The 138979-nt window shown below is 43.1% G+C and overlaps 8 protein-coding genes and 1 pseudogene across 10 annotated transcripts; 3 read left to right on the top strand and 6 right to left on the bottom strand.

Annotated features, from left to right (window-relative positions):
• Window positions 1–36752: 36752 nt before the first annotated feature.
• LOC120022251 (cocaine- and amphetamine-regulated transcript protein-like) lies at window positions 36753–38200 on the top strand. The gene is made up of 3 exons (XM_038966136.1): window positions 36753–36899; window positions 37778–37867; window positions 38093–38200. Exons 1-3 carry the CDS (start codon window positions 36753–36755, stop codon window positions 38198–38200), a joined length of 345 nt encoding a protein of 114 aa, XP_038822064.1.
• Window positions 38201–43077: 4877 nt separating this feature from the next.
• LOC120022649 (protein JTB-like) lies at window positions 43078–47223 on the bottom strand. Of its 2 annotated transcripts, none has more exons than XM_038966630.1 (6): window positions 47105–47223; window positions 45880–46067; window positions 45751–45791; window positions 45326–45411; window positions 44745–44824; window positions 43078–44421 (listed from the first exon to the last, which is right to left on the bottom strand). In XM_038966630.1, exons 2-6 carry the CDS (start codon window positions 45975–45977, stop codon window positions 44265–44267), a joined length of 462 nt encoding a protein of 153 aa, XP_038822558.1. In that variant the 5' UTR covers window positions 45978–46067; window positions 47105–47223; the 3' UTR covers window positions 43078–44264. The 2 variants fall into 2 exon arrangements, with proteins under 2 accessions (XP_038822558.1, XP_038822559.1); XM_038966631.1 differs by having other exon boundaries at window positions 44745–44821.
• Window positions 47224–49028: 1805 nt separating this feature from the next.
• LOC120022098 (CREB-regulated transcription coactivator 2-like) lies at window positions 49029–63233 on the top strand. Of its 2 annotated transcripts, none has more exons than XM_038965918.1 (14): window positions 49029–49275; window positions 53690–53791; window positions 55447–55560; window positions 57859–57920; window positions 58006–58074; window positions 58157–58260; window positions 58438–58496; window positions 58654–58703; window positions 58810–59021; window positions 59119–59570; window positions 59683–60684; window positions 61578–61664; window positions 61802–61958; window positions 62422–63233. In XM_038965918.1, exons 1-14 carry the CDS (start codon window positions 49102–49104, stop codon window positions 62601–62603), a joined length of 2826 nt encoding a protein of 941 aa, XP_038821846.1. In that variant the 5' UTR covers window positions 49029–49101; the 3' UTR covers window positions 62604–63233. The 2 variants fall into 2 exon arrangements, with proteins under 2 accessions (XP_038821846.1, XP_038821845.1); XM_038965917.1 differs by having other exon boundaries at window positions 58423–58496.
• LOC120022099 lies at window positions 62974–69612 on the bottom strand (annotated as a pseudogene).
• Window positions 69613–71702: 2090 nt separating this feature from the next.
• Window positions 71703–86708, bottom strand: LOC120022799 (T-complex protein 1 subunit gamma). The gene is made up of 13 exons (XM_038966796.1): window positions 86586–86708; window positions 85586–85647; window positions 85067–85117; window positions 84896–84958; window positions 84684–84780; window positions 83117–83234; window positions 80382–80568; window positions 80011–80293; window positions 79822–79903; window positions 79405–79585; window positions 78916–79161; window positions 78637–78768; window positions 71703–72546 (listed from the first exon to the last, which is right to left on the bottom strand). Exons 1-13 carry the CDS (start codon window positions 86611–86613, stop codon window positions 72454–72456), a joined length of 1623 nt encoding a protein of 540 aa, XP_038822724.1. The 5' UTR covers window positions 86614–86708; the 3' UTR covers window positions 71703–72453.
• Window positions 86709–88064: 1356 nt separating this feature from the next.
• Window positions 88065–96761, bottom strand: LOC120022270 (protein disulfide-isomerase A3-like). The gene is made up of 13 exons (XM_038966170.1): window positions 96485–96761; window positions 95980–96058; window positions 95060–95177; window positions 94872–94979; window positions 94526–94655; window positions 94114–94227; window positions 93798–93923; window positions 93220–93402; window positions 91544–91652; window positions 91268–91396; window positions 90965–91044; window positions 90772–90829; window positions 88065–89789 (listed from the first exon to the last, which is right to left on the bottom strand). Exons 1-13 carry the CDS (start codon window positions 96643–96645, stop codon window positions 89700–89702), a joined length of 1485 nt encoding a protein of 494 aa, XP_038822098.1. The 5' UTR covers window positions 96646–96761; the 3' UTR covers window positions 88065–89699.
• Window positions 96762–97000: 239 nt separating this feature from the next.
• LOC120022509 (GON-4-like protein) lies at window positions 97001–117687 on the bottom strand. The gene is made up of 28 exons (XM_038966455.1): window positions 117634–117687; window positions 116677–116960; window positions 116430–116531; window positions 115988–116193; window positions 115702–115776; window positions 115548–115598; window positions 115398–115448; window positions 114939–115034; window positions 114561–114677; window positions 114188–114385; window positions 113420–113618; window positions 111527–111628; window positions 111360–111400; window positions 111135–111253; window positions 108516–108726; window positions 106155–106241; window positions 105801–105978; window positions 105461–105611; window positions 105076–105226; window positions 103157–103273; window positions 101629–102888; window positions 101424–101508; window positions 100859–101040; window positions 99506–99703; window positions 99208–99351; window positions 98681–99009; window positions 98432–98534; window positions 97001–98148 (listed from the first exon to the last, which is right to left on the bottom strand). The coding sequence occupies exons 2-28, from the start codon at window positions 116945–116947 to the stop codon at window positions 98026–98028; spliced, it is 4947 nt and encodes a 1648-aa protein (XP_038822383.1). The 5' UTR covers window positions 116948–116960; window positions 117634–117687; the 3' UTR covers window positions 97001–98025.
• Window positions 117688–124369: 6682 nt separating this feature from the next.
• Window positions 124370–128605, top strand: LOC120022552 (tripartite motif-containing protein 16-like). The gene is made up of 6 exons (XM_038966503.1): window positions 124370–125009; window positions 125921–126016; window positions 126210–126443; window positions 127072–127225; window positions 127369–127428; window positions 127658–128605. The coding sequence occupies exons 1-6, from the start codon at window positions 124419–124421 to the stop codon at window positions 128176–128178; spliced, it is 1656 nt and encodes a 551-aa protein (XP_038822431.1). The 5' UTR covers window positions 124370–124418; the 3' UTR covers window positions 128179–128605.
• Window positions 128606–133093: 4488 nt separating this feature from the next.
• Window positions 133094–138067, bottom strand: LOC120022663 (tyrosinase-like). Its single transcript, XM_038966647.1, has 5 exons — window positions 137240–138067; window positions 135047–135263; window positions 134378–134525; window positions 133878–134059; window positions 133094–133684 (listed from the first exon to the last, which is right to left on the bottom strand). The coding sequence occupies exons 1-5, from the start codon at window positions 138065–138067 to the stop codon at window positions 133431–133433; spliced, it is 1629 nt and encodes a 542-aa protein (XP_038822575.1). The 3' UTR covers window positions 133094–133430.
• Between the last annotated feature and the right edge of the window lie 912 nt (window positions 138068–138979).

Genomic DNA, 138979 nt, shown 5'->3' with positions numbered 1-138979 from the left:
TATACACATCCTCAACACGTCAGACCAAGGACTTAAAAAAGTCTCACTCTTAAACTCTTGGTCAGACAAACATCTGGTCAATTAATTTCACACTTCCTTTAGTTTATTGTAATACAGTTGTACATTCATGATTCCAAGTTGTCCTCTATTGTGGGGAAAATTTACATTTATTTATTGTAATGGATGCTGCTGCTATGTACAGGATACTCCTTTCTTCCCAGAGAAGCCATCAATAATATCTTTATGTACCTCCTACCAATGTACTGTAGTGATTTTCATGACGTCCTACTCAGTGTTTGGGGAGTAGTGAACTACATGTAGCTCAACTAGTAATGTAACTACATTTTGCAGTAGCTTGGTGGTTCATATTTTACCTAAATTCAAATCTAGGTAGTGTTTTCAGTAGCTAATTCGTTTTTTTTGGGCCATGTAGCGGTGTAGCTAACTACTGGAACTACAAACTACTTTTTTGTCTAAAATAAAATATTGGTAAAATAGGCAATTTACTTTATTTTTCTTCATCAGACCTGCCTAATTCTCACTTGAAAATCATCTTAGTGTTTTAATAGGCTAAATGACAGATTCTGTTAACATATGACCTCAAAGTGATCTGTCTTGCAATTTGTCGTCTATGACATTTCAGATTTAAATATGACAATCTTTCACAAAGTCGTTTTTTTTCACAAAGTAATTCAAAGTAACTTTAGTTAAGTAAACTATATATATTTTTTAAAGGTGGCTTTAGTGTAGCTTAATTTCTTCCAGTGTGAAGTAATTGGTAGCTTGGTAAACTACATTTCCAAAGTAGCTTCCCCAACACTCTTCATACTCAAAATATGCTTTAGTCTCCTGTAATGGCATAATAGGTCTATAACTCAAGGGAGCGTCACTTTCTTCTCAGATAAGCCCATTCATGATGTATTAAATGTTATCTTTACCATGACAATGTTTAACTTCTTTTGAAAAAAACGCTACAGCCTACATTTCAAATAATTAATCCTTGTGCTTGACAGTTTACACTGCGACACATTTCCTTTACCAACATTTGTGGGAACGGGAGGCCTTGCAGGTGCCTAAGTCTGGGCCCTCATCCAACTCCCAGTCCCCCACTCTTCTTTCACTTCATAGCCTCAGTCCTTTGCCTCTGTGGGCAGCTTTGACAAATAATGGGAACAGACATTTCAGAGCCTAACATACCCACAGGCAAAACCCCCTATCAAATTCCATTTGAATCAGTTTTTTATCCCACCTAATTATTCTATTAAAATACTGTAGCAATTGATCTTTATCCACACAATGATTAGAGATTTGTTGAATGAGACCGTCTGCAAATGTAATCCTGCCATGGTAATGACTGAACTACATTGCCTCAACATTTGGAAATAGTTTCCAAGTTTTTTTCTTCCACCCACATCAGATGTTGGGGATAGGGTTGGATCGGGAGGGGCTGAACAATATATTTGGGAGTTTTTTTCCCCTGGGTTTCTGTTTGGTTATGTGCTGAGTTCTCCAGTGAAGGGAGTTGCATTCCCCTTCTACGTATAGTTGTTTAAAATGAACCCATCTGTATAAGTCACAAAGAATTAAAGTGAAGGGTAGTTCCAGTTTACCACCATTGAATCCTATCATTGTCTTCCCTCCTTTGTGTTTATGCTTCCCTGTATCTCCTAGATCATGAGTCTGATGGCTATTCTTATCACTGGCGTAAGTTCCCATCCATCAGCTTTAGTTTCAGAGGATGTCTTGAGGATGGCAAACAGGCACTACTATCTGAGGCTAGATTTTATTCACGGCTCTAAGAAAAGAGGCGGATAGTTGTGACTTCCTCTTTATGGTAGTAGCCAAAGTCTGTCCCTAATTTTGAACAATAATTGCAAATCTGCGCATGTTTAACACTGCAGTACAGACTCTAATTCATGTGCTTACTTGAAAATATAAGCCTAGTGCTCAGTATAGGCTTACTCTCAGATATCAACAGTTCATTATTCTCAAGTATCAAAAACCCTTTTAGTCTCATTTGAGAAAGCCTTGGCTATTAGTTGGGCCACTATGGGTGTATTACAGGCTCACTGATCTTTCATGTAGATAATGAGCATTGGGAAGATTTAAATGAGGAGATGATTGAGAAACCATGATGGAGAGGGAGTGCACGTATGGAAAACAGTTGCTGGAACCGTGCCCAGATTCCATGCAAATGTCCAATGGTAAACATTCACAAATGTGTTCTCCCGCTGGGTTGGACCCTCTGCAAGCACAACAGATCCATCACAACCCCACCCCCAGGGGCCCCCTGGAGCCCAGAGAATTATCTTCTGGATGCTCCCACGGAAAAAAAATATTGTAGAATTCCCTCACACCCACACACGTTTTTCTGTGGGAGAGAACAAAAGCTGACTCAGTCTTCAGGGAGAGCTCTGATATTTATAGTTACACAGGGTGTTTGGACTTTATGGTAGTAGGAAGTTGGGATAATGAATGGGGGATTGAGTGTTGTGTGGATTTAAGAGTGAATATGATCCAAGTCTCTAAGAACTTGGATCATATTGTCGAACTTTCAACGAATGTCCAACAGGACCATCCATCAACGCATACAGTAGAGAGTGCCGACAAGGAATCCCTAGAAAGGAAATAACATCTCATTACCTGCTACCCAAACACATCATTAAACTACCATTCACCGGCCTCCAGGGGTCCTCTCATCTGCCTTTCATATTTGTACTTCATTGGTAAATAGCACTGCAAACTGGGCTAGGTTACACTTGCTCAAAAGGAGCACACTCTTGCAGGATGCTGACAAGCCATATGGATTAAATGAGATTCTTTGGAATATGTATGTCAGCCTGCAAAGCCGACACAGTGACAACCACAAAACCAGTCCCAGGACATGGCCTTGAACCAAGTTTTGTCCACTTCATTGAACACTGCCTTACAGCCAGCCTGGGGCATGTTGGGCATCCCTGCCAATCCCCCTGTCCATGACTATTTTCAAAACCCTTTCCCCCACTCCTGTCCCATATCTCTCCGTCAGGGTGTCAGCAGCGTGAATTGTTTGCATGCCCATCCCCACCACGTTGTTAATGCTGAGGTCAGGGATGTCACTCTTACTCTCGGGGATGGTTTTCCAAACATCCCCCGGTCACCCTGCAGTCCTGAAACTGGAGACTTGGAGAAGGGTGCATTTGTGCGTATTCCGTTCGTACCATCTGCCCCTGGCAGTGGACCATTCACATCCCTTGACCAGCGGTTCTCTGTGCAAAAAAGAACAAATAGGACAGTTCTATAAAGGTTTTTCCAGGCTGCTGCACTCGCCCTTGCCAACTCTGCAGGGAAATAGACGAGACCCTTGGGGTTTAGGCATTTGTTCATATGGGGAAATAAAACAGGCCTCAAGGAGAGAGGGAGCAAGAAAAGAGTTTAAGACCGAACCAAACTCTGACCCCGAGATGTTCTTTGGAACTAAACCCCTGTCGGAGTCGAAGCTGATCTCGTGAGGAAAGTTTGACTTGGCTCTGGGTAGGTGTACTCTAGGTCATTGCCTGTACACTCCCCTATGCACAACAGTGTCCTTGCTCTCGTACCCATGCAAATGATATGAGATTTTATCCCTTGCAGTTTGTGGGGTCTCTTAGTTTATTGTGATGTGATGCAAGTAGATGGGTTGGACTCGGACACCAGTCAGACCCTGACACTCACGGCGGTGAGAAACAAGAGCTGCTTGTAGTAGGCGAATGCGATGGCTCACGTATACACTACTGTAGCCAGTCACCTACATGGTCCCTCGGTCCTGTTCACAGCCGGAGGTGCTAACAGCAACAACAGAAACCAGGCCAACTCTCACTGAGTCATAGAGCTGACAGGGGAACACAGCCAAGACACAATCATCAGGAGAGCTGAGAGAGCCATGGGATGGAGGGGGCAGGATTTAGGCATACCACCCCTCCTATGCCTACCCAACCCCCTTCTCTTCCTCATGGGGCACACTTAAATATACCTTACTCTGCGACCCCCCTGCTGACTGGAGAGGATGGGGGGGCAATCGAAACCCCCACCTCTCCTATGTAAAACTCAAGAACATCTGGCATTTGGTAAAGAGCATTTCCTTTACTACAGATACAATAGGGAGAGGGTAGTTGCTTGTGTCTTAACTGGCCAGTTCACAGCAAGATGTCCAAACAACAATGGCTTTTCTATAGGCACAATTTAAACATATGTAAAATATGGATGACTGGATACGCGTCGTTATACTATGTTATCTAATGATCATATTAGAATGTATATTCATGTATTGTGTAAATGATATGAAACACAGAATATTATTCCTAAACTCTCCACTAATTGTGAAAGGCAGATCCGTTTCAGGGCCTTTTGTACTTGAGTCTGTTTAACTGAACACTTTGTTCATTTAGTGGACCCACTGACTTGACAATTGACCACAACTCCATGTCCTTTATAACCCAGAATCAGGTCATCCAAATATAATCCCTAACCCCAACTACAGTTTGTAAAAAGTGGTACTGACTCAAAATCTGATTAATCTACTGTAATCCTGACCTCAACCCATCAGTGTTAAAAGGTCATGATGGATCCGGAATAATTTTTACCTCACCCTAATCCAGACCACAGCCACTTTGTGTGCCACTGACAATTGTTGAGTAGGTTTGGTTTACACCCCTTGGCACATTGAGGCAAAGGAGAGCTCCCCCCTACTACCGCCTCCCTCCTTTCCCTCTTCCCCCACCCCTCACTCCCTCCCCTATCACACACACTCACACCACATTCATTCAGAGCCCAGTTTGGAGTCTGATCACTCACTCTCACTCTCTCTGTCTGGAGCAACATGCACAGGCTGACCCACTACCGCTTTCTCTTGTTCTGCTTGACTGGAGTGCTGTTGTTGCTACCTCTCTGCTGGGGTGAGTACTGCAATAGGCAGGGTGTTTGTTTGTGGGTGCGTAGTACGGTTGTCTGTGCGGAGATTGAGTAACATGAAAAAACAGAATGTAAGAATTGAGAACCTGTGGCATGTGTATCTGTTTGCATTGACCTCTGACAGAGACAGACATGTGTGTTAGAGTATTATTGGGTGATCTAGAACATAGCTTGAGTGAGTACTGAGGGGGGCAGGTGTAAGAGCTTTCCCACTGGTCACACACTGGTTGAATCAATGTTGTTTCCATGTCATTTCAATGAAATTACATTGAACCAATGTGGAATAGAAGTTGAATTGATGTCTTTGCCCAGTGGGTTGTGTATTTAGGTGAATTTTAAGAAACTGTGAACTTGCTGCAAGATCATTTCAGTGTTTTTTTTAACCTGAAGGTATTGCCAGACTTGTACAATTGGAATTACAGGGTAATAGCAGGATGAGGTATTGCCGACTATCAGATTTACAAATCTAGTTAATTTCCATCAAAATATTTTATCAGAGGGCTACTCAGCTAAAACGCTTAAAAGTCTGTGAAAAGTCTGAAAACACACAAGCCAGTGAATCAAGCCGAACGTAACAATTAACGTTGCCCTGTCTCAAGCACAAGAGAACCCTGGGGGCAGAACAATCAGCCGGCGATGTAATCCCACTGCACTTCCCAGCACAGCTGTTTTGTGTAGACATGTTTGTAAAGTGAGCACGCTATCCCAGCATCCTCCTTCACTCCCCCTCACACCAATGTCCCACCGTGGGCTGAGCTGGCTTTTAGTCAGTGAGTGGGAAGTTTGATTGTTCTCAGGATATGTCTGCAAGTCCCTGTCAAACCCTCGGCCCAAACGGATAGCAGTTGTGGTTTCAAGTCTGGATGAAAAACATGTTGCATCTTCTGACATGACCGGATGCTACTCATCTTAATGATGATGAATGGCATGTGTTACTTGACGGTTGCCTTTTTGTTTTGAAATCTCAGTACACGGTGCACATAGTGTTTCATTGTTTTTCCCCATTTCATTATGGTTGGAGGCTTAACATGGCATGGGGTTTTTATGAGGCTTGGCAACTTCCTCTTGTGGGGGTGTGACAGATTGTACCGACAGGGATTTTTTCTTTTTTCTTAATCATAAAAGATTAGATTAGAGCGAATGAGGGGAAAATGTAATGTGTCACGCTAACCCTGTTTGCCGGTCTCAAATGTTGTTGGTGAGAATCTTTTCCCCATCTTTTCCCCGTGCTTTACAATGTTCAGGCTCTTTTCATGACCAGCCTTTCAAAGCACTTCATGGCTACCGACGTCAGTGCCACGGGGCGGTAATCATTTAGGCAGGTTGCCTTCACTTCCTTGGGCACAGGGACTATGGTGGTCTGCTTGAAACATGTAGGTATTACAGACTCGGTCAGGGAGAGGTTGAAAATGTCAGTGAAGACACTTGACAGTTGGTCCGCAAATGCTTTGAGTATACGTCCTGGTAATCCGTCTGGCCCAGTGGCTTTGTGAATGTTGACCTGTTTAAAGGTTTTGTTCACATCGGCTACCGAGAGCGTTATCACACAGTCATCCAGAACAGCTGGTGCTCTTGTGCATGCTTCAGTGTTGCTTGCCTCAAAGCATAAAAGGCATTTAGCTCATTTGGTAGGCTCGCGTCCCTGGACAGCTGGCGTCTGGGTTTCCCTTTGTAGTCCATAATAGTTTTCAAGCCCTGCCACATCCGACGAGCATCCGAGCCGGTGTAGTAGGATTCAATCTTAATCCTGTACTAACGCTTTGCTTGTTTGATGGTTCGTCTGAGGGCATAGCGGGATTTCTTACAAGCGTCCGGATTAGTCTCCTGCTCCTTGTAAGCGGCAGCTCTAGCCTTTAGCTCAATGCGGATGTTGCCTGTAATCCATGGCTTCTGTTTGGGATATGTATGTACAGTCACTGTGGGGACGACTTCATCGATGCACTTATTGATGAAGCCGATGACTGATGTGGTGTATTCCTCAATGCCATTGGATGAATCCCGGAACATATTTCAGTCTGTGCTAGCAAAACAGTCCTGTAGTGTAGCATCCGCGTCATCTGACCACTTCTGTATTGAGCGAGTCACTGGTACTTCCTGCTTTAGTTTTTGCTTGTAAGCAGGAATCAGGAGGATAGAATTGTGGTCAGATTTGCAAAATGGAGGGCGGGGGAGAGCTTTGTATGCATCTCTGTGTGTGGCGTAAAGGTGGTCTAGGATTTGTTTTTCCTGGTTGCACATGTGACATGCTGGTAAAAATTTGGTCAAACTGATTTAAGTTTGCCTGCATTAAAGTCCCCGGCCACTAGGAGCGCTGCTTCTGGGTGAGCATTTCTTCTTTGCTTATAGCCTTATAGAGTTGGTTGAGAGCGGTCTTAGTGCCAGCTTCACTTTGTGGTGGTAAATAGACGGCTACGAATAATACAGATGAGAACTCTCTTGGTAGACAGTGTGTTCCTTAAGCAAGGGGGGAGGCTGATGACATCACGTCTCCCCATCAGTCCAACTCAATGAATGCCCTACTCCTTGAAGTTTGAAATTGTGTTTAAAACACACTTCTTTGTCAAATGTTTTTCTTTACCCTTTAGTGTGTGTGCTGTACTGTATTTATACTTGCGATTAAAAACATTGATGGAGGACGTCTTTAAGCTGATGCCTAATTAAAATCTCAGACACACTGGTAGGATTGTCAAATGTTTGCCTGCTGACAGTATTTAGCACCTCTGAACAGACCCCTACGGAAAAAGATTGCAGTCAGAGTGCAGTACACTGCAGTTATTCTGCAATTACTGCGTCCAAAATACCACAGTTGACTGCAGTTACTGCACTTTTACTGCAGTTTCAAAACGGCATAATTTTTTTTGTAAGGGGAGTGTCGGCAGTCAATCTCTTTTTTGTTCACACAGCAAAGACCTTGGAAGTCGTCAGTCACTCAGCATTATTAAAATACTCCAAACCAGAAGGTGGCAGTAGTGTTGTTTGGCAATCCATATCCGTGCGTATTGCTTATGGTCTAGATTCCAAGCTATCTGCGCTAATGTTGCTATTTTGTAGAAACCCCTTGTTGGTACTAGCTAGATGGCCACAGCTGGATAACTACCTAGCAAGATGATGAAGAAACAATTCAATTCACCCTCCATAATCCCATAATGCCATTGCAAGGCCATAACAAAATGTTTAGCTAGCTAGCTAACGTTAGCATATTCGCTAGCTAGCACAACACTAGGCAGCTAACACAGGCAGCAGTTTCATGGAAACTAACTAATCCATTGTAATTGAATTATAATGTAAATACTAAATACAGTGGTTAACTAGCTTGGAGGAAGTATTAAGTGTTGTGTGCATTGTGTCTACCATCCCATAGCCTACATTACATATGAAGTGTGACTGGCCCATCCGTGGATGTACGGAGAAAATGCCCTACTTTTCTTAATTTTTTTGTTGGCTCCCAGTGTTTCATGCGAGGCTTCATTAATGTTGACTTCATTAATGTTCCCTGTTGGAGGGAGACATGAAAGGACCACTCCTTTAATAATAGGGTGTGTGAAAACAGTCCTTCCAGACCTCACTGTCTGTTTGCTAATATCTTTTCCCCTACGGGCTTAGCATGTGATGTGGTGGGTATTCTGAACTTGTATCTAGTTTGGTATCAGAGCCCACGAGGTGAATCAGCTGAACCTGCAGCATTAAAAGCAGCAGGAGTGAGGTTCCCTTCCCACAGTTCTTTCCCTGTACAACACATACAGTGACCACAATGGGACCTTGTCTTCCTAAACTGGAGGGCATGGTTAAAACAAGCAGGCTGTCTTCTCAGATGAAGCACAGATCCACTTATACTCACTATTTAAAGGGTTGTGTCACTCACGGTTGTGTATGGGAGGGTTTTTCAACACTTGTTCATTGACTTTCATAGAGGTAGCATAAATCTTGGTCCTGAGAGGAGACTGTGACTCACAAGCATTGTGGATGGATTGAATATAGAGAACAGGAGGCCACACACTGCCTCATTAATGATGCATGTGAGCTTCAACGTAGTTAGCCTTGACCCGAGATTCAACGGTTTTCTTAAGTGGTCCACACAATGCCAATGATACTAGTGCATTGGTGTTTAGTTCCGCGTAGCACTCCGCTGCCGGTGGAGTCGTGGCGTGTTTAAAGAGAATGGGATTGTATATCTGAAGTCACGATGGCAGCCTGCCACAAGCTAAGGAGTATGGTTCATCTCTGGGTTCAACTTCTTTTTTTTAAGTTTCAAAAAGAGAAGCTAGAATCAAAGCCCATCTGATACTATTTCTTTGGTAATAACATTTCCCACATGTATCTTATCGTTTTACACTGACCCTCCCCATCAGTCATTGTAACGTAGGCTATCTTTTCTACTTTAAGGCAGTCGTTATGACTTCACCAGAAACAGATGATCAGGGAGCGGGACTGGTGCATGATTTATTGGGGTCGGCTCAAGTAGACAAATTGAAGCAGGAGGATGTTTGCGGCAGTGGTTGCATGTGGGAAACTGGAATGAGGAGGGAAATTAGCACAGAAAAAATGATAAACTAGTCCACCCAGATGATCATGATAAGTCTCACTGATATTGAGAGCAATTGAACACATCTGTAAAAAAGCTGAAGTAAACTTAATAGCAGGGAGTCCCAGTTCAAATAACAGAGGCAGACAGATACAGTATATATTGTGTCCTTGGGAAATGCACTCGACTCACAGTGAAACTAATACAGCTGTATAAATTAATCACGTGCAACTGGTGGATCCCTATATAGATAGACATTTTTGGGGACAAGGAAGTGGGGGTCAGTTCAGTTCCCATCGTCTGTTCTTCAGAACCTCCAAACCACAGAGGAGGGTCCAGAGCTTCTGTGAGTTCTAATAGTCCCAGAACCACCAGAGCGTTGGCGGGCAGGGTGACCCCTGTCCTGAGGTCTCCCATATCTCTCATGCGGGACAGCCAGGATTTTTTTTTTTTTTAGAAGCAGCAAATCATGTCTTCTTTTCCTGGACTCTAGCCCTGGTTCGCATGGCCTAAGTGATGTGTGACTTTCCTAACCATTTGATGACGAGATGTCCCCTGGCTGCCATCATCTTTCCCTGATGTCCAGGTGACTGGATGGAAGTCCTGCAGCTTGAATGATGTTATAGGGAGGGTTTACTGATTCTCTTGAGTATCTTCACAGACTTGAATGCTTGAGGAAGTTAGGGGTCACAGTAACTTTGAGGTGGACAGATCGCTGGTGAAAAATGTTGGTGCAGTAAAGAAAAGTGCACACTGCACTTTCAAAGTGTCACTTATTTAATTCCAATGTTTCGGCCTTACAATCTTTGTCAGACCTACAAAGGTAAACTAATCAAACAAAATACTCTCAACTGAGCGAGACCGATTCATAAATGTTTCAACACAACATTTGGGGATGCAGTGAAATGAATGACAGACGGATTGTCACGCCCTGACCATAGAGAGCCATTGTTTCTCTATGATGAAGTAGATCAGGGCGTTACTGGGGGTGATCTAGTTTATTTATTTCTATGTGGTGTTCTAGTTTATTGTCTATGTTGGTGATTTGTATGATTCCCAATTAGAGACAGCTGGTAATCGTTGTCTCTAATTGGGGATCCATATTTAAGTAGCTGTTTTTCCCACCTGTGTTTGTGGGATATTATTTTGTGTTTTGTGCATGTGCACCACTTAGTCATGTTTCGCTGTTTCTTTATTGTTTTGTTTTGCTTAAGTTTCACTTAGAAATAAAGATGTGTAACTCAACCTCCGCTGTGCCTTGGTCCGTCTCTACACACGGTCGTGACACGGATATTCTAACAAAACAATTATGTCAATACTTATATTGGGGTAGTACATTATTTCCTTGAGTGACATCAGTGCTGTCCAGATAAAAGCTGACTTCCTGTAACCCTTTTGCCACGTGTCCACCATCATGATTGACTGACAGAACCAGCTTTGCTGTGGCTTTTGTTGTCGCTTCTTTATTTATTTACCTGACCCACCTTAATAACCCGAGTTTGTCTCAAATATTGCCTTAACCGTTAAGCTGTTCTAAATTAAGTTGGAGCAACAGCTGACAGAACATTTTGTGAAACCACTGCTTTTAAGTGTAAAATATGCAGAGATTTTACATGTACGTACATTTTAGTAATTTAGCAGACGCTCTTATCCAGAGCGACGTATAATTAGAGAGATGGCATTCAACACCCGGTATATTTAAGACATATCGTGAGAGAGAGAAATTTCCCTCACAGAAACGTCTGTTGGCCAGGCACGATTCATGGATCCCATGCTAAGCTCCCCCCTCACACCCCTGCTTGTGTGACAAAACTAAGCATGATTTCCCTTGAGTCAGCTTCTGTTTTTGAGTCGATCAGCTTTGTTCAGCACTGGATTCTACATACATGAATCGTCGTAAATTATTAAGACTGTCATTAACGTTCAACAGCCTCTGCTGAATCTTTACTGACCAAATGGCATTAGATTATTCAGAATATAAAGGTTCATCACATAATTTTAGGAGTGTTAATGGGGTTACTGTAAATACTGATTTAAAAACACTTTAATAATGCTTGACGATTAAAGAGCTCAGGGAATTTAGACAGAGGGCGAGATGGATTAACCCATTTTAAAGGTTTACTGAGATTCAGGATTGGCACCATGATCTATTTCCCCCTTTTTTTTACTGTCCATTTGGGATCATTTACTCTAAAATCACTGTTTGCGAGACATTTTCAGACCTCTGAAGTCCCAAGCTATCGGTTGTATATATACAGCTATATGCCTCAACCCTAAATGTCTAATTTACAGATTTTATTTGGTGCCTATCTTTCTCATTCTTTTGGAATTGAGGCATATAGCTGTAATCTATACAACCGATAGCTTGGGACTCGTCTTAACATTAGACCACTTTTTTGGTCTAGAAATATCTGATAAACTTTGCATTTTGAGTGGACTATCCCTTTAAGCTATGCTGATGCTAGCCGTGTGCCAGTCAGCACATGGGAAATTAAACATTCTAGGTCAGCTTTCCCCCTCTCATCTTTGACCTTGATTTTCGTTAAAGCCTTTTATTTGTTTTTTGTTTTTTAGACCCAAACACAATCTGTTCTTGACTCACTGCATTGACATAACCTTGTGTTTCTGCTCCTTCCCTACAGGCCAAAATGAATATGATGACTACGGTGACACAACGCCGACACCGGACTACGACTACAATGCCACCTTTGAATACACCTTTTTCAGTATGTTAAAACCTTTACTTTTATACATTTTGACCGATGTGTTTATCCTGGTTGGGGACAACATAATTACAAACAAAAATCTTTAATCTGCTTCTTTGTGTTTGTGTTTAATTCTTTGAAATACAGTAAGTACTGGAAAGTTACCTCACAAATAAAATGTGTTGTTCACTAGGTAACACTAGTACTGAGGACCTGGACAAGTTTCTAAGTGGAAGTGAAGAGGAGGATGATAAGGGAGAGGATATGGAGGAAGAGGAAGACACAACCTTCTCGACCACTATGTCGACCACAGACAGCAGCATAGTCATGGCGAAGGTATCCCATCATATTGCTGCAGTCGTTTGTGTCTGATTAGGCTCCCTTTTATCTCCCAAATGAAAGGTCTATCATATATATTTGACCTTTGAGTCATATATGGTTGACCTTTGAGTCATATATCTTTTAAGACGGTGGCTTAAACCAAAACCACATACCTCTGCCCTGAGAACACTGATGTCACACTGACCTGTTCCATGCTTGCGGAAGTAACGAGGATGGTTACTTGTGTTTTACGTGGATGTGTGGATTACCCAGGGGCAAACCAGCACTGGAGAGATTTGATCGGTTCATTTGGAACAATAAAATTACTAGGAATCACAGCAATTTTTGGAGCCACTTCTCCTGCTATTTCCATTGCAGTATTGTGTTTTTGTTCATTTCAAATAAACAGCATTTCTACATCCAAATCTTAACTGACGGCACGAACAAACTATGACAACCCACTTTTGTTGAGTTAACCTAGTCCTATTTCAAAATGAGTGGATAGCTTTACCAAAATGATAACGGTACTTGATTATTAAGCGTTGTAGTCCTCATACTTTCCCTGGGAAGACAATACAACTTAATGGTGACATCTGATACATATTGCTTTGAGGGTACTTATTTTAGAAGTACAAATTCAGCACATTTCAGTGGCTTAGTCAAGATCTCAACAGGTGGATCCTATTATCGAAACGGGTCTGTCTGAAAGCCCCATCCGCTTTATATCTGTTAACTCAAGTCCAGGAAACCCTTATCAACAAACACTCTGGGATTTGTCCAAAGCCTCCCAACCATGAGAAAGCAGGAGGACCTTCTGCCAAAAAGCTATTTCAATCCCCAACAGTCAGTGTGTGTGTGTGTGTGTGTGTGTGTGTGTGTGTGGGTGTGTGTTTGTGTGTTACTACTTTGTCACTATTTTATGTTGGTCCTCTTGTATTCCTTTACTATTCATACAAACATGAATTCCAATAATAATAGTGATAAAATAGTAAACCCCCTAGAGTTTACATTAAGAGATACCACAAACGTTTATGTGTAAGGTATTACAGCTGGTCACACATTCACACGCACTTATAACATCAATAAGATGAGATCACTTTATTGGTCAGTTGCACACGGGGTCCAACCAAAATTTGACTTCCGCTCATAACCCAACCCCTCCGAAAGACACACATACACGTACATTTACAGGTTTTAGACAGGCTGTACTACCACACTGGGTGCCTCCCCTTTCGGAGGGGTGGGTTATAAGCGGAAGTCCAATTTTGGTTGGACCCCGTGTGCAATTGACCATTGGAATTCATGTTTGATAGAAAATCTTCCTTGTCTGTGCAAGAATAAAGAGAGTGTGGGATGGCCACCTTGCTCATACAGGACCTTTCCAAGAATTGTCTAGTATATATAACACTAAGGTTAAGTAACAATCCAGCACCATATCTTTAGTGGGTGTGTGATAAATCATTTGAGCATTGCACATTCATATAGAGCTAGCGCTGAAGATGCAGACTGCAATACACAGAATATAGACACTGAGTATACGAAACATTAAGAACACCTGCATTGGAGTCAACATTGGCCAGAATCCCTGTGGAATGCTTTCAACACCTTGCAGAGACCATGCCCCGATGAATTGAGGCTGTTCTGAGTGCAAACGGGGAAGGGGTGCAACTAAATATTAATGTGTTCCTAATGTTTGGTGTACTCAGTGTATTATATACATAGTAAATGTTATGCATACACATACATGCAAACACATTCACATAACTGTATGAATGGCAACTGTTATTATTGCCTTCTAGCCCAACAAAAACATACTGTATTTATAAGACAGACTTGAACCATAAATCTCTCCCACATTAGATTACGTCGAACCTTTTCAGCTGAACATTCAGCTGTTCATGGCAATGGTGGACATTGGTGGCAGTGGTTGCATCTTACTCAGTTCTCGTCTGGTCACCTTGCCACTCAGTTTATAACTCTGTTGCACGGTTATCTTTTGTTTTATCCTTGGCAGGACTATTTTATCTTGTTACGGTTGAGAAGGACTTACATTGGTGTTGTGTATTGGTTTGTACAGGGCTCCAGGACCACTCGTCCTTGTTTGCTGCTGGCCGTGGGCTTAACCGTGCACCACCTGGGCCAACTCCTATGAGAGGGTCGGGACCAACGACGTTATAGGACACACACTTAGGAGGTGGGTCAGACCCACGCTAAAATACATGTACTGAATACACACTTGAACATACAGTATGTATACACATTGGCGGGTCAAAGACACTAATGCATAATAGTGCATACTACAGATTTAAGTGTGAAAGGTTCTAATAAGTGTGTACTACAGTTATAATAATAACATGGTAGGTAGATGTAGTGTTATTTTGATCAAGTAGATGGTGCTTTCTGCACACTAAATGTGGTGAATATGTCTGATTGCTACAGAGCTATTTGCAACCTATGTGTTGATTATGAAGTGGACACCATTAGTAGCATGCCTCTTTCTCAACCTACGTGTTGATTAGGAAGTGGACACCATTAGTAGCATGCCTCTTTCTCAACCTACGTGTTGATTAGGAAGTGGACACCATTAGTAGCATGCCTCTTTCTCAACCTACGTGTTGATTAGGAAGTGGACGCCATTAGTAGCATGCCTCTTTCTCAACCTATGTGTTGATTAGGAAGTGGACACCATTAGTAGCATGCCTCTTTCTCAACCTACGTGTTGATTAGGAAGTGGACACCATTAGTAGCATGCCTCTTTCTCAACCTACGTGTTGATTAGGAAGTGGACGCCATTAGTAGCATGCCTCTTTCTCAACCTATGTGTTGATTAGGAAGTGGACGCCATTAGTAGCATGCCTCTTTCTCAACCTACGTGTTGATTAGGAAGTGGACACCATTAGTAGCATGCCTCTTTCTCAACCTACGTGTTGATTAGGAAGTGGACACCATTAGTAGCATGCCTCTTTCTCAACCTACGTGTTGATTAGGAAGTGGACACCATTAGTAGCATGCCTCTTTCTCAACCTACGTGCTGATTAGGAAGTGGACGCCATTAGTAGCATGCCTCTTTCTCAACCTATGTGCATTACATCGTGTATAGTGTGATGAGTTCATTCTTATTTGGCGGAAAACATGACTGTTTTTCCTGGAACATTTCAGATATCCATGGATCTAAGTATGAAGACAAGAGCGTGAAAGGACGGCAGTGACTCTGGGGGACATTTCACCTAAATACTGTGACCTCAAACATTCTTATGTAAAGAACACCTCAGTCTATGACTGCGCCCCCTCAGGACCTGAAGCCCAAACCGGGGACTCAAACCACTGCTCCCACTGGACATGTCACTACAACACATCAACCGTAGTATTCTATAGCAGTCAAGAGACGAAAACCACTACATAGGATAAATCACTTCACATCCTGTTGTTTTTATGTGTTAAGACGCACGCAACACTGCTTATGTAGCAAACGCTACCACCGCACAATATTCATATGGTTTTGCATCATTCAGGGAGGTAGCTGATCTGTGACGTTGGTATTGTCAATATTAAGCTGATAGAAAGACATGCCCAACGGCGATTTATTAAATGGCAGAAGGTGTGTGAAAAGGAAGCCGGTTAATGAGAGGATATTAAAGTGTTGCTCAAAAAGTAGGAAACAGATTGGAAATATCTACAATCCCACAGCAACGCATTACCTGTTACGCGCTTTGCCCATCAGGATGGTCAATCGTATTTTTCTTCTGTTTTGGAACTACTTTGATTCATGTGGCTTTGTGTTGAGAAAATGTGTCATTCTGTTAACGAAAAGCTCCCAAAAGACCAGTTTGAAAAGATTGTGAATCTCGATACCATTAGCTCAAATATATCTGATGTTCCGTTTTACACGTGTTCATTCCAAGCTTCACTACTTCCCGTGTGTGGCACATTTACCCTGGTTTGTCTGTGTTTAAGATGTAAGAAACATCACACACAAACATGGCATAGCATCCTAATCTGAGCCATGCTGTTTACCACACACACAGGCACTTTCCTTAGAAAATGGCACTTTTGCATCACCAGTCACCCCCTCATGAGGGCCGGTGACCCTCTGCAGCACACTCTTATTGCCATGTTGTGTTTTCTATCATTCTTACAAGTGTTTTATGAATGTTTTATAGACAGTGAATAAATGAACTCTACAGAGGCGGTCATACCGACTACTCAAATGCACACAGGGTTAATCAGGTCAACTGGTTAATGGTTTTGTCAATGTAGTGTATGCATTTATACATATGTTTATATTTCATAATGAATATTTTTGAATACATTTGTTCTCCTTTTTAATGATTGTTATTTGTCTGATGGACCTATTCATTTTCATATTATATAATGCATTTTTGTGTATTCAAAAGATTAAACTCTGTGAAATTCCACAAAGATGTGTTAAATTCTGACTTCCTACATTGAGTAATCCACCTGGTTTCATGTATTTGTTAAGGGAAGCCTTTGTGTACTTTCTCGTCTTTTGTGAATTTCTCAACTGATACATTCAGCAAATTTCAGCACCTGGGTACACTTGTGCATTCCACTCATGACAGCTTAAGTGAAGAAAAGGGGAAAATAATTGTTTATCTTGACTTTGTTTTTATGAATATCAGTTTGTGCAATCATGTTACATTTTTTCCCATTGACTATTCCACTAAACTATTGCACCATAAATGGTGACTGTGGGGAGGGAGACTTGGGCAGGCTTTGCGGTGTAGAACTACAGTACCAGTCAAAAGTTTGGACACACCTACTCATTCAAGGGTTTTTCTTTTTACTATTTTCTCCATTGTAGAATAATAGTGAAGACATCAAAACTATGAAAAAACACACATGGAATCATGTAGTAACCAAAAAAGTGTTAAACAAATCAAAATATATTTTAGATTTGAGATTCTTCAAAGTCGCCACCCTTTGCCTTGATGACATTTTTGCACACTCTTGACATTCTCTCAACCAGCTTCATGAGGTAGTCACCTAGAATACATATCAATTAACAGGTGTGCCTTGTTAAAAGTTCATTTGTGGAATTTCTTTCCGTCTTAATGCGTTTGAGCCAATCAGTTTACAGAAGATAGCCCTATTTGGTAAAAGACCAAGTCCATATTATGGAAAGAACAGCTCAAATAAGCAAATGGAAACGACAGTCCATCATTACTTTAAGACATGAAGGTCAGTCAATACGGAAAGTTTTAAGAACTTTGAAAGTTTCTTCAAGTGCAGTCCTAAAAACCATCAAGCGGTATGATGAAACTGGCTCTCATGAGGACTGCCACAGCTGCAGAGGATAAATTCAGAATTTCAGCAAAACATAAAGCGCAAATCACCGCATTTAACCATGGAAAGGTGACTGGGAATATGGACCAATACCAATACAAACAGTGTAGTTATTCCCTCCATATGGCAATCATACAGGCAAAACTTCAGTACAGAGACAAAGTGGAGTCGCAATTCAACGGCTCAGACACGAGACAAATGTGGCAGGGACTACAAACAATCACAGATTACAAAGGGAAAGCCAGCCACGTCGCGGACACTAACGTCTTACTTCCGAACCTTCTTCACCCGCATTGAGGATAAAAAGTGCCACCGACGCGGCCCTCTACCAAGGACTGTGGGCTCTACTTCTCTGTGGCCGACATGAGTAAGACATTTAAGCGTGTTAACCCTCGAAAGGCTGCCGGTCCAGATGGCATCCCTTGTCGCATCCTCAGAGCATGCGCAGACCAGCTGGCTGGAGTGTTTACAGACATATTCAATCTCCCTATCCCAGGCTGCTGATTCCACTTGCTTCAAGATGTCCACCATTGTTCCTGTACCCAAGAAAGCAACAATAACTGAACTAAATGACTAGCGCACTGTAGCACTCACTTCCGTCATCATGAAGTGCTTTGAGAGGCTAGTTAAGGATCATATCACCTCTACCTTACCTGACAACCTAGACCCACTTCAATTTGCTTACCGCCCCAACAGATCCACAGACGATGCAATTGCCATTGCACTGCACACTGCCCTATCCCATCTGGACAAGAGGAATACCTATGTAAGAATGCTGTTCATTGATTATAGCTCAGCATTCAACACCATAGTGCAATCCAAGCTCATCATTAAGCTCGGGGCCCTGGGTCTGTCCCCCGCACTGTGCAACTGGGTCCTGGACTTCCTGACGGGCCCTTCCTGACAGGCCGCCCCCAGGTGATGCAGGTAGGAAACACTTTGCTGATCCTCAACACAGGGGCCCCACAAGGGTGCGCGCTTAGCCCCCTCCTGTACACACGCCTCCAACTTAATCATCAAGTTTGTAGATGACACAACAGTAGTAGGCAGCCTACAGGGAGGAGGTGAGGGTCCTGGGAGACTGGACCCGGGAAAATAACCTCTCACTCAAAGTCAACAAAACAAAGGAGATGATCGTGGACTTCAGGAAACAGCAGAGGGAGCACGCCGCTATCCACATCGATGGGACCGCAGTGGAGAAGGTGAAAACGTACACATCACTGACGATCTGAAATGGTCCACCGACACAGACAGTGTGGTGAGGAAGGTGCAACAGCTCCTCTTCAACCTCAGGAGGCTGAAGAAATGTGGCTTGGCCACTAAAACCCTCACAAACGTTTACAGATGTACAATTGAGAGCATCCTGTTGGGCTGTATCCCCGCCTGGTACGGCAACTACACCGCCCGCAACTGTAGGGCTCTCCAGAGGGTGGTGTGATCTGCCCAACGCATCACTGTGGGAAAACTACCTGCCCTCCAGGAGACCTACAGCACCCGATGTCACAGGAAGGCCAAAAAGATCATCAAGGACATTAACCAGACAAGCCATGGCCTGTTCACACCGCTATCATCCAGAAGGCGAGGTCAGTACAGGTGCATTAAAGCTGGGACCGAGAGACTGAAAAACAGCTTCTATCTCAAGGCCATCAGACTGTTAAATAGCCATCTCTTGCCGGCTTCCACCCGGTTACGCAACCCTGCACCTTAGAGACTGCTGCCCTATATACATAGACTTGGAATCACTGGCCACTTTAACAATGGAACACTAGACACTTTAATAATATTTAAATAATGTTTACTCATCTCATATGTATATACTGTATTCTAGTGTACTGTATTTTAGTCAATGCCACTCCGACATTCCTCAATCTAATGTTTATATATTTCTTAATTACATTCTTTCACTTTTAGATTTGTGTGTATTGTTGTGAATTGTTTTTAGAAACTACTGCAATCAAATCAAATCAAATGTATTTATATAGCCCTTCTTACATCAGCTGATATATCAAAGTGCTGTACAGAAACCCAGCCTAAAACCCCAAACAGCTAGCAATGCAGGTGTAGAAGCACAGTGGCTAGGAAAAACTCCCTAGAAAGGCCAAAACCTAGGAAGAAACCTAGAGAGGAACCAGGCTATGAGGGGTGGCCAGTCCTCTTCTGGCTGTGCCGGGTGGAGATTATAACAGAACATGGCCAAGATGTTCAAATGTTCATAAATGACTAGCATGGTCAAATAATAATCATCACAGTAGTTGTCGAAGGTGCAACAAGTCAGCACCTCAGGAGTAAATGTCAGTTGGCTTTTCATAGCCGATCATTGAGAGCATCTCTACCGCTCCTGCTGTCTCTAGAGAGTTGAAAACAGCAGGTCTGGGACAGGTAGCACGTCCGGTGAACAGGTCAGGGTTCCATAGCCGCAGGCAGAACAGTTGAAACTGGAGCAGCAGCACGGCCAGGTGGACTGGGGACAGCAAGGAGTCATCATGCCAGGTAGTCCTGAGGCATGGTCCTAGGGCTCAGGCCCTCCGAGAGAGAGAAAGAAAGAAAGAAAGAGAGAAAGAGAGAATTAGAGAAAGCATACTTAAGTTCACACAGGACACAGGATAAGACAGGAGAAATACCCCAGATATAACAGACTGACCCTAGCCCCCCGACACATAAACTACTGCAGTATAAATACTGGAGGCTGAGACAGGAGGGGTCAGGAGACACTGTGGCCCCATCCGATGATACCCCCGGACAGGGCCAAACAGGCAGGATATAACCCCACCCACTTTGCCAAAGCACAGCCCCCACACCACTAGAGGGATATCTTCAACCACCAACTTACCATCCTGAGACAAGGCCGAGTATAGCCCACAAAGATCTCCGCCACGGCACAACCCAAGGGGGGGGGCGCCAACCCAGACAGGAAGACCACGTCAGCGACTCAACCCACTCAAGTGACGCACCAGTAAGCCAGTGACTCAGACCCTGTAATAGGGTTAGAGGCAGAGAATACCAGTGGAGAGAGGGGAACCGGCTAGGCAGAGACAGCAAGGGCGGTTCGTTGCTCCAGAGCCTTTCCGTTCACCTTCACACTCCTGGGCCAGACTACACTCAATCATATGATCTACTGAAGAGATGAGTCTTCAGTAAAGACTTAAAGGTTGAGACCGAGTCTGCGTCTCTCACATGGGTAGGCAGACCATTCCATAAAAATGGAGCTCTATAGGAGAAAGCCCTGCCTCCAGCTGTTTGCTTAGAAATTCTAGGGACAATTAGGAGGCCTGTGTCTTGTGACCATAGCGTACATGTATGTCACGACCGTCGAAAGAAGTGGACCAAAGTGCAGCGTGGTGAGCGTACATTCCTTTTATTTTAAAATGTCGCCAACAAAACAAGAAACAAAATAAACGACCGTGAAGCTTACGAGGGCTAAGTGCCACTAACAAAAGTCAACTACCCACAATCACAGGTGGGAAAAAGGGCTGCCTAAGTATGATTCCAAATCAGAGACAACGATAGACAGCTGTCCCTGATTGAGAACCATACCCGGCCAAAACATAGAAACACAAAATCATAGAAGTAAAGGACATAGAATGCCCACCCAGGCCTCCCGGGTGGCGCAGTGGTCTAGGGCACTGCATCGCAGTGCTAACTGCGCCACCAGAGTCTCTGGGTTCGCGCCCAGGCTCTGTCGCAGCCGGCCGCGACCGGGAGGTCCGTGGGGCGACGCACAATTGGGCTAGCGTCGTCCGGGTTATGGAGGGTTTGGCCGGTAGGGATATCCTTGTCTCATCGCGCTCCAGCGACTCCTGTGGCGGGCCGGGCGCAGTGCGCGCTAACCAAGGGGGCCAGGTGCACGGTGTTTCCTCCGACACATTGGTGCGGCTGACTTCCGGGTTGGAGGCGCGCTGTGTTAAAGAAGCAGTGCGGCTTGGTTGGGTTGTGCTTCGGAGGACGCATGGCTTTCGACCTTCGTCTCTCCGAGCCCGTACGGGAGTTGTAGCGATGAGACAAGATAGTAATTACTAGCGATTGGATACCACGAAAATTGGGGAGAAAAGGGGATAATAAATAAATAAATAAATAAATAAATTTAAAAAAAGAATGCCCACCCAAATCACACCCTGACCAAACCACAAGGAGACATAAAAAAGGCTCTCTAAGGTCAGGGCGTGACAGTGTAGGTATGTACGGCAGGACCAAATCGGAAAGATAGGTAGGAGCAAGCCCATGTAATGCTTTGTACGTTAGCAATAAAACCTTGAAATCAGCTCTTGCCTTAACAGGAAGCCAGTGTAGGGAGGCTAGCACTGGAGTAATATGATCAAATTTTTTGGTTCTAGTCAGGATTCTAGCAGCCGTATTTTGCACTAACTGAAGTTTATTTAGTGCTTTATCCGGGTAGCCGGAAAGTAGAGCATTGCAGTAGTCTAACCTAGAAGTAACAAAAGCATTGATAAATTTTTCTGCATCATTTTTGGACAGAAAGTTTTAGATTTTTGCAATGTTACGTAGATGGAAAAAAGCTGTCCTTGAAACAGTCTTGATATGTTCGTCAAAAGAGAGATCAGGGTCCAGAGTAACGCCGAGGTCCTTCACAGTTTTATTTGAGACGACTGTACAACCATCAAGATTAAATGTCAGATTCAACAGAAGATCTCTTTGTTTCTTGGGACCTAGAACAAGCATCTCTGTTTTGTCCGAGTTTAAAAGTAGGAAGTTTGCAGCCATCCACTTCCTTATGTCTGAAACACATGCTTCTAGCGAGGGCAATTTTGGGGCTTCACCATGTTTCATTGAAATGTACAGCTGTGTGTCATCCCCAAGAGGTAAAATATATAGTGAAAACAATAGTGGTCCTAAAACGGAACCTTGAGGAACACCGAAATTTACAGTTGATTTGTAAGAGGACAAACCATACACAGAGACAAATTGATATCTTTCCGACAGATAAGATCTAAACCAGGCCAGAACTTGTCCGTGTAGACCAATTTGGGTTTCCAATCTCTCCAAAAGAATGTGGTGATCGATGGTATCAAAAGCAGCACTAAGGTCTAGGAGCACGAGGACAGATGCAGAGCCTCGGTCTGACGCCATTAAAAGGTCATTTACCACCTTCACAAGTGCAGTCTCAGTGCTATGATGGGATCTAAAACCAGACTGAAGCATTTCGTATACATTGTTTGTCTTCAGGAAGGCAGTGAGTTGCTGCGCAACAGCTTTTTCAATTTTTTTTGAGATGAATGGAAGATTTGATATAGGCCGATAGTTTTTTATATTTTCTGGGTCAAGCTTTGGCTTTTTCAAGATAGGCTTTATTACTGCCACTTTTAGTGAGTTTGGTACACATCCGGTGGATAGAGAGCCGTTTAATATGTTCAACATAAGAGGGCCAAGCACAGGAAGCAGCTCTTTCAGTAGTTTAGTTGGAATAGGGTCCAGTATGCAGCTTGAAGGTATAGAGGCCATGATTATTTTCATAATTGTGTCAAGAGATATAGTACTAAAACACTTGAGTGTCTCCCTTGATCCTAGGTCCTGGCAGAGTTGTGCAGACTCAGGACAACTGAGCTTTGGAGGAATACGCAGATTTAAAGAGGAGTCCGTAATTTGCTTTCTAATGATCATGATCTTTTCCTCAAAGAAGTTCATGAATTTATTACTGCTGAAGTGAAAGCCATCCTCTCTTGGGGAATGCTGCTTTTTAGTTAGATTTGCGAAAGTATCAAAAATAATGTTCGGATTGTTCTTACTTTCCTCAATTAAGTTGGAAAAATAGGATGATCAAGCAGCAGTGAGGGCTCTTCGATACTGCACGGTACTGTATTTCCAAGCTAGTCAGAAGACTTCCAGTTTGGTGTGGCGCCATTTCCGTTCCAATTTTCTGGAAGCTTGCTTCAGAGATCGGGTATTTTCTGTATACCAGGGAGCTAGTTTCTTATGACAAATGTTTTTAGTTTTTAGGGGTGCAACTGCATCTAGGTTATTGCGCAATGTTAAATTGAGTTCCTCAGTTAGGTGGTTAACTGATTTTTGTCCTCTGACGTCCTTGGGTAGGCAGAGGGAGTCTGGAAGGGCATCAAGGAATCTTTGGGTTGTCTGAGAATTTATAGCACGACTTTTGATGCTCCTTGGTTGGGGTCTGAGCAGATTATTTGTTGCGATTGCAAACATAATAAAATGGTGGTCCGATAGTCCAGGGTTATGAGGAAAAACATTAAGATCCACAACATTTATTCCATGGGACAAAACTAGGTCCAGAGTATGACTGTGGCAGTGAGTAGGTCCAGAGACATGTTGGACAAAACCCACTGAGTCGATGATGGCTCCGAAAGCCTTTCGGAGTGGGTCTGTGGACTTTTCCATGTGAATATTAAAGTCACCAAAAATTAGAATATTATCTGCCATGACTACAAGGTCTGATAGGAATTCAGGGAACTCAGTGCGGAACGCTGTATATGGCCCAGGAGGCCTGTAAATAGTAGCTTTAAAAAGTGATTGGGTAGGCTGCATAGATTTCATGACTAGAAGCTCAAAAGACGAAAACGTTGTTGTTTTTTTTGTAAATTGAAATTTGCTATCGTAAATGTTAGCAACACCTCTGCTTTTGTGGGATGCACGGGGGATATGGTCACTAGTGTAACCAGGAGGTGAGGCCTCATTTAACATAGTAAATTCATCAGGCTTAAGCCATGTTTCAGTCAGGCCAATCACATCCAGATTATGATCAGTGATTAGTTAATTGACTATAACTGCCTTTGAAGTGAGGGATCTAACATTAAGTAGCCCTATTTTGAGATGTGAGGTATCACGATCTCTTTAAATAATGGCAGGAATGGAGGAAGTCTTTATTCTAGTGAGATTGCTAAGGCGAACACCGCCATGTTTAGTTTTGCCCAACCTAGGTCAAGGCACAGACACGGTCTCAATGGGGATAGCTGAGCTGACTACACTGACTGTGCTAGTGGCAGACTCCACTAAGCTGGCAGGCTAGCTAACAGCCTGCTGCCTGGCCTGCACCCTATTTCATTGTGGACTCTAGGGGAGTTAGAGCCCTGTCTATGTTCGTAGATAAGATGAGAGCACCGCTCCAGCTAGGATGGAGTCCGTCACTCCTCAACATGCCAGGTTTGGTCCTGTTTGTGGGTGATTCCCAGAAAGAGGGCCAATTATCTACAAATTCTATCTTTTGGGAGGGGCAGAAAACAGTTTTCAACCAGCGATTGAGTCGTGAGACTCTGCTGTAGAGCTCATCACTCCCCCTAACTGGGAGGGGGCCAGAGACAATTACTCGATGCCGACACATCTTTCTAGCTGATTTACACGCTGAAGCTATGGTGACCTCTGACTGTTTCCTCCTAACATCGTTGGTGCCGACGTGGATAACTATATCTCTATACTCTCTACACTCGCTAGTTCTAGCTTTAGCCAGCACCATCTTCAGATTAGCCTTAACGTCGGTAGCCCTGCCCCCTGGTAAACAGTGTATGATCGCTGGATGATTCGTTTTAAGTCTAATACTGCGGGTAATGGAGTCGCCAATGACTAGGGTTTTCAATTTGTCAGAGCTAATGGTGGGAGCCTTCGGCGTCTCAGACCCCGTAACGGGAGGAGTAGAGACCAGAGAAGGCTCGGCCTCTGACTCCGAGTCGCTGCTTAATGGGGAGAACCGGTTGAAAGTTTCTGTCGGCTGAATGAGCGACACCGGTTGAGCATTCCTACAGCATTTCCCTCCAGAAGCCATGAGAAAGTTGTCCGGCTGCGGGGACCGTGCGAGGGGATTTATACTAACGTTACTATCTGTACTTACTGGTGGCACAGACGCTGTTTCATCCTTTCCTACACTGAAATTACCCTTGCCTAACGATTGCGTCTGAAGCTGGGCTTGCAGCACAGCTATCCTCGCCGTAAGGTGATCGTTCTCCTGTATAGTATGAGTACAGCGACTGCAATTAGAAGGCATCATGTTAATGTTACTACTTAGCTTCGGCTGTTGGAAGTCCTGACGAACGATGTCCAGATAAAACGTCCAGAGTGAAAAAGTTCAATGATAGATACTGCTGCGCTGCTGGAGCTAGGTGTCACGACTTCCGTCGAAGTCGGTCCCTCTCCTTGTTCGGGCGGTGTTCGGTGGTCGACGTCACCGGCCTTCTAGCCATCGCCGATCCACTTTTCATTTTCCAGTTGTTTTGTCTTTGTCTTACACACCTGGTTTCAATCCCCCAATTACTTGTTCATTATTTAACGCTCTGTTCCCCCATGTTTGTTCGTGAGTAATTGTTTTGTTTGTGAATTGTGTTGTATTTTGTGAATCTTGAGTAAATTACGTTGATTACTCATATATGCTGTCCTGCGCCTGACTCTCTACACCAGCTACACACAGGCCGATTACACTAGGAACACAAGCATTTCGCTACACCCGCAATAACTTCTGCTAAATATGTGTATGTGACCAATTAAACTTGATTTGATTTGGAGTTAACTGCAACTCAGATTGCAGCCCAAATAAATGCTTCACAGAGTTCAAGTAACACATCTCAACATCAACTGTTCAGAGGAGAATGCGTGTATCAGGCCTTCATGGTTGAATTGCTGCAAAGAAACCAAGAAACACAAACAATGGACATCAGACCGGTGGAAATCTGTCCTTTTGTCTGATGAGTCCAAATTCACGATTTTTGGTTCCAACCACTGTGTCTTTGTGAGACGCAGAGTAGGTGAATGGATGATCTCCGCATGTGCGGTTCCCACCATGAAGCATGGAGGAAGAGGTGTGATGGTGCTTTGCTGGAGGCACTGTCAGTGATTTATTTAGAATTCAAGGCACACTTAACCAGCATGTCTACCACAACATTCTGCAGCGTTACGCCATCCCATCTGGTTTGTGCTTAGTGGGACTATCTTTTGTTTTTCAACAGGACAAACACCTCCAGGCTGTGTAAGGGATAGTTAACCAAGGAGAGTGATAGAGTGCTGTATCAGATGACCTGGCCTCCACAATCACCCGACCTCAACCCAATTGAGATGGTTTGGGATGAGTTGGATCGCAGAGCGAAGGAAAAGCAGCCAACAAGTGCTCAGCATATGTGGGAACTCCTTCAAGACTGGTGGAAAAGCATTCCAGGTAAAGCTGGTTGAGAGAATGCCAAGAGTGTGCAAAGCTGTCATCAAGGCAAAGGGTGGCGACTTTGAAGAATACATTTTGATTAGTTTAACACTTTTTTGGTTACTACATGATTCCATATGTGTTAATTCATAGTTTTAATGTATTCACTATTATTCTACAATGTAGAAAATAGTAAAAAATAAAGAAAAACCCTTGAACGAGTAGGTGTGTCCAAACGTTTGACTGGTACTGTATGTCTAAAGAAGAGCACACACACATCACCTTTGACCGGCTAAAAACAGTCAGTGGCCGAGCAACTGTCTGCCAAAATGGACATGAAAAGTCACACCGGAGAGAATGCCTGACATTGGTGACTTAGAAAATGACCTAGATTCAGGCAGCAAAGAGCAATTATAATCATTTCCCCAGCTTGGCTTTTTAATCTTCACTTTGCATGCTGCCTGTTGTCTGACCTGAACTTTCAAGCCAGGGGAACACACTGTGCTACTGTGCTATGAAGAAATGACTAATCTTATGAATTTGTTGCAGTCTCACACTAACACGAGGTTTGCCCATCTTATTTATTGTGGAATAAAGTTGCCCCATCTGAATTCTGTTATACACTAAAAGACACCTCCAGGGCACACAATACTATTCAGTATTTAGGAACACAACATTTTTGGGGGAGTATTTCCAAGATAAAACACCTAAATGTGGTTGTAGCTCTTGTTTTCAGGGCACGTTCACCACGAAGTCTATGGAACTAGTCAGTCAACATGGTCTAATTAGTCAAACCTGAGAAGCTATTTAAATCATCTCTTTGCCTGATGGTAGGTTGTACATGTAAAAACAGCCACTATGTTGCACCAACTTACTGTCATAACGTCTATCTTTCTATATACTGTACTACAGTAGATATCTAGTTGCTGCCACTCCAGCTTCTACCCCCAAGCCATAAGACTGCTGAACAATTCATCAAATGGCCACCCGGACTATTTACATTGACTATCTATGCATAGTCACTTTACCCCTACCTACATGTACAAATTACCTCGACTAACCTGTACCCCCACACATTGACTCGGTACCGGTACCCCCTGAATATAGCCTCGTTATTGTTATTTTGTTAATTTTTATTTAATTTTTTACTTTAGTTTATTTACTAAATATTTTCTTTAACTTTCTTGAACTGCATTGTTGGTTAAGGGCTCGTCAGTAAGCATTTCCCGGTAAGGTCTACACCTGTTGTATTCGGCGCATGTGACAAATAAAGTTTGATTTGATCAGATAATTAAGAAACAAAACAAATGGGGAAATGGGCATTGAAACTGTCACGCTGCTTCGGAAATCATGCGTCAGATACTTTCATTTGGGAGAGCATAATATTCATGACGCCCGCACGGACTGGAGAAGCAGCGTCAGTGTCAATAGGTCAGAGAGAGAATAGCGGTGTCAGAGAGAGAATAGAGGTGTCAGAAGGCATTTAAAAACAAACGCACGGTAAGGTCAGCAGAGATGTACCTGGCCGGCTTGTTGATGTGGAGGAGAGATAAGACGGGTCAGCCGGAAGCGGTTATTAATTGGCTCTTTTCAGCTGGATTCCTCTGAAATCTGAACATCGTGACAAAGCATTGTGCAAATAACTCAATATAAGCTCTCTTATATCATTCATCAGGAGCTACACCATGTCCCTATTATGAAGGAAAGCAAGCAAGACCTCTGGGTTTACAGAGAAATGTATTGCAGTCATGCTTACCCAAACGTAATTGTTGGGCAGAACACTGGACCCCAGCTGAAGCGAAATGGCTTTCACAGTGTCCCCTCACATTGTCTCATTCATCTCAAGTCTCTCATACAAATATTTGGTTGTCTTATCTGCGGTCCGCAATTCCACTTTTGACACCAATGTAACAAGGGGCTCGTCTTGAAACCAGCAACCTCATTAATTTCCTATTTGAGAAACAATAGTGTAACATAATCTGTTGGTCCTTTTAGTTGCCCTGAATTAATTGTAGTATTCCCTAGAACAAAAACAAAATAGGTACAGAGCGGGCTGTTCTTTGGAGATAAATGAGTCTTTGTCTATAGTAGAACATCTAGACGTCTTTGCTTATGGTAGACACGGTCTTCAGCTCACCCATGGTAGAGATGCTAGCCCACAACAGATGTAGAACCTTCCCCTTTATTTTCACACATGCTAATCATGTCATTATCGATCCACTTTCAGCAGAAAACCTCCCAAGATATACGAATTCACACACGCGCATTGGAAAAGGCAACATGACATGGCAGAGCATAAATTAACATTTGTGACATACAAATGTCATGGCATTTAAACTACAGTACAGGACTATGTTCCTCCATTTCCATGACATTTTTAGAATGCATCTCCACTCAAAAGAAAATTGTTTAAGTTACTATCATTAGCTACTGGCTGATAATGTGAAGAACTCCATTGTCGTTGTCCAACTGCCTTAAGTCAGGTTCCATCAACATTGAATACTCTCGGCTAAAACAGTTGTACATGCGAGTGAACCAACAGCGAGATGGAGATGGCCCTCCGATATACTTTTGACTCTATTCACAGCTCCCAGACCAAGATCATTCCTGAGGCAAGTTCTGTCCAGACAAAACAATACCTAGCATTTACAATAACAGTACAAGGAGGACTGTCAACAACATTTTTATAATCATCCATACTGCCCACTGTACACACACAAAATAACTACCGCCACTACAGTAAACAATGGAATGAGTATTTCCGAATATTGTTTATAATGAATAATAATATGGTCCTAGAATTGATCCCTGTGGCACACCTGAATGCAGGTGTAAAATGTCTGACTCATGGCCACCTGCTGATACAATGATTTTAATCAATAAGCCCAGGCTTGTTAAAAGAGACACTCTTTGAGTTGGGTAATAAATGCCTCCCACTAAGCAAACGTAAATATAGGCTTGTTTACAATAGAATACTATAAGATTCAGAGTGATATCTTCCCATGCCCTTGAATTACACAACCAAAATGTTCATGTAGATGTGTCTCGTCAGATTAAACAGCTCTCTAGGATTTTTCTTTGAAAACAAATACCATTTGATCCACATTTCATTAGCTACTGTTAGAATGCAGTACTGTATTTATGGAGTTCTGAATTAAGGATACATATATTGAGACATGCTTGCGCCAGCTTTCAGCAGCTTGGGAATATTTCAATTTAAATCCCCACCGACTACATGTGAGTGTGGTGATGTGCAGACTAAATGGCTATGGCAACTCAGAAGTGAAGTGTAGTAAAACTCATAAGTCCTTGGTGGACAATTGCAGACTTGTTGGGTCAGTTAGTACTTCATAGAACCCAGTCCAGAGTGCAACTCCTTCCTATGTGAGAGGTCCTTGGGGAGGCTTCGCACGGTGCTGGTGACGCACTGCCTATACATATTTCAGAGTGTTTGTTCCTCTGTGAGTATGTTTCACAAGGTTATTGCGATAATCAGGTGAGGGGCTGAAAAATGACCTGACATCTTGTAGACGGGGGACATGGCAGACCCCACACCTCTGAATAATGCAGGGCTGTCTGTCAAGGGCTCACACTCACACATATGTGCACACACAGACATTTAAACGATCAAAATCGACCAATATATGTTGCCAAGTTTTAATTTACACTATGGCCTTGGTGAACAATCTACTTTCTGCTCTTTGCCTAAATTATTCTCTCTAAGTGATCTTCGAGGGCAAACCTTTTCAGTAATATCTTCCAAATACTTCAGCCAATTGCTATATGGCATGTTTTTTTCCAGTATTGCATTTCGACAGGACTGCATCACTGAAATTGAGTAGTTAATTTGTAAGACGGGTCACTCCAAAAAAGAGGGAGAGTGAGTCATCTAGTCATTACAATTGTAAGTCAGTCAATAATCAATAAAATGCTGGGGGAGCGATCCCTCTCTATTCCCTATCCATGAGGATGCACTGCAGGCTAAAGACCAACTGTCCATTCCTATAGTATTATAATGAGCGGTAGTAAGAGTGGACCAAGAATTTACCTGGCAATCAGTATTAGAAACTGGTCTGAACTGGCCAGAAAGGCCCTGGCCATTCCACATTCAGGGGAAGGAGAGATGGAGTTATAAATTGTGATAGAGAGGTCAGAATGAACTCACAGACTGCCAACAGGGGCCAGCATCCATGTGGAACACTTTCAACACCTTGTGGAGTCGCATGACGAATTGAGGCTGTTCTGAGGGCAACTCAATATTAGTGAGGTGTTCTTAATGTTTTGTACATTCAGTGTATATTGGGTGCTTGAAATGCAGAATTTTAGATTCGATTACACATAGGTTATTTTACTTTGTTTCAATGTTGAAAGCGAAATAGTATATTTTAATCAACGTTATTGTTTTAATGTCATTCTGTCAGCCTCAGCGACAATTATTAGAATAATTCATTGGATGTTTTGTGCACAAAGGTGATGACTGAAGTGTCTTATTATAGATTTTCAAATCTGACTTCTCTATGTAGTCATCTACGGAGATTGTCTTTCTGGGCCCGGCGTCAGTTAAACTGCAGTACCGAAGCAAGACTGTAGGAGCAGTCAAAAACATGCTCCTAGACTGGACCCCTGGCCCCTTGGTCCAAACCCTGGCTCAACCCTAGCCCTAATTCTGACCCTTTTGTTCAACTCTGGCTTAACCCTTACCCTCACCCCTCTTAAACTCCCCCACACCCAAATACCCAATATAATCCCGAATTACCACATCAATCCACGAATCACTGTGATGAGGCCAATCGGTTCACTTTGGAATGACTGAATCCTTTCATTACTTACAACTTTACTTGACCTGTCAATTAGTCAACAATGGATAGCAGCAGCCCAAAGGTGACCAAATGTGAAAGTCCACATCACTTGCACAACAGCATGTGCCTTTCTACTCAGCAAGTGCTAATTGCGTATCACCTGTAGCCACTTTCCCAATGGATGTCCATCATGGCGCAACACTGCAGTCCAGTTTACACCTCCACTTGTCTGTGGCTGGGGAGTGTCAGGAAAGTAGGAACTTAATTACGCCTTGGTGATGGAGAGGGATCATTGAGCTAAACCTTCTGCAGTGAATTATAATGAGATGACCGTGATGACAGCTGTTGAACTACAGTGGCAAGAAAAAGTATGTGAACCCTTTGAAATTACCTGGATTCCTGCATAAATTGATCATCAAATTTGATCTGATCTTCATCTGTCACAACAATAGACAAACATAGTGTGCTTAAACTAATAACACACAAATGATTGTATTTTTCTTGTCTATATGAACCAAGAAGGGATAATATGCTACTTTTGACAAAGACCTGGAGGCGAACAGTGAGGACGAGTCTGTAGATGTCTTTATAACTTCTAGGTCTAATATAGGATGGATCAAGACCCACATGGTGCGCACCATATAGGCCTGAGGCTCCTTGCACTTTGAGGTCCACAAAGCGCAAGCTGCTTTCTGACTCATCAAAGTCCTGATGCGAAGAGAGGCCAGTGCATGCTTGGTCCCATTTAACGCTCCTCGGGAGTCCAATCCCAACGTGCCTTACTAAATTTGAGAAACGCACAACTTGCCCTCATTCTCTGAAACAAGCTGTGTGCCTGACACCGGCGCTCTTCCTTAGAGATTTACATTGATGAAGGGAAAAAAACAGTATTGACTGTAAGCAAGTTGTTTACGGACCAGAAATTGCTCAGATGTTACCTAGGCCTAGGATATATCTGCTGGACACCATAGATTGAGTCATTTGACATTTATGGTGGACCTATTCTCTAACCGTAGCCTTGATTGCCATTACACACTAGCAGATACTTATTGGATTCAATCACACTAGAATAACATTAAAGAGAGGAAATTCCACAGAGGCAATAATTCAAGCCTCAATGACTAGAGTGATGTCACCATCTAGCAAGGGAGCCATGCATTTATTATATATTTTTTTATTTCGCCTTTATTTAACCAGGTAGGCAAGTTGAGAACAAGTTCTCATTTACAATTGCAACCTGGCCAAGATAAAGCAAAGCAGTTCGACACATACAACAACACAGAGTTACACATGGAGTAAAACAAACATTCAGTCAATAATACAGTAGAAAAATAAGTCTATATACAATGTGAGCAAGTGAGGTGAGATAAGGGAGTTAAAGGCAAAAAAAGGCCATGGTGGCGAAGTAAATACAATATAGCAAGTAAAACACTGGATTTGCAGTGGAAGAATGTGCAAAGTAGAAATAGAAATAATGGGGTGCAAAGGAGCAAAATAAATAAATAAATAAATACAGTAGGGGAAGAGGTAGTTGTTTGGGCTAAATTATAGATGGGCTATGTACAGGTGCAGTAATTTGTGAGCTGCTCTGACAGCTGGTGCTTAAAGCTAGTGAAGGAGATAAGTGTTTCCAATTTCAGAGATTTTTGTAGTTCGTTCCAATCATTGGCAGCAGAGAACTGGAAGGAGAGGCGGCCAAAGGAGGAATTGGTTTTGGGGGTGACCAGAGAGATATACCTGCTGGAGCGCGTGCTACAGGTGGGTGCTGCTATGGTGACCAGCGAGCTGAGATAAGGGGGGACTTTACCTAGCAGGGTCTTGTAGATGACCTGGAGCCAGTGGGTTTGGCGACGAGTATGAAGCGAGGGCCAGCCAACGAGAGCGTACAGGTCGCAGTGGTGGGTAATATATGGGGCTTTGGTGACAAAACGGATGGCACTGTGATAGACTGCATCCAATTTATTGAGTAGGGTATTGGAAGCTATTTTGTAAATGACATCGCCGAAGTCGAGGATCGGTAGGATGGTCAGTTTTACGAGGGTATGTATGGCAGCATGAGTGAAGGATGCTTTGTTGCGAAATAGGAAGCCAATTATAGATTTAACTTTGGATTGGAGATGTTTGATATGAGTCTGGAAGGAGAGTTTACAGTCTAACCAGACACCTAGGTATTTGTAGTTGTCCACATATTCTAAGTCAGAACCGTCCAGAGTAGTGATGCTGGACGGGCGGGCAGGTGCAGGCAGCGATCGGTTGAAGAGCATGCATTTAGTTTTACTTGTATTTAAGAGCAGTTGGAGGCCACGGAAGGAGAGTTGTATGGCATTGAAGCTCGTCTGGAGGGTTGTTAACACAGTGTCCAAAGAAGGGCCAGAAGTATACAGAATGGTGTCGTCGGCGTAGAGGTGGATCGGAGACTCACCAGCAGCAAGAGTGACATCATTGATGTATACAGAGAAGAGAGTCGGCCCAAGAATTGAACCCTGTGGCACCCCCATAGAGACTGCCAGAGGCCCGGACAACAGGCCCTCCGATTTGACACACTGAACTCTATCAGAGAAGTAGTTGGTGAACCAGGCGAGGCAATCATTTGAGAAACCAAGGCTATCGAGTCTGCCGATGAGGATGTGGTGATTGACAGAGTTGAAAGCCTTGGCTAGGTCAATGAATACGGCTGCACAGTATTGTTTCTTATCGATGGTGGTTAAGATATCGTTTAGGACCTTGAGCGTGGCTGAGGTGCACCCATGACCAGCTCTGAAACCAGATTGCATAGCGTAGAAGGTGCAGTGGGATTCGAAATGGTCGGTAATCTGTTTGTTGACTTGGCTTTCGAAGACCTTAGAAAGGCAGGGTAGGATAGATATAGGTCTGTAGCAGTTTGGGTCAAGAGTGTCCCCCCCTTTGAAGAGGGGGATGACCGCAGCTGCTTTCCAATCTTTGGGAATCTCAGACGACACGAAAGAGAGGTTGAACAGGCTAGTAATAGGGGTTGCAACAATTTCGGCAGATCATTTTAGAAAGAAAGGCTGATTTGTAGGGGTCCAGTTTTTGCAGCTCTTTCAGAACAACAGCTGACTGGATTTGGGAGAAGGAGAAATTGTGAAGGCTTGGGCGAGTTGCTGTGGGGGGTGCCGTGCTGTTGACGTGCTGTACCTGGTAGCCAGGTGGAAAGCATGGCTAGCCGTAGAAGAATGCTTATTGAAATTCTCAATTATAGTGGATTTATCGGTGGTGACAGAGTTTCCTATCCTCAGTGCAGTGGGCAGCTGGGAGAAGGTGTTCTTATTCTCCATGGACTTTACAGTGTCCCAGAACTTTTTTGAGTTTGTGTTGCAGGGTGCAAATTTCTGCTTGAAAAAGCTAGCCTTGGCTTTTCTAACTGCCTGTGTATATTGGTTTCTAACTTCCCTGAAACGTTTAACGTTTGCGTTATATGGCGTCCATCCTCCCCGAGGAGGATGAAGTATCCCAGCAAATTACATATGTGCCGTTTGCTTAGGTACTTTAGGCACTGTAGGCAGAGTCATTCACACAACATTGAGAAACATCCATAAACCTCTCATGTGCATTTAGGCCTAGATATCGAATAGTAATACGGCATTTGATTTAATCACGTCAGTTAAGCCAATTGTAAAGGTGTCTATGGGAAAGGGAAAAGGGGGATACCTAGTCAATTGTACAACTGAATGCATTCAACTGAAATGTGTCTTCTGCTTTTAACCCAACCCCTCTGAATCAGAGAGGTGTGGGGGGGCTGCCATAATCAACGTCCACGTCTTCGGCGCCTGGGGAACAGTGGTGTAGTGTAGGTCATTTTTTTACAGACAATGAGATGATCAGTAATCTCACATTAGGCTACATTACATAATCTTGTCCTATTCGTGATGGTATCAGAAGGCACTTTATGTCCAAGTGATCCATAAATTAATTAACATAATTCATCAAAATGAAACAATTGCCAAGTAAGTTGTGCTTGATATGCATTTATACAAGGCATATTGTAGTTTCCTTCCTTCGGACTGTTGCGTATTGAAGAAATGATAACAACATCAATCATAAAGCATTATACAAAATGTTGACTTCTCTTATTTGATGTAGCACCATAGCAATATGGTAACATGACACCTTTCAACCTGGACTCAGGGATAGATGTAACAAAGTAAATATAAATCTGTATCCCTCCATTTAGTATGATATGTTACATTTCCGTATGATATGTTACGAATTGCAATTCGTACAATATGTAAAAAAATTGCAATTACGTATGATATGTTATGAATTCCAATTTGTTGTGGCTAACGTTAGCTAGGTGTCTAACAGTAGCTAGGGTTAGAGGTTAAGGTTAGGGGTTAAGGTTACGGTTAGGAGATAGGGGAAAGGGTTGGCTAACATGCTAAGTAGTTGCAAAGTAGCTAAAAAGTAGTAAGTAGCTGCAAAGTTGCTAATTAGCTAAAATGCTAAAGTTGTCTGTGATGGGATTTGAACACGCAACCTTTGGGTTGCTAGACGTTTGCGTTATATGGCGTCCATCCTCCCTGACCAACCTCCCTCTTTTCATTTTAGCATAAGTAAAGTTCTGTCTTATGTAACTATAACAAAGTAACACATCATACTCATTTGAGTGTCACAGATTTACATGTACTATGTTACGTCTAGTCTGAGGCCAGGCTGCAACTTTGCGAGGCACAATATAAACATCATGGTAATATATGGATAGGCTCCTAAAGTTTCACCCTGGTCGATGAATTCCTTGGTGTCGCGTGAATGTTTAATATCATTGACCGAGATACCCATCTCACCCAATCCATGCAAAAAAAAAGTCTGAGGAGACGACGGTGATGACGTTTGAACAAAACCGGAGCAGCACGGGGCTGGTTCTGTATAAATAGCCAACAAAAGTTTCCAAGCAACAACAGAAGCAAGTGCAGTACCCATGAGAAGAAAGAGTGAGGACCTGAGCTGTGAAATAGAAAGGGAGAGAATAATACCAAAGACACGGATAGTTGCCAAGAGAAATTAGCTGAAATTCGACTTGTTTCGCATTCTCTTAGTTCAAGCGCAAGATTTTGAGCACCATGGACAGCATCAGGGTCCGAGCACTCTTCTACCTGGGAGTCTGTCTGTCTGTCTTCAGTGTTGTTTGCCTGGGGCAGATGTCAGATGACAACAGACTCTCTTCACAAGAGGAACAATTTCCACTGGGATATGTCACCAGAGATTTGGTAAGTCACTTTACTAATTTACTTGGTTTTGTCCTTTTTGAGGATTTTAGGATAAAGTAGTTTGTTTCGATTCAAACCAATCCAGAACTTGTTCAAGTTTGATCTTTTTTTTTTACCATCAACTGATGTGTGACTATTCTTTGATAGAGATGGAGGATAGTCTACTTTTACCTTACTTATTCAAATTAGCTATGTAGGCTATATGTTATCTACATCAGTGGTTCTCAACTGGTTTTGCCTAGGTACCCACATTGAACCAGGTTGTCTCAATCGTGGCCCAATATTCGCATAAATAAAAAGCATCGGCAAAATACAACCTGGAAAACTATTTTTTATCTTATATTGATATTAAATGTAGCAATTATATGACAAGGGAACAACATTCCCACCTCTTTCATTGTCAATAATAAAATTTGTCCCATATTCTTGATGAAGAATGTTAGTAAACTCGCTGGTTTGAGACCACAAAATCAACCAAAATAGTGCTGCTCTATATTGAAAATACTATGATTGAAGAATTCTTTTCAGAGATTACATTATTTAAAAAATTACGTTCATTATAATTTCTACACACTTGAATTGAAGTCGTTTAACTTCAGACTGTAGTATTTTTTCATAAAATAATAAAAAATAAAAAAAAATGTTTTTTACTCCAATGACCCATTCAAAACTTCACTCGACCCAAATGTGGGTCATGACCCACCAGTTGAGAATCGCAGATCTACATGATACATTTGTGCCCATTCTTTCCCAATGTAAAGTAGCCGATTCTATCGTCCCAACTTCAAGCTAATGTCGAAAAATCGATGACATGCAATATTTATTTGGTCTGATAATGAAGATGGTTCTAATAATCTTTATTGGGGACTTTTTTTCAGGCTGATGCGCTCGAGAGGCTTCTGGAAGGCGTACAGCAAGACAACAGGATAGGTCTATCAGTGGAGAAAAAAGCAAGTCTCATTCCACGGGTAAGTAAATTAAGTCAAGAACCTTTGTTTTTTCACATCTACCTCATATCTCTCATTTCCAAAACGCAACAGGTTGTACCAGAGCCATTTATTTGGAGAGCCAGCATAGCCCATGGTGCTATGAGAAGTTGTCTGTTACATTGAATATGCTTTGATTTGGGAACAGAAATGTGCAAGTAGGACCTAACGAATTTAGGTCATCTCTCTCTTCTCTCATATATACAGTGTGATGTTGGAGAGCGGTGCGCTATGAAGCATGGGCCGCGCATTGGAAGGCTTTGTGACTGTCTGCGAGGCACCGCGTGCAACACATTTTTCCTGCGTTGTTACTGACCCTGGTCACATACCTATACCCTCAGACGCACAACATTTCCGAAACCCAGGCTTGTGATACTCCCATGCACGTATGCCATTACCAATGTAAATGTCAGTCTGCATGTATGACTTTGTCTTGAGTACCTTTGTCTTCTCGAAGTATAAGTAAATGTATTTATTTGTTTATTAAAACGTCTTCATAAAGCTCCATGGGTCCTCTTGCATTGTAGAGTACTAGCCTTTTGATGACCCATTTAAAAAAAAGTTCACTTACTATTTTCCTATTGCATTTGTAGCCCTACAGCTACATTTAAATCAGTTTAGGTTAAACTCCAAATGGGTTGCTTATAATGACATTGAAAATCGAAACATTTGATTAAGTTTCATCCATCAGAAATGCTGTCTAAAATGCTCTTTTTATTAGGCCTACATTTTTTAGGTCGGAATTTTGAACACATTTTAGTTCATGAATAAAAGACCAAGGTGATAACTGCACGTTTGGAAGTAATTTTACATTGATGCAATAGATCCTAGGCCTTAATCTTGCCGAGAGATGCAGTCACTGCTGTCTTGCTGCAGATGTCTTCGCTCCATAATGACTAGGCCTATGACTAATTGTGCTACCATCATAAGACTTCCAATCAAATATGAATCAAGCTCTCAAGAATTGAGTTGACCTGGATGGACAAGTGGTGTTCTTTAATACCAGATGGATTTGGAGTCTGTCTCAGTCAGTGGTTAATGGGCCAGTGTATATACAAAACTTATATGATGCACATTTCTACCACCAATAGTTTATATCAACCTGTCTGACCTTTTGGCTGAGATAATATGAAAATAATGTAATAATGTGTGAGATATGAAGATGACCTATGGCCTTTTCAACCAGCAGATTTCAGATAATAAAGGCCAGGTGTCTTCAAAAATGTGATTTTTTTCTGTATTTTATATATCTAGTTCCACACTATAAGGTTGGAATAATACTGTGAAATTGTTAAAATTATGATAATGCCCTTTAAGTGTAAGAGCTGTTTGAAAAGACCAACTGAAATTTCAGCCTGTTTTGGTGGGATGGAGTTTTGGCGGATAGACCAATAAGAAAGAGAGTTCCAAACCTCTCTACCAATAACAGCTAGTTTTCAGTTTTCCCTTCCACTCTCAGACCACTCTGGCCAAAATCCTGCTAGAGAAATACCTTTTTTCTAAGAAGTTATTTTTGTTTATTTTTGACCATTTTAATTGAAAACAATCACAGAAACCATGTTTCCTTCAAACCTTTTTATGAAAATAAAATACAGTGCCTTTAGAAGGTATTCATACCCCTCCATTTTTTTTGTGTTAGAGCCTGAATTCAAAATGGATTAAATAGATGTTTTTATCACGACTCAGTATATGACCCAGATGCAGACACAAGAGGGGGATAGTTCGATTCTCAGAATATTTATTATAACAAAGGGGCAGGCAGAGATTTGTCAAAGGGGCAGGTCAGAGTCAGGCAGGAAGGCAGGCTCAGGGTTAGGACAGGCAGAAATGACAGAACCGGGAAGACTAGATAACAAATACTTGAGAACAGGAAAAACTGGAACCACGCTGGTAAGACCTAACAAGACAAACTGGCAACAGACAAACAGTAAACGCAGGTATAAATACACAGGGGATAATGTGGAAAATGGGAGACACCTGGTGGGGGGTGGAGACAAGCACAAGACAGGTGAAACAGATCAGGGTGTGACAGTTTTTTATCTCACCTATCTACACACAATACCCCATAATGACAAAATGAAAACGTGTTTGACATTTTTGCAAATGTATTGAAAATGAAATACAGATATATCTCATTTACACCAGTATGACACTCCAAATTGAGCCCAGGTGCATCCTGTTTCCATTTATCATCCTTGAGATGTTTCTACAACTTGATTGGAGTCCATCTGTGACCAATTCAATTGTTTGGACATGATTTAGAAATGAACACACCTGTATATATAAGGTCCGAAAGCTAACATTGCATGTCAGAGCAGAAACTATACCATGAAGTCCAATTAACTATCCGTAGAGCTCCGAGATATAATTGTGATGAGGCATATACAGTATCTGGGGAACGTTATAAAACAATTTGTAGATTGTTGAAAGTTTCCAAGCGCACAGTGGTCTCCACATTGGGAAATTGAAAAAATATGAAACTACCCAGAATCTGCCTAGAGCTGGCCGTCTGACCAAATTGAGCAACCGGGAAAGAAGGACCTTGGTCAGGGAGGTGACAAAGAACCCAAAGAACTCAGACAGAATTACAGAGTTCCTTGGCTGAGACTGCAGAACCTGCCAGAAGGACATCAGTCTCTACAGCACTTCACCAATCTGGGCTTCATGGGAGAGTGGCCAGATAGAAGCCACACCTGAGAAAAAGACATGACAGCACTTCTGGAGTTTGCAAAAAGATGTGAAAGACTCAAGAGCACGAAGCAAAAGATTCTGCGGTCTGATGATACAAAAATGTAACTCTTTGGCCTGAATGCAAATCTCTATGTCTGGAGAAAACCAGGCACAGCTCATCACCCGTCAAACACCATCCCTACGTGAAGCATGGGGGTGGCAGCATAATTCTAGGTGGATGCTTTTCAGCAGCAAGGTCTGGGAGACTGGTAAGGATAGAGGGAACAATGAATGGAGCCAAATAAAAGCAAATCCTTGATGAGAACTTGCCTCAGAGTTGAACATCTGCAGAAAGACTTGAAGATTGGGAGTGGCAGTGAACAACAATCGAAACGGAGGGTCTTATTTTGGTGACATGAGGATAGATGCTTGACTGCCGTTTGACAAATAAAAATGATTCTAGCGCTTTTATCCATAATAATCTCATCATGTAGTAGGCTATATCTGCAAGCTGTTGGCTTGAGCGTACGTGCCAAGACCAGGGTGGGCACATATACTATATAACGCAAAATGTATTGTGCCAAAACCAACAGTAGAGTTTAAAATATGATGGAAACCCATTTAAAATGTGGGAATTTAACGCAAAAGTAATTTTTATGTCCACTACCTCATCATGCTTTTATCCGCAACAAGTAAGTTAGATGGAAAAACACGGTGGGAAAATGCGCATATTGTTTTTAAGCAGATTATTTTCACTATTGGCATGAAAATGTCACCAACTGGATGGAAACCTAGCTAGTAAGGTTGTTACCCAGAAATGATTGGATAGTGATAAAAACAATACACTATTTATTGCACACAGTGATTCCATGCAAATCATTATGACTTAAGCAATTTTTACTCCTGAATTTATTTAGGCTTGCCATAACAAAAGGGTTGATTACTTATTGACTCAAGCCATTTCAGATTTCATTCATTTGTAAACATTTCGAAAAAAATAATTCCACTTTCACATTATGGGGTATTGTGTGTAGGCCAGTGAATCTAAATGTAACATGTGGAAAATGTCAAGGGGTGGGAATACTTTAAGGCACTGTAGATTAACAAAAATGAAATTGTGTGATTAGCTAATAGGCAATGTTTGTCCTGTCTTGTGGATATAAACCATGTTTGGTTAATTTGAGCTAAACGCCCAGGCCTACAGCCTGTGTCAACCTGTCAAAGTGTAATTGCACCTGATGTGCTCATTAAATCCGTTAAGAAACAGGAAAGATGACTGTGCATCGAGGACAGTGTTTTCGGCAGGGTGCTATGTGTCAGTAATCGACGTAGAGACAAAATGTCATTTGGGGACAACGGAGTCAAACGACTCACCATTTGACCGGAAATCCGCTCAGCACCTTTGAGAGTTCTCGCGCGTTGTGAATCGCGTGGCGTGTACAGATCAGCTGCGCAACTGTCTGACCAATGTGGAAATTACACTGACGAATTTCACCGTATCGTTTCTGATGTGTTTCTGTCTGTTGGAGTAGAGGCAAGATTAGCAGACGTCCCGTTGTTGGAAACGCGTGACTCACGCGAGCGTAAATTAGGTTAGGTATCCTGGCTATGATTCAAACAGCATAGTCATTTGATACGGCTAACAGACTAACTTAATGCTACGAATCAATTGTCTAGTATAATTGTTTAATGGTAAGAGGAGTATGATGATTTGTATTATGGTCTCGGCCCCAATGTAGCTGTCATTTTCACTCTTCTATTCTAGTTCCAAGATAGGGGACAGCTTCCGAGGGAATGGTCTTCCTTAGTTTTGAGAAAGACGTTCAACCGCATTCCTGGAGTATGTCAACGTATAACGTTACGCAGAATACGAATCACAATTATTGTGCATTATGGTCTGTAACTAACCACAGGTTTAGGCCTATTTTATATGCTTCCTAGAGCTGCTTTTTTGTTGCGCTGTTTTGTAAATATGCAGTTGGACAACTTGTTTTTAGTAGCCTAACCCGGTCCACTTTCCTAATTTTTGTATTTTATAAACTATGGGCCCAATCAAAACCTTTGACCAGGTTTCTGGGATATCACAGTTAGGCCTACCAGCTTTGAGTAGGGCCCCAAGTTTCTCTAGTTTCCTTCAGTTTGATTCTGTGGTACTAGAGCAACATCTAGCGGTTACTTGTAAACCCACACCAACTTCAGTGCCCTTGTTTGGTTAGTGCAATCGCTCACAAACAAAATCAACTTTGTCATTTACTTTTCTCTTTTAGTGCAATTCCAACGTGGGCAAGTACTGTTCTGTCAAAGATGGAGCTCATGTCAATTGTGCTGTTTTATCTCCCTCAAACTGTATTGATAACAAAACTGCACATTTTCAAGTGAAAAATACAATGAATGCTTTCCTAGTACATCAAAGTGTATTGATACGAATACTGCGGTCCAAGTTGACTCTGGGAAGCATCTTTTTCATATTCAACTTGTGTTGTATATTATATCCCTGAAAAGTGGACTTAATTACAACAAACTCAGATTTTTTCCCCCATTTATTTTGTAATCTGTCAGCTGCTGACGTTTGAAAACATCTTACACCTTTCCTAAAAATACATTATTTACAGTTCAAATGTAAACATATGATAAAATCATTAGTTTGAACCCATCTGGAAAATCTTGGCAATCACTAAGCTCAGAGACCAACATTAAAAGGAGTAAAAAAAAAAAAGTGAGTCACAATCAGTGGAAATCCAACAGTTTTTAAATGAATGTGTGTCGTGTTGGAAACTCTATAGCCTATCAAAAACACTAGTAGTCAAATGTTAGTGTTTGCATTTAGAACCATGTCTGGAATGGAATCTCCAAACACACAAGATTTCACAACATAGTGATTGTAGACTTTCGGCAGAACACCAATGCTGAACCTTGGAAATATGAAACCCACGAAGGTGAAAACAGCATTGCAGCATGAAACTTATACTCCAGTACACGGTAACACTATGCAAACCCATCCCATATTTTTTTCTTAAAAAAAAAAAGAAAAAAAAGTTACCTTTATTTAACTAGGCAAGTTAGTTAAGAACAAATTCTTATTTATGCCCCAATAAGACCGATTCTAGATCCATTCGAGTCACAGACCTAGTTATTAGTCCATGTTTCCAAGTGAGACAGGGCATTTGACACTATATTATATTCTTGGTTCTCTCAGAGAACAGAAACATGTGCCAGAAACTTGTTTGGCATTTGTCAGACAATTCTGTATACAGGCAAAAAATTATAATTTCAAACGTAATTAAAGAACCATGTATGTGGCTTGAACGAATCCATCAATTGTCTGCTACTTAGAATGTAGCCAGTTCCCAACGTTCATCAATTTCACAGACTTTGTCTAGATCAAAGTACTGCAAGTTTACTGCTCAGAAGAGCCATTACCTTTAGGGATATTAATTCCATTGACAAAACGCCAGACACTGTTCATCATTTGTGCTTTGGCGGGTTATAATTAGGGCTGGAGTTTCATTGTCAATCTTGATTTCATTTTCATTTCTTCAACAACAAAATGTAGAAACTGTTTTCCAGTAAGCCTGGCCCATTGTCAGATATACCGTTCTCCAGACCTCCATGCTGTTGAAATTTGGTGGCTCTGTTCATTCTTAAGAGTTTGAAATGAGCTGAGCGACTATGTTGAGGTCTACTAGTCTCTTCACTCCGGTGTACTGTGCTAGATGGACTCGATTTGCCTGCGGACTTTCTCGGAGGCAAGCCGGTCCAGCGAACGTTGCCTAGCGACCACTACGAGGGCGAACAGTATGGTAAGGCCCAACATGGCTCCCTCAAACTTCCAGAAAAGGAGTTCCTCCATCAGGGTAGAGCGGCAGCTATGCGCAGGAGGGAAACAAGTGTCTTTATTATGGAAATATTAGCTTGACTGAATAGTATTTCTGATATGTAAAAATCATAAATACATCTTCATTCAAACTTAAAATCAGTCTGTGTAATAGTCTAAACATTTGAGTTTGTCTCCTGTAATCTATGATGAAAAAGTGCTTCATAGCGTACTTTTTATTATTAGTCAACTGTTTACTCAGGTTAACTACATCCAATTCACACAAGATCTGGATCCAACCTGTCAAATCAAGAGATCGCTCGGCCTCACAGCAACGATCACAAAGAAATGTCAATAGCAGCTGTAGGGACTCACCTCTTGTACTCATCTTTATTAGACTTGGTGCAGTTGATCCTCTCCACGTATCCCGTCTGAGTACATGCTGCCCATGACTTCTAGAGTGAGGACAGGATGGTTAAGGGTGCCTAGTCTACCAACTGTCAAATGATGCATCAACAAACACAAAACAATGTTTTAATTACAGTAATGCGTTGGTGGAAGGTGCAAGGCAATTTAATGGGTTTACACCGTATTTACAAGTCCAACAGAAAAGTTGGAGAGAGGGTTCTATTTTGGCTGGGAAGCATCCTAAACCAGATTACAATAACAGACAGTATTCTCTTTCACTGAGCTATCTTAAAACCTGTCCACTTTAAAATCAGATAAGAGTATCCAAGTATCTCTATAGCTTACAGTTAAAACGCCTTGTTGCAACTTGAAGTCCACTGTCATAAGCAACCATTTGGACTGTGAGGTGGCATAAACCATGACTACATTAAACGGCATACATTCACATCTCCCAACAATAAACTATCTATTAAGCAGAGAACTATTGGCGGACGAAAGGAAAAGTCAGCAGAAGTGTGGGGAGGGAGATGGACAGAGAGAGATCTCACCGACTGGAAAGCAGTGCACCGGGAGCATTCCACCGCAACCACAAACTCCTCCATCTGCCAACAGGGGGTGGTTACCGGCCTGGCCACTAGAAGACAGGCAAAACAAAAAGCCTTGAATCAGTATCTGAAAAGGGCTGGGAATAGTTTTGACAGAAATTGTGCTTAATGACACGAACAGAGGGACACTTTTTTTAAATCCTGACAGGAGTCAAGCAAACTGGAGCTTATACTGGAACATTGATATATGTTGCAAATAGTAGATGCACATATCAGCCCCACGCGCAAACATTTGCTTCTCCGTGAAATGTGTTGCTAACTTGCTATACTAACAATGTATGAGCACTCTCATTTGTGTTTGCAGCACCACATCAATCCTGTACTCAAGTTCTCCAACTCATTCTTAAATACAGATAAAAGTATAGTACCTGTGGTCTTCTCCTCACTCAGCAGAGCTGCACCAAACACTCTGAAAGAGACAGTAATGAGAGTTAAGCTCTGAAGCAATGCAGAGCATAAAGCATTATCAGCAAAAAGTACAACACCAGTACACTCACCTGAGAGACACCAAACCCCAGAAGAGTGCATGCAAAGCCAGGACTCTGGGCCTCAAGCACAACATGGGGATTCTGCAATCGCTCTCCATCCTCCCCATGCAGGTGTGTGAGATGTGCGCCACAATTACAACCAAGGCTGGAAGCTTGTCATAGTGGATTTATCCTCTATGGTCCAAACTGGCTGAAACCTGTCACACAATCAAATGACCACTAAGAGACAAACAATGGGCAAGGGCGATGCTCATGTTCAACAACTAAACACCTCTTTATCCCATTTATAATTAGCAACCACTAAGACACTGTTTGAAAGAGGTCAAAGAAGCTTATCTAGTTGCCACTGTTAATCTCATTACATGTCCAATTGAAGCATGCTGGTTCAAGTTCAACTGTGTCTAGAGCTGGACCTCATACCTCTGTCTTCCACCCCCCCAACAGATACAGTGTAGGTCGACTGTGGACACCTAACGTTACTTCTGTGGGGAAGGTCTGCTAAACAGCTGTAACCGACTTCATGATGAATACATTAGCCAGGTGTGGTTTATCCAGCAATTAATATCTTAACTCACCAGTGAATGAGACAATGCAGTAAATATTTCAACAGTCAACTGGACTTCAACCTTGATCTCATCTTTCCAATAGCGATATTAGGCAGCTCCTTAACGTTGTGAGCAAAGCAGATAACGCGGGTGGCTTTTAGGGAGTGCAGCTGGAAACAGTTACAACGCTAGCTAAGAAAAGTTACTTAGCTATTATCAGTTATATAGTGAGAAGATGGCATACTCATCAAAAGCCCTTTTTATACAAATGCTGAAAGAATTGAACATAAAAACCACGCCTGGCCAATGTATGCATCACGAAACTAAGCTAAGTTACTTACCTAGCTAGGTAACGTTAATAGTAAGCTGGGTTCTCTTTTTTTGACAACTTGAAAGTAATAATTATATAATAGCTAGCTAGTAGCACTATCATAACTTCGTTTAGGCACTAACTAACCAACACGTTAGCTTACATGACATACCAAACAAGATCATTAGCAGCTGGATATTTTGTTCCAAGTTAGTCTCGCTAGGTTTACTACTATAAGTTAGCTAGTAACAGTTAACGTTATATAGTGAGAAGATGGATAGCCAGCATACTCACCAAAAGCCCTTCTCATACACATGCTGAAAGAATTTAACATAAAAATGTATAGTTAGATTACGATACTATTAGTTGAAAAACAAACCTGAACAAATTGTTGGTGTGATTAGGTTGCTTTTTCTTTCAGTTCCCGAGTAGCCGTCTAGTGGAGAAGAGCACAGCCATTTTGAGTCATGTTGTAAACGCTGATGAATACGTACGTCATCAAATGCGTTGCACCCGGTCCCAGTACCGACAGCGCCCCCTAACACTTGTCTTGAAAGCAGGCCTTTAATAACCTGTGTCTAGGTCTGCTGTTAGTGAAAGAACTGGAAAACAATTTATATGACAAATGATGTTGGATAACTGAAATGACTAGGGGCCCGGTCTGCCCGGATGATGACTAACTACTCTATTATACTTTCATTCAAAGGTATCTTTTGGGCATACATTGGCCTTATGTATAATATTGCTCTGTATTATCTAACTTGATATTTGATCATGTCAGATCAAATGTAGGCCTACTTCATTTCCAGTTGGCCGTAGCCAATGCATGTCCCCAATACCTGCCCTTATGAAAAAAAAGATTGCTGTCGGGGTGCAGTATAACTGCAGTACAATGTAGTATAACTCTATTTAGAGTGCAGTGTAACTCCAGTATGCTTCAAATACTGCTTCCAAAATAACCGTTTTTTTTATTGCAGTAATTTTGCAGTGTGTTACAGTGCAGCATAACTGCTGTTCAACTGCAGTTATTCTGCAATTACTGCGTCCAAAATACCACAGTTGACAGCAGTTACTGCACTTTTAACTGCAGTTTCAAAACTGCCATCTTTTTTTGTAAGGGTGATACATAAGTGGGTACCGCAGATTATTGGAGATACAGGTACACCGTGTCTCCAATACTGTTATTACATTATATATACTGGTAGACCATGGCTATGTCTATTCATAATTCAAAAGGCACTCGCACATCTGAGCAATCTTATTTGCAGGTGCATGGCAACAATTGAACAAGATGAAGGAAAAAGGAAACCGCACACTGCTCTTGATAGTATCACCAATATTTAATAAGCTTACGTATCGGCCTCACAGCCTTCGTCAGAGCTTTTGTGATTTTTTAAAATTTGCACCCTTATGTAGACCTGGCCCCACCCACATCCGTTCTACACATCGAAGGGGGTTGGAGGCAAAGGAAAAACAAATAAGTGCTACCAAATATAACAATATGCATTTCATAAATATTACAAAAGTGTATAAATAAGGCGTATTGAGCACGTCTGTAAAACCTCAATGAGGACATAGCAAGTTTTCATTAATCATTGGATACATCGTACGAAAAACGTCAGAATAATCTACAATAGACACATATTTCATGTTCAAATTCACAACATAACATACATAGGCGTTTCATCATTAAGTCCTTTAGGAAATAATGTCTGGAGGGTGAAAATCCAAAAACATTCTCTTTTACTCAGAGTATTATTAATATCTCCTCCCCTGTCTGATATCTTAACTTTCTCTATGCCACAAAATCTAAAGGTGGAAATGTCATGCTTCAAGTCATTGAAATGTACAGCGACTGGATAATCCCTGTCGTTTCTCCTGATTTAACTTTTATGTTCACTAATTCTCTGTTTGGTAGATACACAGTTCTATAATACAATTATACCAGGTTGGTTATGGCCAATGATTTGGGAATAAACTCACAAAAGAGAGGACTAAGTGATCAACAAAAAAGGACAATTGTTCTATGGTGAGGTGATATATAAATCTATAATAAATTAGACATAGTTAACCTGTAAGAAACTATAAACAGGCACTATGTAACAACAATGTAATTACAACGTCGTCACAATGTAATGGGACACAACACTCAAAACCACATACCCCATATCCACAAAGTTGTTTTGTCTGTGATGAAAAAACTAAGCATGGGTCTTGTAGTTTAATTTTGTGGTTTACACGCCTCCCACTTCTATTAAAAAACAACATATCCCACAAAGCGTTTCGAAATGACGTGCATAAAGTCGTCCGTCTCGGCTTGCAACTTGTTCTCTAGGGGCTTGTGTCCCGTTAATTGTACACTAATTGTGATCCATTATGTTTATGGCAGGTACAGGCAACGGGGGCTGCGGGATAGGCCTGGGGCCAGGCTCTAGTTCTGGGTCCTGCAATCCGCGAAAGTTTAGCGAGAAGATAGCACTCCTCACCCAGCGGCAAGCTGAGGACACCGCAGCCTTTCAGGAGGTTATGATGGACATCACTTCCACCAGGGTGAGTCAAGAGGACAGGCCTACGCGCTTCGTGTTGATAAAACTAGAGTAACCACAAAGCTGTCAAAAAAAATCAAACGTCAGTAATGTTGACCACCAGACAGTCAGAGGACTTTGTTTTCACTTTTCAGAGGCGCAATAAATTCCAGGCCATATCAAGCAGCGCGCTCAATTTTGCAATATAGAAACTATCACCGCAAATAGGCTATACCCTGGTTGACAAATCTCAGTTTAATCCAAAGTGTCAATATAATTTAACTTCAAAACACTCTAACTGTAATCTTTAAACATAATATATGCTTTATATATACTTATACCACATGTATTGCATGCTTATAACACCTGTTGATTTGTCATACAGCTGCATGGAGTGCAGGCTGCCCACAACCTCCAAGGCTAGAATTACAAATTGCACTCATGGGGTAGCCTGCATAGTAGATTTGAACAATGTAAATATGTTAAGATTTATGGGCTATGTCCTCACGTTGCTATTCATGGGGGTGTCTATTAGGCTAGGAGTGTGCTGATTTGTTATTGTGTCAATATTAAATATAATTACTATTCTATTTCTATGGGAGTGTCATTGTACCAGTACACAGTTGGAGTGCTACAACCTCACAGTTCAATGAGTGTATTAAGTAGTGGATAATATGATACTTTATGTTATCGTTTTGGAATCTAATTGCCTTCTGTGCATTTGACTCCAGCTTTTTGCCGGGGGTGTAATAAATATATGTTTGAAACATGGTAGACGTATGTGTAAAGTTCGCAAGTTTGCGTTTCCCTATTCTGTGTTATAGAGCGCACTGTCCATGTTATAGCTGGGCTACATTGCACCTCAATCTTCAATGTTGTGAACACAATGCAGAATCCTATTGAATAAGCCTCTGGTGTCGCAACCTGGTCTCAGCTTTTTGTATTATTCTGTATGTAAATCCGGGATACTCCATTTAGTATGATATGATATGTTACGTTTCGTATGAGAATGTATTAATTTGTGGATGTCCATCACCTATTTCGTATGATATGATACAAATTACAATTCGTATTATATGTTACGAATTTGCTAAACGTACAATATGTTAAGAATTTGGAAAACGTATGATATGTTACAAATTCAGGCTAGGTGGCTAACGTTAGCTAGCTGGCTAACATTAGCTAGGCTAGGGTTTAGGGTTAGCTAAAAGGGTTAAGGTTAGCGTCAGGGGAAGGGTTAGCTAACATGCTAAGTATTTGCAAAGTAGCTAAAAAGAACAATGGTAAAAAGGTATACCCAAATGCGCTTCAGCACAGCTTAAACGAAAAGGGGGGGGGGGGGGGGGGGGGATCAGGTGCTTGACTGAAGGGCTTGAAAATGCAAAAAACATTCCTTACCATATGGGAGAATAAAGAAAAAGGAGCACTCTGTTGCTGCATAAACCTGATCGATTTATTGACGGGACAAACAAACAATAGGCCTACGTTTCGGCATGAATTGCCTTCATCAGAGTGGCCGATGAAAGCGATTCATGCCGAAGCGTAAGCGATTCATGGCAAAACGTAAGCCTATTGTTTGTTTGGCCCGTCAAAAAATGTATCAGATTTACACAGCAACTGAATGCTCCTTTTTCTTTATTCTTTTGAATAGTCACCAGTTGAAGTATCCTGGGATAAGGAACGTTTTTGGATAAAAATAAGTAAGTAGCTGAAAAGTTGCTAATTAGCTCAAATGCTAAAGTTGTCCGTGATGTGATTAAAACACGTACGCTTTTTATTTTACCTTTATTTAACTAGGCAAGTCAGTTAACCTTTCTCGCCCTGGGGTTCCGCTAGCGGAACACCCACAACATTCCGCGAAATTCAAAAATATTTTATAGAAATATTTAACTTCCACACATTAACAAGTCCAATACAGCAAATGAAAGATAAACATCTTGTGAATCCAGCCAACATGTCCGATTTTTAAAATGTTTTACAGCGAAAACACAATATATATTTATGTTAGCTCACCACAATAGCCAAACACACAACGCCATGTTTTCACCGCAAACATAGCTTTCATAAAACCCACAAATAGAGATAAAATTAATCACTAACCTTTGAACAACTTCATCAGATGACAGTCTTATAACATCATGTTATACAATACATTTATGTTTTGTTCGAAAATGTGCATATTTATAGGTATAAATCGTAGTTTTACATTGCAGCCACCGTCACAAATAGCACCAAAACAGCCAGAATAATTACAGAGAGCAACGTGAAATACATAAATACTCATCATAAAACATTTATGAAAAATACATGTTGTACAGCAAATGAAAGATAAACATATTGTGAATCCAGCCAATATTTCCGTTTTTTTAAAGTGTTTTACAGCGAAAACACAATATATATTTATGTTAGCTCACCACAATAGCCAAACACACAACGCCATTTATTCACCGCTAACATAGCTTTCACAAAACCCACAAATAGAGATAAAATTAATCACTAACCTTTGAACAACTTCATCAGATGACAGTCTTATAACATCATGTTATACAATACATTTATGTTTTGTTCGAAAATGTGCATATTTATAGGTCCAAATCGTGGTTTTACATTGTGAATACGGCGCCATAATGCACCAAATTGTCCGGAGATATTTTGGACAGTCACGTAATCTAACCAAAAAACTCATCATAAACTTAGCTAAAAAATACATGTTGTACAGCAAATGAAAGATACACTGGTTCTTAATGAAACCGCTGTGTTAGATTTAAAAAATAACTTTAGTACAAAGTACAGCATGCAATATTCTGAGACAGCGCCCAGCCATTCTCCGCCATGTTGGAGCCAACATATTCCACAAAAATACGAAATAACATCATAAATATTCTCTTACCTTTGATGATCTTCCATCAGAATGTAGTGCAAGGAGTCCTAGTTCCACAATAAATCGTTGTTTTGTTTTAGAATGTCCATTTCTTCTGTCGAATTAGCAACTTTGGCTAGCATTGTGGATCGCACATGTCCATCAACTCTTGACGCATGGAACGAAAAATTCCAAAAGTCACAATAAACGTTGAATAAACTGGTCAAACTCAGTTGAAAATCCATCTTTATGATGTTTTTCTCATATGTATCCAATAACGTCGAAGACGGAGCATTTCGTCGTGTATACCTAACGCATTGCAGAAAACAATGTAGTGTTCCCTGGTGCGCAGCTGAATACTGCCAATAGGGCGGACCTGTCACTCCAAAAGCTCTCATTCGGTCTCACATCAAGCTAGACACCCCATTCAACATTCTACTGCCTGTTGACATCTAGTGGAAGGCGTATGAAGTGCATACAGATCCATAAATAAAAGGCAATTGAATAGGCAAGGCCTTACACAGAGCCCAATTTTCAGAATTTTCACTTCCTGTTTGGAAGTTTGCTGCCAAATGAGTTCTGTTTTACTCACAGATATAATTCAAACAGTTTTAGAAACGTCAGAGTGTTTTCTATCCAATAGTAATAATAATATGCATATCGTATGATCTAGAACAGAGTACGAGGCCGTTTAATTTGGGCACGATTTTTTCCCAAAGTGAAAACAGCGCCCCCTATTCACTAAGAGGTTAAGAACAAATTCTTATATTCAATTAACTGCCTTGTTCAGGGGCAGAACAACAGATTTGTACCTTGTCAGCTGGGGGATTCAAACTTGCAACCTTTCGGTTACTAGCCCAATGCTCTAACCACTAGGCTACCGCCCCAATTTTGGGTTGCTAGATATCCGGGTTCCACCCTACTTTTGTTTTTTCCTTAAGTAACAATCTGTCTTATGTAACCATACCAAACGTAACATATCATACAAATTTGAGTGTCCTGGATTTACATTTACTATGTTACGTTTAGTCAATGAGACCAGGTTGGGTGTCAGGGGAAATGAGGTGCAGCCCCCTGCTCTGGCTTGAAAGGGAGGAGCCTACACTTCATGGCACTTGTTTTAAGGTAGCTCTTTGACCTTCTGCATAGCCTACACTTTACATATCATTAATACCCGAATTCGTCATGTTACCTAACCACCATGCAACACTATCCTTAAAATAGCAATAGGAGATGGTAGTCAGCTATACTTATGGTTTATTACACATTGGCTTTTGAAGTATGCCAGGGTATTTGTCCTACAGTATCTGATTTCCATGTTCATGCCAAGGGTTGGCAGTCGGGGGGTATTCTTTCCGAGATTGAGCCAACAGTAACCTTGACTCACTCTTATAGTGTCAATATATACGGAATATACTTTGTCTCAGTTTTACAATTACCAGTAATTCCATTATACAAGTGAGACTATTATAACATTAGCTTTTTCTGGTAATTAACCAAATGAAACTAGTTGTTGTCTTTATTCACTCCTCCTTTATCCCCCCCCCCCCCCCACCCACCCACTCTTTCCGGGTCTCAGATTCAGGTCCAGAGAGCGCGGCAGGCCAGAAGCCTGGGCACTTATTACGGAGGCTCCCTTCCCAATGTCAACCAGATTGGGAGAAGCACTTCAGATCCACAGGTGAGAGTTATTACTAACATGACTTTTAACTACATGACTTACTATTTATAACTATTTGTCTATTTATTAGCCTATTTACATACATGTAGGCTATAGCAATGGTCATATGATGTACAGTTGTCAGGAAGTTTACATACACCTTAGCCAAATACATTTAAACTCAGTTTTTCACAACTCCTGACAGTTAATCATAGTAAAAATTCCCTGTCTTAGGTCAGTTAGGATCACCACTTTATTTTAAGAATGTGAAATGTCAGAATAATAGTAGAGAGAATGATTTATTTCAGCTTTTATTTCTTTCATCACATTCCCAGTGGGTCAGAAGTTTACATACACCCAATTAGTATTTGGCAGCATTGCCTTTAAATTGTTTTACTTGAGTCAAACGTTTTGGGTAGCCTTCCACAAGCTTCCCACAATAAGTTGGGTGAATTTTGGCCAATTCCTCCTAACAGAGCTGGTGTAACTGAGTCAGGTTTGTAGGCCTCCTTGCTCACACACGCTTTTTCAGTTCTGCCCACAAATTTTCTATAGGATTGAGGTCAGGGCTTTGTGATGGCCATTCCATTACCTTGACTTTGTATCCTTAAGCCATTTTGCCACAACTTTGGAAGTATGCTTGGGGTCATTGTCCATTTGGAAGACCCATTTGCGACCACGCTTTAACTTCCTGACTGATGTCTTGAGATGTTGCTTCAATATATCCACATAATTTTCCTGCCTCATGAGGCCATCTATTTTGTAAAGTGCCCAGTCCCTCCTGCAGCAAAGCACCCCCACAACATGATGCTGCCACCCCCGTGCTTCACGGTTGGGATGGTGTTCTTCTGCTTGCAAGCCTCCCCCTTTTTCCTCCAAACATAACGATGGTCATTATGGCCAAACACTTCTATTTTTGTTTCATCAGACCAGAGGACATTTCTCCAAAAAGTACCATCTTTGTCCCCATGTGCAGTTGCAAACCGTAGTCTGTCTTTTTTATGGCGGTTTTGGAGCAGTGGCTTCTTCCTTGCTGAGCGGCCTTTCAGGTTGTGTCGATATAGGACTCGTTTTACTGTGGATATAGATACTTTTGTACCTGTTTCCTCCAGCATCTTCACAGGGTCCTTTGCTGTTGTTCTGGGATTGATTTTCACTTTTCGCACAAAAGTATATTCATCTCTAGGAGACAGAACGCGTTTCCTTCCTGAGCGGTATGACGGCTGGTCCCATGGTGTTTATACTTGTCAAGCAAAGAGGCACTGAGTTTGTAGGGCCTTGAAATACGTCCACAGGTACACCTCCAATTGACTCAAATTATGTCAATTAGCCTATCAGAAGCTTCTAAAGCCATGACATAATTTTATGGAATTTTCCAAGCTGTTTAAAGGCACAGTCAACTTAGTGTATGTAAACTTCTGACCCACTGGAATTGTGATACAGTGAATTATAAGTGAAATAATCTGTCTGTAAACAATTGTTGGACAAATTACTTGTGTCATGCACAAAGTAGATGTCCTAACCGACTTGCCAAAACTATAGTTTCTTAACAAGATATTTGTGGAGTGGTTAAAAAATGAGTTTTAATGACTCCAACCTAAGTGTATGTAAACTTCCGACTTCAACTGTAGGCCTCTGAAAGTCAAATGAACCCTTGATCTGTCTGACTCTGTTAGGGTCAGCTCCCCTGTAGTCCAGACAATGGCTGCCCCATAAGACTTCACCCAATGGCAGAGCGGGCACAAGGAGAGGGGCGGCTCAGTTTCCCAGTCAGGCAAAACAGGAGACATGTATCCTTTATGCTCAGTCAAAGGGCAGGCAGTGACTGACGGGTCACTTAAAGTGACAACGTGAAGTGAGGTCACTGTTAGTGTAACAATGTCTGTATTGCTTAGTTGATCCCATAGGACAGTGGTCACCAACCGGTCAAGCCAGTCCTAGTCAATCACCAAACATTTCATTAAGAAAAACAACGATAAAACCTTACGTTTCTATTTTTGTATTTGTTTCGTGTTGTTGACGGTAGGTGCACTTGATTCAGCAGCCCTAGCGCCGGGAAGGCAAAGTGTTCCCATTTTGAACCATTTCATATCTATGAAGGTAGAACTCCGCCTACCCGGCAGGCCCAGCCTGCATAGTTGATAGCAAATCAAGTGCACCTATAGGCCAATCAGATAGCTCAGATCACTGTGTCCCAACAGTTTCCTCGTGCCATAGACTGTAAAAAGAAGCCTCAAACGCACAGCAAAGTTGATAATGTGAAATTTCAAAACTTTAAAAACCCTGACTAGAGAGAGACTCAATGAATATAGCAAAGAGCTGCTGTTTTTATGAGTAAGTTCATGTTTAAGTTGTTATTCAGCACTGTAAACACTTAGTTCAAAAGTTTAATAAGCCATAAAATGCGCGTTTTGATAAACTTGCGTTATTATTTGCGGCTTGTGTCTTTTTTAATATAAGAATATTTCACTTTCTCTGGTCATAGGACTAACAACATGAATTGGTGCACGAGGCAGAAGTAATGCAGTTCGACTTAAGTTTCGCCATCAGCTGGAGGACTGTGTCCCTTTTCTCAGCAGAGGGAGAGAGAAGGGACGGTGAGTCCCCTATTTGACCTAGATAGTTTTTGTGTAAGCATTGATATGTAGGCTACGTGTGCCTTTTTAAAAATGTATGTAGGTCTGTCCTTGAGCTGTTCTTGTGTAATGATGTTCTGTATTATGTCATTCTGTATTATGTTTCATGTTTTGTGTGGACCCCAGGAAGAGTAGCTGCTGCTTTTGCAACAGCTAATGGGGATCCTAATAAAATACCAAATACCAATACCTCCCCTCAGACTGACCATCAGATGCAGGCCTTCAGTCCAGTAAAAAATATATTCACAAGTAATACAATAAGTGATATATTACCAGTGTGATCATATACCTTATATACCATTTATTTTAAATATAACTTCAAAAGGGTCTGAGAAGAACAACATTGGCAGGGCAATTCAAGCGTTGCCAATATGCAGTGATAAGGTATTGGGCCTATAGCCTACTGCACAAACCTCATTGCTACATAACTGTTTTCAATGGGTTAATGTTGTATAGGCTTATGTTTTTTAAGTCGTGTTTAAAAAAAGAATCTGAGCGGTAGATCTCGGCTTGCATTTTGACTCAGAAAGGGATCTTGACTAAGAAAAGATTGGTGAACACTAACATAGGACTGGCTGTGATTCATAGTTGGCTAAAGCACAAACAGAAGCTATTAGGGCAAGGTTTTCTAATGGTCAATGCTAACGTTAGCCATTTGCTACTCTAGTAAAGTAAGCACACAGAAATGATGCTCGTCCTCCATGCACTCCAGATATCTGAAGTGCATGGAGGACGACAGTACTTGACTTGGACTAAAATAGGTGCCTGTGCTCATTTTGGGTGCCAGCACTGTTTACATTTAGGTGCAGGAGCTCCACAATACTTTTGAGCTAATATTCTAGAAGAGGAACAGGAGCTCAAACAGTAGTAAAATGGTGGTGCCAGTACTCAGCTCCGGTGAGCACCTGCCCAAGTCAAGCACTGGAGGACGACCATAAAAGTGGATGTAAAGCAATAGTTATATATTGCAATAAATATATTGCAATAAAGGGGTGAACTATTGCCTTAAATCCACAGTAGCCTACTTCCTGCCTATTGCAAGATGACCAAACATCTATTGTGTGTAAAAGCGGGCTGGGGTCAAATGCCACACTACTGTTCTTCGGCTGTCCCCATTTTGGTTCCAGGTAGAACCCTTTTGGGTTGTAGGTAGAACCCTTTTTGGGTTCCATGTAGAACTCTCTGTGGAAATGGTTCCACCTGGAACCAAAAGGGTTATTCAAAGAGTTCTCCTATGGGACAGCCGAAGAACCCTTGTAGGTTCTAGATAGCACCTTTTTTTCTAAGAGGTTAAATGTTGATCCACTTAAGAAACAGATAAGGGGATTAATTATGTACACCGCACAGTGCAGACAATGCCCTGTCAACTTTTCGTACCATTGTTTGCCAACAGTAGGTCTATGCCTAGGTTTTTCTAAGGGCACTGTGTGTAGCCTTAACACTCCGTCACAGACTGACAACTCTCCCTACCGCTCAGTTCATCTGTCTCCACCACCCGAACCCAGCTGGAGAAGGTAATGGATCCAAACTGATATGTTTAGTTCACTTCCTAATAAATATCTTAATACATATTTGACTCTGATTCTGTCACATGAAAAGGAACTGGTCTAGCAGCTCTCCAGTGGACGAAAGCCACCAGATGCACCTTCCCATCACAGCACTTAATAGGTGAGCAATGTATCCATGGTGTTTCTCCACTGTTCTTCTAAGCTCTTGCTTTCCCCTCTAAGATGTGTGCTCTCCTCCCCAGAACTAACTCAGACTCGGCCCTGCACACCAGTGTGAGGAACACCCACACAGGGGACCATTTGAGCCCCAACCAGCAGGCTTTAACCTCACGGAACAGACATGGTGGTAAGTCCACAATGCCTCCGGTTGTATTGAAATAGTCATAGTATTGTGTTCAGTGTTCCTGCGTTAGTCCTTAGTTGATTATGGCGAATGCCTCTTGAAAGTGAGTTTTATTTTCTATGCCAAAGGTTAATCCATTTGATGGTTTCCTCTTTGTCAACTCAGTCTTTCCATATCCAGTGCCTCCGATTGAGGAGAATGTCCTAGAAGAGGGAAAACCATTAAGAAATACCAAGAAGGTATTATTCTCCTATTTCCTGCCAATGTAACCATCCACAATGCTTCATATTTCCTATGCGAATGGGTGCAACATTTCTCTATTTAGTCTAGCAGATGCATGACTATTTTTCTCATTGATGTACCTGAGGTATCCTTGCTAATTGTTTCTCATCCTAGTGTCCTGCACTTCCCACTGGAATCAAATCACGTAAATTCCCTGGTGTAAAGTAAGTTCCGCTTTTTTCAAATGAATATTATCAAAAATAAATTCAACCCCTGGGCCCTAGCTGAACCTCCCTTTCTCCTATCTTTCCCTCTTGTGGTTTTCTCCAGCATCCTGTTCTCGCCAGATCAGCAGTTCAGTGCTCTCAACGTCCCTTCCGCTCTCAATGTGAGTGGCTCCTTGCCCGACCTCTCCAGCCTGCACCTTCCCTCCCCACAGCCAGTAGGTGTGGACCCAGACAAACCCACTGCCTGCAGCACTGGCCACCTACCTGGAACTCCCTCTCACCTTGGAGCCAGGGACGATGAATTTCCCTTGCCAGGTGTGTTTGTCTGTGTGCTAAGTTCTTACTGTATGTCGGTGCCAGTTTAGGTATGTTCATATGGTGATGATGGTGTCCATTTATTCTGTATTCTCAGGTTTGTCGTTGTCTCTCCAAGGCTCATACAGTAACCCATTGCTCCAGTCCTCCCACAGCATCCCCAATATCCAATCCTCTCTCAGCAGCCACTCCCTTTCCAGCTCTCTAAGCTCCACCTCCTTGAACTTCTCACTCAGCAACACTTCCTTGCAGTCATCCCCTAGCAACCAATCCCTCCAGTCCTTCCTCAGCAGTTCGTCCCTAAGCGGCCTATCCCTGCAATCAACAACTAGCCACTGTAGCTACAGCAGTGGGATTGGTGGATCTCGCTCTTGCTCCTCCTCTTCGCTATCCTGCTCCCCACGTCCAACTAGCCAGACGCAGGTGCCTCCGGCAAGGAGGCGGACTCCCCTCAGCCCACTGGTCGTTCCCACTGGTGGAGAGTCTCGCTGGCTCCAATCTAAACAGTTTTCACCGGTTGGGTCTCCAAAGTTATCTTCTATAACTCAGGTATCTCAAGCAAACTGGAATTTAAGTGACATCATTGTTTTCGTTAATACGATTATTTCATATAATTCCATATTAAGACAGTTTGATGTATTACTCTTATTTAAATTCCAAGGGAGTTCTCCTGAACACCAACCAATTACCACAGGAGTCAAGGCCACCAGGGTATCGTCACTGCCAACCTCAATACGAGGGTACTCCAGCAGCTCAGCAGCCCATGCATAGAGGTCTGCCACAGCGGCAGCATTCTCTGACAGAGGGGCAGCAGCAACCCAGGCAGGAACCGCAGAAAACGCCACCACACCACGAGAAATCCAGGGATCTGCAACAACAAGGTGTACATCAGCAGCAGCAACAACATCATCATCAACACCCACAGCAACAGCTCCCACAGACACACAATCTCCAACGAGTGGAATATCACCATCAACAACAGTACCAACACCCAAATCAACTATATCAATGCCAGATCCAGCATGTCGAGACAGAAGATCAGGACCTGGACACAAAACAGCAACGTCAAAGTGGGTCAAACCAGTGTGAGAACTTACAGCAACAACACTTACATCAATTACAGAAGGAACAGCATCAACGACAACAAGAGCAGCAGCAACAACAGAAACAAGTGTACCAAAACCTCCCACAGCAACAGCCAGAGAAGCAAAGGCAACAATACCAGCTGCACCAGCAACACCCACACCAGCAGAACCCACATCAGCAACAGTATCAACAACAAGCATACCGAAGACAACCTCAGCAACACCGAGCACTTCGACAAGATGAGGTGCTACAGCAGCAACAGCAGCACCAGCAGTTTCAACCATACCAACAGCAGCAGCAGCGGCAAAATGGCAACCAGCAGCAGCAACAACAGCAGCAACATCAGTGGCATCTCCAGTGTGCATACCCGCCATCTCAGAGCCTCAACTTGTGTGGGCAGAACATGTCAAATCCACAAAAAGTACCAACGATGCAGATGACTCGTAAGCATCAGACCCAAGCCCAGGGAAGGAGCTGGTCACATCAAAAGGTGCAAGGTCAGAAGGACCAGATTCTGTCGACCAAAATCTCCTCACAGATGAACTCCTTCATGGACAACAGTCCGGACCTCTACAATGTGAGAATAACAAGAATAATAATAATAATAACCTGTTTTCACTAGTTTGAGTTTGTTTGTTTTGGCTTTGTGCCAGTGTACATTTTGCTCTTTTATCAGCCTCTTTGTTTTGTCTGTGATGTAGGCTATGTTTAGGGCCAGTTTAGGCTATGTTTAGGGCCAGTAAGAGGCCATTTGATGTCTATCAGTAAGGTATGGTAATGTAGGGCTGCACAATATGGGCAAAAAAATTGAATTGCGATTTTTTGATCAGATTTTGCAGTTTGAATTTGCAATATAGCTCAAAAAACTTTGGTGTACTGTTGGAATAGAATGTAGAAGCATAGTGGAAAGCAGCATCGTTCTTGTTTGGGACAGTTGACTGCATTTGACCTAACAGAACCACAGGCAAACTTACAGATGTAGGATCTTAATTTGATAACCTTGTTGCAGGAGAACGTACCTGTAAAACTTGTATTGTATTTGAGGTTTATAAAGGCATTTGAAGTTTGTAATTTCCACTTTGAAATTTCAGACTTGATTTTCCCTTACCATAAATGTATCAACCCCTACAAACATGTCCATTAATTATAATCCACATAATATTTCAAATGCCCTTTTGCTGCAGGATTATTCTACTGTAGCAAACTGGCTCAAATTAAGATGCTACATCTGTATAGTGAATCTAACTGGGGAACTGTGCTGCTAGAGTGACAGGGGGCGGGCTTGTTGTGTGAGGGAAGCAGCCGCAAGATAGAAAAAACAAGTAAACTATCAAAACGGATGTTACACGCGGCTGAGATGCGTTTCAAAATATTGCATGCGATATGGGTATTGCACATGTCAATATTGCAATTATAATTTCAATGTGCAGCCCTATTAATGCTTTACTCGCCCCCTTTCTGCTTTCTTAGGACTCTTCCATACTGGATCATTTCCAGAATGAGTCCTACATGGGCCTACACCTCACACCCAGCCAGACTCAGGCGCTTTCCCAGCAGGTAACCTAAAACCTAAAACTGTAAATAATCTAACAGTATTGAAAGGACAACTCTATTTTACCTGTCGATTCATTCAGTGTCCATAGTTTTAATCTAACGGTCTCTAATTTTTGTTGGTTGTCCACAACTCTGCCCAGCTGGGACAACTCAGTAAGGAGCCTCTCTGGGGAGATTCTGGGCCTCAATCTGTGGTTGGGAAAGATGGAGGGGTTTACTGTGGGAACCAGGTACCTCAGATGTCCGTCCACTGCCAGAACCAAAGCAGTGTGGACTGTCATAACATCCTTATGACAGGTAGGACCCACTCCTTCCCCCTCTTGTACTTTTTAATCGCTTGCTGCAGTTAAATAGTTAACATTTGGGGGAAGTGTTACCTTATTTTCAATTTACACAGGGTGTTGTTTCATCCAGACAGTTACAAGTCCATTTCCTGAAATGTTGAACCTGGCAATTGAATCATAAACATGGTTTAAAAAAAATTGGCACCGCGATTTTAACCTTTATAAAGCTTATCTTGTCTATTTTAAAACTTTGGCCGGGATTCAATCCGATTGCGGGTTATAGGTATTGCGGCTTTTAAAGGCAATTTCCGATTGAGCCGACATATGCAGCGTTTACCGTGAATGGGAACTCCGCGTACGGGAGCATTACCTTTAAAATGCCTGTAACCCACAATGCCTGTAACCCGCATTCGGGATTGAATCCCGGTCATAATCTTTTTCTCTTATCCGCTTTATCTTTGTTTCCCACTTAATAGACAAAACAGCTTTTGAGGATTTCTCTGGAGTACTGCCCATGCTGGGATTTGATGCGGACCCCTTTGCCCTGGATAACACCCTTCAGATCGATCCCCTAGACCTGGAGGAGCTTAACAAGCTGGCAGATGGAGACATGGTCGAGGACTCTGTGAAAGGACACTGCTCTAACCTACTTAGGTGACCTGGGGAATTGGATGCATCCAGGAACACTATTTTCAACTAAGATGGCTGTCTTGGTATCCTCTGATGGCAGCAATGTCAGTTGTAGATAAACTACAGCTAACTATGCGTTTCAGGATCTCTCACTGCTGGACATAATTTGATTGGACATGGTATTTCTTACAGCATCCTCATGTGATTGGACAGGTCCATGTCATGGGATTTAAAAAGCATGTGACTGGACATTGACTGCCTCACATGACTGGTTAGCTGACTGCACTTTTTCTTAGTTGTAATGTAATGCTTGCCTGCAATGTAAAAATGCAGCCAAGAGCTGGCATCCTCTGCATCTTAGTGTCAATGTAGATGAATAATGAAAACAGATGTGTAGTTTGTGTAAAAAATATATATTTTGTAATACAATTATGTACATTCTAACAGCCTGCCTTTTCCCATCTCTTGTAGAGATGGATATATATATATATATATATATATATATATAATCTAAAACAATATTGTGTATATAAAATGTGGCCAAGAAACCAGTTATATTTAGAGGTCCTTGTTGCTTTTTTAAAACATCTTGACATTTCTGTAATGACATTGTGTACCAGACATTATTTTACAAAGAAAATAAATGAGCAGTAAATAACTTGCCTATCCATTTCTTCTTAAAAAAAGACACTTGTATGGATTGAGACAATACATTAACGTTCAGTTCATTTAAAGGGAAAGTTTCCTCAAAATAAAAATTAACATGACCTGTGTATTAGACTGCATAATAATATTTCAGGTACTGGTGTTTTCGCATTACATTTTACGTTTAGCTCTAAAATTAAGGTAACATATTGTTGCCTAATAGAAAAACACAGGTAAATACTCCACAAGGCAACTTACTCTATGTGATTACAACCTGATTATGATTATGAAGCATGTTTTAAATTCATTCCAAAGGAGAAGTTTGACAATTTTGTTTGTGGCAACAATCAACACTGGGCGTCAATGTAACATTAATTACAAGATCATACAAAACATTTTCTAATCCATGCCGATTTCTAACTTAATTTATCTGACACATTGAAGCTCAAATAAACATTAATCAAGAATTTAAAACAAGCCTAAAACATATTTTAGAACGATCACATTTCAGTTTACTTTGAAGAGCACATGGACCCAAACTATGCTTCCCATTTCCCCAAAGAATAACTAACATCCAGGGGGTTGGGAAAGAAAGCAACAAACCTTGTTTCTATAAGGTTCTTCCCTGAGATTTATTTTCCTCACTGCTCCAGGTGTGGGTCTCCTTCAGGCGCAGATCCAGGATTAGCTTATCTTCACCAATTACTAAACCATTTCAATAAAAAAACTGACCTCAGATCAGTGTTTTGAAAAAAAAAAAAAAACTCTGCTCCCTTCTGACTCTTCTTCTGTCGTCAGATATTTATATGTGCGTGAGTCGATCATTAGACAGTGTAGGACCCATGTCAAGTCAGTATATCCTATCTTGGCAGTGCCAAACATAGACCGCTTCAGTGTAACATGTCATCATGTACTGTTTGTTGAGTAACAATGATAAGATAATATACTGTTTTACACAGAACTGAAAGTGTGTACTCCATCATGAGTTAAAAATAAATAAAATAAGAATAATAAAGAGTAATAATAAAGTATAACTAACTACAGTAAGAAACCTTTTCACAATTTGCTGTATAAAAATTCTCACATGGAATGTTAGGGTTGAGATGGGAGCCTTTGGCATTCACAAGCACAAATAAACGCACTCATTAATTGGCTCTCGTCCACAGGATGATTCAGCCCATTCCTAAATTATGCAAGTGGTTAGAAATTAGTTTCTGTCAAAGATTTATTGGTTGATTGTGCCAACAATGGATGGCCGTATTAGACAGAGCTCCGTGCAAGTGGTGTATTCCACATGTATCAGTGCACCTCATATTTTAAAAAAGAGTGACACCTGCCGGACACTTTTTCTATGCATTTAATCGTATCCGATAGGCTAAATCCAGATAGATAACTTGAAAAACTGGGCCCAGAGGTGTCTCTGTTCATTGGCTAGAAAATGGTTAAAGGCAGGACACATATCCTGGCTTGGCCTCAGTTGATTGGCTCGTAAACCTGCGTTTGGGGCCTGTTCTTGCAGACAGACACACCCCGCCCAGCAGGATGATCAGCATGGGAGTGCCCAGCCCCACCGCCATGATGACCAGAACCAGGGGAGAAAACGAGTCCACAGGAGGAGAGCCCAGTCCCACCAACACAGTCCTGAATTAGGAAGGAGAAAAGATTAGGCAATAAGACAGAGAAAAAGCAAGAGAAGGAAGAATATCATCAGTGATGACAATTTCATTATAATTTCAGGTAGTTGGTGGTGGTGTGAGATGATTGGTTAACGGTGGGGCTATAAACTGCAATTTAATGTATAATTAATTTCAAGTTGCTAAAATGCAACATATTATAGCAAGGATGAACCAATAGGATGTAAACAGTTACCTACCAGCTAAGGTAGTTGGTGGTGTTGTAGAATGGGTCTCCAGTGATACTGAAGGTCATGTTGAGCCCGGTGGTCTGGCGCTCCCCTCCAAAATAAGCCAGCACCAGGCCGGAGGGGGGAGGCTGGGCTACGGGGACAGGGGTTGAGTGCCGGCAGGGAGTGGCGTCCTCAAAGACAGGCGATGGCCTGCGGTAGGCCACGGGCTTCCATTGGGCGTAGCCAAGAACAGTGGAGGTGGAGTTGACTGGAGAGGACACCCACTGAGATAGCTAAGGGAGAGGAAAGACAAGATCACTGTAGAATCTGACAGCTTTAGTGACAGTCTACAGACAGAAGGAGGTTTAGAACAGTGAACCTGTTCAACCATAAATGAATCAACCATAAATGATAAACCAGACAAAATTTGTTGAAATATAAACATCTAAACACTCAGTCAGTAACATTTACTACAGTATAACTGCATGTCTATAACACACACACACAGACATTACCTTGAATATGGAGGGTGTGTATTCGTCATCTATTGACCGGCGCATGTCCACTCTGCTCATGGGATGGGTGTCTCCCACGGCCTGTAGCTCTAGGGAAAAGCGGGAGCGATTGGACCTCGGGGCCACGCCGTCCAGCCCCACCCTCAGCTGGGAGGAGTTCGCATTGTGGAAGAGACTGGGCCAGCCTTGGTCCCGCCCCTCAACATCAAAAGCTGAGAACTAGGTTAGGAAAATAATGGTTGAATACAGGTTAGCTAACATGCAATAAAATGTATAATCTCACTGATCAGTAGTACTCACTTCACTTCAGTAACCAAGTTTAAAATCATAAAATCAAAGTTTGTCAGACATTTTCAGACCTTTAAAAGTGGTGTAATGTAGAGATGAGTCCATGTTCCATGCTATCTGTTGAGTGGATCCAGACAAAGATCTGAATCTCTCATGATGAAATGTCTAATTTCATCATGCAGGCTTTAGATGATCCAGTTCCACCTACCTTCAGACAGAGCGAGCCATTGCTGAAGCTCTCGCTGGCGTCTCTTCCACAAAGCAGGGCGGTGTGGGCCGTGGGGTCCAATGTCTTGTTCAGGTCGCTCCAGGTGAAATTCTGCAGCTCGTAGGGCTGGAAAAAGCTGGAGGGGGGTAGGTGCTCAGGGTCAGCTGTGTCGTTGACATCGTCATACTCCCACAGCTGACGAGAGACAAATTAGTTGGTTTAGTGAATGAGTTACGTATGGCTGTCCAGGCTGAAATCAACCCATTTTTAATACCCAGGTGTTTTGTTAGAGCTATTACTATATTGCTAACAACCATCCAAACATTAATGATCTACAAGAAATGTCTAGAGCTACAATTTGACCATGCAAATGATTACTTTCAATAACCTGGATTATGGTTCAAAACCTAGCACTTCACTTGTGTTTATGGTTTATGCATTTGGATGATATACAGTCATGTGACCTGTATCAGCCACTCAGAATATCACCTCAATTGACACTTACGAACACGATGACCATCAATTTAGAACTACTGGTGACTCACCCTGGTAAAGACGAGTGCGTTGCTGTACAGAACACTGCTCTCTGGAGTCACTTTCAGGCTGCCTGTGGTATTTTGCACGAGGAAGGCAGGCCAGTCTACCTCCACCTTGGATGAAATGGAGCTTGTGTGCACCAATAGTAATGCTGGCGCCCCCTGGCTGCAGAGGAGGTAATGCAGTGTGTTGTTTTTGCCGAGCGCCCGCACATGGAGCAAGCCAACACCAGGGGGCAGCGGTGTCAGCAAGGAGTTCAGACCAGGGTTCAGCTCCAGGGATACCTGGGAAGAGGTAAGTAAAACAGAGAGTATGTTTTATAATTTTTCTATAGCGACACAGGTGAGAATCATACAAGCAAACTGAAATTGTAAACAGAGGTGATTCATGAATCAATAACAGATTTGCAGGCCAACAACGCTAAAAACATACAGATTGGTTCTGACTTGGTAAACAAGGAAGTCTCAAATGAGATCGTTCATAATCAATATTTATTCATATTTGACATGGCTGGATTGCCAGCACAGAGTAGTGCTCAGTTTATATTTGTTTCAGCCATCTCAGCAACTGGGGCGGCAGGTAGCCTCGTTTTTAGAGCGTTGGGCCAGTAACCGAAAGGTTGCTAGAGTATCCATTAGCTGACAAGATAAAAATCTGTCGTTCTGCCCCTGAACAAGGCAGTTAACCCACTGTTCCTAGACCGTCATTGTAAATAAGAATTTGTTCTTAACTGACTTGCCTAGTTAAATAATGGTGAAATAAAATAAAAATGTAAAACAAACACTTAGGCCTACACCTACAGCGCATTCGGAAAGTATTCAGACTCCTTGACTTTTCCCAAATTTTTCTCAATCTACACACAATACCCCATAACAAAAAAGCAAAAACAGGTTTTTAGAAATTTTTGCACATATCACATTTACATAAGTATTCAAACCCTTTACTCTGTACTTTGTTGAAGCACCTTTGGCAGCGATTACAGCCTTGAGTCTTCTTGGATATGACGCTACAAGCTTGGCAGATGTGTATTTGGGGAGTTTCTCCCATTCTTCTCTGCAGATCCTCTCAAGCTCTGTCAAGTTGGATGGGAAGCGTTGCTGCACAGCCATTTTCAGGTCTCTCTAGATATGTTTGATCGGGTTCAAGCTCTGGCTGGGCCACTCAAGGGCATTCAGAGACTTGTCCCGAAGCCACTCCAATGTTGACTTGGCTGTGTGCTTAGGGTCGTTGTTCTGTTGAAAGGTGAACATTCACCCCAGTCGGAAACCTGCTCCGCTCTGGAGCAGGTTTCCTTCAAGGATTTCTGTACTTTGCTCCGTTCATCTTTCCCTTGATCCTGACTAGTCTCCCAGTCCCTGTCCCGTCACTGAAAAACATCCCCACAGCATGATGCTGCCACCACGATGTTTCACTGTAGGGATGGTCCAAGGTTTCCTCCAGACATGACACTTGGCATTCAGGCCAAAGACTTCAATCTAGGTTTCATCAGACTAGAGAATCTTGTTTCTCATGGTCTGAGAGTCTTTAGGTGCCTTTTGGCAAACTCCAAGCAGGCTGTCATGTCCCTTTTACTGAGGAGTGACTTCCGTCTGGCCACTCCACCGTAAAGGCCTGATTGGTGGAGAGCTGCAGAGATGGTTGTCCTTCTGGAAGGTTCTCCCATCTCCACAGAGGAACTCTGGACCTGTCAGAGTGATCATCTGGTTCTTGGTCACCTCCCTGACCAAGGCCCTTCTACCCGATCGCTCACTAGACCTGGCCGCCCAGGCGAACTAAGTTTTGGTGGTTCCACACTTCCTCCATTTAAGAATTATGGAGTCCACTGTGTTCTTGGGGACCTTCAAAGCGGCAGAATTTTTTTGGTACCCTTCCTCATATCTGTGCCTCGACACAATCGTGTCTCGGAGCTCTATGGACAATTCCTTCGACCCCATGGCTTGGTTTTTGCTCTGACATGCACTGTCAACTGTGGGACCTTATATAGACAGTTGTGTGCCTTTCCTTTATGTCGCTACAGTATGCATTGTTGGCTGGGGTCCAACAATGGGTAAATGACAGTGGTGGAAAAAGTACCCAATTGTCATACTTGAGTAAAAGTAAAGATACCTTCATAAAAAATGACTCAAGTAAAAGTGAAAGTCACCCAGTAAAATACGACTTCAGTAAAAGTCTAAAAGTATTCGGTTTTAAATCTACTTAAGTATCAAAAGTAAAATTATTAATCATTTCAAATTCCTTATATTAAACAAAATAGATGGCACAATTCTCTAGTTTAAAAAAAAATGTATTTACGGATAGCCAGGGGCACACTCACACATCATTTACAAACTAAGCATTTGTCTTTAGTGAGTCCGCCAGATCAGAGGCAATAGGGATGACCAGGCATGTTCTCTTGATAATTGCATGAATTAGACAAATTTTCTGTCCTGCAAAGCATTCAAAATGTAACAAGTACTTTTGGGCGTCAGGGAAAATGTAAGGAGTAAAAAGTACATCATTTTATTTTGGAATGTAGTGAAGTAAAAGTAGTCAAACATATAAAAAGTACAGATTCCCCCCAAAACGGTAAATTATAGTTTTATAGATTGTTGGTCATCATTACAATATGGCTAGCGGTATAAATACAAACCCAAACACGTATATCCAAAATGTTAGTAATCACCAACTAGCTAAAATGTATAACTTGCTATCTAGCAGCATTTAGCTTACTAACTAAATTCTCAAAGCGTCAGCTAGCTAACGCGTTACATTACGTTAACTACTTTATCTGGTCAGCAAAAGATTAGCTAACGTTAGCAACCTTTTATAGCACTTTATTACTGTACAACAGAAATGTAAACAACAATGTACTACCCAACTTACATTCCGTCGGTAGTTATCACCATTGCCGATAAAACTAGAAGAAAACCGAACCGTTAAAAGCAAAAATAAGACATAAAAGTGGATTGTGTACAAAATCTCCGCCGCCATCTTTCTTTTTCGGCATACACGTGGAGGAATCACGTGCCTAGTACTTTATTTGATCAGCTGATTTGTATTCAGCTGACTCGTCAGTATCGATTTCAGCAGTGGTGGAAAAAGTACCCAATTGTCATACTCCTGTAAAAGTGAAAGTCACCCAGTAAAATACTTGAGCAAAAGTCTAAAGTATTTGGTTTTAAATATACTTAAGTATCAAAAGTAAATGTAATTGCTAAAATATACTTAAGTATCAAAAGTAAAAGTATGAATAATTTCAAATTCCTTTTTTTAGGCAAACCAGTAGGCATAATTCTCTTGTTTTTTTAAATTTATTTTACAGATAGCCAGGGGCACACTCCAACATAACACAAATGCTTAATTTGTAAATTAAGTGGACACTGATGTCTTGCTTCCCGACAAACTAAACACCTTCTTTGCCCGCTTTGAGGATAAAACAGTGCCACCGTCACGGCCGCTACCAAGGACTGCGGGTTCTCCTTTTCCGTGGCCGAGTACAACCCTAGCTGCATCCTCAAGGCATGCGCAGACCAGCTGGCTGGAGTGTTTACTGACAAATTCAATCTCTCCCTATCCCAGTCTGCTGTCCCCACTTGCTTCAAGATGTCCACCATTGTTACTGTACCCAAGAAAGCAAAGGTAACTGAACTAAATTACTATCGCCTTGTAGCACTCACTTCCGTCATCATGAAGTGCTTTGAGAGGCTAGTTAAGGATCATATCACCTCTACCTTACCTGACACCCTAGACCCACTTCAATTTGCTTACCGCCCCAATAGATCCACAGACAATGCAATCACCATCGCACTGCCCTATCCCATCTGGACAAGAGGGATACCTATGTAAGAATGCTGTTCATTGACTATAGCGCAGCATTCAACACCATAGTGCAATCCAAGCTCATCATTAAGCTTGGGGCCCTGGGCCTGAACCCCGCCCTGTGCAACTAGGTCCTGGACTTCCTGACAGGCCGCCCCCAGGTATTGAAGGTAGGAAACAATACCTCCACTTCACTGATCCTCAACACAGGGGGTGCGTGCTCAGCCCCCTCCTGTACTCCGTTTACTCATGACTGCGTGGCCACGCACGCCTCCAACGCAATCAAGTTTGCAGATGACACTACAGTACTATGCCTGATGACCAACAATGACGAGACAACCTACAGGAGGGAGGGGAGGGCCCTGGTTGAGTGGTGCCAGGAAAATAACCTCTTATCACTCAATGTCAACAAAACACAGGAGCTGATCGTGGACTTCTGGAAACAGCAGAGGGAGCACCCCCCTATCCACATTGATGTGACCGCAGTGGAGAAGGTGGAAAGCTTTAAGTTCTTCGACGTACACATCACTGACAATCTGAAATGGCTGGATCACCGCCTGGTACAGCAACTGCACCGCCCGCAACCGCAGGACTCTCCAGAGGGTGGTGTAGTCTGCCCAACGCATCACTGGGGGCACACTGCCTGCCCTCCAAGACATCTACAGCACCCACTAGTCACTTTAATCATGTTTAAATACTGCTTTACTCTTCTCATATGTATATACTGTATTGTAGTCAATGCCTCTCCGATATTGCTCATCCTAATATTTTAGATATTTCTTAATTCCATTTTTTGATTTAGTGAAACTGCCAGATTAGAGGCAGTAGGGATGAGCTCTTGATAAGTGTGTGAATTGGACCATTTTCTGTCCTGCTAAGCATTCAAAATGTAACAAGTACTTTTGGGTGTCAGGGAAAATGTATGGAGTAAAAAGTACATTGTTTAGGAATGTAGTGAAGTAGATGTTGTCAAAATATAAAATAGTAAAGCACATATAGCCCAAAAAACTACTTCACTACACCTGCATTGCTTGCTGTTTGGGGTTTTAGGCTGGGTTTCTGTACAGCACTTTGAGATATCAGCTGATGTACGAAGGGCTATATAAATACATTTGATTTGAAGTAGGACTTAAGTATGTTTTACTTAAGTACTCTAAATTTCAGGATGCAGCAATTAATGAAACATTTCACCATAGACTATGCTACATTATTAACAAAAGTGGTGAGAGAATCATAATCACAAACACACATCATGGGCGTCAAAGTGAATGAAACAAACATAGCCCTATGTCATTTGTATCCACTTTTATTGAAGTTGATTCTATCACAGGTAACAGCCCCAGGCAAAGGGTAATGGAGGGAAATGGTCTGGTGGAGTAACAGGATTCAGAACCAAAGACCCCGTAACGCCAACTATTTCTTACAGAAAACAAAGCACCCATTGAAATGCTAGACGATCCAATGCAGCATTTAAAAAGGACCTTCAGAGGTAGACATTGCAGGCTATAAATGATTTGCAAGGTCTATTTTTCTATAGGATCACAGTGCTTTAGTAGTTCATTCAAATGACTTGGTCACATGATTTGGTCACCATCCATTGGTAACCATTCTTCAACACAAAGGAGTTCTTCCAAACAAAGAAATGCCTAGTGAGACTAACCGAGGTAAACCTTGGTCCCAGGAGAACATATTCAGTCACATCTTACACTTACTGCCATAAATACTGCACAAACACACACCATACACACAAACCAAACTAAACTTGAGTGCCTTGATACCAAATCCAGTACATTCATACAGTATGTAATACATGCAACAACCCTATCCCAGTCTGCTTAGAGTGACCATAACAAAAGTCATATCTGAGTGAGGTTTATAAAACAGTGCTGTTAAGTTATCATATGTACAGGATACACATGGTATACACCGTCCAACAAAATGCTTACTTGCAGGTTCCTTCAACAATGCAACAACAAGAAATAGCTCAGATTGCCTATTCCTCCATTACCCTCTTCCTCCTCTGTTCCCAATCTTTCTCACTCTACTCGGCACCCTGTCCTCCTCCTGTCTGCTCATCTCCCTTCTTCTTGTGTCCAGAGACGATGTCGTCAATGCGCAGCAACAAGATGGCCGTCTGGAGAGAGAAAGAAGAAGGAGTCCAAGGGAGTAGAACTGCACAGCCAAACAATATGTACAGTGCCTTCAGAAAGTATTCATACCCCCTTGACTTACATTGTGTTACAGCCTGAATTCAAAATCTCACCCCATAATGACAACGTAAAAACATGTTTAGATATTTTAGCACAATTATTGAAAATGAAATACAGAAATCTAATTTACATACATATTCAAACCCCTGAGTCAATACATGTTAGAATCACATTTGGCAGCGATTACAGCTGTGAGTCTTTCTAGGTAAGTCTAAGAGCTTTTCACACCTGGATTGTACAATATTTGCACATAATTTTTTTAATTCTTCATGCTCTGTCAAGTTGGTTGTGGATCATTGCTAGACAGCCATTTAAGTCTTGCCATATATTTTTAAGCCAGTTTAAGTCAAAACTGTTACTAGGCCCCTCAGGAATATTCAATGTCGTCTTGGTAAGCAACTCCACTATAAAAAAACATTAGGAACACCTTCCTAACCCTGAGTGGCTCGCCCTCAAAACAGCCCCAATTCATCAGGGAATGGACTCTACAAGGTGTCAAAAGCATTCCACAGGGATGTGGGCCTATGTTGACTACAATGCTTCCCAGTTGAGTCAAGTTGGCTGGATTTCCTTTGGGTGGTGGACCATTCTTGATACACATGGGAAACTGTTGAGTGTGAAAAAACCAGCAGTGTTGCAGTTTGACACAAACCGGTGCGCCTCGCACCTACTACCACACCCCGTTGAAAAGGCACTTAAATATTTTGTCTTTCCCATTGACCCTCAACGGCACACATACAATCTTTCTGAAGGCTTAAAAATATCTTTAACCCGTGTCCTCCCCTTCATCTACACTAATTGAAGTGAATTTAACAAGATACATCAATAAGGGATCATAGACTGACCAGGTGTTCTTAATATTTTGTTCACGCAGTGTATATTTGGCCTTGTGTTTAGGTTATTGTCCTGCTGAAAGGTGAATTTGTCTCCCATTGTTTGTTGGAAAGCAAACAACCAGGATTTTGCCTGTGCTTAGCTCTATTCCGTTTTTTTTTTTAGGATAAAAAGAAACTGTAGTCCTCGCCAATGACAAGCATACCCATAACATGATGCAGCCACCACCATGCTTGAAAATATGAAGAGTGGTACTCAGTAATGTGTTGTGTTTGCCCCAAACATAACGCTTTTTTATTAGGACATAAAGCTAATGTCTTTGCAGTTTTACTTTTAATGCTTTATTGCATGTTGATGTATCTTCAGTTCTCATATTACAGCCTTTAAACACTAACTGTTTTAAAGTCACCATTGGCCTCTGAAAACCTTGAGCGTTTTCCGTCCTCTCCGGCAACTGAGATAGGAAGGACGCCTGTATCTTTGTAGTGACTGTGTGTGTTGATACACCATCCAAAGTGTAATTAATAATTTCGCCATGCTCAAAAGGGATATTCAATGTCTACTTTAAAAAAAAAAACTGTTTTACCCATCAACCAATAGGTGTATTCTAGTCAAAGCTCATCCTATAAAACTACTGCTGTACACACGTTTTCTATTCATATACTGTCCATAATGTCTATACACACACCATCATATAAATATATATTTATTTCGGACTGACATTGCTCGTTCTGATATTTCATATATATATATATATATATTGTTTTGTTAGTTATTACTGCACTGTTGGAGCTAGAAACAAGCATTTCACTGCACCTGAAAAATATGTTTACGCAACCAACATTTGATTTGAGGTGCCCTTTGTGAGGCATTGGGAAACCTCCCGTCTTGGTAGTTGAATCTGTGGTTGAAATTCATTGCTCAGTTGAGGGACCTTACAGATTATTGTATGTGTGGGGTACAGAGATGAGGTAGTTATTCAAAAATCATGTTAAACGCTAGTATTGCCATGCAACTTATTATGGCGCTTGTTAAGAAAATGTTTTACTCCTGAACTTATTTAGGCTTGTCATAACAAAGGGGTTGAATACTTATTGCCTCAAGACATTCCAGCTTTTCATTTTTTATTAATTTGAAAAAATGTCTAAAAACATTCGAATTTAACATTACGGGGTATACTTCCGGGTTGGAGCGAGTGGTCGCATTTCGCATTTCGCTCCGCAGGTAGTATTACATTTCATTACAGTACAACGGTTTGACTTGTCTGATCTTAGCTAGCTACATAGCCGTCTTTGTATCAAAGATAATTGTGTAGTTTAGAGTAATTATCGTAATTACCGAGGTTAGCTAGTCAGCTATTTTCGTCCTAGTCAACACTGCTAGCTAGCCAGCAGCTAGCCGCTAGCCAACGTCTACCGTCTACCGAATAGCAGCACTGTAGAAACTATTACATTAGTTTCTACATCACAACGGAACGACTTGATTAGTGTAGTGTTAGCTAGCTACATAGTTGTCGTTGCTGTCTTTGTATCCAAGGTAATTGTGTAGTTTAGAGTAATTATCGTAATTACCGAGGTTAGCTAGCCAGCTATTTTCGTCCTAACGTAGGCAACACTGCTAGCAAGCCAGCAGCTAGCCAACGTCTACCGTCTACCGAATTGCAGCACTGTAGAAACTATTACATTACAACGGAACGACTTGATTAGTGTAAGCTAGCTACATAGTTGTCTTTGCTGTCTTTGTATCCAAGATAATTGTGTAGTTTAGAGTAATTGTCATTTTAGTCAATAAGATTTTTTGCAACGTAAGCTTAACTTTCTGAACATTCGAGACGTGTAGTCCACTTGTCATTCCAATCTCCTTTGCATTAGCGTAGCCTCTTCTGTAGCCTGTCAACTATGTGTCTGTCTATCCCTCTTCTCTCCTCTCTGCACAGACCATACAAACGCTTCACACCGCGTGGCCGCCGCCACTATAACCTGGTGGTCCCAGCGCGCACGACCCACGTGGAGTTCCAGGTCTCCGGCAGCCTCTGGAACTGCCGATCTGCGGCCAACAAGGCAGAGTTCATCTCAGCCTATGCTTCCCTCCAGTCCCTCGACTTCTTGGCACTGACGGAAACATGGATTACCACAGATAACACTGCTACTCCTACTGCTCTCTCCTCGTCTGCCCACGTGTTCTCGCACACCCCGAGAGCTTCTGGTCAGCGGGGTGGTGGCACTGGGATCCTCATCTCTCCCAAGTGGACATTCTCTCTTTCTCCCCTGACCCATCTGTCTATCGCCTCCTTTGAATTCCATGCTGTCACAGTTACCAGCCCTTTCAAGCTTAACATCCTTATCATTTATCGCCCCCCAGGTTCCCTTGGAGAGTTCATCAATGAGCTTGACGCCTTGATAAGTTCCTTTCCTGAGGATGGCTCACCTCTCACAGTTCTGGGTGACTTTAACCTCCCCACGTCTACCTTTGACTCATTCCTCTCTGCCTCCTTCTTTCCACTCCTCTCCTCTTTTGACCTCACCCTCTCACCTTCCCCCCCTACTCACAAGGCAGGCAATACGCTTGACCTCATCTTTACTAGATGCTGTTCTTCCACTAATCTCATTGCAACTCCCCTCCAAGTCTCCGACCACTACCTTGTATCCTTTTCCCTCTCGCTCTCATCCAACACTTCCCACACTGCCCCCACTCGGATGGTATCGCGCCGTCCCAACCTTCGCTCTCTCTCCCCCGCTACTCTCTCCTCTTCCATCCTATCATCTCTTCCCTCTGCTCAAACCTTCTCCAACCTATCTCCTGATTCTGCCTCCTCAACCCTCCTCTCCTCCCTTTCTGCATCCTTTAACTCTCTATGTCCCCTATCCTCCAGGCCGGCTCGGTCCTCCCCTCCTGCTCCGTGGCTCGACGACTCATTGCGAGCTCACAGAACAGGGCTCCGGGCAGGCGAGCGGAAATGGAGGAAAACTCGCCTCCCTGCGGACCTGGCATCCTTTCACTCCCTCCTCTCTACATTCTCCTCTTCTGTCTCTGCTGCTAAAGCCACTTTCTACCACTCTAAATTCCAAGCATCTGCCTCTAACCCTAGGAAGCTCTTTGCCACCTTCTCCTCCCTCCTGAATCCTCCTCCCCCTCCCCCCTCCTCCTCCCTCTCTGCGGATGACTTCGTCAACCATTTTGAAAAGAAGGTCGACGACATCCGATCCTCGTTTGCTAAGTCAAACGACACCGCTGGTTCTGCTCACACTGCCCTACCCTGTGCTTTGACCTCTTTCTCCCCTCTCTCTCCAGATGAAATCTCGCGTCTTGTGACGGCCGGCCGCCCAACAACCTGCCCGCTTGACCCTATCCCCTCCTCTCTTCTCCAGGCCATTTCCGGAGACCTTCTCCCTTACCTCACCTCGCTCATCAACTCATCCTTGACCGCTGGCTACGTCCCCTCCGCCTTCAAGAGAGCGAGAGTTGCACCCCTGCTGAAAAAACCTACACTCGATCCCTCCGATGTCAACAACTACAGACCAGTATCCCTTCTTTCTTTTCTCTCCAAAACTCTTGAACGTGCCGTCCTTGGCCAGCTCTCCTGCTATCTCTCTCAGAATGACCTTTCTTGATCCAAATCAGTCAGGTTTCAAGACTAGTCATTCAACTGAGACTGCTCTTCTCTGTGTCACGGAGGCGCTCCGCACTGCTAAAGCTAACTCTCTCTCCTCTGCTCTCATCCTTCTAGACCTATCGGCTGCCTTTGATACAGTGAACCATCAGATCCTCCTCTCCACCCTCTCCGAGTTGGGCATCTCCGGCGCGGCCCACGCTTGGATTGCGTCCTACCTGACAGGTCGCTCCTACCAGGTGGCGTGGCGAGAATCTGTCTCCGCACCACGTGCTCTCACCACTGGTGTCCCCCAGGGCTCTGTTCTAGGCCCTCTCCTATTCTCGCTATACACCAAGTCACTTGGCTCTGTCATATCCTCACATGGTCTCTCCTATCACTGCTATGCAGACGACACACAATTAATCTTCTCCTTTTCCCCCTTCTGATAACCAGGTGGCGAATCGCATCTCTGCATGTCTGGCAGACATATCAGTGTGGATGACGGATCACCACCTCAAGCTGAACCTCGGCAAGACGGAGCTGCTCTTCCTCCCGGGGAAGGACTGCCCGTTCCATGATCTCGCCATCACGGTTGACAACTCCATTGTGTCCTCCTCCCAGAGTGCTAAGAACCTTGGCGTGATCCTGGACAACACGCTGTCGTTCTCAACTAACATCAAGGCGGTGACCCGTTCCTGTAGGTTCATGCTCTACAACATTCGCAGAGTACGACCCTGCCTCACACAGGAAGCGGCGCAGGTCCTAATCCAGGCACTTGTCATCTCCCGTCTGGACTACTGCAACTCGCTGTTGGCTGGGCTCCCTGCCTGTGCCATTAAACCCCTACAACTCATCCAGAACGCCGCAGCCCGTCTGGTGTTCAACCTTCCCAAGTTCTCTCACGTCACCCCGCTCCTCCGCTCTCTCCACTGGCTTCCAGTTGAAGCTCGCATCCGCTACAAGACCATGGTGCTTGCCTACGGAGCTGTGAGGGGAACGGCACCTCCGTACCTTCAGGCTCTGATCAGGCCCTACACCCAAACAAGGGCACTGCGTTCATCCACCTCTGGCCTGCTCGCCTCCCTACCTCTGAGGAAGTACAGCTCCCGCTCAGCCCAGTCAAAACTGTTCGCTGCTCTGGCACCCCAATGGTGGAACAAACTCCCCCATGACGCCAGGTCAGCGGAGTCAATCACCACCTTCCGGAAACACCTGAAACACCACCTCTTTAAGGAATACCTAGGATAGGATAAAGTAATCCTTCTAACCCCCCCCCCCCCCCCCCCCTTAAAAGAGTTAGATGCACTATTGTAAAGTGGTTGTTCCACTGGATATCATAAGGTGAATGCACCAACTTGTAAGTCGCTCTGGATAAGAGCATCTGCTAAATGACTTAAATGTAAAATGTAAAAGTAAATTTTGCCAGAGACAAAATCTCAATTTAATCCATTTTAAATTTAGGCTGTAACAAAATGTGGAAAAAGTAAAAGGGGTGTGAGTACTTTCTGAAGGCACTGTAACTAATGAACACTTGTGTAGCGCCTCAATGCCCTCAACATTGTATTGAGCAGGTGGTTGGAAGTCTCACCTCTACTGCAGTCTTGTAGGTCTGGGCCTTCACGGCCAGTGGCTCCCAGATTCCCAGGGCGGTCATGTCAGCCAGGGTGCCAGTCTCTCCGTTCACCCCCCACGACACACTGCCCTTCTGGGTGTGCTTGGCCTGGAGTGAGATGGAGCTCAGTGAAAAGGCCACTATAATGTACAATCTCCCTTTCACACCCTCTCTCACACTTGCGCACACACTCTCCCATTGTCTTCCTCCGAGATGGTATGAGGTTCTACCTTTGACTCTCTCCGTCTCTCTTACCCTGAGGGAGGTGAGCACACGGATGGTGGAGGCACCACAGTTCTGGATGAGGGTGCGGGGGATGACCTCCAGGGCCTGGGCCAGGGCACGGTAGGGCCACTGCTCCACGCCAGTGAGGGCCTTGGAGAGCTCCATCAGCCGCTGGGACACAGCCATCTCGGCAGCGCCACCGCCAGGCAACAGGCTGGGCTCCAGCAGCACATTGCGGGTCACCTGCATGGCATCCTGCAGGTTACGCTCCACCTCCTGGGAGAGGTAAATGGAGGAAAGAGAGATTTCAGAACACAAGTAAAACCTAATATAGTCATCTTTGCACTGATAACTTCTATGACTTACAATTTTAAAAAAGAGACAGGTTCTAGGAGGGGAGTAGAGACTCATCCCATTAACGTCATTCTTTACATTATCATCCCTCTCTTTTAGCACTTAGTGATTGTTGCACAACAAAAAGCGCATATTATTTTGAATGCTTTATTCTCAGTTTCTCACCGCCAGGATTTCCTTGCTGGCTCCTCTCAGCAGGATGGTGCAGGCTTTAGGGTCTTTGCACTCTGTGACGAAGGCAAAGTACTCGTCTCCAATCTTCTTGATCTCAAACAATCCTGCCCCCAGGCCCACGTCCTCCTCGCGCAGCTCGTCCGTACGGCTGGCAATGCGTGCGCCACACGCCCTGAGGGGTAACAAGGAAATAGGTTAGAGCAGTAGTTGTGAAGACCATACACCCCGTTAAAGAAACATAAATAAACCAATACGCAATGAAAGTGCTCGGTCATTCGCTAGCTATGTACATAGTAACATGACACAGAGCAAAACGGCGAAATTTAAACATGTTTTTGTTTGCGAGAATTGTCTCCAATAATTGATGTAATGTCAACACATTTTTTTTTTTGCTTTCAATTGGCTTACCTGGCAATCCGGTTGTTGTCAGTCTTTCTTACACGGCGAATAGCCGTGATGTTAGCCTTCATCAGGTAGTGCTGAGCCAAGTCTGAAGAGAGAGGCAAAATATAGTCGAGGTAAAAACATTTTTTAAAGTCAGTTGCATCAGACATAGGCCTTAACAAGAACAATGCATTTTGAAGCAGCGTGGGGTACCCGAGATGCCCTTCTCTGTGAAGATGAGGTCAGGCTTGAGGCGGATGATGTCTTCACAGATCTGCTGGATGTACTCCTCCTCCATCTGCAGTATGCGGGCAAAGTCCTCCTCACGAGTGATCTCAATATCAGTCTGGCTCTCTCCCTTCTTGTACTCCAGGGAGCAGTCCAACAGGACAATACGGGGATCCTTGATCATTCTGCGCATGCGCGGGTGGGTCACGTCCTTGTTTACCATCACACCTCTCAGCACGCACGAGTCCTCAATGATCCCACCGGGAACCTGGACAAACACATTAACACAGAGGATGAAGCAGAACTTGGACTGCACAGGAAAACGGACATTAAAAAAAAGACACTTTGAACCTTACCTTTTCTACTTTGGCGTACTTCTTGATGTCGATCTCCTTGCGTCCGTTCTCCTCCATCTCCACAGTTTTGACGGCGTCCAGGGCGATGCTGCAGGCCATGTCAGACCAGCGGCTCAGGGCCTTGGTGTTGATGGCAGAGTTGATGATCTTCAGCATCATCTCCCTGTCGCTCACGTCCACTGGGGTGCTGGGAGGAGGAGAGTGTGTTGTTAAACAAATGTTATGAGTGTGAAAGCATTTGCCACCTAAAACAGTGGTTCTCAAACTGAGGGTCGCGAAAAGGTTTTTGTGGGGGTTGAAACTGAATGGGAAAAACACATTTTCCCTACATTTTAATTAGAGGTCGACCGATTATGATTTTTCAACGCCGATACCGATTATTGGAGGACAAAAAAAAGCCGATACCGATTAATCGGCCGATTTATAAAAATAAAATGTTATATATATATATATCACACACACACACATTTTTGTAATAATGACAATTGCAACAATACTGAATGAACACTTTTATTTTAACTTAATATAATACATAAATACACACACAGCTCTGAAGTGACAATGATACTGAAGAGTCTGCTTAGGAGACAAATACTCTCAACTGTTTGAATAAAAATAGAGTTTAAGTTACCTGTGATGAATGTTGAAAACAAAAACTGTCATTTCTATATGCAGGAAATCCTATTTTAATAATGGGCATGGTAAGAATTGACGACCAAAGTGCGAGTCATAATTCCCATGACACCTTCTGCAAAATCTGAAAAGCGGTTCCTTCATTTATTCCAAAGGATATTTTTTAGATTCACTTAAAATAAGGTCTGTGTTTTGTGTAGGCTTACACCACCATGCCAATTTTATAACTGTGTAGATATCCATAGGACAAGGTAACTCTGATCAATATTGGCTAAATATAAGCGAAGATCATTTTTTTTGTAGAGTTGATTTATGAATATATGTTGACAAACGTTACCTTATCCTAGTGAGATTTACACGGGTATCAAAACGTTGAGGCGGTTTAAGCCTGCACGAAACACAGACCTTGTTTGAAGTAGATCAAGACATTCTCTATGGAAGACATGAACGGTAAAATAACGAAGGAACCCCTTTCAAGTTCAGCCGCAAGTTATTACAGGAATTATAACGCGTCGACTATTTCTCTCTAAACCATATACCTTTGACTAATCCGGAAACTATCACCTCGAAAACAAAACGTTTATTCCGTTCCGTATTTTATCTAACGGGTGGCATCCATGAGTCTAAATATTCCTGTTACATTGCACAACCTTCAATGTTATGTCATAATTACGTAAAATTCTGGCAAATTAGTTCGCAAAGAGCCAGGCGGCCCAAACTGTTGCATATACCCTGACTCTGCGTGCAATGAACACAAGAGAAATGACACAATTTCACCTGGTTAATATTGCCTGCTAACCTGGATTTCTTTTAGCTAAATATGCAGGTTTAAAAATATATACTTGTGTATTGATTTTAAGAAAGGCATTGATGTTTATGGTTAAGTACACATTGGAGCAATGACAGTCATTGATTGATTGTTTTTTATAAGATAAGTTTAATGCTAGCTAGCAATTTACCTTAGCTTACTGCATTCGCGGCACAGGCAGGCTCCTCGTGGAGTGCAATGTAATCAGTGTTAGAGCATTGGACTAGTTTAACTGTAAGGTTGCAAGATTGGATCCCCCGAGCTGACAAGGTTAAAAATCTGTCGTTCGTTCCTAGGCCGTCATTGAAAATAAGAATGTGTTCTTAACTGACTTGCCTAGTTAAATAAAGATTAAATAAAGGTGTAAAAATAAATAAAAATCGGCGCCCAAAAATACCGATTTCCGATGGTTATGAAAACTTGAAATCGGCCCGATTAATCGGCCATTCCGATTAATCGGTCGACCTCTAATTTTAAATAGGCTACATATACCAATTGTATTGTATATTTATACATTTGCCTATTCGATCTGGTTACTAACAAAATAATTTGGTACAATACTGTAGGCCTGTCTCAAACATCTCATCTGTGCCTCAGAACCAAAAAGTGTCTTGACTCTTGACCAGTCATCAGCATTTGGCACACAAAGGCAGGCATGCATATCCAGGTTAATGACCAGAAAGCACTGGTTTCATTTTCTCCAGTTTTAGCAGACAAAAAAATAGTATGTTTATATATAAAAAAGATTAGCAATGTGCTACAGACGCATCTTTGCCAGAATAGGCTTCCTGGTGATTCGTTGATCATTTTCATACAGGTCTAGGCCAAGTTTGGGTGGCTACTGGCTATCTGTCTAAAGATACCATAGTTGTAACGTCGCACTGCCTTCAATACTTATGGGATGAAGATGTAATACATTTACCAGAATATGTTACAATATTTGTGAGGAATAAAAAGGCTGCAGACAGACCATGCTTTCTAGCCATCCTGCAACATACAGGTCAGCCGTAACCTGGACTCCAGAGAAGTGACATGACATTGGCTGCTAACATGAATGACTTTCACCTTAAAATGCAGGTCTAAAACATATCTTGCGTTTTGAGTGGATCACTGTTTGACATGAAACATGCAGTGACCAGAAAAAGTATTTGGGCCAAAGCTCTAGACTTCATATAAAATCACAGATTTGCATAAAAAGTGAAGTTACACAGATGTCAAGTTAGGATTCAACCCTTAACGATTAAAAGGTTGTGTGTGTGTGTGTGTGGGCGGGCGGTAGAGGCTGGAATAGTACCTGATATCTTTGAGCAGGTTGAGCATATCATCCAGGGCTTGCCTGTAGGCACTGATGACAACCGTCGGGTGCATCTGCTGCTCCAGGAACTGCTCTGACACAGACAGCATCTCACCCGCTAGAGAGATGCACAAAATGTATGGATGTCTCCCCGGCCATGGCTGTCGATAACACCTTCTGTGGCAGAAACACCCCCTAAAGAAATCCACGTCTTGCGGCCAAAGTGGCCGTTGTGCCCTTGGGCTGAATATAATAATACAAATTCCTTCTCCCAGCTGCCAATCGCCCTGCTCCGAAGCACCCCTCACTCACATGGCTCTCAGATATTTCAATTCTTATTAGTCAATGCCCGTCACGTGATCAGGTCCTTTTCACAGGCATTGCAGCTCCGAAGTAGACTACTAGTGATGTCAGAAACATTGGGATGCAACGGCGCATGCATCCTTATGAAATTCCAAGGCAAATATTGAAGACGTTAGAACTGTCCATGTTTACTTTGTCAGCCAACAAGATGAGTAACAAACAGAAAAAGCACTAACCTATGTCAATCTACTATCTCACATATGACATAAGTTGACCTTTCTATGGGTCAGCTTGTCGTTCTGTGCAAAAAAGAAACATTCCAAACAGACGCTCTGGGACAGTTGTGGGATGATAGACCCCAAATGAATACTACTACCGTACATCAAAACAAAATTTCAAAAGCAATGAGGCTGATGCAACAGATCAGAACTTCTACATTTTACATTTACATTTTAGTCATTTAGCAGACGCTCTTATCCAGAGCGACTTACAGTAGAGTGCATACATTGATTACATTTTACATACTGAGACAAGGATATCCCTACCGGCCAAACCCTCCCTAACCCGGACGACGCTATGCCAATTGTGCGTCGCCCCACGGACCTCCCGGTTGCGGCCGGCTGCGACAGAGCCTGGGCGTGAACCCAGAGACTCTGGTGGCGCAGCTAGCACTGCGATGCAGTGCCCTAGACCACTGCGCCACCCGGGAGGTTCTAGATTCTAGATTAAAATGTTGATAACCTATTATTTCTTCACATTATAAGCGCAGTAATGCGCACACGGCAGCAGGCTATAAATGTTCCAACATGCAATTAGCAGGAACGGTCTATCAGGTTGCGTGGAAAACACAACTAATGGGACACAGAGTTAAATGTACATTATTAAAATGTTTGTTAATTTTTATTAAATTAGGCCCTATTAATTTCTGCATACTTTTAACTCGGATCTCGTATGTGGACAGAGAATTGCGTAGTTGGTACGCAAAACGCGTGCATGTTGGCAGGTCTGCAATTGGCACAACATCGCCCGGGTTTGGCCGGCATTTTAAATACGATTTTCTTCGGAACAGATTTGCCTAGTTAAAATAAAGGTTTAAAAAAAATCCTAAATGGCCTTGCCCCTAAAACCACTAAATTCTTGGCCTGGTTGAGACACAGGAGTAATACATGAAGAATAGGCTGGATTGGATTACTAGTGTACTACTACCATGAGAATAGACCTGATGGTGCAGTCTATTCACAGTATTGAGCATGTGGTGACTCACCCAGGATGATGACAGAGGTGGTGCCGTCTCCCACCTCCTCGTCCTGAGTGCGGCTGATCTCAATCATGGACTTGGCAGCCGGGTGCTGGACCTGGATCTGTGGAAGCAGAGACAGAGGGAAGGAGGTGGGCTTTGCACTGGGGCACTGAACATTGATATTTTCTGCATGGAAGTAGACGTATTGGGAATCATAGCAAGTGTGCTCTTCTCACCTCTCTCAGGATAGCGTTGCCATCGTTGGTCATCACAATCCCACCCATGGGGTCCAAAAGCATCTACACACAAAGCATGTTATGGTTTCCCCAATTCAAGTGCTACCATAAAGTATGTTTCAAGCAAAACTGTGACAAAAACCTGGGTATAAAAAGAAACCTATAGCTCACTTTCATCATGGCCCTTGGTCCCAGGCATGTTCTGATGACGTCTGCGATCGTCTACAACACACACGAAAAGAGGTTTATCTATATAGTGTCAACAGGCAATGCATCATAGCTATCCTACATTCCTCATCAATTGAGCTACAGTAGCAATGTACTGGGTAGGGATGTGACGATACCAGTATCGCAATATTTTTTCCATGGCAAAAATGAAAAAGCAGACCAACCTCTTTGGTCCTTAAACACATGCTGTATGTAAAATATTGTGCGCTATAGCTTGGAAAATAAACATGACTCTAGATGACAACATGATGTTCGTTTCCAACATTAGGGCTGTTTTTCAAAACTTCATGGCCCCCCCCCCCCCCATGATGATAGCAATTATCACGATACTGGTATCATCCCAGCCCTAGTACTGGGCCCCATAGTCAGCTATTAAACATACAATTATGTTGAAATAACATAGCTAGAAACCATGTTGATTCAACCAAATACAGTGGAAGACACCAACTAATGGGACCGCACCTTGGCTGCACTGATATTTCCCGTCTGAACCTTCCGTCCAGACTCCCTCTTCATATTCTGGCCTGTAGGGAACATGAGAACGGAGTTAATAGTATATTGTGTAAAATATTGCTGCAAAAACACACCAGAACAAAACATCATTACAGCAATTAGTCTAGTTACCGCTGGGATCCAACAGTCTACGTTTGTTCTACACCTTTTGATTTCCATGTACAAATTAATATCCCACATCTGTAGCTCGCTAGCTACCGAATTTACATCATACAAAAGCTAGCTAGGCGTATCGTGTGGATTATGGATGTCTCGTATTTTGGAAGGCTGACATTTTACGCTGTAATGATATGCCTTGCTGCTAACAGATACATAATTACTAAACTACACACAAATACTGCACCAAAGTTGGCTTAAATCATCTGACATACTAGTTACTGACATGCAGGAGCTGTCTAATGTTGACATACCTGGAAGCTCCAACGACTAGGTTCAAATTGCAGTGATTTGAGTCAAACTTCGAGTTTCACTAATGTTGTCGAACAGATGGGTAGGACTCCCATGTTTTTAGCCCCAATTGGTCAACAGCAACCAAACTAGCTAAAACTAGCTAGCAATGAAGTATTATCAATGTGTAACGTCATTGCAAAATGTATTCTTGAGAATTGACATTTTAGTTAAGCACTTAACGTTAACGGTTGTGTAAAATGTACTGTAGCCAGCCAGATAGGTTAGTTGTAACGTTATCTGACGTTACGGCCAAGAAAGTCATACAAAGAGCTAGTTAGCCTACTAGCTAAATACCTTGCTAACGCTAATTAGCGAGCACTGTCAGTTGTCGGCAAGGAAGCAGAAGCACATGCTTTGTAGCTGGCTACCTGTGTAGCCTGTACTGGCCGCTTGTCAGGATATTACAAACGACAAAGACATCAAAATGCGTCACATTTCCACAGAAATCAAAATTAAGATGTTACATTTCTCGTTGCTTAAGGTTTTTCTATTTACTTACTCAGCACGAGAACCTGTTGGCCCATCATTGTGACAGTGTGTGTGGGACAACGGTCTGGAACCTTCTGGGCAGCACTAGAGGAAGAAGATCCAGATGCGGGGCGGATTACTTCTAGTGTGTTAACCAATAACCTTCGAGCTAAACGTGATGTACTGTGACTTCCACCAGTTGGGGAACCGGGGTAAACGCAAGAGGATTAAAGGGGAGGCGAGTATGTACAGGGCATCATTGTGAGACGCACCCTGTACCATATTTTCATTGCCCTGTACAAAACCAAGCAACTCCATATACAGTAATCCAATATTAGCTAGACCTTTTCTGAAATTCAAGGATACCTGTATTACAGGATGTTTCCCTTCTTGTTGTTGAATTGAAAAAAAGAGAGATATGACAATACCAAACCACTATTTTGTATTTATTTTACCTTTATTTAAAACTAGGCAAGTCAGTTATTAAAGAACAAATTCTTATTTACAATGACGGCCTAAACTGGACGACCCTTGGCCAGTTGTGCGCTGCCCTACTAATGCAGGGATCAACTAGATTCAGAAGCAGGCCGTTTTTTTCTGGAGCGGAACATAATTACAAATAATTTGTAGACTGCAAATTGACCGCAAGAAGCCCAAACATATGTTTGTCTAACAATCATTTCAGACCTTCCTTATATTTGTATACGATCACGTCTCTCTATTATATGTGGGAACACTTCGGAAACAGATTTCTTAAATTAAAATCACTTTGAGCTGATTTCCTAGTGTTTTTAGTTTTTTTATACTGAACAAAAATATAAACGTAACATGCAACAATTTCATTGATTTATATCTGTATTCCCATTCATTGAGTTACAGTTCATATGAGGAAATCAGTCAACCGAAATAAATTCACTAACCCCTAATATATGGATTTCACATGAATACAGATATGCATCTGTTGGTCAAAGATACCTTTAAAAAAATGGGCCTCAGGATCTCGTCATGGTATTTTGTGCATTCAAATTGCCATCGATAAAATGCAATTGTATTCATTGTCTGTAGTTGATGCATGCCCATACCATAATCACACCCCCAGCATGGGGCACTTTGTTCACAATGTTGACATCAGCAAACCACTTGCCCACACAACGCCATACACATGGTCTGCGGTTGTGAGGCCAGTTGGACATACCACCAAATGATCTAAAATGACGTTGGAGGCAGCTTATGGTAGAGAAATGAACATTAAATTATCTGGCAACAGCTCTGGTGGACATTCCTTCAGTCAGCATTCCAATTGCACGCTCCTTCAACTTGCGACATCAGTGGCATTGTGTTGTGTGACAAAACTACACATTTTAGAGTCGCCTTTATTGTCCAAAGCACAAGGTGCACCTGTGTAATGATCAAGCTGTTTAATCAGCTTCTTAATATGACACCTGTCAGGTGGATGGATTATCTTGGCAAAGGGGAAATACAACATTTGAGAGAAATAAGCTTTTGTGCGTATGGAACATTTCTGGGATCTTTTATTTCAGCTCATGAAATATGGGACCAACACTTTACATGTCGCGTTTATATTTTTGTTCAAAGTATGTCCAACAATGACTATGTCCAACACAAAAAAACATGTTTGTTTAAATATATATATATTTTAGGGGCTCGCCAGTTGGGGAACGCTGCACTGTGTCCAGAAAACTAAATATGTATTCACTGATGTAAGTATGCGTACTGTGTTACTACGTTGTACGACAGTAGACTATTGTCTGACTGTTTTCCAGAAGAAAGTCAGACACATCAAATACACATTTTTAAAAAATGTTACCGGAATCGTTTAAGTGAGAAAACGCCAAAGACATATCTCAATTTCTTAGCAGATCAAAAATAAACTGTAAGGATAATGGGTCCTCTGAGTGCAAAACTCTAGCAACAAATAAAATGTACATCAATAAATTATAAGGCTCGGTCAAAAAAGAGACAATTAAGATAGCAAATATCCTTTGTTTTCACACATTATGTACAAAGTATGTTGCTTACTGTATACTCTATTCAATAAATATGACTACACACACACACACACACGTCCTTCATAGCCACATCCAAACATCGTACAGGCCTTTCAGAAGTTAGTTGCTCTAAAAATTCCTGGCAAAATGGCATATGATAGAAACAAATAGAAACCTGAATATTCAAAAACATAGGGTGCAAACATTTGTTTTCAAGAACAGCATTGTGGCTACTTGTAATTTTTGCCAATCTGAATATTGCCTTTACAGTATTTCCAATATGGTTAATTTGATATTTGCATGGCCAAAAAAAAGGGAGAATGGGTTGGGATGTTTTGGGTTTTGTATGCAGTCAGGAGGCAGATAGATCAGGAGTGAGTGGTTGGTTGGTTGTTGGTGCTGTCTGGAATGACACCAACTCAGTAGCTCAAGCGCACATACAAAAAGACCAGTGGGTATTTATACCCATCTGAACTTTTTTTTAGAACTAGGAAATATGGAGCCATTTCAGAGTATTTTACACAAGCAATCATCATTGGTGGAATGGATGGTATGGCTTATGATGGTGAGGAAGACAGATGGTTCTGAGATAGAGGAGAGATGGTAAGTCAAGATCTATATAGAAACAAATAGGTGTTATTACAGTATCATTATAGACTATATATTAATATCACAGTATTTGATGCATGATAAACCTGCAACAAACTGATCCTTGGTGAGTTCATGCCGTCGATGTACATTTTGATTTTGCCTTTATATGAATGTAAATTGGGAAGGTTTGGTTCAGTCTTATGCCAAGACAAATCAGCCTCATCTCTCTTCCAGGTCACTTGACATTAGAAGCTGGCAGTCCTCACTCATTGTTTCTCTTCTGTAGAAATGCTATTACTCCTCCTGATCAATTACAAGGGGCTCTGTTCCTGGAGAGTTAATCGTGTAACTTGGATTTCATTCAAATCTATTGTTTCAAGGGGAAAAAAACTTTGTGGGTAGAGTTTCTGGAGTGTTATTTCATCAGAAATAAAGAATCTCAGCAGAAGTTGTGACTCTTCAGGAACAGCGTATCCACAACTGCAATTCCAGGGGTCTCAAGATACATTTCCCATCATACACCCCTGCCATCGAATCACTTCTGTTCACAAGTCTTCTCTCACGCCGCTGACAACGGGGATGTGCGAGGATTCTCTCTTCAAGTACTTGATGAAGTCCTTCACTTCACGGGCTCCCTGGAATTACAAGAAAACATTTTAAGCACCCTTTGTAACCCGACATATACAATCTTTGATACATCAGTATATGCAGTGTTTCCCCTAGGATTGTTTTCAGCAGCGGTGGCAAATCTAGTGGGTGAAGTAGTTTTGCGAGCCATTGCTTTCAGTCATTGCGCTATTCCTTTAAAAGCATGTTTTGGCAGAAATATCTATAGAAGATGTCGTGGAAAATTGCAAGATTATGTTATAGTGCTGGTAAGATTATATTATAATCTTTGTATTGCATTAGAATGGTTGTTTTATTCGACAGAATAGAGGATTCTGTCGACTATTGTGTTTGTGTGTTCCACTGAGGATGGGTCTCTATGAGATAGCACTGCCAGAGGAGATTTACGATGTCTTTGGGTAATAAAGCCTAAAGAGCATTCCAGATAGTAAAGCTAATGTTTTTGTGCTATACCCTACCAGGGTAAGACGGGTTCCAGTTTGGAGTAGGAGGGGGCCAGACACTGGTCTTTACAATAAGAACTGTCGACACAGCAGTAACTGTCTGCTATGTTTTATAGATATCTTTCATACAAATCTTAACCTTTGTGAACTGTTCCTAAGATCTGTGGTTCGTCATGTAAGTTGAGAGGGGTGTATCTTGGCTATAAAAGATCTTTGTATTCTTATGTAGGGACTCTCAGAATTCATTATAGACACTGAATTGATCTGAGAGTCAAAGGGCTATTGTAAAGCTCATATTATTAAAGATGAAGTTTAAGTATAACTCTGACTGGTGTGTGGTTTGTAACTCTTCTCATTTGGTAATACAGGAAAATGCCATCACAATGCAAAAGAATCTCTCTCTCTCTATATATATATATGTTTCTTTTAAATATATTTTTTGGGAGTGGCGGGACGCCGCTGCTAAATGAATATAGGGGAAACACTGGTATATGACTAGTTTGTGTCTGCTTATGTAAAATGGTAATAACATTTTGGGAGATTTCACCTCATATCGTTTGGGTTGGTCCTTCTTGTCTGCCCGAGCAAAGTAGATGGTGGGAAACCTACAGAACAATACATGAGAGAGCGAGAGAAACACAATGAATGAATGACCAGAGACAGGAAGAAAATGAATGGAAAGATAAGTGAGAGCTGATAGAAGGAAAAGGATAACCAGGTGATAAAGTGTGGTGTCTCACCCTTGCACATCAAAGCCTTGTGGAACATCATTGGCTGTAGCGTCCATCTTGGCAATGACAATATTAGGGTCAGAGTAGAGCTGAAGGGAGAAGAAAAAAGGAGAAATAACCAATGAGAACAAAAGGGTTTACTTGGCTTTAGCTCTTTTCCTTAGTTTACTGACAAATCACAATTCTCAATGCATACAATTGTTCTGAGGAAAGCCATAATAGTAAACAGTGGCAGTAAATAAAATATTCTGTTCTAGTTTTAAATTACATAAAATGTGGCATTGGTGAGTCTGTGTATGTAGTCTTTCTCACCTGTTCTGCCAACTCCTTGTACTTGGGCTCCAGGCTCTTACAGTGACCACACCAGGGGGCATAGAACTCAATCAGCACGTCCTTCTCAGGGTCATTCACAATCTCTTCAAATGACTCTGCTACCACTACCTGGGAGTGGGCGCGCGCATACACACACGCACAAAATAAATGTGATTTGTCACGACAACAAAATCAGAAACACAAATGTACTGCGATTGAGTATTGAATAATAACACAGAAATACAGACACTCGTTCACATAGACAAACAAACATACCTTGACGGGACCCTTGTTTTTCTCAGGGATGGGCTCCGACTTGATGTAACGTTTTAGTCGTCCAGCAAAGTAATCCTCCAGGAATCTTTCCAGGGACTTCCCATCTCTCCTGTTAAATAGGATCAACAACAAACATAATTAGTAGGGTTGTACGTGGTGGAACTTAAAGGTTAGACTTAGAACCTCAACTAAACTCAGCAAAAAAAGAAACGTCCTCTCACTGTCAACTGCGTTTATTTTCAGCAAACTTAACATGTGTATGTATTTGTAGGAACATAACAAGATTCAAAAACTGAGACATAAACTAAACAAGTTCCACAGACATGTGACTAACAGAAATTGAATAACGTGTCCCTGAACAAAGGGGGGGGGTCAAAATCAGAAGTAACAGTCAGTATCTGGTGTGGCCAGCAGCTGCATTAAGTACTGCAGTGCACCAGATTTGCCAGTTCTTGCTGTGAGATGTTACCCCACTCTTCCACCCAGGCACCTGCAAGTTCCCAGACATTTCTGGTGGGAATGGCCCTAGCCCTCACCCTCCGATCCAACAGGTCCCAGACGTGCTCAATGGGATTGAGATCCGGGCTCTTCGCTGGCCATGGCAGAACACTGACATTCCTGTCTTGCAGGAAATCATGCACAGAACGAGCAGTATGGCTGGTGGCATTGTCATGCTGGAGGGTCATGTCAGGATGAGCCTGCAGAAAGGGTACCACATGAGGGAGGAGGATGTCTTCCCTGTAACGCACAGCATTGAGATTGCCTGCAATGACAACAAGCTCAGTCCGATGATGCTGTGACACACCGCCCCAGACCATGACGGAACCTCCACTTCCAAATCGATCCCGCTCCAGAGTACAGGCCTCAGTGTAAAGCTAATTCCTTCAACGATAAATGCGAATCCGACCATCACCCCTGGTGAGACAAAACCACAACTTGTCAGTGAAGAGCACTTTTTGCCAGTCCTGTCTGGTCCAGCGACTGTGGGTTTGTGCCCATAGGCGACGTTGTTGCCGGTGATGTTTGGTGAGGACCTGCCTTACAACAGGTCTACCAGCCCTCAGTCCAGCCTCTTTCAGCCTATTGCGAACAGTCTGAGCACCGATGGAGGGATAGTGCATTCCTGGTGTAACTCGAGCAGTTGTTGTTGCCATCCTGTACCTGTCCCGCAGGTGTGATGATCAGATGTACCGATCCTGTGCAGGTGTTGTTACACGTGGTCTGCCACTGCGAGGACGATCAGCTGTCCGTCCTGTCTCCCTGTAGCGCTGTCTTAGTACGGATATTGCAATTTATTGCCCTGGCCACATCTACAGCCCTCATGCCTCCTTGCAGCATGCCTAAGGCATGTTCACACAGATGAGCAGGGACCCTGGGCATCTTTCTTTTGGAGTTTTTCAGAATCAGTTGAAAGGCCTCTTTAGTGTCCTAAGTTTTCATAACTGTGACCTTAATTGCCTACCGTCTGTCTGTAAGCTGTTAGTGTCTTAACGACCGTTCCACAGGTGCATGTTCATTAATTGTTTATGGTTCATTGAACAAGCATGGAAAACAGTGTTTAAACCCTTTACAATGAAGATCTGTGAAGTTATTTGGATTTTTACAAATTATCTTTGAAAGACAGGGTCCCGAAAAAAGGGCCGTTTGTTTTTTTGCTGAGTTTGTCTGTAACTCACGTGAACTCCTCCCTCATGGTGTACTTGAAGCCCTGTCGTGTTCTGATGGTTACGAAGGGCAGATCTCCTCCGTCCGACGCACCCAGACCAAACTCCTCCTCTAGCTCGTCCACAAAGTCCCTGCGATTGGCCACGGCAAAACTCAAGCCCTGGGACGCAAACTGATAACCCACCTTCATCACCCTGAGAAGAGCACATGAACGACATTTAAAAATAATGATAGGGAACTTATATACCACCTTGTATACAATATTTGGAGTTCAGGTATTATATGTACTGTATGTAGGATAAGGTCGAAATCAAAATACATAATACAAGAGAATACATATTTACATTACTACTTGGTCACACTTTACGTTGCCCAATGACCATGTAAGGTAATAATAGTATTTCAATATCATCCCATAAAAAAAAAAACGAGTGTAACATAATTCTAACCAATACAATAATAACATACCTACTATGAATTCAGTATCAAATTAAAAACAGAACTGAAATAAAAGAGAAGGTTGCTATTAAGTGTGGGTCATCTAATATGAGTGTGGTTTAAAGTGTTGTGGTATTGGAGGTGTACCAACCTGTTCCTCCAATAGTTGGAGCCTTTGGGGTTCCGAAGGTAGTCCAAATCATAGTACGCAGTCAACAAGTCCTGCCCCTTCAGCTTATCTCTGTTCTCATTGGTCAGATGGGGGCACATTCCGAAACTGACCAAAGGAAACAGGAAGACCAATAACATTAGACACTCAAGTAGAGGTAAAGGGGGAAAGAGAGATGGGGATATGAAAAAGAGAAACTGATATGATAGAGAGAGATAAGAGAGAGATAGAGACACTAATGTAACACAGACATTCAGGTGATGGATTTAGAGTAGACAAACGGGAGCAGTAGTCTTACATGTTGTCTCTGATGAAGCGGCGCAGTGTGTGGGTGGTGACGGTCTCAGTAAAGCGCAGCACGCTCTCCTCAAACTTACCGCTCAGCCTTGGGGGCCTGAACAGCAGAACACTCCTGGAGAGACGCAGGGGAGAGCGATAAGACGGTAGTTGATCAGTCTGTTGGTCACACCATGCACAGTCACACTATAGCAGTGTTTCTCAGTCCATTCCAGGGTGTACACAATTTTGCTCTAGCCCAGCACTAAGACACCTGATTTACCTCAACAGGGTTATCTTGATCTCACTCTCTATCACGCTCACTTCTTCCCATTCTCTTCCTATCCCTCCCTCCCTCCCATTCACTCACTCACTCACTCACTCACTCACTCACTCACTCACTCACTCACTCACTCACTCACTCACTCACTCACTCAGTGTCCACCCCGTGTTTGAGGCCCAGGGTCATGTTGATGGTGTGGGCGAAGCGGAAGTGGTCCCTCATGACGCCGGCCGCCTTCAGAAACTCTGCCAGCTGAGCACTGTCAGGCCCAGAGAAGAAACCTGGGAGGGGAGAGGTAAGTATGGAGAGAGAGTACATTAGCCCTTTCCAACACTGCCAGTGTTGGCTTCCACCATGTTGCATTCACCTCTCACAAGGCCTTTCAGAGCAGTGAACATCAATTAAATGATGGACAATGTGAAAAGTACAGATTTAGGGAGCCAAAGATTCAGTTAAGAACAAACAGGTAACTAATACTCTTCTAGAGTACTACGTACCCACTACACTGGCGTCAAAATGGTTGACAAAGGCCTCGACGTCTGCCTCGCTGCGCAGGGTAACCGAGTTGGGTCCAGCCTGCTTCTTCATGTAGTGGACAATCCCATCTGTTTGTATGCAGACAAATGCATTAGTAGGCCTACATGATGAGTGTACTTTAAATAACAACACTTAAAATCACACACACCTGCTGAGCGTGGTCCGTCATAGGACGAGGAGTCTTCTCCGTTTCTGAAGATCTTGAGCGTGGGGTACCCTGTGACTCCGAAACGCCCGCAAATGTCTGGGCTCGCTGTGCAATCCACCTGAGGGGTGAGATGGATGGAAGAGATACAGAGGGTGGAGAGGTAGAGAGAGGCAGTGTGAAAGGAGAGAGAAAGGGATAGATAGAGTAAAACAATTATAGAAAGCAAAAGAGTGAGAAAAAAGATAGGGAGATGCCAGAGGCAATAGACCCGTCTGTTTTCAAACATTGCTGCAGGAGGGCGATGTGCGCAAGTTGGTGGCAAAACACATGGGAGTTCTTATAGGGGGGGAAAGGCTCTATTTAGGAGGGCATTTCACACTACTTTTGGATTATTATTTTATTTTAAGGCTCGTGTGAATGTCCTGCTTAATATAATATTTGTGTCATCATCACAAATCAACTGCATTATACTTTTAAAAAACACTTCAACCAGAAAAATGTCTCTTTGGCTAGCTTTTGCTACAGCCTATGTAGCAAAACAACTGCTGCATCCAAAAGTTATTGAGCAAAGATCACAACACAAACATAATCTTAGGAACTTTTCAAGCAAGAATCGAAACATCATTGTAAGCACATGAGAACCCCGAAACGTTATTTTGTTTAGAAGTAATAAAAACGTAAATCCAGGATGTTTCATGGGCGCATACGTCGATGCCTTTCTTACTGCAGCCAAGAGTAGGGTGCATCTGTGCGTGAACGTCGACGTCACTGTGTCGTGTACTGGAAAGGGGTCTATATAAAGTACATTAGCCCTTTCATATAATGTCCCTGGGTTATATAAAAAGCTACTGTACCACAAATTGGCAAACAAAATAAATTGATAGCTATTCTGACAAAGTGGTGTGGTAGCTATATCATACCTTAGCAAGTGGCACTGTCCCTTTCAGTCGACTGGCTGCGGTCTCAAAATCTGGGGCTAGTTTCTTACAATGTCCACACCTGCGAAGCAAATAATGATACAATAGATTACTGGAGATATAATCCAAGGAACTGAATATGAAGTGACAGGCAATGCAAATGATACCATAGTTATGCGTGGGTATAAACGTGGTATACCTGTAAAACTCATAAGCAAATTGTGGTTATAAAGACATCATATTGCCAATTTTGAAAACATATCAATAGCTCAAATACTATTTGCACATAACGGCCAACATGCTGCTAGCTAGCTTGCATTGATACAGTAGCTATTTTCCTTGAGCTTGACAGCTGAAACAAAGAATATAGTTAGCTGGCTAACGGAACATGTCTTGGACAGTTGCCTAGAATAGATACTGTACTTACATATTTGCATTAAATTACATTGCATGTCTATGAATGACAATGGATATAGACAAAAGGGAATGTTTCCATTTGTTCTCTCACCATGGAGCGTAGAATTTCACTAACATCGTCTCGTGCTCCGCTGCCAGGTAATCGAAATCCGCGTCCCCTAACTCTAGCACATCACCCCGTGCGACTACCGCTCCAGAAAATATTACAACCGATAACATGAAAGCAGGGATGAGCGACAAAAAGGATGCCATATTTCTAAATCCTTCAAGTGAACAGAATTATCAAATAAAATACAGAAACAAAAAGAGCCCATATGTTGTGGAAAAGAGATCCCTCGCTGCCACCCTGCGGCTCCTCTTTCGGAAAAGACGAGTGGACAATTGAAAGGCGGGACATAAACGGAATATGACGGAAACTGACCTTGTCATTGGTCGAGGAGGACATACATTGATGCGATGTAAGTAGTACATCGGTCCACTTTGATGTCAATCATAGTGCAACCAAGGTCCATATCATCACACATGACCAAATGACAGGCTTCATACAGTACAAGTACAGAGCACCTGTCCGAAATATACACCATCAATTTACAGACATCAAATAGTATAAGTAAGAATCCCATTCATTTTTTATTTCAACACAACAATAAACTGGAAAGCACCACTGTTTTATTCTGTAAAACAAATGTGTACATTTTATTCAAATTACACAACTGCCCCCACACTCATCATGTAAGACCAGTAGATTCATTACAAAACACAAACTGTACAATTGGCAAACTGTACAATTGGAAACAGGGCTGCCCTAGCCATTTGGGGACCCTTGGCAAGAATGGGTTGGGGGGGGCTGGCAAAACTAATTTACCAATCTAAAAATGGTTAGCTGACAGCTAATTTAGTGACTGTCAGTAACTGATATGAGAAAAACTGCTGATGCACAACCAAATATAGAAATTGTACCTTGTGTATTCTACCTCAACAGTAAGTTGTAAGTAACAGTAAGTTGAGATCCCAAGGCGACTGACTATGTCGCTTATGCATGGGGCCTGACCTGATTGTTGGAAATCAATTACCCGTTTTCCCCTTTAACAAAATATTTACATTTCAGCTGATCATTTCAACATGATTGTGCTACTGTATATGTGTCCGTTTTCATTGAAATCCCCTCAACAGCACACTAAATATTATGTGGAGCCATGACCAATTTTACACATTCTGCAATCCGTCTCTTTTATACAATCAAGACAATTGTACTTCACATTTGCTGCACCTCCTCCCACCTAGATGGTTCATAGCACCAGGAACCTCATGTGGCCTGCACATGGCACTCATGCACACCAGCACATAATAGTAAAAAATCTTCTCATTAGTGGACCCATATAGTGCCATCAAAAGGGAGACATATCTTTGCAGTCCCCTATAGTGTTGAGTCAGAGATTCTTATACAGTCCCAGCCAAGTATTCAGAGATTGCTAAATCAAGTGCTCCTCCTTTTCTGTAGCTTGGACTGCTCCCAGGTCAGTCCAGCTGACTGTTATAACAGTACTCTTCCTCTGGGCCACGCTCAGTATATGTCCATTTGAACATTCCACGTTGTGCCCCGCTGATCACTGCCCTGGTGTTGGGTCCGGTTCAGTGCAGTTCTGGCTCTCTGCTGCTGGTTGGCTGCTCTGTGTCACTAGCATCCTCATCGGAGCAGACCCGTTGGGTGGAGAAACGGAACAGGCGCATGAGGTCCTGGAAACGGGCACAAACCTAGAGGAGACATGTTTAGGGAAGTTACAGTAAAGGGATAAATGGGTAAAATGGCCACCTCCTCAAAGGAAACATCTTAAAATCACACACAGACCCAATTCCATTTTAGTACCCATTGGTCTAGCTGCTTGCCCTTCACAGATCTAAATAGGAAGTAACATGGTTATGGTTCTACCCAAACTAGCAGTTTCCTTCACATTCCTATCCTGTTCTTTCAGCCCCATAGTGGGGCTATGGGACGTGGTAAGGGGTAGAAATGGAAGTGGGTGTGGTTCTCTCTCACCTCATTGGCTGTCTTGTTGTCAAGTTGGGTGGAGACGGCCTGAAAGGTGCTTTTATTAGCTCCCGTCTGTTGGCAGGCGGTCAAGATGGCACGGTCCGCCTCCCTGGTAAATAATAACAATAATGAAACAAGATTGAATACAATTATTTTTAATGCGAAGCATCTATTTGACAATACACCAGAATGGTAGAATACACTCTGCACCCCACTCCTTAAACGAGCATACAACAGGAGGACAATGGCTCCAACCTGGTCCAGAGGATGACTTTCTCTCCACTGGGTGTAAGCAAGATGTTTTTGGCACAGACTGGGCGGTTTGAGCGATCCCCTTCTTTCTCCTCGTCCGCTTCATCCTCCCTTACTCGTTTGGCTTTTGGGGTTTTAGGACCTTGGCATCTCTTGGCATTTGCTGCTGATGACCTCTGGGAAGTGCAGTTTGTGTTGGTCACATCACCACAGCCTCTGTTCTCAGTCTGACACTGTAGCGAGGGCCGTGTGTGGAGCTCGTTGAAAAAAAAACAGAATTCCCCCTGCAGGTGGGTGTGACCTTGGAGAAGGGTGGCCATCTGAGCTTTCATCTGAAATATAGAGAAAGAGACATCTAATGTTCTAATAAACTACCTTTCGAATCTGATGAATAAATGGACCCTCCTCCACTATGATATTTCACTCCCATCTGCTTCGCTAGCTTTGATATTATGTTATATTGCCATTTTCCAAGATAAAAAGTAGAACATTCTGCTCATGTGAAATCAATGTAGCACCCCCCAGCACACCTCCTTGATGCCAGCAGGGCTGAGAGTAGGGCCTCCTTGAAGGACGCTCACTATCTTGCAGTAGTGCGAGGAGGTTTCCCCAAAGCTCAGCTCCAGTTGTCGCAGGAAGCGCCGGCTCCGCTCAAATGCCTGCTGTTCTGCGAGCTACGGCAGGTGGAGAAGGAATATTAACACTGAACACAGTCTGTCACACACAAATAACAGACCAGTGGACTTTAGTTTTGATGAAATCACACACACAGGACAAGTTTCAAAGTGAGTATTTACAAAGTGAATAGAAAGCCAAGCCAGCACATACCAGTCCACACTCCTGGGCTTGTTCGAGATAGAGGAAGGCAGCAAAGTCTCGGAGCAGCTCCGGCCACTCATTCAGAACAGGCTTTAGCCTGGTGAAGAGTTCTACAGAGGTGTGCTCATCTCCGTCCTGCTCAAACTCATAGAGTATCTCCAGAAACTCCTCCACACGCCCCGGCACCTCCTGCAGGGCATGGCACACCTGGTCATAAAGAGCAAGAGAGTTATTTTTGCAGTAGGATTAAGGATTTCTTAAGCTCTTAGCTGTTACGTCCCCTAAATAGGGGATTTTGGGCGGTTCTGGACTGGTTCCGACTGACATTCTGGTGTACAAAGCTCTCTGTGAATGTCATACGGTCCTGTTCCTTCTAGTGCCAGAAACCCCCATCTGTCTGCTCTGTGCTACCACTCTCTCAGCGGCGCTGACTTGAAGTGTCAGGTTTTAGACCCCACATTTGCATAAGGAGTGATTTTCTGGCCTATCCAGACAAATAATCGATTTGCTCTTCCTCTGAGTGACTGAGCCCAACCTGGGAGACGGTATATGAAAGGGGACAGTCTAGCGAATACAAAAGTTGAGGTTTCATCTCACTGTGATATTCTCAGTCAGATTGACAGCTCTCAACAGGAAAAGACTACATTTCATAGAATTTAAACAAGACCACTTTCTCTTGGTCACAGATGGCCGAAATCAATTCCTGCTTAAAGCTGCAGTTGTAACAAATCTGCACACATTTGAATGGCGTCTCTGCGCCGCTCAGTGGACGTTTAGGAGAAAGGTCTCTCGTCAGTTATATGAACTTGTGCCAATATTGTACTGTCACTAAGTATCATCATATCCATTTCACTGTTCTAAGGTGATATGTTATAGTAAGTCGTTTAAAATTGGATTGTTTCTATATTTAGAAATCATTATGAAAAATCTGATATTTGTACTATGCGCTTCAACTTGCGTCCTCAAAGTGAGTACACCTCAGCAATTTATAACTATTTTTACCAGAAAGGTGAATTCCAGACCTTTCTAAAACTACGCAACAACAGTTCATAATGGCCATCTCATGAAAAAATAATCACGTTTGGGTATGTCTATTTAGGCAGAAATCTAAATGATGTTGATGAGAGGGTGGCTATAACTGTAAATAGCACAACAACATGTGATACACTGCATGCAATTGCAAGCTGCCTTATTCCGATGTAGTATCGGATTGAATGCCACCTCAGTCTATTTCAAATGATTATTTTGGCCAACTTTGCTCAATGCTAGGGGTGTTAATCAGACAGAAAATGTAGCCCAAAGCCTTTTAAGCACTTTGGGTGCAAGAAATTAGCTTAATAGATAAAATGAATTATTATTTACCCTGTTGAGATAATTCTGAGCGAAGGCTATTTTCTTCTTCTCCCTCAGGGGGTCTCTGTCAAGTACGTCGTCATCGTCGTAGAGGATTGGTGGGATTTTGGACATGCCCTCGCTGCCAACTTCTCCAGTGTGATGCTGCTCGTGCTTTGAGCTGGGAGGGTTGGGGGTGCTACTACAGCAGCCTGGGAAGGACAAATCAAATCCAGCAGGTGTGGTTAGATGGGAGAAGAGCAAGAGGACTAATTCCAAACAGACCCCTAGGACTTTGTAGAAATCTGATAGCATTGATATATTTCATAAACCTATTCCATTCTATGTGAAGTGTTCTCCCCTATACACATTTAGTAACGACTGCTACTGCAAATTGTGGCCTATACTGCAAAAAATAAAGTTTTATTTATAATGGAGACATATAGATATGCCCCAGGAAGACTGCATGCGCTGCCCCGCGCAGGAACCCCCCCCCCCCGCTAACTTTGCAACCGCTGCTGAAAATAATCCTAGTGGAAAAACTGTGCGTGTCCCCCTACATGTTGTGGTTTTTAAAGATTGGCAGGACGCTAACCTGAGGGTGTGCCTGATCGTTCGCCTTCTTCCGAGTCCTCTGACCTCCCCCCTGACGCCAGCCATGACAGTTTCTCCATCGTCTCCTACAAGGAAAGATAACACACAAACCAAAACTATGAGGCGTGTGATATACGTGTAAAGAACTTTGTAACTACAATTTATTCATATGTTGTAATATCAACGTGTCGCATGATCTCACTCACTTGCAGCTCTGGCACAGACAATGTGGACACCTCGGAGGCTGGTGACACCGCTTCCTCTACCTCCTGATGTCTGTCTCCCCTCCCCTCGTCACCCTCTCTCCCTCCGTCCCCCATGCCCGACGGCCTGGGTGATAGGGTCAGCGTTGTCTCCTGCACCTCCTCTGACCCCTCCATGGAGTCAATGCAGTCAACGCTCCCCGGGGGACTGGCAGAGGACTCAGACAGGGCCAGGAGGGTCATTCCAAAATCATCCCCATCCTCCTCTTCCCTGCCACAGTCCTCTTTCTCTTCATCTCCACCATCTTCCTCCATTACAACTGTGACATAGTCGTCAGGGGTCAGAGCCTGGTCCAGGGCAGGGGGTTCCGGGGAGGCTGAAGGCTGGGGCTGCCCCTCACTCTTCAGGCTGCTTTTGGGTTCTTTCGTCACCCGCCGGCTGGTCCTGGAGGATTTGTCCTTGAATTGTTCAATAGGAATCGTAGTAGAGACAGAGGTTTGAGATTCGGTACTAGTGGAGGCTGTTCTACTATTCATATGGGAAAACCAAAGGAGGTTTGCTCCACTGATAGGGGTCACGGTATTCAGGTTTGTTTGTGGAGGGTTCTTGTTGTTGGGTGGAGGAGCTGGCAGCAGCCTGGGCAGCCTGCGGAGGTTAGCGAACGTGCTGAACTTCCCAGCAACCAGGTCTTCGGCCAATGGCGCGGAATGGGACAATAGGGAGGCCAATACCCTGGCGGAATGAGCGGGACAAAGGACAGCTGCAGCCACTGGGGCAGGCAAATTGAGAATGACTTGCAGGGGCTTCTGGGAAGGTTTGGGTTGAGGCCTGAGGGGATGTTTCAGATGAGGCTTGGTGGGATGCTGAAGAGAAGGAAGTTTGGATGTTGCAGGGTGGATGGGTTGCAGTTCATGGTGGGCCATGCACTGCTGAATCACAGCACCCGTCTGCAAATTATTTTCTGAGGGTGTAGTTACACTTTTCAGACTGTGGGTGGCGCTGTGCGATACAGCAAGGGACAGCAAAAGGTCACAGTCTGGTGGAGGGTGACAGCGCCTGAAGCCGCAGCGCTGGAATGAAAGGCTGTCGGGGAGTTGGGGCGGGTAGCGAGTCGCGGGTGGGAAGCTGTAGTCCAAGGTTCTGGAGGAACTGAAGAGAAGCGTGTTGAGTGGGGCTTTCTTTGATTGACAGGCCGACATAGTTTCTGTATCTGGCGAGCTGTTGAGATCTTCGATTGCCTCGTAGATATAAGGCAAACTTCTCTGTAGGAATAGAACATGTATTTACATCAATATTAACTATTTAGTTATCCAAATATCCAAACAAAGTTGACTTTTATCTTAACTGATACAAACAAACTTTCAGTCCGAAATAACCTTTATTGTTTGCAGACAATAAGTGTTTGCAATACGGTGGAAGCTCCCCTAAGAAAATTGGAATGCTAGATAGCCAACAATATAGTTTCTAACTATCCTAGGTGTTGATTTGTGATTGGGATCAGGCAGTAGTATTCTAAGTGTTGGTTGGTACCCCCAGCCATCCGGGCATGGCTCTCTCCTCTCTCTCCACTGAGGGGCGCAGGTCACCCGGGTTCACTCGTTCACAGGCTACTGGCATGGGCTGGACCACCTTCTGGAGTCGGTAGGCCTGAAAAAGACATAGGGAGAGGCACTTTTTGAGGCCCATTCGTTCTTATTGTTTATGGTCAAAGCTAACATTTGAGTATTAGTTCATGTTAGTGGATACAGTGGCAAGAGAAAGTATGTGAACCCTTTGGAATTACCTGGATTTCTGCATAAATTGGTCATCAAATTTGATCTGATCTTCATCCACGTCACAACAATAGACAAACACAGTGTGCTTAAACTACCAACACACAAATTATTGTATTTTTCTTGTTTATATTGAATACATCATTTAAACATTCACAGTGTAGGTTGGGAAAAGTATGTGAACCCCTAGGCTAATGACTTCTTCAAAAGCTAATTGGAGTCAGGAGTCAGCTAACCTGGAGTCCAATCAATGAGACGAGACTGGAGATGTTGGTTAGAGCTGCCCTGCCCTATAAAAACACTAAACATTTGAGTTTGCTATTCACAAGTAGCATTGCCTGATGTGAACCATGCCTCGAACAAAAGAGATCGCAGAAGACTAAGATTAAGAATTGTTGACTTGCATAAAGCTGGAAAGGGTTACAAAAGTATCTCTAAAAGCCTTAATGTTCATCAGTCCACAGTAAGACGAAGATGACTGCAAGAGCACAGCGCAGAATGCTCAATTAGGTTAAGAAGAATCCTAGAGTGTTAGCTAAAGATTTACAGAAATCTCTGGAACATGCTAACATCTCTGTTGACGAGTCTACACGTAAAACCCTAAACAAGAATGGTGTTCATTGGAGGACACCCCAGAAGAAGCCACTGCTGTCCAAAAAAGACATGCTTGCACGTCTGAAGTTCACAAAAAAGCACCTGGATGTTCCACAGCGCTATTGGCAAAATATTCTGTGGACAGATGAAACTACAGTTGAGTTGTTTGGAAGGAACACACAACACTATGTGTGGAGAAAAAAAGGCACAGCACACCAACATCAAAACCTCATCTCAACTGTAAAATATGGTGGAGGAAGAATCATGGTTTGGGGCTGCTTTGCTGCCTCAGGGCCTGGATAGCTTGCCATCATCGACGGAAAAATGAATTCCCAAGTTTATCAAGACATTTTGCAGGAGAATGTAAGGCTATCTGTCCGCCAATTGAAGCTCAACAGAAGTTGGGTGATGCAACAGGACAACGACGCAAAACACAGAAGTAAATCAACAACAGAATGGCTTCAACAGAAGAAAATACGCCTTCTGGAGTGGCCCAGTCAGAGTCCAACCTCAAACCGATTGAGAATCTGTGGCATGACCTCAAGAGAGCAGTTCACACCAGAGATCCAAAGAATATTGCTGAACTGAAACAGTTTTGTAAAGAGGAATGGTCCAAAATTCCCCCTGACCGTTGTGCAGGTCTGATCCGCAACTACAAAAAAATTTGGTTCAGGTTAATGCTGTCAAAGGAGGGTAAACCAGTTATTTTTATTTAACTATTAAATCCAAGGGTTCACATACTTTTTCCACCCTGCACTGTGAATTTTTACATGGTGTGTTCAACAAAGACATGAAAAAGTATAATTGTTCATGTGTTATTAGTTTAAGCAGACTGTGTGTCTATTGTTGTGACCTAGCTGAAGATCAGATTTTATGACCAATTTATGCAGAAATCCAAGTAATTCCAAAGGATTCACATACTTTTTCTTGCCACTGTATAGAACAGGTCCAAGTAAAGAAACTAGCTAACTAACTAGAAACAAGTCATTTAGAAAAATGTGTGTGCACTATCCCAAACGATAAATTGTCCCACTAACACTTACTTTAGTAATACTGTATAGAATTTGTAGATCCAGGTTCTACCTTGATGACGTTGTTGGCATGGGTGGGTTTACACTTCTCCAAAATGTGGTCACGGAGCTGAGAGACCTTCTTGGCGCGGAGCAGGTAGTGACACAGCAGCTCCTTGGGCTGCAGGGTCTCCCCCAGGTTCCTCAGGCCCAGGACGATCAGGCTGGAAAAACAAAATGGCGAAGAGCAAAAGACTCAGCCTACGGATTTAGTTTATTTCTCAGTGAGTTAATACAAAAAAGCATACAGAAATCTAATTCATTTAGATTCCAAGTTTACGTACTACGGAAACAAATTGGTTTAGGACGGTGTGCATTTAACAGAGCATATACAGTGTAATATGGGCATTCTAGGAGGGTATAACATTTAGACATTATATTTAATAGGTTATTCTTACCAGTCCTCTCCTGCGGTGAACATGCTGACAGAGCGAGCAGAATGCAGGGCTGGGTCCAGGCTGACGTGGGGCAGTAGCTCGGGGTACAGGAACACCGGCCGCGTGGCAAAAAGCCATGCCAGCTGGGGGGGCATCGACGGATGCTTCCGGACTGGTAACACACAACGAACCAGTTAGTGTGAGAAAGATTAAACAAACATGAATTAGGCCCAACAACCTAAGTGAGTCCAAATATTTTCAATTGAGACGGGTATGTTGTAATGAAACGGAGTATGTGTTTGACAGAAGTCGCCTTTACCTCATCAATTTGACTATCGTCATAGCTCTCGCGCACACTTACCTCTCCTGCGTGTTCGTGGCTCGTTAGGGGCTTCTTTGTAAGGGATTGGGGACAGTGAGAGCTCCTCTAGCAGTGACAGTGCCACCTGTAGGTTACAGGCTTTGAACACACTGGTGAAGCCTGGCTCCACTGGGCCCCGGGTCAACTCCCCACGCTGGGCAAACATCTGTAACTCCATCTGAGGAAGAGGTAGGGAAGGAGTACATTAACTATATATATATATATATATTTTGAGAGAGAGATGAAAGGGAGGGAGATATGGTGGGATTATCAGAGAGAGAATGAGAGTATGTTTATAAATTGGTGCAGCTGAAGGCACCAGTGAAAGTGTGTTTGTCAGTATGCTTCTCTCACCAGGAACTGCTTGGTGGTGGCAGCTTCGCTCTGCAGTGCAGCCACCGGGCTGGTCAACATTTGGACCTGGGTTAGGAGCTGGACGTGCTGCAGACAGAGGAAAATACAGTCATTACTGATCAAGAAACAAACAAAGGTTATCTTCATTGTGAATCCAGGATTGACCAGGATTTTACTACCTAGGTTGATTTAGATATTTTTGTTGTTGTTTTAACAGGTTTATCTCAATGAAATAAAAGATCATTAGCAAATACACAGTTGGAGTCAGAAGTTTACATACAACTTAGCCAAACACATTTAAACTCAGTTTTTCACAATTTCTGACATTTAATCCTAGTCAAAATTCCCTGTCTTAGGTCAGTTAGGATCACCACTTTTTTTTAAGAATGTGAAATGTCAGAATAATAGTAGAGAGAATGATTTATTTCAGCTTTTATTTCTTTCATCACATTCCCAGTGGGTCAGAAGTTTACATACACCCAATTAGTATTTGGCAGCATTGCCTTTAAATTGTTTTACTTGAGTCAAACGTTTTGGGTAGCCTTCCACAAGCTTCCCACAATAAATTGGGTGAATTTTGGCACATTCCTCCTGACAGAGCTGGTGTAACTGAGTCAGGTTTGTAGGCCTCTTGCTCGCACACGCCTTTTCAGTTCTGCACACAAATCTTCTATAGGATTGAGATCAAGGCGTTGTGATGGCCACTCCAATTCATTGACTTTGTTGTCCTTAAGCCATTTTACCACAACTTTGGAAGTATGCTTGGGGTCATTTTCCATTTGGAAGACCCATTTTCAACCAAGCTTTAACTTCCTGACTGATGTCTTGAGATGTTGCTTCAATATATCCTCAATTTTCCTTCCTCATGAAGCCATCTATTTTGTGAAGTAAACCAGTCCCTCCTGCAGCAAAGCACCCCCACAATATGATGCTGCCACCCCCGTGCTTCACGGTTGGGATGGTGTTCTTCAGCTTGCAAGCCTCCCCCTTTTTCCTCCAAAAATAACGATGGTCATTATGGCCAAACACTTCTATTTTTGTTTCATCAGACCTGAGGACATTTCTCCAAAAAGTATGATCTTTGTCCCCATGTGCAGTTGCAAACCATAGTCTGGCTTTTTTATGGCAGTTTTGGAGCAGTGGCTTCTTCCTTGTTGTGCGGCCTTTCAGGTTATGTCGATATAGGACTCATTTTACTGTGGATATAGATACTTTTGTACCCGTTTCCTCCAGCATCTTCACAAGGTCCTTTGCTGTTGTTCTGGGATTGATTTGCACTTTTCGCAGCAAAGTACATTCATCTCTAGGAGACAGAATGCGTCTCTTTCCTGAGCGGTATGACGGCTGCGTGGTTCCATGGAGTTTATACTTGCATACTATTGCTTGTACAGATGAACGTGGTACCTTCAGGCGTTTGGAAATTGCTTCCAAGGATGAACCAGACTTGTGGAAGTCTACAAATTGTTTGAGGTATTGGCTGATTTATTTTGATTTTCCCATGTTGTCAAGCAAATAGGCACTGAGTTTGAAGGTAGGCCTTGAAATACATCCACAGGTACGCCTCCAATTGACTCAAATTATGTCAATTAGCCTATCAGAAGCTTCTAAAGCCAAGACATAATTTTCCAAGATGTTTAAAGGCACAGTCAACTTAGTGTATGTAAACTTCTGATCCACTGGAATTGTGATAGTGAATTATAAGTGAAATAATCTGTCTGTAAAAAAAATTTGGAAAACGTACACGTGTCATGCACAAAGTAGATGTCCTAACCGACTTCCCAAAACTATAGTTTGTTAACAAGATATTTGTGGAGTGGTTGAAAAACGAGTTTTAATGACTCCAACCTAAGTGTATGTAAACTTCCGATTTCAACTGTAACAACGCAGGATTCAAGTCAACTCCAATTTAATTTGAAATTGTAATTCAATTCACTCATGAAGTGGAGAATTTGCATTGAATTCAATTGGAATTTAGAATTTAAATTAAATATTCGTAAATGTCCCAGATTATGGAATTAATGCACTTAGTATAAAACAATTGACTGCAGTGTTTGTTTTTAATTATTTCAACATGTATTCCTATATTTCCAAGTATAGCTAGGCTGTCTAAACAGTGACATGATCAGCCCGAAAGCCTGAGGGAATTTAATTTGTATTTGTGGAATTGTTTGGGATAATATTTAATTGGGAATAGAATTCTTGGAATTTACCTAACATTGGAATTGAGAGGAATTGAATCATCTCTGAATTCAAAGACTGACCTGGAATTTGAATTGAATTAAATTAATTTACAGGGACAAGGAATTTAATTATAATTGAATTTGTGGAATTAACCCCAACACAAAGACAAGGACCACAGACCTGCTGGACTTGCTGCTGCAGCTGGAGTCTTTGGCAGTGGGAGAGGGTGGGGGTGAATGGAGGTGGGGGCTCACGGGGCTTGGTGACGAGGGCCCTGGGGGCCAACAGGCCCTGGCTCTCCAGCAGGGCCCGGTGATGCCGGATGGCGGCCAGCTGCTCCTTCACCGTACGGTAGCGCCCTGCTGTCACCTCCGCCATGGGGTCCCCCAACCTAGAGATCAAAGGTCAAACTGGGTCAGCTATACAGCGGTCAAATCAGAGGAGGTTGAAAGTTGTCACTCAGAGGTATGAAGGTTGTGATTGGAAAAAATGTCACTGGGTGGGTGAGTTGAAGGTATAAAGGTTGGTGGGTGAGTTGAAGGTATAAAGGTTGGTGGGTGAGTTGAATGTTTAGAGGTTGGTGGGTGAGTTGAATGTTTAGAGGTTGGTGGGTGAGTTGAAGGTATAGAGGTTGGTGGGTGAGTTGAAGGTATAGAGGTTGGTGGGTGAGTTGAAGGTATAGAGGTTGGTGGGTGAGTTGAAGGTATAAAGGTTGGTGGGTGAGTTGAAGGTATAAAGGTTGGTGGGTGAGTTGAAGGTATAGAGGTTGGTGGGTGAGTTGAATGTTTAGAGGTTGGTGGGTGAGTTGAATGTTTAGAGGTTGGTGGGTGAGTTGAATGTTTAGAGGTTGGTGGGTGAGTTGAAGGTATAAAGGTTGGTGGGTGAGTTGAAGGTATAAAGGTTGGTGGGTGAGTTGAAGGTATAGAGGTTGGTGGGTGAGTTGAAGGTATAGAGGTTGGTGGGTGAGTTGAATGTTTAGAGGTTGGTGGGTGAGTTGAAGGTATAAAGGTTGGTGGGTGAGTTGAAGGTATAAAGGTTGGTGGGTGAGTTGAATGTTTAGAGGTTGGTGGGTGAGTTGAAGGTATAAAGGTTGGTGGGTGAGTTGAATGTTTAGAGGTTGGTGGGTGAGTTGAATGTTTAGAGGTTGGTGGGTGAGTTGAAGGTATAGAGGTTGGTGGGTGAGTTGAAGGTATAGAGGTTGGTGGGTGAGTTGAAGGTATAAAGGTTGGTGGGTGAGTTGAAGGTATAAAGGTTGGTGGGTGAGTTGAAGGTATAAAGGTTGGTGGGTGAGTTGAAGGTATAGAGGTTGGTGGGTGAGTTGAATGTTTAGAGGTTGGTGGGTGAGTTGAATGTTTAGAGGTTGGTGGGTGAGTTGAATGTTTAGAGGTTGGTGGGTGAGTTGAAGGTATAAAGGTTGGTGGGTGAGTTGAAGGTATAAAGGTTGGTGGGTGAGTTGAAGGTATAGAGGTTGGTGGGTGAGTTGAAGGTATAGAGGTTGGTGGGTGAGTTGAATGTTTAGAGGTTGGTGGGTGAGTTGAAGGTATAAAGGTTGGTGGGTGAGTTGAAGGTATAAAGGTTGGTGGGTGAGTTGAATGTTTAGAGGTTGGTGGGTGAGTTGAAGGTATAAAGGTTGGTGGGTGAGTTGAATGTTTAGAGGTTGGTGGGTGAGTTGAATGTTTAGAGGTTGGTGGGTGAGTTGAATGTTTAGAGGTTGGTGGGTGAGTTGAATGTTTAGAGGTTGGTGGGTGAGTTGAAGGTATAAAGGTTGGTGGGTGAGTTGAAGGTATAAAGGTTGGTGGGTGAGTTGAAGGTATAAAGGTTGGTGGGTGAGTTGAAGGTATAAAGGTTGGTGGGTGAGTTGAAGGTATAAAGGTTGGTGGGTGAGTTGAAGGTATAAAGGTTGGTGGGTGAGTTGAAGGTATAAAGGTTGGTGGGTGAGTTGAAGGTATAAAGGTTGGTGGGTGAGTTGAAGGTATAAAGGTTGGTGGGTGAGTTGAAGGTATAAAGGTTGGAGGGTGAGTTGAAGGTATAAAGGTTGGAGGGTGAGTTGAAGGTATAAAGGTTGGAGGGTGAGTTGAAGGTATAAAGGTTGGTGGGTGAGTTGAAGGTATAAAGGTTGGTGGGTGAGTTGAAGGTATAAAGGTTGGTGGGTGAGTTGAAGGTATAAAGGTTGGTGGGTGAGTTGAAGGTATAAAGGTTGGTGGGTGAGTTGAAGGTATAAAGGTTGGTGGGTGAGTTGAAGGTATAAAGGTTGGTGGGTGAGTTGAAGGTATAAAGGTTGGTGGGTGAGTTGAAGGTATAAAGGTTGGTGGGTGAGTTGAAGGTATAAAGGTTGGTGGGTGAGTTGAAGGTATAAAGGTTGGTGGGTGAGTTGAAGGTATAAAGGTTGGTGGGTGAGTTGAAGGTATAAAGGTTGGTGGGTGAGTTGAAGGTATAAAGGTTGGTGGGTGAGTTGAAGGTATAAAGGTTGGTGGGTGAGTTGAATGTAGAGATGAGGTTGACATTAATATTTCAGAATTACATTTTGAACTGACTATGAATTCGTTATTCACTGTGTATTTATTCCTCGTGTCACTATTTGTTTTATTTTTGTTGCATCTAACTCTGCATTGTTAGAAAATGACCCGTAAGTAAGCATTTTTACTGTTTGTCTACACAGTTAAAAATTTGATTTGAGAAATGGAATTCAATTGAGCCCAAAACCTCCTGCAGCAGAGTGTACTTGTGAAGATGACACCGTAACAAAACAGCAGCAGAACAGTGTGTATATGACGTGCATAAGTGTGCGGGTATACTAACGGGATATCTGGCGGGGTACTGAAGGTGGGCTTCCCCGGGGCAGGTGCCTCTTCCTCCCTCTCCTCCTCTTCCTCGTGTCCTTCCTCATCTTGCTCCTGAGCAGTGAGCTCATCCTGGAACTGGAGCACACAGAGAGATAAATACACCACACATAGACAACCACACAACATAAACACAGGGGTAAAGAAAGAGACTAACGAAACAACATAACACAGAATCTCTTACGGTCTCAAACAACTCCTCCATCAACTGGTTCACTTCCTTTTCTGAAAAAAGAATTACGAAGAAAGGGAGATGAGGGTCGGCGCCTGACACAGTCACAGCCTAGATGAGTTGACTCCATCTCTTGGCTGCTAGGCAGCCCCGTCCCTAGGGTCCCCATGGTAACTCACTGGGGATGCGGACGGCTCGGTCGTTACGGTAATCCTCCACGTCAGGTTCGTCGATCTCCGCCAGGAAGTTATACTCAGGGTCGTCATCATCGTCACCTTCCTCTGAAAAGAGGAAGAGAAAGGGCATTTGAGAAAGAGGAACAGAGTGAATGAGTTTGTGTGCAAGAGTGAGTAAGTCAGAGAGTAGTAGCACTATCTATTATATAGATCAGAGATGGGCAACTCCAGTCCTCGTTCGTCTGATTGGTGTCAATTTTGCCTCAGCCCTATAGCTAACACAACTGATTAAACTAATTGCATTCTAAACGAAAGACCATGGTTAGTTAATTATTGGCGTCAGGAGTGTTAGCAGGGGCAAAAGTATGTCACCAATCAGGCCCCTTAGGACTGTTACCCATCCGATTTATACTGAGCTATGACAGGGCTATTCAACTACTGAACAAAAATATAAAATGCAACATGTAAAGTGTTGTTCCCACGTTTCATGAGCTGAAATAAAAACATCCCAGAAATGTTCCATACACACAAAAAGTTTGTTTCTCTCAAATGTTGTGCACAAATGTGTTTACATTCCTGTTAGTCACAATTTTTCCTTTGCCAAAGTGCTGGGGACAATAAAAGGCCACGAAAATGGGCAGTTTTGTCACACAACACAAGTTTTGAGGGAGGCTGCAATTGGCATGCAGACTGCGGGTGTGTCAACCAGAGCTGTTGCCAGAAATTTGAATGTTCATTTCTCTACCATAAGCCGGCTTCAACGTCATTTTACAGAATTTGGCAGTACATCCAACCGGCCTCACAACCGCAGGCCACGTGTAACCATGCCAGACCAGGACAACATCCGGCTTCTTCACCTGCGGGATCGTCTGAGGCGGGGTGCTGAGGAGTATGTCTATAATAAAGCCCTTTTGTGGGGAAAAAACTAATTCTGATTGGCTGGACCTGGCTCCACCCATGGTTGCACCCCTACCCAGTCATGTGAAATTCATAGATTAGGGCCTAATTTATTTATTTCAATTGACTGATTTCCTTCTATGAACTGTAACTAAGTAAAATCATGTTGCATTTAAATTTTTGTTCAATATTTTTTGATTTTGTTGTGGTAAATATTTCAGCTTTTATTTTAATTCGTTTTTTTCCTGTAAAGCACATTGCGTTGCATTCCATGTCTGAAATGTGCTGTATAAATAAAGTTGGATTTGATTATAGATAGAATAGTCATACTGCTTATATCCAGTCCTTTCACATCTGGGTGATTGTTTCCCAAAGTTTACTTAGCCTTTATTTAATTAGGCAAGTCAGCCAAGAACAAATTCTTATTTACAATGACAGCCTACCGGGGAACAGTGTCTTGTCTGCTCGGGGATTCGATCCAGCAACCTTTCGGTTACTGGCCCAATGCTCTAACCACTAGGCTACCTGCCGCCCCCAAGTTAACTTATATGTCTTCAGAATGAGGTTTATATTTTCAAAACACCCCTTTTACTCCACTTGTCCTTCTCATTACAGAACTGGCTGAATAGCTCAAATTTGGAAAATGTTACATTTTATTTTCAGTGTTATGTTTAACTCATTAGGGGAGCAATGTAAAAAAATATTATAATAATTCTTAGGAATATTAATTTGTTATTTTTGGACTTTTAGGATAATGAGAATTTTGTGAAAATGTTGGTAAAACACATATGATAAAAAATACTATAATAAATTATGAAATAGATAAGTACAGATCCTAATCTCAGTGATTCAAGAGGACATTTTGTGAAAAATGACACTTGAGAATTGGTTTTGTTTTTTGACAGCTTCGTGAGAATGTCCTATCTACACTAGCTGCCGAGGGTAGTTGCTTGGAGTGGATTTGGAATTGAGCAGCGCACACATGCTCCATCCCCTCACCATCGTTGTACATGTCAGAGGTCATGATGCCCTGAAGCCAGTGGGTCCACTCGAGGTCCTCGGGGGCGGAGCCACACCCGTACATGTCAGGCGTGATGTCGGGGGCGCAGAGCTCTGCCTCCAGCTGGCCCATGGGGACGTCCCGGAGGGGCCTCTTGGAGCGAGTACGACACGCCATCAGACCGTCCGCCATGGGTGGCTGTGAGAGGGGGAGGGAGACAGAGGGTGGTGGAGGGAGAGGAATAGGGAGGAACAGACATAGGAAAGACAATATGGAGAGGTGGACGGGGTTGGGAGAGCAAAAGCAGGAGGTTACCAGATCAAATCATACCGTCAGAATTAGCAGAGAGCCCACTCTGTAAATGTGATGTACTAGAGTATATTGTCCTCAGCAATATGTCTTACAATAAACTAAATCAATTAGGGTATTTGAGATATTAATAATTATAAATGAATGTGACATTTTTTATTTCAGAATCTAGACATACTCTACATTTTAGAGCACAATATAAGGAGGATAATGACACCAAGAGTTTGTATGTATCATGTTCGGTTCACAAATCATAGGGTTTTACAGGAGGCATGTACAGTATAGGTCTAAAAAGTAACCTAAAGTTAAGATTTTCCCAACAAAAAATTGTGATACAAATGTAAAAAAGCATGTGAAATATCATTCCTCCCAATTAAGTTTCTATGTGAGAATTTCCAGAACAATCTGAGACAGTGCAAATATTTGTGTCCTATCATGGCGTGGAATTGCCCTGATACCTGGTAGGGGTCCAGGCAGACTGGACCGATGGCCAGCTCCTCTTCCACGGCATGGAGCTTCTCCAGGAAGCTGAAGTCTGGAGGGGCCCTGGTGGTAGAAGAACCCTGGGGGCCATGGGAGGAGGAAGGTTGGGGGGGAGGGGGAGGGCCCATGGGGACCACCTCCACCGTCAGGTGTCTGGACCTGCTGCGTTGGACCTAAGAGGAAAGGAGGAGTTAGATAAACCTTGAAATGTATTACACAAGAATAGAATAACAAGAGCATATTATGCTATTTACAAAGGCAATATTATGTATTTTATTAGTTCTACATGAAAAAGAAAAATGTTGTTACAAATAAAAATATTTTTAAATTAATTTTAGAGTGTGTCACCTGCATGGGGCTGACGCTCCTGTCGTCGTCCCACTGTGTGTGTATTCCCCTGTGGAAGCCTCCTCTGATTCCTCTAGGAGACGAGGCCGTGCTCTCCATGTCACTCTCCTGAAATGTCTACAACACACACAAAGTTCAATAGTCATTTTAATATATATCGAGATATATAGAAACAACACATGTTCTATTTAAAGTATTGAAATATACAATCATAACGCATCTATGACATTCTAAAAGGTGATAAAGCTGAACCACTTTGTTTCGCTTATTTAACTACAACAATGACTCCGTAAGCATGATGAATGCCTTACAATGCATACTTTTTTTTAAATTCAGGCCACAAGCTCACAAGACACAGCCAAATCCTATGACTCTTACATCTTCCGCTGTCTCGTCCTCTTCCTCTTCGTCGGGGCAGTACTCTTCATCAGAGGAGTCTTCCTCCGCTAGTTGAATGTCAACAAACTGTTGGGCCTGAAAATGGACAAGCACTTCAGCCTTTTCTAGTATGATGCCATACTTTCAAGTTAGGTATTGAGTGTTTGATACCACACTTTAACAGCATTAGCAGGACGATTGATTGTTTTTCCATTGGTGGCGGCAGGTCGCCTAGCAGTTAAGAGCGCTGGGCCAGTAACCGAAAGGTCGCTGGTTCGAATCCCCAAGAAGGTTGGGTGGAAAGATCTGCCGTTCTGCCCTTGAGCAAGGCAGCTAACCAACAACAACTGCTCCCCAGGCGCCGATGACCTGGATGTCGGTTAAGGCAGCCCCCCACACCTCTCTGATTGTGTTGGGTTAAATGGATTCAGTTGTGCAACTGACTGGGTATCCCCTCACCTTCTTTTTATTGACCTTTTTAATGGGTGAGATGTTCCAAGTGGGAATGACCTGAAATTACACAAAGATTGAATTACAAGAGGCTCAATAGCATAACATGGCAAACCTAAATGTATGCTAAAACGCACACACTAGAGGCAGTGAACTCACCACTCCTTTTTCTACCACTTCCTTGAACTTGGAACGTGTCATCTTGGGTTCCTAAGAGGTAGATGAGAAAGATGTTAAAGGAAAGTGCGCACAGAGACTTGAACGTATCAAGAAGTCTTCATTTGGACATGGAAATGCAATGGTTGACACTCACAAAGACAGGCACAGCCTCCGTCTCATTGATTGCGGCTTTCATCATGGCCACCACATGCTCATTGGTGATCACTTCCTGTGGGTCAAAGGTCAAAAAGGTTTAAAACCAGGCTTACAATCAGTCTGTCTGTATTTGTCTGTCAGTATGTGAGGTTGTAGGCAAACTGTTTTTGTAGGAAATCAATACTTCCACAGTCCACACTAGCTGCATAAGGAACATTGGCAAGGTTGCAGCTATGAGTGAGTTAGTGGTAGGGTCGTAGTGAGTGGTCCCTTTCTGCACTCACATGAATGATGTTGCGGACGTTGGCCGTGGTCAAGTTGTGTTGTCTGGACTTGTTCTCTAGTTCACGGTCCAGCTCCCTGTCAATCTCCACCTCTGGACTGGCCCCTTCCTGCTCTCCGCCCCCCACCTCTCCGTCCGCAGCTCTCTTCTTCCTCTTTACCCCTCCTTTCTTCCTGCTGCCCTTGTGTCCCCCGCCCTGCCTGTCATCTGACAGAGAAGGAGAGAGAGTCAATCAGTCTTGCCCTCCTACAGTATGCTTTACTCGTACTATAAAAGGAAAATGGTTAGCTGAGCTAACTTCAGGATCGATTGTGGATAAGGTCCTGCTCCAAGGTCATTTTGTGCACCGTTCCTTACCTTGTTCATGTTGTATACAAGATGTGAGTACTGTTTCAGGATTAGTTGCTAAGGGCGGGCAGTTAATAGATATAGGTTCTCCTCACCCATAGTGATGACCAGGTCTGAATCCTCTTCTGTCTGAGGGGGGCACTGTGCAGGGCTGCATTGGCCTGCCTCCTCTTCATTCTCTACCTGACCTGGAGATCCTGCAAAGCCAAGAGCCTCACATATTTACCTATACATCAATTGCTTAGGTAGGAGGCAGAAAACATAGATAAAACGTATCATTAAAAGCTAAGTGTGAAGTGAGAACTACTCTCCTTTGCCCCTGTCTCCCTTTCCTCTACTTACCCTCATCAACAAGAAGGTCTGAGCTGGGAATCTGGCCAATCAGGCCATGACTCTTGAACCTGGGAGACCGTCTCCATGGCAACGATGTCCCATGGATCTCCGGGCCTCTCTCCTCCGTTGAAATGGTAACGATGGCACTGGCCTCTGTTGTGAGTGGTGATGATGCATTGTAGGATGCTGATGTTCTAGTAGACTGTAGTTTCCCTGTCCTAATAGACTTGGCAGGGCCGCCTTTGAGAGAGCTGGACTTGCGTTTGCGGACCAGACTCATTGTGTAGTACCATCTGTGAGATTGATTGAGAACAACCATGGAAAGAGTTTACGGTGTGCATGTATCACTAGTCTCTCCCTATCCTTGTGTCCTCTGGACCCTTTGCTCTGCACTGGTCTCACAAGATGTGGGGGAGCCATATGGCAGAATAGAATATCCTAGCTCGTAAGTACAGATAATTCGATTTTACCTGTCCAGTTGTCAGCTCAGATTAGTTTAAATGAGACGCACACTATATACTATGTTTTGTACACATAGGGCCACTAGTGTTAGCTAACGTTACTCCGACTAGTATTAGCTAACACTCAAAGCTAAATGTAAATACTTATCTGCCCAGCTCCTTCTGTAAAGGACTTACGTTAGCTAACGTTAGCTAGAGGTGGTATGTATGAACACGTTTGCACGTTAGCTTCAGTTGACAAATGTTAGCTCTTACTGAGTGAGTGGTGCTGGCCATGGCATTCAATCAGTGGCAATGGCATCCTCATAGTGCCAGTTGTTGTGGTATGACGGCTAGCAACCTAAGCTAGCTAGCTAAGTAGCTAACAAACTGCCTTTGATACTAGCCTGGAAATTCTTCTCAACAGAACAACATTTAAACAAACGAATTTCCCAAAAGTCGAATAACGTTACTATGTTCAAATTAATTGATGAATAGGAGCTTTCAAAACAACACATTATCTTACCCGCCACAACACCGCTAGCTCCATCAGCAGAAAACGCAGAAAACTACAACTAACATTATGTTTCCGGGTGCAACACTCAGTTCATTCCTGTCAGAGATACTTTTAAGGAGATGGGAAACTCCATTGGAATCGTATTAACTCCCATTGTGTCCGTTGCCCATGCGACGTCAATGGGCCGCGCGGTGCATTCTGGGCGATTATGTGACAAGAGGGAGTTCTCCTTCAAGGAGGGAATGGGAGTCTATTGAGCGCTAGCTCGAAAACCCCACATTGGCATGAATTTCGTCAACAAGAAGTACAACATTACAAATATTTTCAGAGATGTGAGATAATTGACTTGCTATATGTAATATCGTATAGCTTTGGAATCGTGAAATTACGCACTTTTGAGGAATATAGGCACTTTCTTGACTCATACACTGAGAAGGAATAGAGTCCCACAGTGAGGTCATTATACCCCAAAAAAGGGAAATGGTCCACACTTTTTTTTTCATATTTCCCATAGGGTATTTTAGAAACACTTAACACTTGTAGGCTTACCCTGGCGTGACGTTTTGATAACCATGTAAATCTCTCTCGGACAAGGTGACTTTTATCAATTTATTCGGTTCTACTTACTCTCAGATTCGAAAATTAGCATCTACATAGCTGACACCTTTGCTAACAGGTATTGTGACAATTTAAAACTTGCACAAGACAGTTCACAGAATTGTCCATTTAAAGAAATGTTGCCAATTTTTTCATTACTACATTTAGTTAATATTAGATGTTAATCCAGAGATTCTTACCTTTGCCTCGATTCGGCAGTCTCGTCCAGATCATCATGGCATTTGTAGTTCTTTATCATAGCCACATTAGCAGCTAATTAGCATTTCATTTTGGGGGGTAAGCGAATATATTGATAAGTCACCTTATCTAGAGAGATTTACAAGGTAATCAAAACGTTACGCCAGGGTAAGCCTACACGAAACACAGCCCTTATTTTAAGTGTTTCTAAAATCCCCTATGGGAAAAATGAATGGTGGAAAAACAATTGGAACCATTTCCCTGTTTGACTGCTAGGTTGTATGGGTATTATGACTCATACTGTGGTACTCTATTGCATGACGATCAAATTAGCAACCGCAACGCAGCATGACAAAGTGAACAGGATTGGTCGACAGTCTGCTGGGTGGGGCGTTATACCTTCTTCCATTTTTTGGCCAAAGAGATTCCTATCTCCTCCTTGATCTAATATCTCTGTTCACATCCCATAAAGTGCCATACAATGCTGCTACTGCTGCTTCTTCTTCTTCTATAGAAGGGTGGTCCTCAAACAATTGTTATAGGTGCATGTTGCCACCTACTGTATTGGCTGTGTATCAGCCTACTTTTCTAAAATCGGCTGCCACCACAACATCTGTCATCTGTGATTTACGTCCCATTCCTGCAGTACAATTGACAACCATAGCCACGAACGCCAAAACAAACAACCTTCCTGAAGCACATGTTATTCCTATCTCTCTCTATTGGCCTCAGACTACTCACAAGGATCCTCTTAGGATCAGGCTGGTCATGGCTCACATCAACACCATTATCCCAGAAACCCTAGACCTAGGGTTTCTGGGATAATGGTGTTGATGGTGTCCAATTTGCATACCGCCCTAACAGATCCACAGATGATGCCATCTCTATTGCACTCTACACTGCCCTTTCCCACCTGGACAAAAGGAACACCTATGTGAGAATCCTAATCATTGACTACAGCTCAGCGTTCAACACCATAGTGCCCTCAAAGCTCATCAAACAATAAGCTAAGGACCCTGGGACTAACACCTCCCCCTGCGACTGGTTCCTGGACTTCCTGACGGGCCGCCCCCAGGTGGTAAGGGTAGGTAACAACACATCCGCCACGCTGATCCTCAACACAGGGGCCCCTCAGGGGTGCGTGCTCAGTCCCCTCCTGTACTCCCTGTTCACTCATGACTGCACGGCCAGGCACGACTCCAACACCATCATTAAGTTTGCCAATGACACAACAGTGGTAGGCCTGATCACCAACAATGACGAGACAGCCTATAGGGAGAAGGTCAGAGACCTGGCCGTGTGGTGCCAGGACAACAACCTCTCCCTCAACATGATCAAGACAAAGGAGATGATTGTGGACTACAGGAAAAGGAGGACTGAGCACGCCCCCATTCTCATCAATGGGGCTGTAGTGGAGCAGGTTGAGAGCTTCAAATTCCTTGGTGTCCACATTACCAACAAACTAACATGGTCCAAGCACACCAAGACAGTTGTGAAGAGGGCATGACAAAACCTATTTCCCCTCAGGAGACTGAAAAGATTTGGCATCCTCAAAAGGTTCTACAGCTGCACCATCGAGAGCATCCTGACTGGTTGCATCACTGCCTGGTATGGCAACTGCTCGGCCTTTGACCGCAAGGCACTACAGAGGGTAATGCATACGGCCCAGTACATTGCCTGCTACCGCACGGCAAGTGGTACCGGAGCGCCAAGTCTAGGTCCAAGACGCTTCTAAACAGCTCTACCCCCAAGCCATAAGACTCCTGAACATCTAATCAAATGGCTACCCAGACTATTTGCATTTCCCCCCCCACCCCACCCCCTCTTTTACGCCGCTGCTACTCTCTGTTATTATCAATGCATAGCCACTTTAATAACTCTACCTACATGTACATATTACTTCAATTACCTCGACTAACCAGTGCCCACGCACATTGACTCTGTACCAGTACCCCCTGTAAATAGTCTCGCTATTGTTATTTTACTGCTGCTCTTTAATTACTTCCTTTTATTTCTTATTCTTATTTGTAATTTGTTGAACTGCATTGTTGGTTAGGGGCTTGTAAGTAAGCATTTCACTGTAGGTTCTACACTTTTGTATTCGGCACATGTGACTAATAACATTTGATTTGATCCCTCACCCTGGACCCATCTTCCTCTACCTCTCTCTTCACTGCCTCTGCAAACAACACCTTCTGCACTACTCTGATCCTGGCAACCTCAACCTGCCTTTCTCTCATCGGATACCTCTGATCTCCAGCGTCATGGGTACCCCTACAGTTTACACATGTTGGGTAGTCCTTTGCATGGGGGGATGTAAGTTTCCTTTAACAATCAGTCTTCCAGATACATGACACAGGAACCTTGGTATAAAACTCTTTAGTAATAAAATGCAATTGCAGACAGAGATTCACATACAGAATACCTCAGTAGTCTATAGTAAAGATCTGTGTGGCGAAACAGGAGACAACGCTCCTTATACTAGTTGGTGTGGACAACCTACTGTCAATCATACCTAAACATTGTTGCATTGGATTAGATACAAAGTATCTAAGATGAGAAAAACATGTCTAGACTGTGGTTTCTCACTCTACTATCTCGGCCTTGAGCCTGCGACTATCAGCAGGTGCAGACAATTCTCAGCCTGAGAACTAAAGCAGTACATCTCCATTTACCCAGTACTTTTCCATCATTGCGCATTGCAAGCATACAAAGGTTATCACATATATACACAGTAATCATGGCATTGGTGTTCCCAGTTGTCTTGAACTCACTGAAGTCTGAGATGTCCCAGTTCCGAGTTTCTAGTTTTTTTTAACGCGGCAGAAGTCATGCTGAATTGACAGCATGGCCAATGTATTCAACCTTGTCTGGCCCATGGTGTTGGATGTTTATCCTTTTTAAGCTTGGAAAAAAGACCCTTAAACCCAGATTTGGACCACACACCCACTACACTGAATAGCAGGCTAGTGATTGCTTTGCAACGCTTGCAGTTAGCCACTGATTCCTTTCAAACCACTCATTGTTGAATTTGCCATTTCCAACTTGTTGTGTAATGTTTATGTACAATGGCCGATGAGCACCGATACATTTTATCTATAATTTCTCTTCATATGACAAGGATTGAAAAGGATTTGCCAGTAGATTGTTGACTTGATTCATGATAGTGACTGCTTGTCTAGCTTGCTAGCTAAGAATTTGATGTTGACATGATCAGTCCAATCAAAGCTACGGTAGATATAACGTGATTTGACTTCATTCTATCTGTATAACGTGATTTGACTTCATTATATCTGTGGCCAATGACCTCGAGACTTCTTGGATGGGCACTTCTAATGTAACTCTATGGCAGCACCCAAGGGGCTTGAATTTACGAGCTCTCCCCCTAGATTCTGCGGGGATGTAGTGTCCCCATAAGTGACAGAACACTGAGCCAATCACGGCGCAACTAGAGAACATTATCAACCCCTACGCTCTGTATTTTCTGCTGGCTGCCCCACCACCACAGAAAGCACTGAGCTAGGCTGAAACACCTGCATTTTGGAGCTGCCTTACTCAAGAAAGCAAAAAAGAGACCATATTTGTATGTGTCTTTATTCATTCAAAGATGTATTTTTTTTTACATTGTTTGCAAGCTGATATGTGACATGTATTAATGGCAAAATAACAAGCAAAACAATTTATTATTATTATTTATTTTGCTAAACAGGTGGGTCTCAAAACAGGTGCCCTGAATGGTGGGTCCCCACTGAGCCTTGTACGTTCCAGTCTCAGCCCTGTGATTACACTTTCCTCCCTTCTCTCTTGGCCTGATGACCTCCCTGCCCCCACCTTTTCCCAAATCTTATACAGGTGCCTTCCCCTTTCCACAACTGTTGCCATTTGTTTTTAACCACTGTTATCATCAACCCATTGGCTTCTGATTTACTGATTGACAATTCCATGTCAACATTAGGATGTTTAAGAGCCTGCTTGGTGATAACATCCACCTCCTCATTCCCCTCTACTCCCATATGAGCTGGTACCCAGAGGAACATCACAAATACCGATAGGTTCATTGTGCATAATAGTAAGCAGCATCATCTGGATGTGTGCAACAACAGTTCAACATTCACCTTCTGCTACCATTTCTGTCAAGCCGTCTACGCATAGAGTTTAACGCACATGTTCGATAAATCCAACGTATGCACCACACCGAACGCACTACAACCCCATGCTGCAAGGCAAACGCAGTGTTCCAATGGAAATAAATGTACTTCTGGTGTGATCGTATATATATTTTTTTTTACAGAAATGTTTGGAATGCCTTGGCGATGGACTGGTTGGTGACCACTATTTCACAGACTTCAGTCAATTAACAGAACCTGTGAAATGGTCTAATTAGTTTGGGTCATTGGTTAATTAAATTCACCTGGTGCTCCATTAGCCTAGGCTATGAAAACACCATGTGGGTTGCCCAGAAAAACCTGCAATTTAATACTACGGTCATTACGACGTTTTTAGAAAGGGCTTTGGTTGAAAATATACAAATAGGTTTGGCTCGAAGTCTGTCGCATATTGTTTTACCAGCTTAAGTTGAACGTTACGCACACAAACTATCGAAGCTTTCTGACCATGCATGCATCAAAGGCAGGTGTGTCTCTGCGTAACATTGCTCTGACTCCTGAAAGGATTCCTACCTTTATAATTCCGTCAAAGCTGCGATCTCCCCGTGCACAGCTAGATTCAGAAACAGATCAGTCAAGACTGCTGTCCCCGAGCAGCCCCAACCAACACCTGTCTGCATCTACTCCGTCCTCTCGGGTCCCTCGACTACCATCGACACCAACTATGAGGGTCAAGCTTCACCGAAACCTCTCATCGGGAGAGGACCTATCTGACCCATCCACCCGAGCTGCAATGTCCCTGCCACACGTCGACAAAGTCACCACCTCATACGGCTTCCGTGCACTCGCCCAGAGTCCATGTACGCGGCGAAGGGAATCGCTATTCCACAAGGGTGCGACGACCACAGGACCTTCCTTTGAAACCAACATGGACTGTCGCTCTCGCACAACTCGTCCAAGTTCTTCTGTAGACATTGGAGACATGTGCAGGATCACAAGCACCAACTCCAACCTGGTTGACGTGCCCCCGAGCACGGCAGCCCCTTCTCCTTCTGTTCAGATTCTGAAGACTGGTAGAGCGGCTGGGCTACAGGTACTGTTCACCAAACCTCTCGCTGCTTTGAAAGCCTTAACACCAGTGCGTAGACGGCAGGACCAGGTCAAAACCCATACATGGTCGTAGGAGAGCTAGGGGCCCATTTTGCTACGACAGTGCCAGTCCAATTTGTTTCAATCCAAATGTATGTCATTTTTGTGAGCTTTGTCAAAATAAATATATTTTAATTTGTGTCATCTTTCCATTAAGACTATTTTTTTTAATGTCTACTTTCATCTTTGGCGGATAGGCCTATTGTCAATATCTGAATGTAATATTTGGATTGTCGACATACAGCATGCCCTTGCTCATTTCCAGTAATGTGGCAAGCCCAGGGGCCATAGGCTTACTTATAAGAATCCCATGGAAAAAGCTGAAGTAAATGTTTTTCACAAGTCTTATTTAAATGATCCCTGTAAAGAAAAAAATGTATCTTCTAAAGTAGAACTCTATTCTCAGGGCAGTGGGTTGAGTATTTCATATTCTGTTGATTTATTCATCTACATAACAGGAAAGTCTTAAGTTTTTATATTACTGATTGTTGTTTTTTCATGGCTGCGCAGTGCCAAATAGTATGTCTGCTTTGAGTCCTTTCAGAAAGGACAGATATACGTTCTAAGGATTTATATTTGAGAATGTTTAACGTTAAAAGGCCTTAAACCTAATTAAAACCCTATGTCTTTAAGTTGCTTGCTCTTTCTAACCCCACCCCTCTGGCAGAACCAGGAAGTCAACTTTTCTCCCTCTTTCCGTTGTGAAAGAGAAACTGATTTGAGTCTGAGTGAAAACCAGTCCAAATGGCTCAACAGGGAGTTCTGCTTGACCAGGATCAGTTCTGTTGTTCGGTCTGTCTGGATCTACTAAAGGAGCCGGTAACTACTGGCTGTGGACACAGTTACTGTAGGAGTTGTATTGAGGGGTGCTGGGATCAGGATGACCAGAGGGGCGTCTATAGCTGCCCCCAGTGCAGACAGACTTTCACTCCAAGACCTGCTCTGAGGAAAAATGGCATGTTGGCTGAGGTGGTAGAGAAACTGAAGAAGACAGGACTCCAGGCTGCTCCCCCTGTTTTGTGCTATGCTGGACCTGGAGATATGGCATGTGATTTCTGCACTGGGACCAGAAAGCAGAAAGCCCTCATGTCCTGTCTGGTGTGTTTGGTGTCTTACTGTGAGACTCACCTCCAACCTCACTATGATATTCCTGGCCTAAAGAAGCACACGTTGGTCAAAGCCACTGCGCAACTACAGGAAAAGATCTGCTCTCATCATGACAAACTGCTGGAGGTTTACTGTCGTACCGACCAGAAGTGTATCTGTGTGCTGTGTATGGATGAACATAAAGGCCATGATACACTGTCAGTAGTAGCAGAGAGGACTGAGAAACAGGTAAGACTAGATCAACTTGTTGGTAAATCTCTGATTAACATCTAATCAGTCCTGGCTGGCTTAATACTATTTACCAACCTCAAACATTGAGTGCATGGAGAATCTAGGTTAAAATCTACAAATGTATCACCATTTTACAAAGTCAAAAGCCATTGCTGTTCTTTTATTTTTATTTAACTAGGCAAGTCAGTTAAGAACAAATTCTTATTAACAATGACGGCCTACTAAAAGGTAAAAGACCCCCTGCGGGTACTGGGGCTGGGATTAAAAATAAATATAGGACAAAACACACATCACGACAAGAGAGACAACACAACACTACATAAAGAGAGACCTGAGAAAACAACATGGGAGCAACACATGACAACACAGAATGGCAGCAGCACAACATGGCATCAGCACAACATGGTAGCAGCACAACATGGTACAAACATTATTGGGCACAGACAATAGCACAAAGGGCAAGAAGGTAGAGACAACACATCCCGCGAAGCAGCCACAACTGTCAGTAAGATTGTCCATGATTAAGTCTTTGAATGAAGAGATGGAGATAAAACTGTCCAGTTTGAGTGTTTTGTTGCAGCTCATTCCCGTCACTAGCTGCAGCGAATTAAAAAGATGAGCGACCCGAGGGTGTGTGCGCTTTGGGGACCTTTAACAGACTGTGACTGGTAGAATGAGTGTTGTATGGGAAGGATGGTAGATATCTCAGATAGGGGAGAGTGAGGCCTAAGAGGGTTTTATAAATAAGCATCAACCAGTGGGTCTTGCGACGGGTGTACAGAGATCACCAGTTTACAGAGGAGTATAGAGTGCAGTGATGTGCACTCTATACTAATCTAAATAACCTTTTATGAGTCCACATTTAGTTTAAAGGGATAGTTCACTGTAGCTCCACTTTTTCTCGACAGACACAGCTGGGGATGAGTCAGCAGAAAGTCCAGCAGAGAGTCCAGCGGAGAGAGAAGGAGTTGAAGGAGCTCCAACAGGCTGTGGAGTCTCTCAAGGCAAGTATATTATTATTGACCAAAAGAGATGCACCGTGTCACTTCCTTCTTCCAGTCAGCCAGTGAGAGATGACGTTTCAGTCCCCCTGAGCACCACTGTGGGGAACAGGCTGTCTTGGCTCCCAGTTAGCTAGGGAATACAGCATGTTGCTTAACACAGAGCCTTCTCTTCTCTGTCTGTGTGTCCTAACAGCGCTCTGCACAGGAAGCTGCAGAGGACAATGAGAGGATCTTTACAGAGCTGATCCGCTCCCTGGAGAAACTGCACACCGAGGCGAAGGAGCTGATAAAAGCCCAGGCGACTGCTCAAGTGAGTCGTGCTGAAGGACTCTTGGAGCAACTGGAGCAGGAGATAGCTGAGCTGAAGAGGAAAGACAGTGAGCTAGAGCAGCTCTCACACACAGAGGATCACATCCATTTCCTCCAAGTAACTACATTGCAATTTGCCTTGTTACAAGGAATAACAAATTCTGTCAATGACCTTTCGACTATGTATCTCTCTGTCTCTCTCTCGCTCTGACTCGTTTTTAATTGTGTACTTTGGAGCATAGGCCTAATGTCCATTTCTGAATGGAAATGTCTGCTCGCAAGTAACATTTGGATTGTCCACATACAGCATGCCCTTGCTCGGTCGCACACTTCCCGTAACAAGGCAAGGGTGGCAAGCCCAGGGGCCATAGGCTATCAAACATCTAACGCCTAAGAATCCTCTGAAAAAGCTGAAGTAAAAACGTTCTTCACTAAAGTCTTATTTGAATGATCCCTGTGATTCTTCTCTTCTTAACTATTACTGTATTTCAGGGCTGTGGGTTGAATATTCTGATGTATCAATGCATTAACCTATAGGCTATTGTTAGTCATTTATTCATCTACAAGACAACAGGAAAGTCTGTGGTTTTTAGAATACTGATTGCTTTTGTTTTGTCTGTCTGCAGTGTTTTAAAAGATATTCATTTCAGAAAGGACAGATAATACAGTACATTCTATACTTGAGAATGTTTCTACATTCATTTATTTCATGTTCTCTCTGTGTCTGTCTATCTGTCTTCTCTCAGTCTTACTCCAATCCTAGTGTATCTTCTTCAGACTTACCCGCTATCGTTGTTAGTCCTCATCAGTACTTTGGAGACGTGAGCGAGGCTGTGTCTGAGCTGAGAGAGACACTACAAGGCTTCCTTAAAGGACAATGGACCAAGATCTCCAGCGCAGGTGGGTTAAACAATACAAAAATAATACACATTGTAAAAACATCAACTTTAGACCAAAGGTCCCAGACTTAACGTTATACATGTGTAATATTGTAGGTAGGATGGTAACATTCCCCCTCTCTCTGTGAACATGTTTGTGTCTAGTGAATACAGTGGATGTTCTATTACCTCCAGAGCCCAAGACCAGAGAACAGTTCTTACAATGTGAGTCTCTTCATCCTGACGTAACTTACAATCTTTTTACTGACACTTCTCACACACCCTCATATTGAATTATACAGCAATGGTAGATGTAGTCAAAAACTAGGTAGCTATCTGACTCCTGCACCGATTGGATCTCTGCTCTGCACTAATCAAAGACAAGGTACAGGCCAGGGTACAGTATAATAGTATAGTATTATACTCCCCTCATTGGTCTCTGCTCTTCTTCCAGATTCCTGTCATCTGACTCTGGACCCTAACACAGCACATTGCAACCTCTCTCTGTCTGATGGGAACAAAAAGATAACAGCTAAACCAGGCCATTTATATCTTGACCATCCAGACAGATTCACTTATTGCTGCCAGGTGCTGTGCAGTGAGGGTCTGTCTGGACGATGTTACTGGGAGGTGGAGAGGAGTGGGAACGATGTTTCTATAGCAGCCTCATATAAAGATATTAAGAGAACAGGTGGTAATGACTCAGTATTAGGACTCAATGACAAGTCCTGGAGTTTACAGTGTTATCATGGTGGTTATCGTTTCAGACACAATAATGTTGAGACTCAAGTATCAGGCCCTCAGTCCTCCAGAGTAGGAGTGTACCTGGATCACAAAGCAGGTTCTCTGTCCTTCTACAGTATTTCTGGTACAAGGAGCCTCCTCCACAGAGTCCAGACCACATTCACTCAGCCCCTCTATCCTGGGTTTTGCTTTGGTTATGTTGGAGATACTGCAGAGCTGTGTAAGTTGTAGTGGTTGCCTTACTGGATATGCTTTATCATGTACTTTAACCCTGTGCAGTTAATGCATTCTATGATTTACGATGATATCTTTAGTTTAGTCAATGTTTCAGTCTTGTGCATTCACATTCATCTCCATGTATTCTCACTTTGATATAAATGAATAACAACTACTGTACTGCTATATTTTTTATGAAACACAGTAGGCCTTTTTTACGGATTTCAATCAATTAAAACTGTCTGGTGTTTTTGCCCACTGATCCTTAGATTTGAATGTGTTAAAGGATATCTTAACTTTTTTTTTTAGACTATTTTCCTATTTAACCTGAAAGTAGTCTATTGGGCCAGGAGAAACTATAATCTAGCCATGAAGCCCCTTCTAACCAGGAAGTTGGAATGAATGGGGCTTTCGGATCAAGTTCACAATTGCATCAACTAAATAATGCAGGCTATGTTATTCTCATGCAGTGAAACAACATTACCCGCTCCCAGTTCAGTGATTTCGTATAGAGTGGAATAAGACAACAATGAAAACAATAGGAGTGAATGGGGCATGCAGACCAAGTTTATCTCTGAAATTATTTGTCCAGAAATGTTAAACTTGGTCTGCATGCCCCATTCAATCATATTGTTGTTGTTTTTTAGTATCTCGATCCAATCAAAATGAAATCCCTGAACCAGGAGGGGGAATGTTGTTTCACTGCAAGAGAACATAGGCTGCATTATGAACCATCTCTGAGCGAAGGGAACTCTTGTTAGTGTAATTGTGAACTCTGGTCATTGCTGTTGTAATACTACTTCAGTGTGAAAACTCAACCTGAATCATACTTAACATGCAGCATTCAATCTCTTATTTCAAGATAATCGTCAAACACATTACATAAGACTATATCTCCACACAGTTATATTTTTGCCCTTTTTTATTAATATCATAATCATTTAACATAGTTATGATCTTTGAGAGAGAGAGACTCCATGAACTCTTGCACGCTTTTTAGACGAACGGGGGAGGAATCTAAACCTAACTTTCCACATGTGCCTGGACACAGGTGCATCTCGTTGCTGGTGATTCAAGTGACACGCCCCTGAAACATGCCCCTCCTGAATCGTGTGCTTGTCAATAAATTGGTGCGCTTGATGGCGTTTGGACGGTTTGCCGGTAGACAGAGATCCCGCTTTGGTGCCAACAGAATGACCCAAGAATGCACAATCCGATGTAAATCAAGCGCATCTATTGTAAAAGGGTGTCTTTTTATTGTATATGTTTACCACAGGAGGTTGGTGGCACCTTAATTGGGGTGAATGGGCTTGTGGTAATGGCTGGAGCAGAATTAGTGGAATGGTATCAAATACAAACATGGTCTCCATGTGTTTGATGCCATTCCATTCGCTCCGTTCCAGCTATTATTATGAGCCGTCCTCCCCTCAGCAGCCTCCACTGATGTCTACAAATGCAATACTCCTTTTTCAATATTTCATTACTCTATATTCCTACTAAAGTCAAAGGCAGTGTGAATTGCATAGCACTGTAAAATATAAGTATAAAATATGTTCCTGGCACAGCTCCTAACATAGCCCAATAACAAGTATGAGCTGGAGCACCCCCAGAGAACATTTAGTGTTGAGGTGCTGACTAACGGAGAATAAACTGGAAGCTAGAAAAACAAAGAGAGTCGCACACTCCACATGTATAACCTCCTAGTAAAAACACCAATGTTTAGCGAAGCTGAAACGTTGGTGTTTTTTTACACAATAAACAACTGGGAGGTTATACTTATGGAGTGTCCAACTCTCTTTGTTTTTACAACTCTTCACATAAACATGGATGAATGTGATTTTCTAAGTTATGTTACGTAACAACAATGTTTGTTAGTTTGAATGGTGTTATGTTGCATGGAGGAGGCCATTGCACAGGTTTTTATCATATATTCTATTAATAGTCACAGTAGTCCAAACTGCTACATGAACAGTGTTAATTTTACACATTCAGCTTGAGGAAGAAAACAAAATAAGAACATAATATATAATGTTGCCACTCAGAAATGTGCTGTATAATGTATTGTATTTGATGAGGTATTTGGGAACATTGTGGCTAAGTCAAGGGCCTGTACAGAGATATAGATAGACAGAGATTAGCATAAGGCTCCAAGCAAAGACACCATGAAACAACACTCTAACTTGTTTTATGGGAGTTTGAGCCTCTGTGACATTAGTTTAAGTTCAAATTTAAATTCAAGTTCAATTTGAACTGGCCCACACGTTGATGTGATACATACAGATGTAGGATCTTAATTTGATCAACCTTTTGTTGCTGAGAATTTTCCTGCAAAGCAGGAAATGCAAACTTTGACATTTCAAATTTCAACCTTTACAACAATGTCCATTAATTATAATCCAAATAATAATGAACATTTCCTGTTCCTGCATTATTATTTTACTGCTATAGCAAACTGGCTCAAATTAAGATCCTACATCTGTAAGGGCCCTGTACATGTTGGCAGGTGTGACAGATAGGCAATGAATTGTCTGGGTGGTAGTTAAAAGGTTAAGGCTTGGCTGTAGGCTAGGGTTGCAGTGCTAAGAGTTAGCTGTATAGTTGCTGGGGCTAAACGGTGTGCTCGTTGGGGCTAAACAGTGTGCTCATTGAGGTAAATGGGGCTAAACAGCGTGGTACTTGGGGTAGTTGGGACTAAACAGTGTGGTAGTTGGGACTAAACAGTGTGGTAGTTGGGGCTAAACAGTGTGGTAGTTGGGACTAAACAGTGTGGTAGTTGGGACTAAACAGTGTGGTAGTAGGGGTAGTTAGGACTAAACAGTGAGGTAGTTGGGACTAAGCAGTGTGGTAGTTGGGGTAGTTGGGACTAAACCGTGTGGTAGTTGGGGAGGTTGGGGGTAAACAGTGTGGTAGTTGGGGTAGTTGGGACTAAACAGTGTGGTAGTTGGGACTAAACAGTGTGGTAGTTGGGGTAGTTGGGACTAAACAGTGGGGTAGTTGGGACTAAACAGTGGGGTAGTTGGGACTAAACAGTGTGGTAGTTGGGGAGGTTGGGGGTAAACAGTGTGGTAGTTGGGACTAAACAGTGTGGTAGTTGGGACTAAACAGTGTGGTAGTTGGGGAGGTTGGGGGTAAACAGTGTGGTAGTTGGGACTAAACAGTGTGGTAGTTGGGACTAAACAGTGTGGTAGTTGGGACTAAACAGTGTGGTAGTTGGGACTAAGCAGTGTGGTAGTTGGGGTAGTTGGGACTAAACAGTGTGGTAGTTGGGGAGGTTGGGGGTAAACAGTGTGGTAGTTGGGACTAAACAGTGTGGTAGTTGGGACTAAACAGTGTGGTAGTTGGGACTAAGCAGTGTGGTAGTTGGGGTAGTTGGGACTAAACAGTGTGGTAGTTGGGGAGGTTGGGGGTAAACAGTGTGGTAGTTGGGGTAGTTGGGACTAAACAGTGTGGTAGTTGGGGTAGTTGGGGCTAAACAGTGTGGTAGTTGGGACTAAACAGTGTGGTAGTTGGGACTAAACAGTGTGGTAGTTGGGGCTAAACAGTGTGGTAGTTGGGACTAAACAGTGTGGTAGTTGGGACTAAACAGTGTGGTAGTTGGGACTAAACAGTGTGGTAGTTGGGACTAAACAGTGTGGTAGTTGGGACTAAGCAGTGGTGGTAGTTGGGACTAAGCAGTGTGGTAGTTGGGGTAGTTGGGACTAAACAGTGTGGTAGTTGGGACTAAACAGTGTGGTAGTTGGGAAGGTTGGGGGTAAACAGTGTGGTAGTTGGGGTAGTTGGGACTAAACAGTGTGGTAGTTGGGACTAAACAGTGTGGTAGTTGGGACTAAACAGTGTGGTAGTTGGGGTAGTTGGGACTAAACAGTGGGGTAGTTGGGACTAAACAGTGTGGTAGTTGGGACTAAACAGTGGGGTAGTTGGGGTAGTTGGGACTAAACAGTGTGGTAGTTGGGACTAAACAGTGTGGTAGTTGGGACTAAACAGTGTGGTAGTTGGGACTAAACAGTGTGGTAGTTGGGACTAAACCGTGTGGTAGTTGGGGTAGTTGGGACTAAACAGTGTGGTAGTTGGGGCTAAACAGTGTGGTAGTTGGGACTAAACAGTGTGGTAGTTGGGACTAAACAGTGGGGTAGTTGGGGCTAAACAGTGGGGTAGTTGGGGCTAAACCGTGTGGTAGTTGGGGTAGTTGGGACTAAACGGTGTGGTAGTTGGAGTAGTTGGGGCTAAACCGTGTGGTAGTAGGGGTAGTTGGGACTAAACAGTCTGGTAGTTGGAACTAAACAGTGTGATAGTTGGGACTAAACAGTGTGGTATTTGGGACTAAACAGTGTGGTAGTTGGGGTAGTTGGGACTAAACAGTGTGGTAGTTGGGGTAGTTGGGACTAAACAGTGTGGTAGTTGGGGCTAAACAGTGTGGTAGTTGGGGCTTAAACCATGTGGTAGTTGGGGTAGTTGGGACTAAACAGTGGGGTAGTTGGGGCTAAACCGTGTGGTAGTTGGGACTAAACAGTGTGGTAGTTGGGGCTAAACAGTGTGGTAGTTGGGACTAAACAGTGTGGTAGTTGGGACTAAACAGTGTGGTAGTTGGGACTAAACAGTGTGGTAGTTGGGACTAAACAGTGTGGTAGTTGGGACTAAACAGTGTGGTAGTTGGGGCTAAACAGTGTGGTAGTTGGGGCTAAACAGTGTGGTAGTTGGGACTAAACAGTGTGGTAGTTGGGACTAAACAGTGTGGTAGTTGGGACTAAACAGTGTGGTAGTTGGGGCTAAACAGTGTGGTAGTTGGGGGTAAACAGTGTGGTAGTTGGGACTAAACAGTGTGGTAGTTGGAGTAGTTGGGGCTAAACCGTGTGGTAGTTGGGGTAGTTGGGGCTAAACCGTGTGGTAGTTGGGGTAGTTGGGACTAAACAGTGTGGTAGTTGGGGATAAACAGTGTGGTAGTTGGAGTAGTTGGGGCTAAACCGTGTGGTAGTTGGGGTAGTTGGGACTAAACAGTGTGGTAGTTGGGGATAAACAGTGTGGTAGTTGGGGCTTAAACCATGTGGTAGTTGTGGTAGTTGGGACTAAACAGTGGGGTAGTTGGGACTAAACAGTGTGGTAGTTGGGGCTTAAACCATGTGGTAGTTGGGGTAGTTGGGACTAAACAGTGGGGTAGTTGGGGCTAAACCGTGTGGTAGTTGGGGTAGTTGGGACTAAACAGTGTTGTAGTTGGGGCTAAACAGTGGGGTATTTGGGGTAGTTGGGACTAAACAGTGTGGTAGTTGGGGCTAAACAGTGTGGTAGTTGGGGATATCACTATCACTGCTGATGATGAGAGGTTCCCTCTCTGGTAGGTGGAACGCTGAACTCTTCTCTGCGCGTTGCCATGGCCATGCACCCCAACACACCCAGGTCATAGTCGCAGCTACTGCAGCCACAGTCATGGTAACCAGCGCCCCCAGGACCAACGCCCCTAGCAACCAGGGCCACGCCTCCATCATCAGTTCCAGGTAAGGACTGAGTACCTCCAATATCCTCTGATCTGGAGGGGAGGAGCAAGGGATGAGAGGAGAGGAAGAATGGAGGAGGGGAGGGGAAGAGAGGGGAGGAGAGGAGAAGAGGGGAGAGGGAGGAGACCTTTAAAATTATACAGCCATTCACGATTAAAACATGCATATTACTAAATTAGTCAGTCAAACAACACACACCCACACTGACACACACACAGTACTTACCTGAGTTGAGCATGTAGGAGTATTGGTACCCCAGTTCTTTGCTGGAGGTAAAGTATTCTATGTTTCTGTGTAGAGGTATGAAGGGCACCATGTGGTACTGCCTGTTGTGGCCAATGGGAGCATTGAACTCTGGGTAGTGGGTCTGCTCTGGAGCATGTCTCCTCAACCACTGCTCATAGATACTGAAAACAGAGAGACAGAGAGAGAGAGAGCGACAGAGAGAGAGAGAGAGAGAAGGTGTGTTTTGGGGAGAGTAAGCGAGAGAGAAAGAGAGGGAGTGAGGGGCAGGGAGGGTGTGTGTTGAGAGAGAGAGAGAGAGAGAGAGTGGGAAGGAGAGAGTGAGCCAGAGAGAAATAGAAAGAGAGCGATAGAGAGAAAGTGTGTGTGTGTGTGTGTGTGTGTGTGTGTGTGTGTGTGTGTGTGTGTGTGTGTGTGTGTGTGTGTGTGTGTGTGTGTGTGTGTGTGTGTGTGTGTGTGTGTGTGTGTGTGTGTGTGCTAACCTGTCTACGTAGGCGTGGTGCAGTAGGAAAATAGGGTCGTTAGCTGACCCCTGGACTGAAGACATGGAGCCGTTCATGAAGATATGAAGAGAGGCGTGCATCCCCATCACCACACTGTTACCCAGGCCTGTCTGAGGGTTCCCAAAACCTAGAGGTCAGGGGTTAGATGTCATCCCCATCACCCTACTGTTACCCAGGCCTGTCTGAGGGTTCCCAAAACCTAGAGGTCAGGGGTTAGATGTCATCCCCATCACCCTACTGTTACCCAGGTATGTCTGAGGGTTCCCAAAACCTAGAGGTCAGGGGTTAGATGTCATCCCCATCACCCTACTGTTACCCAGGCCTGTCTGAGGGTTCCCAAAACCTAGAGGTCAGGGGTTAGATGTCATCCCCATCACCCTACTGTTACCCAGGTATGTCTGAGAGTTCCCAAAATCTAGAGGTCAGGGGTTAGAGGTTAGATGTCATCCCCATCACCACACTGTTACTCAGGCCTGTCACAGGGCTGCCGAAACCTAGAGGTCAGTGGTTAGAAGTCAGGGGTTAGAGGTCAGAATACAACACCAGAGTTAGGGTTAGAACAACGCTCTCTAGAGTGTTCTAGAACTACTGACTTTCTAGAGGTCTAGAACTAATAACACAAGCACACACACATACACCCCTACTTACCTTCTAGTGTGTTTCTGAAGCTGAAGTTAGCGGAGCGGTCCATGGCTCCCGTGTCGTAGTCACGGAGACTGACCGTGAACTCCACCTCTGCTGCCGTCGGCAACCGCGCAACCAAGTTATGGTCGTGGTTGCCAGGGTTACGCAGCAACGGCCCCTCGTCGTTACCGTCACACAGAACCCCCCTCACACTGTAGTCTTCCGCCCGCGAACACATCACCTACACACACACACACACACACACACACACACACACACACACACACACACACACACACACACACACACACACACACACACACACACAAAAGTATTGAATCAGGACGACTGCATGCCACATGATTGTGTTAGCCTGCTAAGCTAAAGCCTAGGCCTAAGCATTGAAGTAACTGTTCAGTAAAAATCTCACTTTTAAATTCCGTTAACTCATACCCAAGTTGTTGTTGACTCATTGTATACTCGTATTTGTGGCCAAAGCATAAACTGGTGAAAAAACACATACATGTTTGAGGTGGGTTTTTGTATCAACCAAAAAAATGCTTGCTACTTCCTCATAGAGGATGACGTCATCCTTCTGAGGGTGAGCTGGCCAATCAGCGGTCTACTCGCATTAATATTTGTAATGACTGGTTACGCCCACACCATTCTGTTGTTGGGGTACGTAAGCCCACACCATCCCAATACATTCACACACATGCACACACACACAGTATAAAAGCCATATGAGTCACTTTAATTTGACTCATATGGCTTTGAGTTAGAGAAAGCAGTAGTGATGGAGTTATGTAGAAGGTAATACATCTGATAATGATGATAATGATTATCTATGAGCTTCTTTTACTGAAATAGCAGCATCATCTCTGGTTGAACCTGAATCCGCTTTTAGAAAGTCTCTTCTCTTCCTCACAACTTTCTTTCCCCTCTGAATTATTGGGTTATATAACCAACCACCCATATATACTGGTGCTTCTCTCCTCTCTCCCACATACGTACAGCCTCCCACCACCCAGAGAGAGAGAGAGAGAGAGAGAGAGAGAGTGTGTGTGTGTGTGTGTGTGTGTGTGTGTGTGTGTGTGTGTGTGTGTGTGTGTGTGTGTGTGTGTGTGTGTGTGTGTGTGTGTGTGTGTGTGTGTGTGTGTGTGTGTGTGTGTGTGTGTGTGTGTGCTAATCACAGAACATGGCCTCTGGCAGAAACATACGGTTGTCAGACATTCTCCTGATCACCACCCTCCTCCACCCCTCTTCTCTCCTCTTTTCTCCTCTCCTTCCCTCTCCTCTCTCCTCACTTCCTCTCCTCACCACACTCTCTTCTCTTCTCCTCTCCCCGGTCCTCTCCTGTCTTCTCCTCTCATCTCCTCTCCCCAGTCCTCTCCTGTCTTCTCTCATCTCCTCTCCCGAGTCCTCTCCTCTCTCCTCCTCTCATCTCCTCTCCCCAGTCCTCTCCTGTCCTCTCCTCTCTCCTCCTCTTCCCAGTCCTCTCCTTTCTCCTCCTCTCATCTCCTCTCCCCAGTCCTCTCCTGTCCTCCACCCCTCCTTCCTCCTATCGAGGTTACAGCAGAGCTCAACAATGATAGTACATCATCACAATATTCATTCAAGTCATTCACATGAAAAGTAATAAAGAAAAGTTCAATTATGAAAATGTCTCTTCACGTTTTGTGAGTTGAGAAGCGTACACTGTGTGGTTGATTACATCTCTATAGTCTCTTCTCCTTGACCAAGTCAAGGGCCTGTACAGAGAGTATAGATAGACAGAGATTAGCATAGAGCTCCAAGCAAAGACACCATGAAACAACACTCTAACTTGTTTTCTGGGAGTTTGAGCCTCTGTGTCATTAGTTTAAGTTCAAGTTAAAAATTTTGTTCAATTTGAACTGGCACACGTGTTGATGTGATACATACAGATGTAGGCTCTTAATTTGATCACTCTTTTGTTGCTGTTCATGTAGCAGTTTGGACTACTGTGACTATTCGTACAGTATATGATAAAAACCTGTACAGTGGACTCCTCCTCTCCAGACCTCCTGTAACCATTCATTAAAATGCAACACTTTGGAGACTATTGTGAACTTCTAAGAACAATGTCAAGGTGACAGTGAGAGTGAGATGAAGGGAGGAGAAAAGAGGAGCAGAAGTGAAGAGAAATGAGAGAGGAAGATGATGGAAGAGACAGGAAGAGGATGAAAGGTGTCTCACCCTCCAAGAAGAGAACACTGAAGCAGGGCTGATGAGGTTGGGGTCTCGCGGGCTCTGGGCACCCATCAGGTCGTCGGTGCAGATGTCACAGCCCTGCGCGTCCCGCCAGTCCCAGTACGGGATGGAGAACTCAAAGTCCCCGGTCAGTTTTCGGATCTCGCGCTCCCAGTGCAGCAGGTACACACGGTGCCACGGCAGAAAGGCGGGAGCCCAGTGGGCGAAGTCCACATCGGTCCAGACATTCCCCGGTCCACCGAGAAGAGCATTCCTCGAGACATAGTAGTGCATCCACACAAACACGTCATAGGTCGAGACGTCAGAGAACAGCGGAGTGCTCCCGTTATTCATCTCCCGGTAGGTCCCGGTGGCTATGACGTAATCCTGGCTAACGGTGTGCTTGGCCAGGTTGAGGTAAGAGATGAGTTTCCGCCGTTCCGCTGCCGACAGGTGAAACACGTTCCGCCGCACGGACTCTCTCCTCTCCTCGCAGTTAGCCCCAAACACTCCGAACTGGCACTCTCCGCAGTTGAACCCCATGTAGTTGGAGGCGCACTGGCAGGTCCGGTTATAAAATACCAGAGGCCACCTCTCTCTGTCGTCCAAGCCGGAGAAGGGGTAATTCAGCCCATTGGGGAGATCCGATACCTCCACGTCCCGGCAGAACCCCCTGCCAGAGCTGGCCCCGCAGGCCGAACCATCCCCTTCCCAGACCGGGCAGCACTCTTTAGAGAGCAGGGCCTCCGTTGTGGCGCAGAGCCTGGGAAACTGCTGCTGGGAGAACCGCACACACTGAAGGAAAAACACACCGTGGATGAGCAAGAGCCGCATCGCAACACATCACACCTGTCCCGTCCCGTCCCGTCCCGTCCTGTCACACACACCAGCCCGGTGATGTGCCTAGATAGTCATGGAGAGAGGAGTTGGTAAGTAGAAGTGAGAGAAGGGGAAACACATGTACCTAGTAGTCTAGCCATATCAGAGTCCCCGCGGCTCCGACTCGACTTCTCCTCCCTCACCCGCCCTCCCCCTCTCTGGCACGGCGGTCACATGCCTCATGACAGGTGGTGAGTTTGGTTCATGGGCGGCTGGTTCCCTGAACACACACACACCGATGGTCTTTCTCACACTAACCAACAGATCTAATTTATTTAATTACACTTCAGGTTTCAAGGGGTGAATAAATGTAGAGAATAAGCATACACATTGTTGTTGTTTTTTTAAAATCACAAAAGCACTTGCCTACAGGTTTCAGTGAAGGCAATTGAAATGTGACTATAAAAAGAATGGCATTTTGGTTTCTTAAAGTTTCTTTAAATCATAAAAGATGACTTTTTCTGATACTGTGCTTCACTGCAAGTTTCACAACCACAGAGTTATGTTGTCGTTATGAAAATGTTTTCACGCTTCTCCTTTTATAATCCGTTCTGGTATTTCCCTGCATAAAGGTTGAGCAGCCAGGCGAAGACAGGATCTCGCATAGCATAGATTAGACAGCATTACAGCCAGGCGTCTAGCCTAGGTCATACACTGTGATTTATAGAAAAGATTAGCCTACATTTTCATTTTTTTTGTGGTTTTTGATTGCTTAGGTTTCGGTTCTACATGTTTGAGTTTACAAAAAATCGTCTAGTCTATAACCAGGATTTTCCAATTTTCCCCTCAGACAAAATAGTCTCAGTTCAGAAGGCAAGTTGTTATCATAGAGAGAAATAGAAGGACAATCATCTGGACAAGCATAAT

This window comes from Salvelinus namaycush, chromosome 27 (assembly GCF_016432855.1).
Source record: "Salvelinus namaycush isolate Seneca chromosome 27, SaNama_1.0, whole genome shotgun sequence".
Taxonomy (NCBI): Eukaryota; Metazoa; Chordata; class Actinopteri; order Salmoniformes; family Salmonidae; genus Salvelinus; species Salvelinus namaycush.
The sequence above is the reverse complement of the archived record's forward strand: the minus strand, read 5'-3'. Positions and strand labels throughout refer to the sequence as shown.

Excerpts from the sequence above, each read along its gene's own strand:
- LOC120022649 (XM_038966630.1), bottom strand. The coding sequence starts at position 45,977 with ATGGGGAGGATGGAGAGCGATTGCAGAATCCCCATGTTGTGCTTGAGG. Across the intron at positions 45,792-45,879 it reads TGGGGTTTGGTGTCTCTCAG|AGTGTTTGGTGCAGCTCTGC; the intron begins GTGAGTGTACTG and ends TGTCTCTTTCAG. Across the intron at positions 45,412-45,750 it reads GAGTGAGGAGAAGACCACAG|TGGCCAGGCCGGTAACCACC; the intron begins GTACTATACTTT and ends CCTGTCTTCTAG.
- LOC120022251 (XM_038966136.1), top strand. The coding sequence starts at position 36,753 with ATGGACAGCATCAGGGTCCGAGCACTCTTCTACCTGGGAGTCTGTCTG. Across the intron at positions 36,900-37,777 it reads GATATGTCACCAGAGATTTG|GCTGATGCGCTCGAGAGGCT; the intron begins GTAAGTCACTTT and ends ACTTTTTTTCAG. Across the intron at positions 37,868-38,092 it reads AAGCAAGTCTCATTCCACGG|TGTGATGTTGGAGAGCGGTG; the intron begins GTAAGTAAATTA and ends TCATATATACAG.
- LOC120022509 (XM_038966455.1), bottom strand. The coding sequence starts at position 116,947 with ATGAGTCTGGTCCGCAAACGCAAGTCCAGCTCTCTCAAAGGCGGCCCT. Across the intron at positions 114,386-114,560 it reads GGAGCGTCAGCCCCATGCAG|GTCCAACGCAGCAGGTCCAG; the intron begins GTGACACACTCT and ends CTTTCCTCTTAG. Across the intron at positions 111,254-111,359 it reads TGGAGGAGTTGTTTGAGACC|TTCCAGGATGAGCTCACTGC; the intron begins GTAAGAGATTCT and ends TGTGTGCTCCAG.
- LOC120022799 (XM_038966796.1), bottom strand. The coding sequence starts at position 86,613 with ATGATGGGCCAACAGGTTCTCGTGCTGA. Across the intron at positions 84,959-85,066 it reads GACCAAGGGCCATGATGAAA|ATGCTTTTGGACCCCATGGG; the intron begins GTGAGCTATAGG and ends CTTTGTGTGTAG. Across the intron at positions 79,162-79,404 it reads CCAGCAAGGAAATCCTGGCG|GAGGTGGAGCGTAACCTGCA; the intron begins GTGAGAAACTGA and ends TACCTCTCCCAG.
- LOC120022663 (XM_038966647.1), bottom strand. The coding sequence starts at position 138,067 with ATGCGGCTCTTGCTCATCCACGGTGTGTTTTTCCTTCAGTGTGTGCGG. Across the intron at positions 135,264-137,239 it reads CAGTGTTCTCTTCTTGGAGG|GTGATGTGTTCGCGGGCGGA; the intron begins GTGAGACACCTT and ends GTGTGTGTGTAG. Across the intron at positions 134,526-135,046 it reads CTTCAGAAACACACTAGAAG|GTTTTGGGAACCCTCAGACA; the intron begins GTAAGTAGGGGT and ends CCTGACCTCTAG.
- LOC120022270 (XM_038966170.1), bottom strand. The coding sequence starts at position 96,645 with ATGGCATCCTTTTTGTCGCTCATCCCTGCTTTCATGTTATCGGTTGTA. Across the intron at positions 94,656-94,871 it reads TTTTGACGCCAGTGTAGTGG|GTTTCTTCTCTGGGCCTGAC; the intron begins GTACGTAGTACT and ends CTCCCCTCCCAG. Across the intron at positions 91,045-91,267 it reads ACAAGGAGTTGGCAGAACAG|CTCTACTCTGACCCTAATAT; the intron begins GTGAGAAAGACT and ends TTCTCCCTTCAG.
- LOC120022552 (XM_038966503.1), top strand. The coding sequence starts at position 124,419 with ATGGCTCAACAGGGAGTTCTGCTTGACCAGGATCAGTTCTGTTGTTCG. Across the intron at positions 126,017-126,209 it reads AGGCTGTGGAGTCTCTCAAG|CGCTCTGCACAGGAAGCTGC; the intron begins GCAAGTATATTA and ends GTGTCCTAACAG. Across the intron at positions 127,429-127,657 it reads CAGAGAACAGTTCTTACAAT|ATTCCTGTCATCTGACTCTG; the intron begins GTGAGTCTCTTC and ends CTCTTCTTCCAG.
- LOC120022098 (XM_038965917.1), top strand. The coding sequence starts at position 49,102 with ATGTTTATGGCAGGTACAGGCAACGGGGGCTGCGGGATAGGCCTGGGG. Across the intron at positions 53,792-55,446 it reads GAAGCACTTCAGATCCACAG|GGTCAGCTCCCCTGTAGTCC; the intron begins GTGAGAGTTATT and ends TGACTCTGTTAG. Across the intron at positions 58,075-58,156 it reads CCCATCACAGCACTTAATAG|AACTAACTCAGACTCGGCCC; the intron begins GTGAGCAATGTA and ends TCTCCTCCCCAG.